This window comes from Mauremys mutica, chromosome 11 (genome assembly GCF_020497125.1).
Source record: "Mauremys mutica isolate MM-2020 ecotype Southern chromosome 11, ASM2049712v1, whole genome shotgun sequence".
In the NCBI taxonomy this organism is placed as follows: domain Eukaryota; kingdom Metazoa; phylum Chordata; order Testudines; family Geoemydidae; genus Mauremys; species Mauremys mutica.
In genome coordinates this window covers 6,906,456-7,047,953 of record NC_059082.1, presented here as the reverse complement: position 1 = coordinate 7,047,953, position 141,498 = coordinate 6,906,456, and the positions used below count along the sequence as shown (strand labels likewise).

Genomic DNA, 141,498 nt, shown 5'->3' with positions numbered 1-141,498 from the left:
ACAAGAGCGCGTCTGTATTGCAGAGGACACCTACACGTCAGAAGAAACTGTGGACCAGCAGCCAGTGCTGATGAAAGTGATGGACACAGCTGACCAGGTAATGGCCATGGGCTTCTCCAGGGGATCGAAGGAGGAATTCTCTGTGCCTCTAGAAAAGATGGCAGGTTCCTGCTCCCCGTGGAGCATGCAGCAGGGTTCTCGATAGAACGGGGCAGTGACTGTGAAATGAATGGGGAACCGGTCTCTGCATGGTTTGCAAGAAGTGTCACATTTCACCAGGGGTGAACTACGCCCCTGTGCAGAGGCCAGAACAAGGCACATGTCCAGAGCAACTCACTGCGTAGGCCCAGTTCTGGCCTGCTGCACAGGGGAGAATGTCGACCTCGTCATTAGAGAGAAAAGGAGCAAGCAGGGAGCTCAGAGCTCCAAGTAGCTGACTACGCGAATCAGATATTTGCACCCACGCCAGTCGAGGGTAGGGTTTTATCCTGCTGCCTGTCACTGTGGTATCTGAGCGCCTTCCACATAAAAGTGATAGTTATAGCAAGGTCCCTAGTGATTTCATTAAGTCTCTGGTTCTTCTTCCCAGCTGGGGTGAAAACTCCGCTTGGGGTGGAGGGTTTGTATCTGTTGCCTAGGAGAGCATTGTAAGTAATAACGGTGAGACAGCTACAGGAACCCAGTGCCTGGAGCTCACTGAACTGCCTGAGGCTCCTTGGAGAAACCTCCAGCCTGAAAGGGCCGTAACACCACTGGGGCTGCTTGTCCCATCGAGAGCTGACAGAGCTTTGGCCCAGGTGCTGATCTCCGTTCCACAGAGCCCCCGCAATGAAGCGACCGCTCTCCAATCTCCCACTGCCCCCAGGGCAGGCTGTGCTGTCGTTCGTTACAAGCCCAGGCTAGCTGATTCACTTGTACGGTACGTCAGCGATGTCTCTGCAGCGTGACTCACTATGTAACCGAGACCAGCTGGTGTGTCTGTGTACAGGTGACGCACAAGTGGGGCAGGGGCTCTGATCCCAGACTCCTTCCTGCTGCTGGCGTTGCCAGGGAAAGGGGCCCCGGTGAGAGTGACCGGTCTCTTTCCCAGCCTGATCCACCAGCTTCATTGACAGCTGCAGCAGGATCAGGGCCGCGGAGAAGTGAGCTTTCAGCCACCTGTGCACACCCTCCCCTCTTCTGATTTGTACTGAGTGTATGTTGTCCATATTTGGGGCATCTGGTCACATCGGCTTAAGTAACTTAGAGGGGAGTCCTGGTGCTGCTGTGCCCTGGGACGTTACGTAGATTTAACCTGACCCCTCTGCTCGCAGAGAGCCCTGTCTCTCGTGGGCCTGCTCCATGCTCAAGCCGACACCAGTGCCCACTGGAGTCAGTGGAAAGATTTCTACTGCCTTCCACTGGGCTTTGGACAGGCCTCCTGGAGTTTGCCAGTCCATCCCAGAAGGCCTCTCCACCGGCTCTCCCTGCCACAAACAGAATTTCTTTGTTACAAAGAAAACCCACCGACTAAACGAATCAGTGCAAAAGGCTGCCTGAAAGGCTAGTCTTTCTGGAAGCCTGCCCGAGCGAAAACCTGACGCCGCCACTGCGTGCTTTTGATTGCTCTGATTCGGGGCAGTGTGAGCTGTTTACTATCATTAATTCGTTGCACAAGGAACTTTTTCATGCCAAGCCAAGTCTGCTCTCAAACGGCCTTTTGAAATAGGCTTAGTTTTGAAACAATGTACAAAGCCCGAGACGAGCAAATGCCCCCAGACGGGCTCTGATAGTGGCACCAGGGGCCTGTGATAACGCTGTCCTGTGTTACTCTGCTAGGACGTACCGGTGAACTGCGAACGCTATCTCAACTGGGCCAGTGCCTTCATGGTCGTCTACAGCATTGACAACAAAAGAAGCTTTGAAGGTTGCCATCAATACCTGGATACCATTTCCCTCCACGCAAAAGGCATTCAGCACGATTATCCCATCCTCCTGCTGGGAAATAAGCTGGATTTGGAGCAATACAGGTAACAATCTTCGATCTGTGCCACGCAGAGGGGTAATGTTGCTTAGCTCAGACGGGCCTGTGGAGATGTGCTCTATGCTGACTTCAGCCTTTCATTTATTTCAAATTTCCCCGGAGTCCTCTCTTCATGCGCAGAAGGGCAGCGACAATGCAAGCTTCCCTGGCAAGGTAGCTCACCTTGATCTGGAGGGGACAAGAGAGTTAGGGCTCCAGCCAGGCCTGCATGTCTCTGCTGAGAAAAGGGGACAAGTTAGTGCCGATGATCGTGGTGATTCTGTGACGTGAACACCTGTTCACCGAGCTCTGGACTGAGCCGTGAGATTATATTACACCAAGCCGCCACGGGGTGTTTCTCCTTCGGAACTGAATTCGCTTTTGGGTTGAAAACTGCAGCGAGGAGAATATGTTTGGCTGAATCCCAGGGATCAGATGCTGCCGTCCTCACTCATTAATTGTCTTCTTGAAGTCAGTGGGTCTTGCCGAAGGGCTGGAGGAGCGGCTCTGATGTTAATGTTTGGGGGAGGCTCTGAAAGCGTGAACGCTTTACTGGGGCTACATGTGAGATTGTCATTTCTGATGATTTTCTCCGCAGAGAAAGGGGGACATTTAGCTGCATAGTTGACGTAGGACTGGCAGCCAGGCAGGTAGATGTGTGTTTATTCTGTTAAGGTGGGAACGCATATCACTGTCACTCACTGAAGAACTCGCAGATGTGTGTGTGGGGAGGGTGCAGCTGGTCAGCTGTTGGGGCTTAACTCCTGTGAGCTTCAGAATGTGCATCCTGCTAGCTACTCCCTAAAATGGCTGAAGGGTTTGTTGTTTTACAGTAGAGACCTTCTTAAATGGCAGATCTGTTTTACAAATGAAGTGGAGCCATTAACTTCTATTAAATGCCTTCTTTATTGCATCCAAAGGCCTATTCTCTCTCTCTCTCTCTCACACACACACACACACCCACCCACCGCTATCTGACTCTTGGTTGTCATTGTCCTGTTGTCCCACTCCCTCTGCCCTTTGTTGGCCGGATGGCAGCCTGCGAGCGGCTGCCCGTTGTAGGGATGCACCCACTGATTCAGTTCCGGTCGCTCTGTCGTTCTGTAGCGCTAAGCTGCACAATCCAATTCTGAATCTTGTGTTCATTTTCCCCTAGTCCCTGATTGCTGGCTGTGGATGTGGCGTGAGGACACCCCTTGCGCTGTGTGACCTTGCCTCCTGTTCTGAATATTTCCCTCCTCCCCACTCTTCCCTGCCCAGGGTCCGCACTGGCTGGAAGGTGATTTGCTTATTTTGAGGTTGCTGCTATTTTTAGCTGTTTTTTAGGCTGCATTGTAACAATGCATTTGAACCCGCTCCAGCTCCTTGTGTTACATTGTCGGACTCCTCTGCCTCCTTTTCTCAGAGCTCTTTATCCTGTGGTTCTCTCGGCAGGGGCTAAATGCTTTTGATGTGTTTGCCTGGCCTTGCATGCTACTCTGGGCCGATACCTTAGAGAATACCTCCCCACTTCTTGCTCATACCAGGGTCACGTGATTAGAAATCCTGGTGGCGCCAGTGTCTGTTCCGACCACAGGGACCCATTGCACACACAGGGAGGGGTTTCACATTTTTCCTGTTGAACTGATTAAAGCTGGAAGGAACTGCAGGGTGTCCCCTGTGCCAGCCTTCCCCCTCCTTATAAAACTGACAACAATAACCTACAAGTAAATCCAACCTGTTACTGGAGACCTCGCTCTGTTCACCAAGGTAAGCAGCGATCACAGCTGGAGCTTGCAAAGCTCCCTACCAGCCTTTTTTGAAGCCCAAATAAGCCCCTGTCACAGATCACCTCCTCCTGGGTACCCACCAGGCTGCACCCACCTCTCCGAGCCCCCCGAGTCTGAACAGAGTCCAGGCACTGTCCCTGTCTTGGGGTCCCTAGGCACGCTCTTGGGGTGCCTCTATCAAGCACCTGACAGCTAAGCCCCCTGCAGTCCGACTACCTAGACACTGGGACAAATGCTGACCCCTTAGGCTTCTCCACAGTTTAGGCACAGCCTGTCCCAAAAGCCCAGCTGTATGGTGTTCTTGGTCCACAGGTTAACTCTTCAAGGGCACAGGGTGGAACGCGCACGCACGCACACACAGTCGCGCACACACGCACACACACAGAGTTTCCATGGGGTTCTAAACCACCGTTGCTTTTTAATTGCACGGCTGCACAAACATAAACCCTACATGCATTTCCCTCCCTCAGTTTCCGCAACACTCCAGAGCATTTTTTGGGCTGGAGTCAGGGCCCTCGGGGGGTGTTCAGGGTCCTTCTCCTACAGCGCCTGGGTTGCGTTCCCAACCCTGGAGCCCTCTCGCTCTCTCCAGGTCAGCTTGCTTTGGTCCTGCAGTTAACTGGGCCCTCTCTGTTCCGAGAGCACGCCCGTCTCTTCCCCTCTCCTGCCCCAGACGTCCTGTGTGGGTTTTAAGAGTCTCCCTCTGGATCCCCCCAGGGCCTGTGGTTTTTAAAAGCATCAGCACTGGTGTTCCTTTGTCCTGTCTTTGGGGATTCTACCCAGCAGGTCCAACTTCCTCTCAACATCTTGCCTCTCTGACCCAAAACCGCCAGCTGTCTCCCCATCCCCTTGGATGCTTCTCTTCCCCCCCGTTTCCTCCATTTGCTCCCTGAGTCTCAACAGGTTCCCCTCACCCTCACCCCTGCTGTCACCGATGTGACGACACCCCGGCAAGGACTGGGCCCAGGCTCTCTGGATCTGAAAGCACAAGCTGCCGCTGCTTGAGTTAACGGTCCAGATCTGCGAGTTCGGTGGCAGCTGCATAAACCTCTGTACGTGCCCTAGCCGCAGGATGGGGGGTGGGGACACAGAGATCACGAGTTACACCAGCATCCCACAGACTCCACTGCAGGGTCTCAGCGGGTCGCTCTGTGCATGCTGTCCTTGTCTCATCCCCATCCACGGGCAGGGAAGATGGCACGGTCGTTCAGCTCGTTCACCCAGAGGCTCATCTACCCATTGTCCTTTAGAGAAAGCCACTCACCTGCTATCCCGGCAGAAGGATTAGTGCAGCAACATCCACTGAAGAGAGGAATCTCTGGGGCAGTGGTGTATTAACCTATTGGGGCTGGAGGAGCCAAGGCCATGGGCAGCAGTAAATGAGGGCGGATCCAGCAATCAAACGAGGGAGGGTGATAGTCTCAAATGGCGTTTCCATCTGTGTTTTGATTCACCTTGGCTGAGTGTTTCTCTGTGGTCCATGGACTGTGGTCATGTATGCTTAGGGGCAGCTCTTCTGGCAATATAGGCACACAAACGAGTGTGCAAAGCATGCCTACAAGTGTGCACCCAGGGCTTAATTTGTGCCAGGGCTTGCCAGGGCTGAGCCTCGGCAGTTCATAGCCCCGGCAGCTCTGGGCTCGGCAGCTCGGAGCCCCGGCAGCTCTGGGCTCGGCAGCTCGGAGCCCCGGCAGCTCTGGGTTTCCATGTCAGTTACGAAAGTAAAAATATTGCTTGAGCCCTGGCACCAATTTCATTACAAATTAAGCACTACGTGCACCTAATTTAGGTACATAACTAGTTCAAGCTGCATGTGCAAACTGAGTGAGTGCCCACACACATGCAACCGATGAGATAATGGCTCATGCAGTTACCCAATTTTCATGCCTGTTTGTGGTTACTGTATGCGCAAACCGGCATGTCTGTGAGCCTGGCCCTTGCCGTGGTCTGTTCGTTGAGGGCCATATTGTGCTTTCCATACTCTGGCTGAGTATTCTCTCACTACAGGTAGCCCCCTTGATTTCACTGGGGCTGCCCACAGAGTCCAGTCCTACTCAGGGTGAGGAATGGTAGCCGAAGGTGGCCCCTGAATGTTGGCTGCGCACAGTCTCAGCTCCAAGGGGGACTGGTATGGTTGATCACAGCAGAAGTGCCACAGCCCTGGGGCAAGGAGTGAGAAGAAGCCACTGGCTGGAGGTTTAGGATGGTTCCAATAGGATATACGGTAGCACCATCTTGCCAGGAACGGCAGTGTAACAGCCCTCTGTCCCGGCCCCAGGTGCTAACTGACACCAGCTGCAGTAGCAGCTTGTGGTCTGGCCAGCAGAGATTTGTACCCCAGCGTGATACCAGCTCCATCCAAAGGTCACCTTCTCTGGGCGGCATTCTCCAGAAAAGGACCCCAGTGAGGGAGGGTTGAAGAGGGCATGTTGACACATACCCCATGCAGCTGGGCCGTGCCCAAGTTCCTGGAACTGCAGGGGACCTGGCAAAGGTTCTAGTTACTCTTGCAGTGGCTTCGTTTGCTCCAGGGTGCCTGAGTCACCCTGCTCCCTGCAGAGTCTCACCTGGTTCCCCTCAAGGCTACAGCGTCTGGCACAGTTTCACCTCCCTCCCAGGTCAATGCCATCAGCTTGATTGCTCCCTGTTGTTTTGTGCCGGGTGCAATGTCTGATGTAACAACAGTAGCTCAATGGGTTTCAGGAAGCTCCTTTTTCCTTCCGGCTATGAGGACAGATGAGCCTGACCTGAGCAGTCCAGGCCTGCCTCTCCCTAAGTCTCCAGGGGTTCGAGAAAACAGGTCAAAGTCAGGCTCCTGGTCAGGACAGCCAGGGCTTTGGTATTCAAGGCATGGACCAGGCCCATTACTAGCTACGATCTTCCCAGCAATCGAGGTTTGGGCAGACAGCAATCTCCTCAGGCTTGGGATCCAGCCAGCCCCAGGCCCCTGGGTGTTGCTCCCCTAAGGTACGCTCCCCAATCATGGCCCTTCTCCTGAGCATCTGTGTGAGCAGGAGGAGAAGCTGAGATGGCCTTAGCCCTCCATTCCCCAGGGGCCAGCAGTTGGACACCTGTGGTGGGCTTTTTTAAGAAGAGTTCAGGTAATCGCTAGGGTTTCCCCTCTGGTTTTTCCCTCCCAGTTACACACAGAGTCTAGTGATTTTCTGGAAAGTGAGTTTGGGTAGGAAGGCAATGACTGATTGATCGATTGTCCAGGGGTAAGGAACAAGGTCACGGTTGTTTGCCCCTATGCCATTGGGTTTGGTAGCTTTAGCATAAAGATACAATCACGCCACAGTCAGGCTCCATGTCAAAATATATGGAGCTCTGATTTCATCCTCCTAGCTTCAGTCATCACCAAGTATTTCAGTGTGTCTAGCCCCCGTTGCCTGCTGATTGATTCCAGCAGCCATGGCACCTGCAAGCCAGTCTCCCTGTGCTGAAGAATTGTAGAGCACGTGGGTTTCTAACATATGATGCAGTAACACAGGCCAAAATGCCAAACCAGCAAGCAAGTCTATTTCACCACTACAACCCGCATGTCAGAAGGGAGAGAAGTATTCTGTGCCCGAGCTGCAGAACAGCATGACTCTACATATGTGGTTCAAGGCTGAGGTCTCGGACTTTTGCATTTCCTGACATTTTCATGTTCAAATTTGCAAACTTGATCTCATGTTAATGTAGACGTTTGGCATTTAAAGTCTGTAGGGCTTGATCTGCTATTGGAAGCCAATGGAAGCTTTGCCCTTCACTTTGGTGGGTTTTGGATTGGGTCCATAGTGAGTTCCTAATGAGTAATTTCATGACACTTTAATCATAGAATCATAGGACTGGAAGGGACCTCAAGGTCATCTAGTCCAGTCCCCTGCACTCAAGGCAGGACTAAGTATTATCTAGACCCATCCCTGACAGGTGTTTGTCCAACCTGCTCTGAAAAATCTCCAATGATGGAGATTCCACAATCTCCCTAGGCAATTTATTCCAGTGCTTAACCACCCTGACAGTTAGGAAGTTTTCCCTAATGTCCAACCTAAACCACCCTTGCTGCAAGTGAAGCCCATTGCTTCTTGTCCTGTCCTCAGAGGTTAAGGAGAGCAATTTTCCCCCTACTCCTTGTAAACATTTTAGGTACTGAAAACTGTTATCATGTCCCCCCTCAGTCTTCGCTTCTCCAGTCTAAACAAACCCATTTTTTTCAGTCTTCCCTCATAGGTCATGTTTTCTAGACCTTTAATCATTTTTGTTGCTCTTCTCTGGACTTTCTCCAATTTGTCAACATCTTTCCTGAAATGTGGGCCCAAGAACTGGACAAATATTCCAGTTGAGGCCTAATCAGCAGGGAGTAGAGCGGAAGAATTACTTCTTGTGACTTGCTTACAATATTCCTGCTAATACAGAATGATCTTTGCTTTTTTTGAAACAGTGTTACACTGTTCACTCATATTTAGCTTGTGATCCACTATGACCCCCAGATCTGTTTCTGCAGTGCTCCTTCCTAGGCAGTCATTTCCCATTTTGTATGTGTGCAACTGATTGTTCCTTCCTAAGTGGAGTACTTTGCATTTGCCCTTAGTGAATTTCATCCTGTTTACTTCAAACCATTTATCGAGTTTGTCCAGATCATTTTGAATTTTAATCCTATCCTCCTAACCACTTGCAACCCCACCCAGCTTAGTATCATCCACAAACCTTATAAGTGTACGCTGTATGCAATTATCTAAATCATTCATGAAGATATTGAAGAAAACCAGACCCAGAACTGATCCCTGCAGAACCCCACTCAATATGCCCTTCCAGCTTGACTGTGAACCATTGATAACTACTCTGGGGGAACGGTTTTCCAACCAGTTATGCACCCACCTTGTAGTAGCTCCATCTAGGTTGTATTTCCCTAGTTTGTTTATGAGGAGGTCATGTGAGACTGTATCAAAAGCCTTACTAAAGTCAAGATATACCACAGCTACCGCTTCCCCCATATCCAGAAGGCTTGTTACCCTGTCAAAGAAAGCTATTAGGTTGGTTTGACATGATTTATTCTTGACAAATCCATGCTGTTACTTATTACCTTATTGTCTTCTAGGTGCTTGCAAATTGGTTGCTTAATTATTTACTCCATTATCTTTCCGGGCACTGAAGTTAAGATGACTGGTTTGTAATTCTCCAGCTTGTCCTATTTCCCTTTTTATAGATTGACACTAGATTTGTCCTTTTCCAGTCTTCTGGAATCTCTCCCGTCTTCCATGACTTTTCAAAGATAATCACTAATGGCTGAGATATCTCCTCTGTCAGCTCCTTGAGCATTCTAGGATGTATTTCATCAGGCCCTGATGGCTTTAAGACATCTAACTTGTCTAAGTCATTTTTAACTTGTTCTTTTCCTATTTTAGCCTCTGATCCTACCTCATTTTCACCGGCATTCACTATGTTAGACGTCCAATCGCTCCTAACCTTTTTGGTGAAAACTGAAACAAAAGAGTCATTTAGCATTTCTGCCATTTCCTGTTACTGTTTTCTTCCCCTCATTAAATAACAAATCTACCCTGTCCTTGGTTTTCCTCTTGTGTCTTGTATTGTATTTGTAGAATGTTTTCTTGTTACCTTTTATGTGTCTAGCTAGTTTGATCTCGTTTTGTGTCTTGGCCTTTCTAATTTTGTCCCTACCTACTTATGTTGTTTGTTTATATTTATCCTTTGTAATTTGACCTAGTTTCCACTTTTTTGTGGGACTCTTTTTTGAGTTTCAGATCATTGAAGGGTTCCTGGTTAAGCCAGGGTAGTCTCTTACCATACTTCCTAGCTTTGTGGCATCCAAGGCCCTAAGTCAGTACATGCCTAACTAAGCATAGGAATAGTCCAACTAGCTTAAACCCATTGACTTTAATAAGACTACTCACATGTTTAATGTTAAGTTTTTGCTGAATTGGGGTCTGAACCCTCCTTTTAGAAGGGTACCAGTGTAATAAATTGTGGCTGTGCATAACCAGTCAAGAGGGCAGTTAGTGTGAAGCAAGCCAAGACCTAATGAAGTCAATGGGAATTTTTTCATTGACATAAATGGATCAGGCTCTACAGCATAAATTACTTTATCTCATGCTCAAGTCCTCTCTACAAGCTGCCACTTTGTATTAGGCTGTTGCAGTGGCTAGGGCTGGCCACTAGAGGGAGAAATGATCTCAGGCCCTGAGCCGTGGGTTCAACCTGCACATCAGCTGTCATGGTTTATGGTCTCTGCTTGGCTCACACACCCCTTCCTGTTCTCCTTTATCAGACAGGTCACCAAAGCCGAAGGGGTGTCTCTAGCTGCCAAGCACGGGTGCTTGTTTTACGAGGTCTCTGCCTGCCTGGAGTTCAAGGCTGTGCAGCATGTGTTCCATGAAGCTGCGCGGGAAGTGAGGAGGGAGATGGAGCGGAACCTGCCGGTCCGACCGCTGTTCATCACAGAGGAGAGGCCCTTCCTACACCTTGCTGCCCCGACTGCCATGGCCTCCAAGCACGGCCTGGCTAGCTGCACACTCAACACTCTCTCCACGGTCAACTACAAAGAGATTCCCTCCGTGGCACAAGCCAAGCTGGTCACGGTAAAATCGTCACGGGCTCAAAGCAAGAGGAAAGCTCCCACGTTGACCTTACTGAAGGGCTTTAAAATATTTTAAGCCTTGGCCCCTCCAAGGGATGGGAAAGGAGCAGCCACTGGATTTCCTGGCACCCCAAGGAACCTTCTCCAACTTCTGCAGTGGCATATTTGACAATCTCCATGGCAGCAGTGGCTTACAGACCATCTTCCGTGATTTACTGACAATGCACTTGGCCTTAGAACTACAGCAAAGCACTTTGGTAGGGATGCAGTGAACAGGCCCGGGATTGAGTGCAGAAGAGTCTAAAACTTTGTCATAACTTCCTTCTAAATCACTGACTATTTGTCCAATCCCTGTAGCTCAGTATTGACATGATATTTGCACATTAGTCCTAGCATTTGCACTGGGTGTTTGTAGAGCTATTTGTTATAACAGAAGCAGGACAGAGAGAGGGAGAGATGAAGCCTATGTTATACATCAGCAGGATGAGAGGCTGAATGCCCTCGCCCTGTGCGTAGGGTAAATAAACTTTACATTGTTCTCCCAAGAGGCCAGATCCTCTGCTTGTACATGTGTATCACCACTTCTTGAAAAATCAGCTCCCACAAATGCACACTAGCTGATTAGACAAGAGATGTGGCCCATGTAATAACTGAGTCCAGAGTATCTAAATGCCGTGATCATGGAGAGGGCACAAATGTAATGCTCAGTTTGGTACCCTGTAGTGGGAATATTTGGTGGTTGGAATATACAACTTCATCAGAGCCAGGATAGTTTATGGAGACGTATTGGTTTTCACAAAACTTTTGTCAGGAAGTTTTTAGACAGAGAGAGAGAAACCAGCTGAGTGGCTCAGGCATTCAGCTGGCCTGTGGGAGAGCAGATGAGGTGTCAGTACACTGTCCTGGGATGAAGGAGGCCTGGGTTAAAGTTCCTGCTTCTGGCTGATTCACAGCAGAGTTTTTCTCCCAGATCACTTTGACTCCGGCAGGCCAGGGACATGAACCCAGGTCTCTCACATCCCAGGGGCCTCTCTCTCTCTCTCTGCACCCTCGAAAGTTACCACAACGTGGAATTGAGGTACTCCGGACAAGCTGTAGTTGTCAGTGCTGAAGATCTGCAGTGTGAACGCATAATGTCTGATGAATCTGGATAGAAGGTAGTGAGAGATACATGTCGGAGATAAGATTGTTTGGGGTATCTTGACTCTGAATTTCCATACGTTCCAACATTAGGGGTTTTGGTTTTTGTAACTGAAAATTTCCTAGATTTCCAGTGTTTGTTAAAATGTCAGTGTTCTTCTAAGGTTCTGTCCCCTAAAATGACTGATATGTATTTACAGCCCTAACTGGATTGGTCTGCAAATCCAGAGTTTGTATCCTATGTGACTCCCATTGAAATCAATGGAAAAACTCCCCTTCACTTCCATGGGAGCAGGAAGAGGTCTATTGTTTAGAGATCTACACATCCCATTTCAGGTAACTTGCTACAGCGCGTGTGCAGATGGAAGTCCTTATTGCTAGTATTGTGTTCAGCGAAAGCTAGCAAAATGTTGACACAACGTGCTCCAAGGTCAATACATTTCATTTAATGACCATAGAGCCCCCCCTAGTGGAATGTTCGCACACTGCAGCTGGTATGCCTTCAAATCAGCAGTGTTTGCATTTGCTGTTAAAGCAATAAGCAAGGTGAGGTTTTTAAATGAAATGAAAAAACATTGCAAATATAATTGCAGCAGAATAAACACTTCCAGGTACAGTATATAAAAACAAATGCCTCCACACTGAAAGAACTTGTACCAAAAATATATTTTGTAATGCTTTTTTACAATGCAATGTTCCTTTTCAAAGACTTTGCCAATGGAATACTCCTTTACTGGGTGGATTTAAACAAAATCGTTTGTGTATAAGATTGATATATTTTCCGTTTTTCTTAAATTATTTGTGGGTGTCTCCATTCCATGCTCTCTGTGGAGACTGCTCAATAACACCCAATCAAGGGCAAAATTCACAATGAACAGGCCATTTTCCTTAAGAAATGTTATATACTTTATTTTCCTTTTTGTACCTGATTTGGGGACAGTAACTGCTCTGCTTCTGTATGGAGTTGCACTTCTCTGCAGAGTAAAGTCATGTATCTATAATTACGCAATTTCAATCAATTACTTTGGAAAATATTTTAATAAAGGCAACTTTTGACGAAGCGTCAGCACATCTGCTTAGCTTCAGCGTTTTCTCGATGAACCTTCGCAGAGTTTTTTTAAAAGCACGCGTTCCCTGGCTGACTGCAGTAAAATCCTCCCCCCTTCCTTGCCTGGTTTGGCTCATATAATTATTTTGCAGTGGAAGCGAGTGACAGCTGAGAGAGGGTGGGCAAAGCTGGCATGTAGGAGTAGCCTTGGAACCAAATGACAGCAGCAGGTAAGGATCAGGCCATATTGGCATCAAAGCAGGTGGGACCAGACCAGATTATCTGAGTCAAGAGCAGCTCATGCTGAGGAATCTCCTCTGCCATTTCTTTTTATTCCCCTTGATAAACTGTGCTTAACTTCCCAAGCTCCAGGCAGCATGAATTTCGATACATGACACTTGGTGAAATATTTGTCTGGGGTCTAGGCTCAGATTGCGCTCGCCGTTACATGTCCTCCTCTGGCTTGTCTGCATACAGGGCTGTCACGTTGCCATCCTTCCACTGAACCAAAACCTCCCCTGGTCTTTGTCCTTTCAGCAGCAAATCTTGCGTTAAAGGATTCAAGTTATTATCTTCCTTCAAATCCACAAAGGGTGGCTTGGCTTCCGGCTCAGCTGGTTTGGCAGCTTGTTCATATACGAGGATAATCTTTCTAGTTCTAATGGGGAAGGATACAAAAAGAAGCAAGAAGTGAAACCGCAGGCCCAGTGCGGGCGTTCGTGCAGCAGGTGTGAAACCGGTGTATGCGCTGCTCGGCACGGGACGTACATTAGCTGCTGATGTATAGAAACCTCAGAAGCATCCAGGCGTGTAAGTGGAGTGAAGTGATTTAGTACCCACAGCCATAGGCAGCAGGTTTGTATAATTTTTGGTGGTCCCCATTGCTCCCGCCCTGTAAGCCGATATAAAATGAAGCTACAACGCTTCGGCACCACAAGATTACAAGGGTCAATTAAAAGCGGAAAGTCAGAAGCAGCACTTGCCTGCTTCAATATACGGGATTATATTTTGTTGCACCTGTTGTGACAAAGTGGGAATGTTCTTAATATTTTCTCTGAATACTGTGTGGGTGCCTCAGTTTCCCCTGCAAGGTGCCAACTGAAGGTGTTGGGGACAAAGAGATCAGGTGGCCTCCTTGTCTGGAAGAGAGACAAAGGCCAGAGGAGGGAGTGTCAGTTTGGAGCTGGCTGGGGAAATGGGGAGAGGCCCAGAACTTGGGTCTAGGCTCCCCACCCTCCAAGATGGACCTGACTGAGGGGTCCTGTTTTCTGTACCAACAAGCTCTGTTTTAGACTGTGATCCTGTTGTCTAATAAACCTTCTGTTTTACCGGCTGGCTGAGAGTCACGTCTGACTGCAGAGTTGGGTGCAGGGACCTCTGGTTGCCCCAGGACCAGCCTGGGCAGACTCGCTGTGGAAAGCGCACGGTGTGGAAGGGCTGAATGCTCCGAGGTCAGACCCAGGAAGGTGTAAGCTTCTTGCCCTGCAGACAGTCTGCTCAGAGAGAGGAGGCTCCCCCAGAGTCCTGACTGGCTTTGTATGGAGTTGTTCCAAAGCATCCCAGCATCCCCTTCCACACCATGCGCTTCCCGGAAGTCCGCACAGGCACTGACACTCTCTCCTCTGGCCTTTGTCTCTTTTCCAAGAATTAGGAGGCCACCTGATCTCTTTGTTCTCCAACACCTTCAGTTGGCAGCTTGCAGGAGAGCGGCCCAGGCCATCAGTTGCCCAGAGACAGGGTTTCGGCCATTCTCTGTGCAGACACCATCACACTGGCCCTCTAGGGCTCTACAACAATCACACCCCTTATCCCACCATTTAGATCCTGGAGAAATGCCTTGGGGAAACTGAGGCACCCACACAGTATTCAGAGAAAACATTAAGAACAGTCCCACTTTGTAACACCTGTATACGACTAGTTATATACTTTAAAGGGTGTAAAATAATCAAGTATTGTGCTAAACACAATGATACTCCAAACTGACCACCAAATTTAAGTTGCATGTTTTTCCCCTCAGGTGAGGGCTCTGGGGTGGGGCTGGGGATGAGGGGTTCACAGTGCAGCAGGGTGCTCAGGGTTGGGGTGCTGGGGGCGCAGGCTCTGGGGTGGGGCAGGGCTGCGGATAAGGAACTTGGGATGCAGAGAGGCTGCCCCAGGGCTAGGGCCAGAGAGGACTCCCCCCACTTACTGGCAGCAGCAAGCTCCAGTGGAGGGACCCCTCCTCTCCCCCCTCCCGGCAGCACACTCACTGTGCACCACAGTCACTGCACATGCTCCTAGGGACTCTCTCAGGTCCAGACAGCCCACTCGCCTCCCTTATGGTGGGTATCAGGGTGGGGGGTTGCCATCACGTGTGGCCTCCCCTGCTGCCACCCGTGGGTGCCGGGGGCTCCCGAGCACGTGTGTGCCTCCTTCTCCCTCCTCTCTCCCTCTTCCCCTCCCCCGGTGCTCCAAGAGGCTGCTGGCCGCTGATCTCTACAGCCTTAGGCAAAAGCAGCACAAACAAGGGAGAGAGGCACTGGCTGTTTTCTTTCAGGCAGGGAAGCTCCGAGGCGGGGGCAGGGGAGAAACCCACCTCCAAATATTGGTGGAGCAGAGCCCTCAGCCTTGACTATTCCTGGTGCTGGAGCACCTTGAGCCCACATAACCTGCCGCCCCTGCCCACAGCTGCCGTTTATATCACTACAGAGAATCCAACGAGAAAACATCGTACACCAAATCGTCTACGTCGGGGTGGCCAAATCCTGGCTCGCGAGCCGCATGCAGCTCTTCTACAGTTCAAGTGCAGCTCGCAGAGCCCCCCCGCCCGTCCCTTCTCCGTCGACCAGACTGGGATGGGGGGGAGCTTGGGGCTTCTGCCAGAGAAGTAAAGTTCCCCCCCGCCAACAGCTTGAGTCATGTGCCCCCCCCGGGCATGCCCCTCCTTACCCTCAGCGGCCCCTCCCTACAGCTCCCAGGCGTTCGCTCCGTGGGGAAAGGCAGCAGTGGCTCTCCCTGCAGCCCCCAGCGGTTTGCCACCGCCTCTCCCCCCGGCTGCAGCTCCCAGCTTGCCGGCTCCAGCAGCTGCTGTGCAGGGAGGGAGCCTGGCGGCATCATGTGACCGAGCAGGGCCAGCAAACTCTGGCAAAAATTGGGGGGAGGGGGGCACATGACCCCACTTGTCCCCCCCCCCCACACTGCCTTCTGCCCAACGGGGAGGGGGGTTCTCGGAGCTTCATGGCCATGGGACTTCCTGCCAGGCTTCAGCAGGAACGGGGCTGAAGTCCCAGGACTCCCCTCTCTGCCCGGCTGAAGTCCCGAGACTCCCTTCCCTGCGGGGCTGAAGCCCTGAGCCCCAGTAGGTGCCTCTTGTGGTGCTGAAGCCCAGCAGGCGCGCCCGGGCTCCTGAATGCCTGAAGACTGTCGTAGGCAGCTCGGAGGGTCAGTACGTTTGGCCACCCCTGGCCTAAATCAAACGCCTAACGCTTTGCTGCTGCTGCTTTTTTCTTTTAGATGAAGAGAAAACTCTTCTTCTTATAGCCTGAGTGAGGTGCAAAGATTGTTACTGTAGGCGAAGCCTCATTCTCAGCTCTGTGGTACCCACCCAATGAGTTTTAGGCCAGCAGAGTGGTGTAATACTTGTTATTCCAGCAGAACCTAGCTTATGAGGGTTGACACATTCTCTGATGCTTGTATCTGACAATGAGTCACTCATACTGTTGCTCTAGAAACCAAACGGTGTGAAAGTTTATTTTGAATAGGTGAGGCAAAGGGGCAGCTTTATCTATTTTAGGTACCTATTCAGCCCCCGTTTTCGGATTATCTGAGCTCCTCACAATCTTTTTTAAATGGATCTTTCTGCCTAGTAGCTCTGTGAGGTAGAGACATGCTATTATCTCCAGTTTATGTATGGGGAAACTGAGGCAAAGACAGGCTAAGTGACTTAACCAAGGTCATACAAGAAGTTGGTGGCTGAGCAGAACAAGAAACTGAACTGACTGCTAGGCCTTCCTTCCTGGTCTAAAGGAATGAGCACAGATCTGGGATTTCTTCCACTGTGGGAATGAGGCATTAAGATGCTAAACCTCTCTAGGCATCACTTACTTCATCCATAAAACAGGGATAACAATTGCCTGCCTTCGCACGGTATATCAGGAAACAGGTCAAAAGCATGATGGAAATGCAAAGTGTTAATTCTTATTAATCTAATATTTCAGATGTGCAAGTGATTTTTTTTTGTGCCTGGCACACAATCATAATAATTTATTTGCTGGCCACTCAGCAGCCATCAGATGGCAACAGCTTTCAGGCTCTACAGACGTGCAGTGCATTCAAATTAGCAACCTAGTAGGTAAGTAAGAACTGGAATCGGTTTGAAAATGGCCCCGTCTATGTGTGGACACCCACTGGAATGATTTCTTGGATCACCTCTACTTAAAACCAATCATCATAAAGATCCCATTTAGAATAGCATGTTCCTCAGCCAAAATCCCACAGGCCGTGTCCTGGCTGGTGATGGGTGGGCGTCGGGGGGAGCATGTGTCACCCACACACCTTCTGGGTGGGGTGTTCTGTCCCATTTAGTGGCACCGAAACCACTTATTTAACTCTCTCTTTGAGTCTGCTCAACAGCCTTAGCCACCAGCCAGCTGGCTTTTAGCTCATGTGGGAGAGGCTCATGCTTTAAGCTCCAGAGGCCACAGGTTCGATCCCACCCGCCGATGACTGGGGTCTGTCGGCATTACACATGCAAAGATCCTGTGTACCTGAGGAGGGGGAAGCCAGTATCCCTACTCTGGCTGCCTCTAAGGACAAGCACTGAGGGGATTAGAGCCTTGTCCCGCTCAGGAGCACATCCATGGGGCACTCTGTACAGGGTTTAGCAGCTGTCCCTCCTGCAGGCGCTGCCCCAGTGTCTCTGTGGCCTTGTTCTCCCCCATGCCCCAGCAGTGGGTTTTACAGCCGCCCTGTACCCCTAAAGTTCTGTGTGTCTTACCTGTTTGCCATGATATTTATTCCCAGAAGGAGGAAGCCCAGAAACAGAACCACCAAGGACAGGACTAGAATGGAGTAATTCCACGTGGATGCTGGTGGGGAGAAGCATTGACAAGTGAAGTCAGCATGTGCAGAGCCATTCTGACAAGGCTGTTACAGCCACGTTCTGTTGGGGGTGCTCCAGGTTGTGCGGGGTGGATGAGTTTGGTGCAAACCAGCTGCAGGATTAGGGGAGTGCAAAGGGGCCTGTGCTGAGCTCCCTTCAAAGAGTCATAGAGTTGGAGGCCAGAAAGGCCCACCAGATCACCCAGTCTGACCTCCTGTAGGTCAGGCCTCCAGCCCCACCCTGCACCCGCACACTGACCCAACCACCGAAATGAGACCAAAGGATACAGCCCACAGAAGGCTGGACTGGTGGGTGTCTTGGGGAAAGAACAGGAGAATGCTCCACTGCCCCAGGCCCCTGCAATGGCAGGGAAATGGTTAATGAGCTATACCCAGGGAATCGGGGCAAGCGACCAGCACCCACAGGCTGCAGAGGAAGGTGGAACCCCCCCTCCCTCCCCAAGGTCACTGCCAATCTGACCTGAGGGAACATTCCTTCCCAACTCCACCTATGAGGATCAGTTAGACCCGGAGCCTGTGAGCAAGAACCAGCCAGCCAACGAGCTGAGAAAGCCACGGCTCGCTGCCACCTCTGCCCCTATTGATTTCACAAGTGTTGTGAAAGGCAGGACAGTTCGCAGGGTAGCCCGTGACCTTGCAGGACCTCTGAAGTGCCCTTACGTGGCCTGCTCCTGAGGCCGCATCGCCTAGGCTGTGTACCCCGACTCAGGAGCACCCCCCCAAGGCAGCTGCTTGTCAGGAGTGTAAAGGACCTGGCAGAATTAAACCTCGAAATGGGTGAGTGGGCTTTTACCCAAACAGAAGGAGGGAGTTTAGGGCTGAAGCAGTGAGTGGAGGTTATTGGTCCTGGTCTGTTATCAGCAAGTAATCACAAGTGGTCCAGACCTGAAGTCCTTACTCAGGCAAAACTCCATTGACTTTGGGGTTTGGCCCATTAAAAGCTAATATTTAATGATCAAACTCCATGGCATGTTGAGCTCTTCTGCACACTCTTGTTTGGATTTAATACCAATGTTTCTGTACCAGTCTCTGGAGCCAGCTGCAGCCCAGGATAGCCTGGCTTTTTCCGCTGGGCGCTAGGACTCTGATCCTGCACCACAAGAGTCAAGGGGAGCTTTGCTCATGACCTCAGTGGGTGTGGGATTGACCGTACGTCCTCAGGTCCACCCACATGGATCCGTGCCTCCTGTTCTGCTGAAGCAGCCCATGATCACAGACCTTTGCTTCAATGGCTGGAAGACCCACTGGGCAGAAAGGTCGCCCAGCACACTGGACCCATTTCCAAGTGGGATGTAGAAATTTGCAAGGGAGATCTCGGTAATAAGATGTCCCCCATCCCACTTGTATTTGCCTCTTGATTCTAGAGCAGGCCTGCACAACATGCGGCCCAGGGGCCGCATGCAGCCCGCATGGGCTCACTGTGCACCCGCAGGGGGTGAGTAGGCAACCGGTGGGTGAGGGAGGGGGGCTGAAGAGGCAGGCTGGCCGTGGTCGGGGCTGAGGAGGCGAGCTGGGGGGGTAGGGGCCGAGTGGGCAGGCGGGCAGTGGTGGGGGCTGAGGAGGTGAGCTGGGGGGGGAGGAGCTGAGGAGGCGAGTGGGCGGACAGTGGCGGGGGGGTGAGTAGGTGAGCGGAGGGGTGGGGGCTGAGGAGGCGAGCGAGGAGTCAGTGGCTGATCTGTTCTGCTGATCTGGTCTGGCTCCCATCCCCTCTCCAAGGGTTGCAGCTGTCTGGAGGTGCTGCCTTCCACACCTTCCTCAGTCACACCTCATTCATTCAACAGGGCAACTGATTACAAAGTGGTGGTGGGGGGAGATCTTATTCTACTTCTAGCAAAAAGACGTTTTTCTTTTACCTTAATTATACTACCTTAGGGTCCTGGTAGAACATATTACCACGGTTCAATACCGCTGATTCGGTGGGGCAATGCTGGGGAAGGAGGGTTTGTTTCCGTGGGGTGGGCGGTGCTGGGAGGGGGGGGGGAGTATTTCAGGGGTGGGTGGGTGGTGCTGGGGGGGGGTGTTCAGTGGGGCTGGAGGGGTTTGGCCCTCAGCTGTTTTCTTTGGAGTAATATGGCCCTCGCCGCTTTACGAGTTGTGCAGGCCTATTCTAGAGGCCCTGCCAGAGCCAGGGAAGGACCTAGGTTTGTAACTTAGGCAGCAACCTCTGGAAAGAGCTAGTTGAGAATTTTCTGATGAAACGTGTTTTGGGAAAAGGCTGATTTATCAACACTGAAATTGTTCATGGGAAAGAGCCAGTTTTAAAAATCACCCAAGGAAAAAAAAATTTTTGGAAACTCAAAAACTCCCAGGACGGGAAAACCATTTCTGGCCATCCTCTATGATTGGAGTAACTCCCCCTCGCTATCTGCCGCTAGCCAACAAGGTTCACAACCAGACGTTTGTTTCCCCTGCAGCCCTGACCATCTACCATATTTATTTATGGTACTTACAATCTCCAGTCCGGAAAAACCACACCATCTCCTGTAGTTGTTCTTGAGACATAGGCATTCCAGGAGTGGGATTGCCTTCCACCTCGTCATGCATTTGTGTGCTGGTAAGAGGCATAGCGAAATATCTACCGCCCTCTGCCTTTGCTGTGGAAAAACAGAAAGATGGACGGGACGTCTGTTTCTGTTGCAAATGCACAAGATGGAAGAGCCTCACTGTTGATTCACAGGGCTGAATTTCTCTTGTTTCTCATGTACGCTCGTGCAGGTGCAACTCAAGTATGCAAACTGGGGGGTTGTGGGCACAGCCAGTTGCATGCGCAAAAGTGAGCTTGCAAACAGAGTCTAGAGCTACAGATGTGGCTCGGGGTATCCCAGGAACAGGAATCTGCGAGAAATATTCGTGATTGCTCCATATGGAGCTTTGTTATTAGTCAGGTTTTCTTACTTAAATCAGGAAGTCAGTGGCACTCTTACCTTTGAGTTCAGTGAGACCAGATCTAGTTCTTTTATACTCAGGTTTTACCTAAAGGGACTCAGAAATCCGAAGCTGACTTTCCACCTTACGGGACCTATAGCATCAATACCTATCTGCGGGAGACGGCTGTTGAATGAACAGCATTGGTATTTTTCAGCTGATTGGCTGACACTGCGGATCCCGTTTGTGTGCGATACGCAGGATGGCAAGAACACAGCAACCTCACTGCATATTGTTAGCAAGCGTTGCATGTGTTTAGTGAGTGTCTTTTCTTTTTGGTGTCTGATGCTTACCTGGCTTCTGATCACAGACGCTCTGCCCCCTACTGACTCGCCATCGGGAACTTGGGCTTTTTGTATTCGCCAGAGCAGCTTTATTCTTATCTGCAGTCAGGTACATATGGGTGCTGCCCACCGAGTGCAGCGTGAAATTAACACACTCCCAGTTTGCATGCGCTGCACTTTCACAGGGACTTGACCGCACGCTGTTGGCTCCATCTGTAGACAGACATTTCCTGGTGCCTTGATTGATCAAGGAATTGTCTTGCCAAGACCAGTGTTGGAACTTGGAAGTGGGATTACAGGCCTCTAAAAGCAAGTTCTCATCTGTCGTGCTGGCTTGTAAACACAGCTTGACTTGAGCGTTTTGAATGAGAAAACCCTGTGTGCCTGCAAAGAAACCAGAGCTTGAGCAGTCATCCTGTACAGATGGGACAGTTATCTACAAAGCATGGTACAGACAGCAATCAGGTCAAGCAATCTTTAATGTCTGCGGGGAGTAGACAGGACTCCTGCAAAAGCCACACAAGCAGTGAATTGCATGGAGCTCAGTTTCCCTGTCTTGGAAGGACAGAGTCAACTCTCCTGGGATATGAACCTGTTGTTCCAAGGAGCCTTAGTGTCTCAGAGCAGAAGGAAATCCACTGCTCGGGGAAGAGGAGATCCATGGCCCCATTAACATCCCAGCCTACAAACCAGCTGCTCAGCTACATCTGCGATCTGGCTCTCTCGGGATTGCGGGGAATATCAAGTGCAGTTACTAGGCCTTTTCTTGTGTCACTAGCTCATTGTGGGTATTTCAGTCTGGAGTAGGGTGAGCACCTGCTCCAGCCCGGAAGAGGTTGGAAAAGCCCTGCAGAGGGCTGGGCTGGGCAAGGTAAAACCCTGGCTGATTGGGGAAGTGGCTGCAGCTGGGGCCACGCCCCAAACTAAGTAACTGGGCCTTATAAGAAGGCCAGGGAAGCCAGAAGCACCAGTTGCTCTCTGATGGGAGAGGGAGACAGGCCTGGCTGCTGGGGAACTCACCCAGGGGACCTAGAGAGAGGCAGGGCTGGGGAAAGGCCCTAGGAGCTGGGAAGCCCTAGGCCAGCAACTCCCCAGGCTGCAGGGCCTAGTTCTAAGCCCACCTAGGTATTGGGCTTGCAGAGGGGCAGCCTGAGGGTGGGTAAAGGCAGCCAGTCCAGACCCCTCCGCCTATGATGAGTGGCTGATACTGCAGTGAACAGGGGCTAGATGGAGACTGGGCAGTAGCCAAAACTGAGGCGAAGTGGGGATAGTGGGTTGGGGTTCCCCAGGGAGGGGAGACCCAGATCGGTGGGGTACTGCCAGGGGGCAGCGCCCCAGTTAAAGGGGCACCGGGGTCCAGGGAGGGACACGGGGGCCAGAGGACAGGTGGATCACTGGCCTGCAGAGAGCGCTCCGGAGCTGGAATGAGCTAATTCCCCGAGAGACCAGGAGGAGGCGCTGCAGGGGTGAGTCCAAACCTCTGCTCAGTCCTAGCACATCTCACTGTAGCGAATGACTTTGGGTCACACTGTGCCCACGGTAATACTCGGGTAATGACCCTGACGTCAATGGGATTGCAACAGCCTAAGTGAGGGCAGAATTTGGAAGTAACTGTCGCTGAGGTTATTCCAGATTTACGCCAATACGGATTAGAGGAGAACTGGCCCATGGCTCAGCACGTAGACAGCCAAGTGATCAAGGAGCAAGAGCCCCACTTGTGTAAACACATGACTGCAAAAGCACACTTATATTTACACACATGGGTGCCGTGCGTGCATGTGCACACTCAGACAGGTACCTGTGTTTGCCAATGGCCAGATAGGCATTGAAACAACCACTCCAGGCGCAAACACCTGTTTTCAAGCCAAATGTGGCCACTGGGTATGCAGATGTGGGCACGCAAGGGTGCATCTAAGTAGGACCCCTAACACTACGCCCCAGAGTGATTCATTTTGTAACCCTGATCGCCAGTGCCACCTGCTCAGCCTGACGTAGGTAAGAGTCCCAGACAAGGAGCTGTCTTGGTGTTTGCGGGCTGCTGCTCACGCTTCCCTTTCACCGAGCAAAGACTCTACCTTGCACCAGTAGAAAGAGGATTATCCAGAGTGACTTCATAGTTGTTGGTACCATTCTGAAAATGGAGAGGGCTTCTTTGAAGTATGGTACTTGGAAACCTGGGAAAGTAAAAAAGCCAAGAGGTTATGGATACTTTCTTGATGCCGTGAGAACCTGGGTGGTGGTAGTTTGATAGAGGCAGTGCCCGCCAATACTATCAATGCAAAACAATGTCGCTGCTGTAAGAGGCTCAGAAGAATCAGAGATGTTAGGCCAGCATGTCCATTTCCCAGTGTCCAGCACCTGTGCTCTCTTCTGTCTCATTTTAAACACATGAGCAATGGGAGATCCAGCCTATTCCAAAATCAGCCCATTCAGACATATGTTCTGATGTCCAGCTTCGACGTCTGTGCTGCTTTTCGTCTCATTACACCGGGCTGAGCTGACAGGCTGGGATGCAGAGCTGATTCCAAGAGCCACCCAGGAGTGGCCGTCCCCTGAGCTGCCCTTGGCCTGCTGCCAGGAGCCAGCTCCTTTCCCAGCAAGGTTCCTTTCCTCTGTTCCTTCCTCAGGTGGCAGCTGCTTCCCTCACTGGCTCCCCGGAGCTATATGTCTTGTGAGAGCATCTGCTGCCAGTCAGAGGAAAGCAGAAGTGACCAAGCCTTGAGAGTGGAGAGCTCAGCTATCAGAAGGGGGAGGAGGCAGCTCCTGGTGCCAGGCTGAAGGGAAGGTGTCTCCTGTTCCTTGAGTAGCTCCTAGAAGCAGGCACCTCTCACTCCTCTCAGCAGGCCAAGCATCCACCACCCACCCCTTAAGTCTTCAGCTCCTACACTCACTGAGCCTGTTTGTCCCACCACCAGCGTGCCTCAGTCCCGGCTGGAGGGATTGTGTCCGGTGATCGTTTAGTCTCTGTGGCCTATTTGATCCTTTGCAGCTTTGTTGAGCCTGCCAATGAGGGGGCTAATTGCCACAAATGGACATGACTGTGTGTGAGGGGGATACTTGCCTGCTAAGACCTGGACTGAGCTCATGAGACTCAATTTATTCAGGCCACTAGATGGTAAAAACTTTCACTCCCAAACTGCTCTGGATTTGAACTGTGACTTACTTCTAGGTAAATGACTCTTCGTCCCATCACTAGTCCCTGAGCTACTCTGTCTTCACATTTCAGTAATTATTATAACCACCGAGATTTTTGCATCCATTCCATACTCTTGCTTTAATTTGCAATAGCTCGAGTTGTTTCTTCTGACCCCAGAGCTGCCCCCGGTAAATTGCTCAACACCACATTACACTGCTCAATGCAGGCTAAGAAGGACCCTGCTGACTATTACATGAAAAATCTGTCCTACTGGTTATTCACCTAACGATTGCTTTTTTCTGGCCGTAGGTCATGGATTACAATTTCTTAACAATTCAAAGTTCATATTTTATGGCCAGCTAAGCATGCAGGCTCATTTCCTCATGACAGAAAGTCATGCTATAGGCAGTACATGTGCAAATGTGATTATAGCACTGCCTTTTAGAGAATGAAACCTCTAAAACCCCTGTCTGGAGGATGTATTACCTCGCTCTCCATTAAGTTTATAAGCCTACAGACAGAACCTATAGTTTATAAGCATATAGAAAGAACAAGCAAACTATGGTGTGCCACAGGAAGCAGCTTATCTGAATGTTACCTCCCAAGAAGAAGTCCAACGCTGAACGTTTTAAATGGTGAAGGGATGTTTTCTGTGTAATGCATGTTCAAATAATATTTGACACTTATAGAGTATCTTTTAGCCCAAAATGCTTCATAAACTATGGGCAAAATCCTAAAGTCCTTGCTCAGATCCTACTCCCATGGACAGCACTGAATTCAGGAGAGTGATGTCAGAGGATTTGCCCCCATAAAACACCAATGAAAGGCAGCCTCCTCTGGGGTGGAGAGCGGCAACTGAGCAGCGTTTTGCATATGAGTGGGAGAAGGGAAAATTTTGGTAAAGGACATTAGGACAACCCCCTACTATTATGGAAAGGGAGAGGGGATCTTTTACATCTACATGGTTCTGACAGGAGCTCCCTATTTAAAGCCTCATTCAGCTCTCACCCACAAACCAAACTACACTGAATTCCATTTATCTGCCGCCAGCATATGAAAGCCGGAACTGAGCACGTGGTTCCAGAGAGCTTTGCATTTCAGACCTGAACCACGGACTTTCCAGCTGCCCTTTCACAGTTATTCTGATGTGCTGCATTTCACGTTTAAAATGGTTGGCTCTTTTGTTTCGATACCGAAAAGCAGGGGGCTGGTCACTAGGATGGGCTGGGCAAGGATGTTTCGCGCCCTAGGTGAAACTTCTACTTTGCGCCCCTTCCCCGCGCCCCCGAAGCCCTGTGGCAGCTCTCCGCCCCCCCGCCCTGAAGTGCCCCCCCGAAGCCCTGTGGCAGCTCTCCGCCCCCCTGCCCTGAAGTGCCCCCCCGCAGCCCTGTGGCAGCTCTCTGCCCCCCCCGCCCTGAAGTGCCCCCCCGCAGCCCTGTGGCAGCTCTCCGCTCCCCCGCCCTGAAGTGCCCCCCCGCGTCAGCTCCCCCGCTCCGCCCTGAGGCACGCCCCCCGCATCAGCTCCCCGCCCCAGCTCATCTCTGCTCCGCCTCCTCCCCGAGCATGCCGTCACCGCTCCACTTCGCCCACCTCCCAGGCTTGTGGCGCCAATCAGCTGTTTGGCGCCACAACCCTGGGAGGGAGAGATGCAGAGCGGGGCAGCGGGCTCAGGGGAGGAGGCGGGGCAGAGGTGAGCTGGGGCAGGGAGCGGTTCCCCTGTGTGCTGCGCCCCCCCCTTACTTGCTGCAGGCGGCCCTCCCCACGCCCCCCCAGCCCCAGGTCCCTCCGCCTAAATGCCGACGATGACCGGGGCAGCCGAAGATCCGGCCACCGTGGTCACTGCCGAAGGACCCGAAATGCCGCACCCCCACCCCAAATGCTAGTGCCCTAGGCGACCACCTAGGTCGCCTAATGGGTTGCACCGGCCCTGGCTGGGCCGCAAGAATTCCATTTTGCAAACAAAGGCCGGGTTCTGGAATTTGGTTTCATTCTGCAGCAGGATGACACGGAGATGTCCTGAAATTTTTCACAACTAACAAGCGCACAGGTGCTGGTTAGGGCATGCACAGGGGGTGTGGGAGACCCTGCTCTGCACGGTCCTGGCTCTGCCTGGTCCTAACTGCCAGGCTCTTGATTATTGGGGTGGCACACTCGGTCTGACCAGAAATTCTGTCCTGGACCTAAGGAAACTTTCACTGAAACGAATGCATTTCCGATGAGAGTTTCAGTTTGACTAATCAGCATCGGCTGATGAAGAAACGTTTAGTCGAAAAATTCCCGACTGGGGCTGTTGGTGACATCCCTGCTAGAGCCCTGGTGACCTCTTCTCCATTTCTCCAGATCCAGCGTCCCAGGCCTCACACCACAGCCAGAGTTGCTGTCACTAAGGCTACGTCTGCACGACGAGTTAGGGATGCAATGCCCTCACTCGCTACGCATCCTCGTGCTACCGCTCATTGAGCCAGTGTGCGTCTAAACAGCAGTGTAGCCATGGTAGCGGCAGTGAAGGTACCGCTTAGCCAGGCCGAGCACGTAGCCACAGGGTTCAGGCAGGTTTGTACTCAGCACAGCTAAGCCTCCGTGGCTACACTGCTTTGTACACTTGCATTAGCTTAATGAGCTCCGGTGCAAATATATGTAGACAAACAGGGGAATTATGCCCCTCACTCGTAGTGTAGATATGGCCTTAGATTGCTGGGCTAGGCTTTCCGGATCTGCACCTTAACCAATTCAGAGTTAAGTTTGCAGTTCTATCAGGGACTCACCTCATGATGTCCGTGATTGAGGACACCACCCACTGCGCAGCAGGGGCTTTAATACTTTGGTACAATTTGGGGAGCTCAGGAAAGAGAAAGCAGGTTTCCAGATTTTCCTAGCTTTTGTTAATTTCAGGCCTGTGCACAGTGGGGTCAGTATTTCATCCTGTTTGGTGAACATTTCCCCCCCAGGTTATTTTGGGTGACATTACACCTGCAGAATTTCATATCGTTGTTTTCAGGACCTGGATTTTCACACTGAAACATGCAAAAGTCACACCATGGTACTTTTCAGAGTAAACAGGGATGCTCATGGGCATGGACCTTCACATTTCAGGGTTCCACTCCAAACCAGGTGCTGTGGAATTTTGCAGGTTTTTTTATTACATTGCAATGAAATGTGGAAACGCAACTGGTGAGACTGTCACATTAATAGTGACTATTTCATACAACCCCAATGCCCAGTCCTGCAAAACCTTACTCATGATAGCAATCCTTATGCATGCAGGCAACCAGGGGAACAATTTGCACAATGCGGGTGCTGAGAGCCACTGAACCAAATTACAAACCCTGCATATAATGGAAACTGCTTCAAGCCAGGGGCAGCAGCAGCACTGTCAGCACCTCTAGTTCCAGCACCTATGCAGGCAAGCCGATCAACTACACCAGTAAGTTTGTGAGACCAGGCTCTAGATAATAGGAGCTGAGGGTCTGGCCCACAAAAGTATATTTCCACCCCTGTTGGACACACCATATGGCATAATCAAAATCTGTCCTGGAATATTGCAAATATACCCTCTTTATTTTGCACGTTGGCTTTTATTGGGCTTTAACGTTTTAGGCCATTTACCAGGAGACATGCTGCGCTCGTAAAAGTGCAGTGCCAATTTTTTATTTTTTTTTACTCTGTTGGGGGACAAATCAGATCAGCTGGCCAGCAGGCCTTGAAGTCTGCAGCCAAGGTCCTCCAACCCCATCTGTGATTTATCTTGTTGAGACCGGCAACAAAGGCTCAGTCCAACCTTCAGAAAGGTCATCTATATGGACTGTCTGATAAGAAATTATTTATGTCCTTTCTGTCTCCTTGCCTTATCATCCTACAATATATTACAATACAATTACAATCATCACATTTTGGGATTAATCACCTTAGAAAATTGTATTCTCTTGTCTCTGTTCCGCTGGTCTCAGTTCATGGTGATGGTTGTGTATTAATTGCATTAAATCTTGCATGTCATCCCAGATATTGTATCTGAAGACTCCCATCCCAACTCTAGTACTAAATTTGTTTACACAGTGCAATACCTTGTAAACAGAAGCCAATATTTTTGTGTTTGAGAAAGTTAAACTATGAAATCAGTTCAACCAAAGTTTTTAGCCCTTGGGAGCAAAACTTAAAGGAAAAAATATTAAAACAGGGAGGCATTTTTTAAACTTTTGAATAATTAGAAATCTAGGAGCAAATCTACACAACATTTTTCAATCACAGTATTATTCTGTTTTTTATACATAGGAGCTTAAACATTTGAATATGGGTATATTCTTCTTCCCATCAAAGTCCCTTTCTTATCAATAAAAAGGATACACACACTTTTCTTAAGAATATCATGTAGGCTTTACACAAAAATCTCCAAATATACCCATAATTTTAACTTAAAAAGTAAAAAAGAAAGAAAATCTCCTTTAAAAATACCTAAAAATTAACTCACCAGAACGCCAGTAGTTCTCGGAAGAAGGGAAATTACATTTCTTATGCAAATCTTGCCATCTGCAGCTTTGACACTACGCTGAGCACTACTGAGTACTTCACTTCAGCAGTTGATCTTCTTTGCTCTGACCTCTGTAAGTCAGAAGCAGTGATTCATTCTGCTGCTCGTAATCATGTGGAAAGTAGAAACCTACAGGTATCTTTTTCAAAGTCACAGAAAATAACACCACCCTCTGCTGCTGGTTTCATTTACAACACAGGGTGAATGAACTTTTCCCCCATGATGAACTTTAAGAATGTTCCATGTATTTACTCAAGTTGTTGGCATAATCAGTATGAAAAAGGAGATCTGACTAAAACTAGACACTGAAACATAGTTCTCTGGTTTAAAAAAAAAAAGTGACAATATCATTTTTGTGCCTTTGTTATGTGAAACCATACAAGCAGAGGTGGATTAAGATGTATTGGAGCCTTGGGCACAAAGAACATCCCCCCCTCACCCCATTAAAAACAAGAATGTATCAAAATGCATTAATACAAAGCCTCCATTCAGTGTTTACACACTGCATTAATAATAAAGCAAATCATATCCCAGTTCATTATGCCTCAATTTTTCCACATAGAAAGTTAATATGGCTAGATATTATCCATACCATCGCACAAAGGTGTTCACAACTAATCTGGACAACACTGGTATTTCAAGAATCAGTTGTCCACAGGTCAACAAATGGTTCTTTCATCTCCCCTGATTTTTTTTAACCTGCCCATTACACATGTTTTTCCACCTATTGATCCTTTTACAGTTCAGTTTTTCTACTGTGGCAGCAAGGAGGCCTGAAAGACAATAGTCACAAGTCTAGAAAGTAACGTAATTCAAAGAACTCATCCTAGCCTGAGGCAAAATGACTATTATTAATGACGTTAAGGTAGGACTCCAGCCGGGAGTGGGCATTCCGGCACCGCTTGGGGCGGAAGGAGACGCAGCAGGAGGTGGTGCTCCCCATCTTGCCTAGCCCCGGCCAGCTGGCCAGGTGCAGGAGGATGCAGGGGGAGCCCATCACCAGCAGTGGCAAGAAGCCATGGGCAGCAGTGAAGAAAAACAACAAGCAGGAGAGGAAGAGGCAGTGGCTGCTGCTGCGCCTCTAACCACAGGCTGATCCCCCCACCCTCCCTCCCACCGGCTCCCCCAAGAAGCCTTTCCCCAAGCCTGGCCAGCAGAGCAGAGGACGCAGCAGCTAAATCATCCTGCCCCAGCATCAGGAGATTTCTCCAGGACCCCCCAGATTGGTCAGGGCCCCTGGGCGCAGGCCCTGTGTGTTAATCCACCACTGTCATAAAAGACACATGTTACAGGTGTTGCCCAGTATTTGTAGATAACAACACCGCCATAGCATCTTCCTGCTGAGGCTCTCAAAGCCCTTTACAAACAGGCCTGAGTTAATAACCACAGTCCAAAACACCCTCGGGAGGCAGGGAAATAGTGTTATCCCACCATACAGGTGGAGAAAGGGGAGAGAACTAAATTATTAACAATAATCCAAGAGGTACAGAAGTAAGAGGCCTTGTTTTAGCGGTGCTGGGCATCCCACAACTCCAAAGCTGAATTCAATCCTTTTGATCAGATCGTTCTGCATCTCACTAATATGCCAAGTTACACGGTCAGAGTGCAGGTTAAATAGAGCAGTACACGGAAGAACTGTAAGGCATAGTCCCCAGAGGAAAAGGTAGCAGGATAATAACTATTTGTTCCATGTGCTCTGTAGGTGCAGCAGGACATTCTGCAGTTTACTGGTGAGAAAGGGTGAGGGCTGTAGCCAGAGCGGGTCCCTTGCAGGTACACTCTAACTGATTAACCAGGAAAACTTTGCAATGTAATAATAATGCCAACATTTAATGTCAGCCATAGTTGAAAATAGGGATTAATGTCACAGGAGCCATTAGCTTTTTTACACTTGTCTGATCTTAGCAACTGAGTGCACAGCTGAACGGTGCACAAAAAGGAAAAACCAGATACCATAGCAGCCAGGTATCATAAATAGCCTGTGGTCAGGGAATGGTTGTCACAGGTCCCACATTCTCTCCCTGTCTTCAGCATTTTCCAATTTGAACTGAAGCCTCTTTGCTGTTGAAGCAGCGTCCTGCAATCATTTATCTTTGAGTTCCCCGTCTATATGCAATTCAGAGGATTCTCTGCCCGCCTCTATAAAACCTTATCCAGCCAATGCTCGGACTCCCCAGACAGATAGGATTTACTATTCAGCTTCAGTCTGGCAGGGAACGGGATTATAGTTTTTCATTCAAAAATCCATTTCTTAGGGGTATAAAGGCTCACTTAGCCCGAGGAGAGAGGCTTAAGGCTAAGAGGCAGGGGACTTGCTGTAACATACATTCTCTCTCCCAGGCTTTCTATAGTGGTTTTTTCCTTCTTTCAAGTTGCATGATTTATAAAGGCTCCGTTGCACCGGACGCAGCATTATCACCCATTCCCAGGGTGAAGAAAAATCTTGACCCACACAGATCAGTCACCAAGTGAAAGCATGGAACTGCCAGCACCAAGCTCTAGCCAACCTAAAGCTGATCATCATCTATGTTTTCAGACTGATATTGCCCCCAACTGGGGTCTTAAAGCCCAGCCTTGCAGGGTTTGGCACTATAGCTTCCGTTTCCAAACCTGAAGGCCTATGGAAGTGAGACGCAGAAAATCATATTTAGGGGCCTAATAATTAGAGGCACTGACCATCTACAGCTCCCATTGCTGCCAGGAGCAGGTGTAATAGCTCCCCAGTGATGGATTGGCTCACATCCTGTGTTAGGGCAGCTGCACTATTCAGTTGTCGGAGGACTCCTCCTGCATAGGGGAACTCAGTGGTCTAGAAACCTAAGCCGCCTCTCCTGGTCACAGGAGTAAGTTGTGTAGCTGGGGGGAAGGGTACGTGGCCGAGGCTCCCTGAAGGTCTGATCCACTGTCTGAAATAAAGGAAAAGATTCCTGCAGGCTACAATGAACCCTTATGCCCTGGAGATTTTGACTGCCACCTTCATATCCCTTACCTGAGCTCTTCGGCTCCACCTATGACAGAGGACATGACTTTGTGCTCCATTTCCTCCCCAGATTTGTCTTTGGTATTTCTAGGAAGAAACTAGACTCTGGCCTTGGCATTTCAGTTTTGCTTATCTCTTTGTAGTACAGTTTTCTGATCCCTTCAGTGTCTTTGACCTCACATGCCTGGTTACAGAATAACTCAGCACTTTTTTTTTTTGGTGCCATGTAGAAAATCAGAGTTCAAATCCATTGTGAAAGCAAGGTCCCTGAGCTTTTTATTTGAATAACAATAAAAATGGTTCTTTTAACTGTGCAATAAACATTTATATCCAGTCAAGCCTTTAATTACAGTGCATGCACACTGTGCAGCGTGTAATAATAAAACAGCTAGTTGAAGTATGCGGTCCCAGGGTGGGTGGCATAAGTACCATTTGTAGTATGGTTCAAGTGGTTTTCCCAGCATAGATGGCAAGATCTCTGTTATGGCACTCCCTATTTAACAGAGACGATCACACTAGAGGTATGTTGACACTATATACTCCTTACGGTGCGTGTAGAGTACCTACAATGCACACACACCCCAGCAAAAGTATAAACAGTGTAGACGGTGAGGCACAGCTTATGTGAGTAAAGACTCATCTGAACCTGAAGGAATACCGGACTACACAGCTCTCTACAGATCCAAGCAGTGCCTCCTGCATCCACCTTCCTATTTTTAGCAGTGCAGTGTCCCGCTGCCACCCCCTGTTGGAATCTTTCCCTGTCACAGTGAAGACTCCTGCAGCGGGGAAAGGCTCTAGCAGCTCTCTGCTGCTGGAGCTTTTCTTTATAACAGGGAGCTGCCAAAGCCTCGCCCCGCTGTAGGGAAAGTCTCCCTGCTGTCTGAGGTGTTCCCTGCTGCCTTGCCCTTGCCTGAGTCTTTCAATGGCATGCACAGCTACACACCACATCCTGCTTTTCACTGGCACGTAGCTCCACATACCCTACAACCCACCACCAGGCGTGTGCTATATAGTGTAGCCTCGCTGTTCCCCCTCTGCCTTCACCCATGGGGCTAGAGTCACTGATATGGCACTGACCATATACTAGTTGAGCAGCGCCACCTCCAGAAATCTAAAATTGGGTGAATGAAAGCTGGAAGGGAACAGCATCTCTATTCCCTAGCCAAATATGAAACTAGAAAGTTAAAGATTACATGACCTCTGCAATGGACAGTGCCATCTATAGATAATTTTTCCTGCGTATGCTTCTTATACAAATTCTGTAATTTAACTAGTAAATAATCCATATCAACACTAGACTACCTACAATATTTCCAAATTCTTAGATACTCTGCTGAACAACTTCTTAGTGTCAAAGTTACTAGGGGATATTGTCATCTAGAAGTGTAGGAAATTTGACCACATACTGGTAATTCAAATTAAACTTAGAGTTACGTATATAAACCCTCTTCTCATAGAGAAAAGAATGCTCTTAGATAATGATAAAATATTTTCATTCTGATGTTATGGGAGAAGACTGTTCATTAAGTGATTATCCTGACTTTGTACTTTACAAGAAAAGAACATTCTTTAAATTATAACCATTGCTAAAGCAGAGCATGTTCTCACCAAAAGAATTAACTTTTCCAATGCAGCAGTTACTCATCAATCTTGCTCAAAACCAGAAGGATGTCAGTGACTTTAGTGTCAACAGTCACCCTTTTTTGCCTGACATTTTTTCACTTAATGTTTACACATTATACTATGTCTAAATGTAGCCAGTTTAAAACACATGGCCAAAGGTTACAAGATCATGTGCAAGAAAGAGGGTTAGATTCTGTGTTGCTGGTTGTGAAGATGATCAAAGAAAGCAAATATAGATGGGGTGAAAAACCACTTAGGTTCACAAAAATTGCATGGTTGCAGCTGAAATTTCCATGAGGACTCATTCTGACAAGGAACAGAAGCTGACATTTTGCTGCTCTGCCATAGTAGGAACACAACAGTAGCAGGAAACAGTGATTAAAGTATCTCCTAAAAAAAATGGACGAAATAAATTTGGAGAGCCATAACATTGTGATTAGCGTGTGATGCGTTTAACACCTTGGGGAACCATTTACAGGGCTGATGCAATGTAAGATCTTGGCTACTCATGGTATTTTGAGCCTCCTCATGGTAGTATCCAACAGTGAAAATACAGTAAGTCCAGAACATTTTTGTTCCTGAAAGCATTAGTTGCATTATTGTATTGGCTTCATAAAGTCCCTTTGATTTTACAATATAATGTTCTCTCTATTAAGTATAATATAATATCTAACTAGATATAAGCATGGCAGAATTTAATTTTTTTACAATTTTGAGGGATAATATTGATATTTTTAAAACTTTTAAAAAATTTTTATTGGTTTCAATTTTCTCAGTGATTGGAAATTAAGTGGGGGGGAGCTAGATAATTATTTCATGACAGTAGACATTGCAATTCAAAAAGTTAAAGCATTGTAACTATTAAAACACAAACTGTCCACACCATATGTCAATTGTGGCAGAGCTCTGACCCAGGGCCGCCCAGAGGGGGGGGCAAGAGGGGCAATTTGCCCCAGGCCCTGGGCCCCACAGGGGCCCCCACAAGAGTTTTTTGGGGCCCCTGGAACGGGGTCCTTCACTCGCTCCGGGGGGCCCGGAAAACTCTTGCGGGGCTGGGCCCAGGAGCTTCTTCCGCTCCCGGTCTTCGCCGGCGGGGGGTCCTTCCGCTCCGGGGCGGAAGGACCCCCCACTGGCAAATTACCGCCGAAGCGGGACCCACCGCCGAAGTTCAGCTCGGTCTTCAGCGGTAATTCGGCGGCGGGGGGCCCTTCCGTTCTGGGACCCGCCGCCGAAGTGCCCCAAAGACCCGCGGGGGGGGGGCCCCCCCACCACCAAATTACCGCCGAAGACTGGGCTGCACTTCGGCTGCGGGTCCCGCTTCGGCGGTAATTTGGTGGCCGGGGGGGCCCTGCTGCGGGTCTTCGGGGCACTTCAGCGGCGGGTCCCGGAACGGAAGGGCCCCCCGCCGCCAGAGACCCCAGGAATCCTCTGGCCGGCCCTGGTCTGACCTTGCCCCCAGGGGTCCTGCACTTCTAGGAGGTTTATGCTTAGCCTCAGTGGCTCACTGTGACCCTCCACGTAGCCCTTCTCTCTCCAGGGCCAGGGTTACAGTCTGCTGAGCCCTGTTCATCATAGGCCTGCAAGGAGGTTGGGGAGAGAACTCCCACAGTCTCTGTTGTTCCTGGGGGCTTATTTCAGAACAATTTAGCCTCCTGTCCTGACAGGGGCCTGACTTCCCCTCCCAGGAGCTGTTCCTGTAGTGGTGGGTTGGGGGGAACCCGGGCCCATCCTCTACTCCAGGTTCCGGCCCAGGGACCCTAATGGTAGCAGCTGTTGGCAGCCAACCTTTCACTGCCAGAGTTGCTACATTTCCCTGGGCCACTTCCCCACAGCTCTTCTGCTTCTCCCTTCTTCACCCTTACCTTAGGGCTCCCTTACCGATGGCTTGAGAGTGTCTTCATTAACCAGCCCTTCAGCAGCACTTCCTCTCCTCTGGCTGGCTGGAGTGAGGCCTTTTTATAGTATCAGCAGGGCCTTAATTAGAGTCAGGTGGTCACATTAGCTTAATGGCCTCACCTAACTTTGCAGGTTAATTAGAATCAAGTGTTCTCATTAGCCTGGAGCAGCCCCTGCTCTGGCCAGTCATGGAACAGAAAATTGTTAATCCAGTGGCCGGTATATCTGCCTTCTGCTATTCTGCTGTACCCAACTGGCCAGGGTCTATCACACAATATACACAAATAGTCTTAAATCAAACTCTAACGCAGTCTGCTAAGCGCAGCCAGGGCGGCTCTGCACACTCAGGTTGGTAGATATTCAGGTTTATCCGTGTTGCTGTCCGCACCCTGCCAACACAAAGGCTGCACTCCCTTGGGCGCTGGTGTGGGAAGTACCATGCACCAGCTAGGGTTGCCAACTTTCTAATTGCACAAAACCCGAACACCCTAGCCATGCCCCTTTCCTGAGGCCCCACCCCTGCCCCACCCCTTCCCTGAGGCCCCGCCCCCCGCTCACTACATTCCCCCTCCTTCGGTGGCTCGCTCTCCCCCACCCTCACTCACTTTCACTGGGCTGGGGCAGGGGGTTGGGGTGCGGGAGGGGGTGAGGGCTCTAACTGGGGGTGTGGGCTCCAGGGTGGGGCCAGAAATGAAGGGTTCAGGGCAGGGCCGTCCTTAGGCATATACAGCATATGGGGCTGTGTAGGGCACCCAAAAAATTGAGGCACCCCTGGGTCTTAGTGTCCACCCTTCCACCTCTTTCTATCTCTGTTCTGTCCCTTCCTGCAGGCTCCCACAGTTGGGTGCTGCAGCCTGGTGAATCTTCCTCCAGAGGGGATCTAGTAACTTAAAAGTGTAAAAGTCTTCCAGCCTGCCAGAGCCATTCAAGTGGTAATGAAGCCATTTAACAGGCATTTGCCAACCCTCAGGTATATACTGTCAGTTTCTGAATTTACTGACAAAAACAGTTGTGCATCACTGTAATATTTACTCAGAACATGTTAGTCTACAGGACCTTAGTTTAAAATTTGCTTTAAAAATCTTTCATTAGAAGATTGCTGAAGATTATAAAATCACATCTCTAAAAATCCATGCATAGATTTTTAGATGCGTAATCTGAGTATCCATCTTTAGCCTTAAATGCTTGGCTCTTCAGACATACAGTTTTTTAAATAAATTCTTCAAAAGACCACCCTTATCTAAAATACACATTTTAATTTTAATTACTATAGTACCAAAAAATTGCTTCCAAAGTCTTCCTGTCCTTTCTATCCATCCCTTTCTCCCTTCACCCTGCTGTTGAAGAGAGCCCTTAAAGGGACAACACCCCTTTCCTTCCAGATAGCTGGACAAACGAGCGTCCCTTTCTTCACTTCTGACTATTTGATGAACTAGTTTTAAGAGAACCCTCCAGCAAAATCAGTAGCTTAGTAAGATATAAAATCCTTTGTTATACCTAAAATCTTTGGAAACATGTTTTTTAAAGTTGGTGAACTTTCATAAACATGTCTATTGTTATGGAGATCACACAATGTAAATTATTGTCCCTTTTTCAAAAAGCAATGAACATTGTTATGAAGACACTAAGCCTCTGTGGCTGATTAATTGAAAATAATGTCTTTGTTTCAGTGAGTTAAATATGTAGTTATCTGGAATGATTTCTTTATGAAGGCTTAAGAGTACATTTAAACTATAAAAACAGCTTTAAATTATTGATTAAGACAATGTAAAACAGAGAAGAGCTGTATCATGTATTCCATAATATTTAATGTTGTACTCAGCAGGACAGCTGACTCGCCCTTACTACAAAGTTTTTGCAAATAAATCTCTGACAAATTTCAGGGCATATCAAAAAACCTGTGACTGACATCTTTTATTCCCAAATTTAGTGCTTTTAATTAGGTACTTTCTGCATGTCCAGTCTTCACCAGCTGGCATGCAATGGAAAACATACTCCATTTTCTTTTGAAAAAAAACCCTCTTCTGCAATTTCTTTAATGTCATTTGCTTCATTTGGGTTCAGGGATTTGGCTGGAAGGGGGTGAGCAGGGTGGGGGAGGGAAGAGAGGAGGAAGACAGTAGGAGAGGGCGGGGCCTGAGTTGAGTGGGGCAGGGCCAGGAGGAGAGCAGGGGGTGGCATATGGGCGGGGCCTCAGGCAGAACAGGTGGGCTGGGGAGCTGGTCTCCCCAAGCAGCAGCTTCACCCATCGCCCACGACCGCGGGTAAGAGCGGGTCGGCTCCCGCACACCCAGCGCACTGCAGTCTCCTTAGCTGGGGCCGTATTCACAGAGCCGACTGCACCGTCGCCACACATGCTGCGTGAGGGAGAGGGTCCGGGGGTCTCTGTGGGGTGCTGGTGAGGCAGGCGGCCAGCCGGTGCCTCGTCCTTCCCCGAGGCTGCCAGCCCGGGCTGCCATCAGGCGCAGGGCACCAGCTTCATAACACTGCGCAGGGCCCCATAAAGCCTAGGGGTGGCCCTGGTTCAGGGTGCAGGAGGGGGCTGTGGGCAGGGACCTCGCTGCTCCCCTCAGGACAAGGGAGGCTCAGGGTCTCCTGGGCTTCAGCTGCCCTGTCTAGTCCCCAGAGCCCTCCCCCACGCATATATAGCACAGCCTAAGCCCCGCCCCGCCGCCCAGGCAACGCCCCCTCCTCAGGCCCCTCCCATCGCCGCGGCGCAGCGGGGCGTGACGTCATCGCGCCAGGCCGTGCTCAGGCGGTCTGCGTGGCGTGTTTGCGTCACCGCGTGCCGCGACCCCGGAAGCGGGTTGGGCCTCGGGCAGCATGAGGGGGAGGCTGCTGCGGGCTTGGCGGGAGGGAGCCGCCGCCGCCGCCGCCGCCGCCCGCGGGCTGGCCGAGCTCGGGGCCCCCCGGGGGAAGCCCCCGTGGCGGGTCCTGTTCTTCGGCACCGACGAGTTCGCCGCCGAGTCCCTGAGGGCGCTGGAGGCCGCCAGGTGCCGGGGGGAGCGGAGACCATGGGAGGGGGAGACCGTGGGGGTGGGAGCTGGGGAGGGGGAGCAGAGGCAGGGGAGGAGGGGAAGCTGGGGAGGGGGAGCGGGGGCTGGGGAGGGGGTGGTGGGCCAAGAGGCGGGGGAGGGGGAGAGGCTGGGGTGGGCCATGAGGCGGGGGGGGAGGAGGAGGGGAGGATGGGGGGCAGAGGGGGAGGGGGAGCAGAGGCTGGGGACGGGGGGCAGGGGAGGAGGGGGTGGTGGGCCATGAGGCAGGGGAGGGGAGGGGAGGGTTGGGTGCCTGGGGGAGCAGAAAGTCAGGAGCTGCTGTTTCTCCACCTGTTGTGCGTGGAGAGGCTTTGCCTTCCCGTCCTGGCTGTGCTGGTCACTCACTGGCATGTGCCACCTTGTCATTCTGCCACAGGGAGCCCAGGGAGGAGCCGCTCATAGACAGGCTGGAGGTGGTGACCCTGCCATCCCCTTTGCCGAGGGGTCTTCCTGTGAAAAACTGCGCCCAGCAGTTCCAGCTCCCAACCCACGACTGGCCGGATACAGGACCCAGTGGCCAGTTTGATGTCGGGGTGGTGGCATCGTTTGGGCGCCTTCTGAGTGAGGACCTCATTCTTCAGTTTCCATAGTAAGTCACATATGATGGAGCAGCAGCCTGTTTTCGGGTATGGTATATGTTTTTGTCATATAGTCTGTTTTGGCGGTGAAGCTAGTTTTAAGTTGTCTGTGTATGACTGATTTTGGTTATAGTAGCATGTGAAAAGACCATCTGAGATTTGGGTCTTTTGCATTGTGAAGAATCCCTTTAAAGGGACACCATCGACTTGAAAACCAGTCATTTAAAAAAAAAAAAAAAAGTTGAGTCGCAGCAAATACTAAGTTTGTTGCTGAGTTCTGCAGCAGATTTTTATTGCTTTGAAAATCACATTTCCTTGCACTGTTTTTCTTTCCCCATTTGCTGAGTGAAAGATCCACACAACTTTCTGTGCAAACTGTGAACTGATTATGCAGAAAGTCTATCAAATGTGCAAAGTTAATAAACTGAACAAAATAGATAAATTTATTTTCTTGAATCTGTTCCAGTGCTACTTGTAACAATAGTAGATTCAAAAACAAAAATGTTGACGTACAGAAATGACTTAAAAAAAGTTAATGAGGTCCTTCTAAATATGTGGTGTGTTCCCCTTACTTCTTCTGTTCCCCTTCCCCTGTTCACGTTTGGCCAGGCATTAAAGCTATATAGTGTAAATATGCCTCTAAAATGCTTATTTGCTCTTAGGATTGGCATTTTAAATACACCTCTACCTCGATATAATGCTGTCCTCGGGAGCCAAAAAATCTTACAGCATTATAGGTGAAACCGCATTATATCGAACTTGCTTTGATCCACCGGAGTGCTCAGCCCCACTCCCCTGGAACACTGCTTTACCGTATTATATCCGAATTCGTGTTATATCGGGTCGCGTTATATCGAGGTAGAGGTGTATGACTTAGTGAAGCTGATTGAATTTTCAATACATCTAAAGAGTTAAAACATGGTTTTTATAAAAAAGGAAGTTCAGTGTAATAAATGGTTAATACCCATTTATATGTGTTACAGAATTACTGGTCCTATTCTAATTTAAAAATATTCTGATTCAGTGGCGTGTTGAATGTCCATCCCAGCTATCTCCCAAGGTGGCGTGGCCCAGCACCAATAGTCCACGCAGTGCTTCATGGTGATACAGTAACTGGGGTGACAATTATGCAAATTAAGCCTAAAAGGTACAGCAAACATAATTTAAATACAAAAAAAAGATTAAATCACTGCAATGTCTGCCTTTCACAAATATTAAATTAATACTGTGTTGATGATGCATTCTTTTAAAGTTAAATAGTATTGACGTTAAATTTTATTTAATTAAAATGGATATATGCACCTATACAGATGATTTAATATTAAATACTTTAAAACAGTTCAGAAGTTTTACCTGAACTGCTATGACTGGTCATATATACGGCTTGTGAGTGGACAAATTGATTTTCCACCAGACCACCAATCACAGCTGTCTGTTTAGCACTTTGTGCTATACACGTTAAAAATAGCACTAGATCTGCAGGACTACTGATCTCAAATCAACTGTGCAGTGAAACTGGTAAATTACTTTTCTCCTCTGATGATCTGCTTCTCTAGATGTTATATGGTATACTCACAGGTTCTACAAACTTATTCATTTCTGAAGCTGAACATAAAATGAAGTGGCATAGTGTACCAAATACATTAAAAGGTGCATGCTATGTCCCTTTACTGTGGACCTGTCTGTTTTTAGCTATACTAGAGGAATATTCTTCCGATCATACTTCTGTTGGATAACAGATCTCAATAATGTATGAAATTCACCTTGAATATTTCAGGCCATTTTTCTTTTGAAATAAAGCACTTGGAATTGTAAGTCAAGAATTCAGACCAGTTTCAGCTTGCATCTGTTATACAATCCTATTTTCTTTTCCATAATGTTGACTTGTGAACCCAGTGTTAAAATTGTCATTTTTCTTTTTTTCTGCTTGCAAATGAGTATAGCTAGCAACTGAGTTAATACACTAGCCTTGTGGTAAATTGTACACTAGATCTAGTGTGAATGAAATGATAGTCTACTAGAGGAAGAAGCTAATGCGTATGTTTTTTGTTTTTAGATTTGATGTAGGTCCAATTATTAAGCAGGAAAGGTATGCTGTTCCTTCCCAGTGCACAGCAAAGGAACTAGAAGCAATATTATCAAAGTTGGGTGCGAACATGGTAAACCTATGCAAGTAACTGCCCACTTTATTCATTGCATTGTCCTCAAAGTTTCCATTCTGAGAAACATTCCTTGTTATGAGCTATTTGTAAATGCATTAGAAAACAAAGGAGTACATTCCCTCAATACACAAACCTAACTGTTTTTAATGCTATGATGATTTAACTGCAAGCTTTGACAGGAAAATAGATTCAAGTGGTCTGAAATTTGGCAGTTCTGAGCATTCTGCATTGCTGAAAAGATGCATTGGCATTATTGGTGTCCCAGTCTGTTAACTGGTTCCAGTGGGGACTAGGTCTAGTTTAACTGTCCAAAGCACAGACACAGACTTTTTTTTTTTCCCCGGGTGGATGCTTCACACCCATTCCACCCAGGGGCCCTGCTTCCACTCCACCCCTCCCCCAAGGCCCCTGTCCTCGCTGCACAACCCCCAGCAGCTGTTCGGGGGTGGCTGGTGGGTGCTGAGCACCCACTATTTTTTTTTTCTGTGGGTGCTCCAGCCCCGGAGTCAGCACCTATGTCAAAGAACAACTTTTTAAATATGCTGTATGAATACTCAGGCTGACATTGCTTCCATTGAAGTCAGTGGCAGCTTTTTCACTTGATTTTACACCTGGTGACACTAGCAGGCTACCTGCCAGCATGAGGCTGAGGAATTTTGTTTTAATTGGAAAAAATTAGTTTATAGCACAGTTAGGTGTGTTCTTAGTTCAGTGAAATGAATTTCTTTTGAGCTTTTAGAAAGTTGGACTGATCAAAATGTGTGTGGCTTTAAAAGTCTTGGAGGAATGCTACTGGCAATATATTTAATATAATGTTCATGTACTATTTAAATTTCTTCTGTACAAAGCCTTTTTTTGTTTTGCAGCTCATTTCAGTTTTGAAAAACTTACCTGAAAGTTTAAAAAACAAAAGAGAGCAACCAAATGAAGGAGTAACATTCGGTAGGTACTAAGTATTTAATGCAAATTGTATGTTTTTTATTTTTTCAATATTACCTGGGCATAGAATTCAGTTCCCGTGATCCTACATTATGGTTTTTTTTTTAAATTTTGGGCACTCTTGTGTGTGTTGGTTCTTATTTAGGGCTGTGTCTCTATCTCTTGAAATCAACGGAAAACTTCCAATGACTTCTGTGGTAAAGGATTAACATCATGGGGGTAGAACGCTGCAGAATCTAATCAGTTTCATGCTGTTCCTGTCTGTTACCAGAAAATTAACTGTTAGGCTTGAGCATAGGTGGTGTTAACTTGTGTGATCTTCTAGTGCTGGTGGTTCATCAAGACGCTTTTAATGACTTTACAAATTACAGTTGTAAATAAACACACAGCAAAAATATAAAATCTTTTTTGCTTTGCTTTTTTTCTAGCTCCTAAAGTCACTATTGCTATGAGTTGTATAAAATGGGAAGAACAAACTCCTGAGCACATACTACGACTACAACGTGCCATAGGACCTACGGTAAGACAAACCAGTAGTAATTTTTTGGAAGCTTTCCTTTAAGGTAACTCTTACCCTAATTGGGTGTTGATGCTTTAGCCTTTTAAATGGTGGCTTGGCTCTTTTTAGAGAGGCAAAGCAGTCAGGTTGCATGAGGATAGGACATGGATCCAAGAACATCTCCTGAGTTCTAATTCTAGTTCTGTTGTCAACTCACTGTGACCTTGCCAAGTTATTTAACCTCTCTGCTTCAATTTCCCTGTCAGTAAAATGGGGATAATATCTATGGTACTTCAGAGAGTGCATTCATTCAACGGAATGCTGCTGTATTTGTGAAGTACTGCGTAAAGTTATGGTTAACTGTTTTAAAAGATGCAAATGTATCCTCCAGATATCTAATGCAAACATACCAGGTTTGTGTACACACATTGCTTGTTTGTGAAGTGTTGAAATTTCATATGTATAGGAGTTCTTGAGTCCTCCATCCAAGTGTATTTTGGTATTTATCATTCACTGTTAGTGCTAGAGACTTCCGTATATACTTGTTCATTAGCCCGTTCATTTATAAGCCGACCCCTCCTCCCCCCCAAGATGGTTAGGTAAAAATAGCAAAAACTGCATAATCCTTTCATAAGCTGACCCTATATTTCAGGGGTTGGCAAACTTTGGCTCCCAGCCCATCAGGGTAAGCTGCTGGCGGGTCAGGATGTTTTGTTTACCTGGAGCGTCTGCAGGCATGGAGCCCCTCAGCTCCCTGTGGCTGTGGTTTGCCGTTCCCAGCCAATGGGAGCTGCAGGAAGTGGCTCCCATTGGCTGGGAATGGCAAACTGCGGCCACAGAGAGCTGAGGGGCTCCATGCCTGCAAGCGCTCCAGGTAAACAAAATGACAATGTATTAAATATTCACTTCAGTGATTCCATAGAGTTTAAAATCATCAAATTTTGGTGTAGACCCATTTAGAAGCCAACCCCCATTCTTTGATGCGTCACTTTTTTACCAAAAATATTCGGCTTATGAATGAGTATATACTGTGACTTTTTAAATATGTAGCTTAATATGGTTGTAAAGAAGTTTTAAGAGGGAAGGAATAGGAGAACAACAAAAAGGGTCAGGTGCTTATATACCTTATGAGATGTAGACAGTCCACCCTACCAGGAATAGTCCCTAAACCTTTACCTTAGTGCTGTTTACTACACTTTTCCCATGGGAAAAAAAAAAGTTGACTGAGACTCCTGTAAAAATGTTCTCAGTTTGTCATCTCTCCTTATGTATTTCCAGCTTCCATTGCAGACATTGTGGATGGGAAATACTGTTAAACTTCTGGATTTTGTGGAAGTGCATAACATCCGCAGCTTTGCTGGTATTTACTTTAATCTGTTAACATTCTCTGTAAAATCTTGTAGCAAACCCTGACAGTGATTTGATTCAATTGGAAGTGAACAGGAAGCAATGCTGGGCGACAGTTACATGATGCAGTATTTTAACTAGGAGTTTAGTGGAATTAAAGAAGACTAAATAGTCTCATTTAAATGCATAAAAACTTATAAATTGCTCCCAGTGTCTTTTTATTAATGACTTGGATAATGCTGTGAAGAGTGTGCTTATAAGATTTGCAGATGACATCAAGGGGGATGAGGGGGTTGCAAGTGCTTTGGACGACAGGATTAGAATGGAAAATGGTCTTGATAAATTGGAGAGTTGGTCTGAAATCAACCAGGTGAAATTCAGTAAAGACAAATGAAATGTACTACCTTTAGGAAGGAGAAATCAAATGCATAAATACAAAATGGAGAATAACTGTTAGCAGTACAATTGCCTAGCCAAAGGACTTGGGGGTTATAGTGGATCACAACCTGAATACGAGTCAACAGTATGATGCAGTTACAAAAAAAGCTAATGTCATTCTGAGGTGTATTAACAGGACTGTCATATTTAAGACACAGGAGTTAATTGTCCCACTCTACTCAGCACTGGTGAGGACTCAGCTGGAGTTCTGGGTGCCGCACTTTAGGAAAGATGTAGATAAATTGGCGAGAGAGTCCAGAGGAGAGCAACAGAAATGATAAAATGTTTAGAAAACCTGGCCTGTGAGGAAAGGTTCCGTCTGGATATGCTTAGTCTTGTAAAAGAAAGCTATGGGGAGGGACTGGATAACTGTCTCACATACATTAAGAGCTGTTATAAAGAGGATGATGATCAGTTGTTCTTCATCTCTACTGAAGGTAGGACAGGAAGTAATGAGCTTAACCTGCATCAAGAGAGACTTTAGTTAGGCGATAGGAAAAACTTTCTAACTAAGTGTAATTGAATTCTGGAATAAGGTTCCAAAGGAGGTATTGGAATCCCCATTGTTGGAGGTCTTTAAAAACAGGTTGGACAAACACCTGTCGGGGATGGTCTAGGTTTACCTGGCCCTGCCTCCGCATAGGTGGCTGGACTAGATGACCTCTTGAGGTCCCTTCTAGCCTTTCATTGCTACGATTCTGTTATTTCTGTGTCTGGTAAAATTAATAGTTATAGGCATGGTCCTGTAGACCTGTTGAGCCTGGGTCATCCACAAGGAAGGCCAGCCTCTCTTTTGTGTTTCCCAAAATCCTCCTCCTTTAGGAGTCTCTCAAGGGAGATGGGTAACATCCAGAAGAAGAGTTAATGATACCTCTAGTGCAGTGGTTCCCAAACTTTAACAGCCTGTGAACCCCTTTCATTAGCACATCAGGTCTCGCGAACCCCCTCTTAAAAATGAATATTTCCAGGGATTTTCACCTATACCCGAGTATAAATTATAAAAGCAGTGATCTTGGAAATATAAAATTTGTTTTTATGACATGCTTATTACACACTTATTATTTATCATTACAGTATTTTTATTACATTATGAAAACAGCAACACTTTTCCAAGAGCTCACTCAAGAGTTCCTCCTATACAAGCATTCAGGTCTTGAGCAGTCCAGGCAAACAGCACACGTTACAAAAAAGCTTAAACTTGTTCTTCATAATTTAAAAACAATACTAGCTGCCTATTTAATTTTAAAAACAGCAAAAAATATTCACCTCCCTTCCGTTTCTTATAAGGAGCCTTGAAGTTTGACTCTCCTCAGTGTGACAGATAGGCTCGCTTTGATCTGCTTAGCTCTTGGAAGTTCAGGGGCTGCGGGCCCCATGCTGCTTAGGATCCCTAGGGACAGCTCTGTCCGCCATTAGGGAATTTTTTCCCAAGAACCCCCTGTAACATTTTGCGAACCCCAGTTTGGGAATCACTGCTCTAGTATCTACTCTGCTGCATTGACTGTTTTGTCTGGGGAGCGAAGACATTAGAAGGCAGTGTACTGCAGAGTGTGGCTTCACTAAGTCCCCTACAGAGCAGACATGCCTTTATTAGTACAAGGGAGCTTATGCATGCTTTTGGAAAAGTTAGGGACCATGCTAGAATTCTTCTGCTACTTATGGGACACTTTCACCCCTTACTCTGACTTGCTCCTCTCTGCTATATATCATAAAGAACAATGAGGTTTTTGTGCAAACCGATAATTTTACATAAGTCTAGTTTTAGAGACAGGCATAAAAATAAGTTTCATATTTTTTACTCTTATTCAGTAACATGAAAATGCAAGAAGTTCCTATTTGTTTGCAGATCAGCTATTAAATGAACATGGAATTGTTCCCGGATCAGTATTATACCATAAATTGTCACAGACATTGGTGGTACGTTGCAAGGTATGTTTTCTGCCTTTGCTTTCTATTCAAGGTTCTGAAGATCTTTAGATTGTTACCTCTGGTTTTTAATAATCTGCACCCTAACGTAAGAACATAAGAATGGCCAGACTTTAACAAACTTAGCTAGTAGGTAGAGTCCTTACTGTGTGCATCTTCCTTTCTAGGAAGGCTGGGTTGGAGTCAAAACTGTCATCTTAAAGAAGAAGCTTACAGCTGCTGACTTCTATAATGGGTACTTACATCCCTGGTTCCAGCAGAATTCAAAAACGCTTCATGGGGATTGCAGATTTCACACTCTCAAACTTACCACAGTGAAGAAGACTGAAAGAAAAGGAAATGGTAGTGCACAATATAAAACAAAAAGTGCATGAAATTTATCAAACAGGACAGCTGTAAATGAATAGAAACATTAAATATTTCATCGTCCGTTACAATAAATGAAGCAGGTATTTATTTAAGGGTGTTTCAACTGAAAAATGTGTGATATTGGTATCATCAAGAAGATGTCGTCATTACTCTTTTATGAAACGCTACGTTTTATTCCTTAAGAGAAGAGCACACATTAGTGAATGCCTAACTAAGACAATGAATAACTGTTTCTATTGTTAAACAATAAATTATTTTTATACATAATTTTAAAAAGCTTTTTTTTTTCCTTCAGCATGGTTTAGTCAGAGGGTAAATCAATATAATTGTGTTTAATTATGCTTATCCGACAAACTTAAAGTAGTTTGTCCTTAAATGGTATAGGAAATTAATGAGAAACATTCTTTTACCTGCAAGATCCTGTTTGTGTGAAACAAACCTATTTTGGTAAGTAATATCTGCCAAAATCCTGTTGGATCCAAATATATTTGTACAAAGGCATATGGTAATCTGTGTAGTATTTCAGGCCCAGCTTTGTAATTTTTCGTTAGTGGAACATTTTCAAGTGAAGTCTACAATTGGGCAGTTGTCCAGGAGGATAATGTTGGTAATTTTGCACGTTTTTATAATCTAAAATAAACTAGAGAACACAAAGCAGAAATTTAGCCTCTAAATCAATACCCACTGTAATTAGAATTGTTCTCTTAGAGTACACACCATTTGGCTAGTGTTTGGTTGGATGACGGCCATCCAGAAAAGTTGTGTGTCAAATGGAAGAAAAGCTAGTAAAATTTTGGCACTGAACACGTATATTGAATTAAGTAACTATTTGTTTATGGTCATTCAAACATTTTGACATTTGTATTTAGCTCTGTAGAATACAATGTGACAGTTTAATTGTAGGAAACAGTACTTTTTTCCAAAACATCAGAAGGACAATGTAGAAGGCTTTATCACTTCATCTGGACACAGGGATATCTCTTGGTTAATGAAGGCAGTCTGGAATGCTTTTCTGTCATCCAGGCTTATCACGCAGATCTTTCAGAAACCCACTTTAGTGCTTGACATTAGAGGAAACAGCCAGAAGTTTAGTACTTTCTTTTGAAGAAAAACTTTTTCTACCAGATGATGAGTGTGAACTTCAATTTTTAAAGACCAAGGGTCAAGAAGTCCTGTTTTCCCAAAGAGGAGACAGGAATGGCCAGTATTGACTATAGAACAGTAACCAGCAAACACCAGCCCTTGCATGCTTTGTGCTTTAGTCTTTCAGAGTTGCAGTGTGCTTACATAGATTCTTGCCATTTTAATTTTGACTTACTTTAAAAGAAGCACAACTTAGTATCTAAATGGATTTTTTTTCCATAAAATGACTTTATATTTGCATTTAAAATTATTTAATAGAACTATGATTTGTATTATGGTAATGCTTTTGTTATGCTTGTAAACTAACCTGTGCCACTAGGCTTAAATTGTCATTTACATAGATTTTGGACAATTATCTTCAGCAGTTTATAGTCATCCAACGCTGGAAATAACTAAAGTTTAGAAAAACATTTGGAGGAACCTCTGACTCCTATTTATAAATAGGACTTGAAAATTATACCAAACAATTTATTAGCTGAAGAACAGCCTACCAGCTTGAGGTGTAGATGAAAGACAGGAGGTACCAGAGAAGTCTAGGGGCAAGATCTTAGAAGGCTGCCATCCTCAGTTGTGGGGAATGGGTATAGTGCTGGGATTTTTAGCAACTTTCTATCCTTGAAGCTGCTTGGGGGTTTTCATGTATTTAGCAACCTCTGGCTTGTAGGTGTACAATAGAACTTGGTAGTTCCACCACGCCTCTTGCTGCTGGAAGGGAAAGATGCATTCTGTTCCTCCTTTCCCCTCTACAACCTTCTAGCTTTGTATTGCCCGTTTGCAGAACATGTGGGCTGCTGTGAAGGGGGCTTGTCTTTGCTACTCTGCCCTCTCCAGTCTCCTGCCTGCTGAGGTGAGATGGAAGAAAAATATTTTGCGGGGGGAGGTATGATGGAATGGAGGGGGAAGAGAGAGAGCTTCTCTGTGAATAACCCCAGTGCTCATGTCTGCTCCTACCTGTAGCTTTCTCAAGCAGCATGAAATTTACTTGATTCTTGATTGCTTTACAGTTGTCTATGAGATCCTGAAGAGCAGCAGTGAAACTGGAGTATTGCTAATTTCACTTTGCTGCTGCTTGGGAGAAGCTGGAGTAGCAGCACAGCTACTGGAGCTGTTTGCAAAGTCAGGAAGACACACTGCATTGGTCCATTCAGTTCATATTTGCAGAATTATCAATGAAATCCTAAGGGCTGTACACCTTACAAAAAATTGCGTAAGTTCTAGAGAAGTAGATGGCTCAAGTTCTCACAGTCACTAGGTAAAGTTTCTCATGGTGGATATGCTCCAAGTTCTGGGTATGCCCAGACTTCATGCTTTAACCTCTCCCTCCTGGCCTATCTAGGATTGCCTTGTTGGCCACCTCGATCTTTGAATGGCAGTGTGTATACATCCTTTCAGATGGAAAGAAGGATGTGACTAAAGCTGGAAGAGAAGCACAGACCATAAAGTCACTGTAAATGTGTAGACACCATGGTGGCAGGCATCCTAGAAATATCTGAGGTGCATTGGGCAAGAGGGAGAAAAATCCCTTAAAAATGCACCACATTATATAACATGGTGGAAAATGTTTTAATGGAATACATGTCACGATTTTTTTTTTTATTGCCCTCAATCTATCCATGAATCTGTAACAGGTTTCCCAACGCATAGACTCTTCCAAGATGTTTAGGCCTCTGACTCAATATAAACCTGGAAGCAGTATCATGGTAAAAGACTGGATCATGTTGAGAGAGTTCATGTCAGCTTGAAATAACTGCACAGTAGCAGGGCTGTAACTACTTATGCTCTTATGAGTTACAAATATTAAACTGAGCCTGTGTTTAGAAACTGAGACAGATACTCTAACTATTGCCTTCTGTCCACTTCTCACTCTTAGTCTAATCCTGTCCTCCAAAGTGCTTGCAACCACGACTAGCTTGGTGGCCTCTACACATTTTATAAGCAGACTTAGTCAGACCACTAAGTGTCTAATGTTTGCTTGCAAGTTAATATTCACAGGGCAGAAACCCCCAATCACTGTGCAGCGAGTGCCTTATCAGTCTTAAGAGTGCTTTGTGGAGTCTTATGGAGCAATGCAATGTGTCATCCCACGGTCCCACCAGAGTGCAACAGAGCTGCTTGTTGGAATATCTACTTTATGGTGCTTTGGAAGAGATAGCAACATTTATACTGCAGTAGATGTTTGCACTAGAGAGAACCTGCAAAGTAGCTTTTACATTTCTTGCTGTTGTCATCAGATTGCGCTTTGTGTGAGGTTTATTGCTGGCAGCCATTGCTGTAATTTCAAGCCTAACTAGACACTCTAGTGCAGATGTTTCCTTATTTGTGACTTTCTGGATATTCACGGTAACATATAGTCAAGAGATCAGCAGATGGTGCTGTCTGCATCTGATCCTGATCTTTGTGCCATATGTGAGTAGCATATTCTCCTTGATGCAGATAGTAGTATCTGTTTTAAGTATATGGTTCAATTGTGCCAGAATCACAAAGTAAATATAGGCTTCAGAATACCTGTAATTCTTTGTCTCATGGAAAATCATTTTTAATCCTTGCTGTGGCCAGAGCTGCCCTGTTTTGCTCATAATTAAATCCACACAAAGTTCTGTTTGAGGCCACTAAATTATTCTTTTACAAAAGCAACTTTATATGCTCAAATGTTAAGAAATTCTCAGTTGTTTAGTAACTCTTCACTGCACAAGCTGAGAAGAGGTCTCTGCTTTCTTGTAGTTATTTTATGGAGGAAAAGATGATTCTTATATTTTTCAGTTTGGGACTCAGTTCACGCTAATATCTTTTGCACAATGGCTGAAATTATTGGGAATTGGATGTCTGTGTCCCTCAGATGTCTTTGAAAATCTCAGCCAAAGTCTCTGAAAGCAATGTTTCCAGAACCTACATGATATGGGGCTATAACCCAGAAAGTAGTGAAGAATGATTGATTATTTCTGCAGAATGCACAGAATAAAAGGGGGAGGGGGGTTTGCTGATGAGGTGTGACATAGCATGCCAAGATTTACTAAAATGCTTTAGTCGTGATTCAGTTCCCAGCATCGCTATTAAGGTCAAGAACAGCAACCCTAGTATGCAGAAATTGGTGCTAGCTAAGCAGAACAACTCTTGCCTTTTCAGAGGAGAGAGAAAATTGCAGCAACTTTATATTTTTAAGCCAACATCCACTGAGGTTTTAATTTATTAAGGGCCTTATAAGCCAGGTCAATAGGGGACCTGAAAAACTTCTCGAACTCTGCAGAGGCATTGATGTTGGATATGGATTCTGTCATTCTGAATTTCAGATAAATACCATGCAGAATAGGAAACCTTGTGGCATATCTCTTTGTATGATAGTAACTGCAGCAATTGGGGTGCTCCTGCTTGAAAGATAAGGACTTTTTAAAAGCTCTAACTTTCTCCTATTTCTTGCTGAATATTTTACAGCTGACCAATGGTGAGTCAGTGTAGACCCAAATGAAGCCCTGGAGTTTAAGCTGCAAAAGCCCTAAGAAATTAAAGTTGTGACTATATAAGAAACCTCCTCTTCCTGTGTCTTATCCCAACAGTTGAGACCAACCGATGAGTGCTTGATGGTTCCAAATGGTGGTGTCTTGCTCCAGATGAAGTCAATGGGACTTTTGCCATTGACTTCAGTGGAAATAGGATTTCGTGGTAGATGTTTGTGGTTAGGAGGCAGTGTGTTCTCGGTGAAACATATTTTCCTGTTAGTCCCTAATTTGTGGATCTTCCTGTGCATTGTGAGGCCAATCTACTTGAATGGTGACTAGGTTCGGGGTCCGAAGCCATCACAGGGGAGGAGTTGAATTTGAGTTTTCCCGTGGGGATGGTTCTTGAGTTCCCTGTAGTTGACATGATCTACCTCTGTGTTAGTGTGTAATAACTATGCGCATTAAGCTAGAGGTTGCAGCCGATGCATCTCATGCAATACATTCAAAAATAAAACTGAGAGCTAAGTATTATGGAAGTCAAAGGACAGATGCAAATGAAGGACACAAGACTGAAGAATATTATAAAGATTGTGGATCAGAGATAGGGGCTGACTAAGTTTTGTGGATTTATTTAATGAGTTGTCTTAAAATTGTGTTTGGACTAGATGGGTAATGAGAGATGGAGCCCTTCTTGCTTATGTTAGCAATGAAAGGGTGTTAGCATCTGACTGGTGGCTTTTGAGCCTACATGGAATGAGTTGATGATCTCCATCTAGTTAACAGCAAATAAGTCACATCGGAAAACCCACCACCACCCTTGGCTCTCTGCGGTAGCCTCGTCAGCAGTCTCAGCAGAGAGATCAAGGATTGATTAGGTATGGAGTCCTGAACCGTCTTGTCCTTCTAAGTCAGCTTATTGATGGGGGAGTATAGGGAAGCTTGCATTGCTGCTTCCCATGCTGTACCCATTCTCTGGATAAAGAGGATTTCAGTCCCCTGGGCTGTGACTCGGGACTCTTTCATCAGTACTAAATGAATTTTAGAAAGTTCTCCCCAAAGGAAAAGCTCTAGCTTTAAGTATGCACATACTCTGGGTCAGATTCTGAGCTCACTTTCCCCAGGGTAAACCCATAGTGTTGTTCCAGATTTAAACGGGTGTGTTTTACATTCTGTGTCTGGGGGGGGGAAAGAGGTGCTTAGTCTGAAAAATGCATTGCTGATCTAGGCAAGCCAGCGACTTTGGAGGAAGAATCAAGCCAGTGATCCATCGTGGCTCGGCTAGCAGGAGCTCAAGGCAAACCGTTGCAGAGGAATAGATGCACACAAAAGAGGAATGACCCAAAGTCATTAGTATGAAAAGGAAAAAATGCCTGAATATTCTCCAGTTTTCTTTTCACTTAGCCTCATTAATTGACAGTTTGGTCCACAAGAACATAGCTTATCGTGGCAGTTCTTGCCCAGTGATCAGAGGTGGGTTTTTTTAACCATTAAAATCAGTCAAGCTGAACTTTCTTGCCACCCCAGCGTAGATCACTGAGGACTTAGCCACTAACATATATTGAAAGACTTCCATTGACTTCAGTCAGCTTTGGATCAGGGTCAAGCATATTGTCTGGTTTGGAAATTACTTACTACACATGAGGGTTGAGTGAACAGTAGGAAAAAGTTAGACCTGGGTATTTGTTTCACTTCTGAAGTGAATTTTGATCTAAGTCAGGGGTGGGCAAACTTTTTGGCCTGAGGGCCGCATCCGGGTATGGAAATTGTCTGGCGGGCCATGAATGCCCGGTGGGAGAGGCGGACTCTGAGAGTTAGCATGGGGGCGGGGGGCTCTGTAAGGGACGTTACTGAGGGGGGACTCATGGGGTGTGGCGGGGGGGCTCTATGGGGGTGGTGCTGGGGACTCCTAGGGGCCCTGCCAGCAGTGACACCAAGGCGGCCATACCAGGCACCGCCACGGGCGGAGGCACCTTAGCTGGGATGGGTGTGGCCCCAGGGCGGTTTCAAGGCTTTTGAGGGTGGGGCCGGAGGGGACTGGGCACGCTGCTGCATGAGGCGTGGGGTTCCAATCCTGGAAACAGTGTGATGAAGTCGTGCCTGCGCCGTGTGGCTCTGCGTGCCGGAAGATGGTGCTCATCAAGGGAATTGTGAGTCGGGGTCTTGGGAGCACAGGGCGGGTGAAGCAGGGCAAACCTCCGACCCCGCTCCCAGGCAGGAGCCCAAGGGCTGGATAAAAACATCTGATGGGCCGGAAGCGGCTCGTGAGCCATAATTTGCTCACCCCGATCTAAGTGCATTGGTTGCCTTTTTGTGATCTTTCTATGAACATTCCCATGCTCAAGGTTTACTAGCCCAAATCTGAAACTTAAATATTCATTTCCAGTGGGTTGTTTGATTGTAAAATATACAGTTTGCTCTTTGTTGGTTAGTTGCATATGTCAGCCATTCCGGGAAGAGAAACAATACCCTAGGGCTTGTGCAACTAGCCAGTGCAATGCAGATTGAGAATATGGTTCATGAGCAATCAGCAGAGCAGGTTCTAAGTACTGAAGAAATTCATGATAACTTTCCAAGAATGAACAAAGTTAGAACCTCAAAGAACAAAGTAAGGCCCAGATCCTCACCTCCATGACAGCTCTGCACAGTGCAGCTGAGGAGATGGGGTGGGGGGGGAAGCACTTTCCCCATCTCAGGGGCTTCTGGGTGCCAGTTTGGCAGCCGGTGTTCCTTAGAGTAGCCTCAGGGCTGCTCCAAATTGCACTGGCTCGTAACAGAAGGAATTGCTGCAACGTGCCCCCTCAACTAGAAAAATCCCCAGTTGCCCATTTAGAACAGCTTTACAGCTGCTTTGTGCTAGCAGAGCTGTGCCCACAGCGTCAGCCAGAATCTGACTCAGACTGAGGATTTTGTGGTCTGTTTTGTGAATTATCCATGAAAAGAAACAAAAAATTCACCTTTTAATTTAGCAAATTATTCCTTGCCAGGAATAACTAGTTTGTTACTTGAACATTAATATAGACCCATCAGACACAGATGGAATACAGCACTATCAATGTTACAAAAATTACCTTTTTATGAATCTACACTATTTTACAGTGTGGAATATTTACTTGAATCAAGCAAGAAGCAAAATAAAACAGTAGCCTTAGGCAAGTGAAACCTAAAAATCCCCATGACTACTTCTCAGTATGCCAGGGCCGCCCAGAGGATTCCGGGGTCTTCGGCAGCGGGGGGCCCTTCCGTTCCGGGACCCGCCGCCGAATTACCGCCGAAGACCGGGCTGCACTTCGGCGGCGGGTCCTGCTCCGTCTTCGGCAGTAATTCGCCAGTGGGGGGTCCTTCCGCCCTGGAGTGGAAGGACCCCCAGCCGGCGAAGACCGGGAGCGGAAGAAGCTCCTGCGCCCGGCCCCGCAAGAGTTTTCCGGGCCCCCCGGAGCGAGTGAAGGACCCTGCTCCAGGGCCCCCGAAAAACTCTCGTGGGGGCCCCTGTGGGGCTCGGGGCCTGAGGCAAATTGCCCCTCTTGCCCCCCCCCTTGGCGGCCCTGCAGTATGCTACAAAAACATGAACTAAAATAAATGCACTATACAATACTTCAGTAATGAATACACAGTTCTAAAATAAGCAAGGAAATAAATAAAATATTTACATTTCAAGTACAAAATCTTGCAGTTGAATTCAGTATGAAGAAATCGGTTTATTCCTTTTTATCGTTACCAACTACTGTTCATGTACTCCATCTGGGAAAGTCTTTGGATCCAGAACATAGAACAATATTTTATGTGCATTATTTAATCTCTGAATTTTTTCCCATTAGGCCAAAGTTTGAAGTTGTTTAACATCAGGCAAAAATAAGATTTTACGGTGATTGCATTTAACTAAGGATGTTAACATGGTAATATAATTGGCCCCAAACATGTTTGCTTCATATCTCTCCTTTGTGGTGCAATAAAAAGAAAATCAGAAATTGGTGAACCTTAATTACTAGAGTTGAGTGAGCATAGAAATGTTGTCACCAGAAATTCAATTACGATCCCCCACTGCAGCTGAGCGGATGTACTTAGATTAGCTTATTGGCAGGTAGCTATATTCCTTTTAGAATATATTTACTCAAATACGGGTACTGTAATGCTGCTTTGGTATGTTTCTAATCTGTAGGTGTACACTGAACTCTTGGTGAACTTCTGCGTTGGGTAACTCTTCTCATCTTGGCCTGGCCAATGCAGATGTCTCTTTGTTGCCTTCTGATCCCTGTTCTTTCTCTCTGCCTAGGTGAATTCTGCAGATACTGGAATATGCTTTGTTGCACCACCTCTCTTTCAACACAGTTAAAAGTTAATGCTATGCCTACGTTGCTCTTCATAACTCGGGAAGTACCATCAGACGTGCCATCGAAACATCTACCCAGTGCTATTTCCTTGGCTATGCTAGGGTTCTGGTCAGTGACTGTGTAGATTCCATAATTGTGTCCAAGAGGGTCAAGAGGTGCCAACATCGTGTATTCACCGGACTCATTATTTACAGCAAGGGGGAGGTGGTTCACTAGATATTCCTGGAGCATGCTATTAACACTTTCTCTATAGCACTTTCCTTGAGGAATGATTCTTACCAGTGTACGGTCCACGCGGTCTTGGTCATACAGCATGCCACTGCACTTAAATTCCAGGCACACTGTCGAAAGATTTGATTGCTCCATGTCTCGAATGGTGCGCACATCTCGGATGCCGTAAAGCTTGCCAACAGTGTACGGATGCGTGCCACCCATGTTGCGAGATCTTATGTTCACCTCTTGGGGTCCGTTAATTTTTACTTTCATATAACATGCCCTATATTCCATTGGGTTGGGCCACCAAGCCTGGTAGTCTTCAGTCCAACTCATTGGGTCATTTTCATTGAAGGGAACTGTATTGTAATCATACTGGTCTTTCTCTACTCTGTAAAATCTGAAATGAGCGGCACTGTAGTGCGCTTGCTCACATTCTCTTAGGTTTTCACTGGCATAGATTGGCCCATTGCTCTCTCCTGCTGTGCTCGGACTTGGTTTGGCCACCGTGATACTGAAGGCAGTTTTCTTAATTCTAGGATCCACGTGATCTGTCCTCCTGTAGTTGAGCTTGTTGAGATATGGCTGAGGGACTCCAACAGCATTAGGGTTGAGTCGGGGAGAAGAGGGCACAGCTTCAAGTTCTTCTCCCGCCAGGCTTGCCAGGATATAAGCCGAGTAGGCATCTGGACGTTGCTCATCGCAGAAGGCTGGTAAGCAAGCCCCGTTGGGGCCAGTGACTGCGCTGTCAAAGCGTCCCCATGCTCTAGGGTTGGATGAATAACCTGCTGCAGGCTCCATGTTTATAAGGGAAATCACAGCCCCCTCAACTTGTTCGCTGGGCAGAAATCTCTCACTTCTGTAAGCTCGTACCTTGACGTAACACCTTCTGCTCTCTGGGACGTCCAGGTTGAAGAGCCTCCTCTCTCTGATCTCCATATTCCCAACCAAGAAAATTCTTTCCTCCCGTTTGCGACGTGTGCTTTGGTCAGGTTTGAAGTCCCCTTCTTCCTCCCACAATCCTGTCTCTGGGTTCAGTGACCAGAGCTTCATCTGCTGCAGGTGTTCTGGTATCCTGACCTGCGCAGAGTCCAGGTGAACCCTTACTTTCCCTGCATTAAGAGACTCGGTGGCTGTTTCATCAGTGAAGTCCATGGAAAACATGCCATATGTGTGCAGCGGGAGCATGTCGCCTTCCTCATTTATGTAGTTCAGGTCACTTTGTGCTGCTGTAGCTAGTGATATATTTCGTGGGTCCAGAAACGTAACACTGGCTTTCACTTTGCCTGTGTAGAGTTCACCATTCTGCCTATAAAACGTATTGGGAGGAATTTCTAGTTCAGCTATCGGATCATCCCCTTCCATGTCTCCTAAGGGAATCGTGTTGGTTTCAGAGGACTCTAACGTAACTGGGGCTTTCTTTCTTAGTAACTTGATCTCGTGAAACACGGCACCTCCCTTTTTGTTGAAAGGCAAAACCTTAGTTGTGTTCACAAACTTCTGTAGGCGGTCAACAAAAGTAAGAACCAGCCTCTCTGTGTCAGCTGGGATGTGGACAGAGAAGGTTCCCTTGTAGCCAGTCATGCTGATTCTGTTGTTCCCTATGTATATATGGCCAAACCTTATTGGTTCACCATTATCTGCAGCTGTGGCTCTCCCCCGGACTGTCATCTTGATCTCAGTGCACACGCTACAGCCACATTCCGCAGCAACTTTAGTGGGGAGAGTGTATCCACTGCACGATATCTCTCTTATTTCCATTTTGGAGACCCCACAGCAGTAAATAGCACGGTCTTTGCACTGGAGCCCTTGATCTATCTTTCCAGTGCATGGGTTTGCTGGACATTTACCAACATCATAGTAGAAGGAGTTAGTTGCGTTTTGGAAACAGTCATGTGGGAGTCTGATGAAGTAGCTTTCAGGTCTTGGATCGCAGGAAGCTTCATCGCTTGCTGTTAAAATAGATTTTATTAGTGAATGTGTAGCTATTTCTGTGCTGTTTGTTGCTACATGATACATCTGAACCCCTCAGATACTGATAACTATTATTTCAATAGCAATACGTTTTTTAAATTCAGAATAATTGGATGCGTTACAAGCTTCTGTTTAGTCAAACGCCTGTGGTCCGTCTATTCAGAAAAGCACTCAAGCATGTGCTAACATCCCATTCAGATCAAGAATATCCTTTAGTTATTAAGGTTAAGCATGTACCTGAGTGTTTTGCTCAATAGGGATGAACTTAAACATATGCTTAAAGTAAGGCACATGCTTAAGCGCTTTGTTGAACTGGGGCCTCATCCCCAGTATCTAAAAGTACTGAGATTCTCCACTTGTATGGCGGTGAGTGCAAAGGACAATTTATTTTGGGTAGGTCATTAAACTGAAAGTTGGTAGGTGATCCAAAGTGCACAAGGCTCGTTCTTTTGTGACTGTGTGGCTAATATTGAAAGTATCTTGTATGAATGTGCTAATAATGAATATTTCCGCAAAACTTGACCTAAATTGCCTCAACATATGTGCCCACTGATTTTGCACATTGGGAATTCCCAAACTTCTTGTAACATGCCACATTTTCTTACCTATTACAGAAAGTTTAGCAGCTTGGGATTTCACAGACCCTGCATCGTTGCTCGCCTTGCAGAAATACTCTCCTGCCTGGTCTATGTTCAGGTTCCTTAACACCAGCTTGCTATTATATTTGTACACTGAGGAATCCAGCAAAGTTCCATTGTGGTACCTGTAAGAAACAGAAACCATTCCGTAGCCAGATTAAAAGTGAAGCAACTTGATGGGGGAAGAATAGGATGGTTTTAGTGGCTAATGCACAGGACTGGAAATAGAGACATGGGTTTTACTCCTGCCTCTGCCACACGTTGCTGGGTTGCTCAATTTTCCGATCTGCAAAATTGGAATAATATTACTTAATGGAGATGGTGTGAGCTTTTAACTCTCTAATAATGCGCTTTGAAATCCTTAAGTAGAAGGCCCTACAGAAGAGCAAAGTATTTTTATGAGTATCTGGTAAATACATTATTGTGGGGCTGTCCAAATTTTGACACTGAGGGACACATTGGCTACTCTTTAGGAGCCTGCAGATAGTCCTGGTTATAATTTACATTTACTATTAAAATAAATATATGCAACCAGCCCTAATAGCTGCCTGTGCTTGTATTGTCATTGATGGATGGCTAGAACTTGCTCGTTGGTTGAGTCACCAGCACTGAAACCAAAATGCCCCAAGCATTCACAGAGACATTGGAGGGATATATTAGATCACTCAGAATTTTTCTGTGGTTTGAAAGCTTTTACCAGCAGACCATATCCCACCCCAATAGAAGGGAATGGGAGTCTTTCCAGTGACTCCTGTGGGCATTGGACCCAGGCTGTCTGTGTATTGGAGATCTCTCTCAAACTGGTAAAAACTTTCAGACAGGTAATGTATTTACCAGATACTCATAAAAATACTTTGCTCTTCTGTAGGGCCTTCTACTTAAGGATTTCAAAGCACATCAGTCTTGGGCTGGATTCAGATCTGGGCTACCCTGGGGTAAACTCAGTGATGTTAAATAAGCTCAGAATTTAGCTGTGGGTCTTTGGTATGTTAGGCCAGTCTGCGTTGAGAATTTCTAGCAATTTTCCTACCATGGCAGTTTGCCCACTGGTTCGGTTTAACTGTTGCTAGAAACTGTGGAAATGCTTGTGCGTGATTTTTGCCACCATGTCACCAGGGTAAGATACATGGTGGTCAAAATGCCTTCAATTGGCCTATGCTGGTGCTTCTGCCATTTCTGGCATATGTAGAACCACAATGGTCCTAAACTTAGTAAAAATTCCTGCTGTAAATCCAGCTTTAGCATAGCCAGCCACCCCCCCCAAGGTTGTATCTAAAACACAGCAAACTGGTGAATGGCTACCAGCCACATCTGAAGGTTCTGCTGGGTTAGGGGTTTTTGAATTATTATTTTTATATTTTTCCATACAAACTCTAACTGCAGACTTGTACAAGAAGTAATATAATATAAATCTTAGAGAAACAATTACTTACAATAATAATTTCCCATTCTATAAAGTCCTACATATTATATCTGTCACATTTCAAAAATATATTTGCTAAGACAATAAGGAGATAAAAATAAAATATATACTACAGAGAAAATTACTCTATGATCCATCAGCTTTACTGTATCAACTCATCACACAAGTTAAGGGCCAGATTGTGAATAACATCTTTCACCATCAGCAATCCAACTAATGTCAATCTTTGCGGAGTAAAGTACTACACCTCTACCTCGATATAACGCTGTCCTCGGGAGCCAAAATTTTTACCGCGTTATAGGTGAAACTGCGTTACATCGAACTTGCTTTGATCCACCGGAGTGCGCAGCCCTGCCCCCCCGGAGCACTGCTTTACCGCGTTATATCCAAATTCATGTTAGATTGGGTCGCGTTATATTGGGGTAGAGGTGTACTTACGGTATGTAAGGAGTATTATAATCTGGCCCTAAGTCAGCAGTATGCTTTGATTTAGGCTGCATTCTGGGCATCTTTATACTTAACTCTTCCTCAATAGAAATAGAATTCTGCAGGGGATTTTTGAGATTCCAGATGCAAATGACCAGACACACTATTGACTGGAAGCCCTTCAAGGCAGGGATTGATTCTTTTCTATGGTTCTGCAGCACCCAGCACAGTTGGGACATTTGGGCATGACCGTACTATAAATGCTTCCTACTAACAATAATATAAGGATTTATTGGGGTTCTGCAGAGGAACCTAAATGCAGAGGAACTCCTAAGAGCATTGTTGCATCTCTTATAGTTGTAGCACACTCAAAGGCAAAAAATAACTTTGTGCACTGCCTTTAATTGCTTACCAGAGATATTGAGCAGGGGCTGGATTCCCGACAGCTTTACAGCAGAGTATCACGCTTTGCCCTATTCGCCTCACTTTATCCACTGGATTCTTTACAATGTACGGCTTGTCTGTGGGAGGGGAGAAAATCAGTATTCTTTTCAGTTTAAAGCCACGGTTAGATTTGATGAATGTTAAAAGCAGAAGCACACTACTGAGCAATCAGTGACTCATAGCAGTAAATTTTATTGCCAGGAATCTTTGTCTGTAGTTACCTGCTCTTTTCAGACGCACGTGGATTATTGAGGATTTCTTGGTGCTTTCAGGTATGGGGACAGTCACAGTGGCGTATCTGGCCTTTTTTATTTTCAGAATGTTTTTGCCATCAGGGCACACTCCAGGAATCCTAAACCCCCCATTGCTATCAGACTCCGTTAACAGCTTCAGAGTCTCAGACTGCACGTAAACAGTAGCTTCGGCAGCCGGTGCGCCGTCTGCAAGGGAGACCATCCCATGCAGTACGTGGTCCTCACACATGCAGAAATCGCACTCCGCATTCACGCGGCCCATGGAGCAAGTGAGGTTGCACTCTGGGGAAGGAAGGCGTGTAGGTTAAAATGGAGCATTCGGATTCAGTCTGGTAATGCTTTCCATTAAGGACCTTGAGTCAGATATTGCATGGGAAATAAATTTGATCCAAAACACATTTTTATTGATCAACAGCTATGTGTTTGAAGCAGCTTGACTACATAGCCATTACATTTTCATTAAGTGATAGGTTTATGACTATTGGTCATTATCTTGAAATAACTAGCTGCAGCAAACATTCCATTCTCCCTCCCAGCATGGAACCTTGGGGAAATTTGAATCTAGATTTGGATGTGAACTTTCCAACTTGGCCACAGCTATAGCATGGGCCAAATTAAAACCACAAATCCAAATGCCCTAAACACTGGGAAAGCTGGGATGCAGATCCCAGTGTACAGGTCATGACTCAGGTCCATCTATAAAACGAACTACCCACTTAACTCTCTGGGTCCAGTTCTGTCCTGACTTGAGTATGCAATGGGAGGTACTGCATGGCCATTCTCTGAGGACAGAATTAGGGGTCTAGCAGATTAGCTCCAAAACAGTGAGTCTCAACTTTTTCCTAAGGTGGACTACACCTAATAGAGAGTGTTTCAGGGAACCATCTCCCTTTCCAATCACAATGGCTCACACCATTTCTTCTTTCATTCACAATTGCTTAATAGCCCTGTGTCAACTACAGTAATATTAGGAAAGTATATAATGTAATTTGCCTGCTTTTAATGCTACTTACTATGTGCTAATAAGAGGAGAACTAACACGACGTAACCAGCCAGCAGACCACCAGCAAGTACTCTGCAGACTAGCAGTGGTCCATGGGACACTGTTTGAGTGCTGCTCTAACAGGACATTAAACGTAGATGCTCCTTAATCCAAGAGATCCACAACATCCCTGATGGAGCCCTGAGTGTTTCCCATGCCTTGATCCCCTAATTTTGATGCTTTGGTATTTTAATTTGAGCTCATCTCTGGAGCCCTCTGTTTAAGCACAGCAGAGACAGCAGCAGTATGAGTTCCCCATGCTTCCCCATCAGTGTACTTCAGCTGTGACCTGACAGGACCACCCTCGGGGTGAAGGGGTAGATCAGGCTTTGTGGCTTATTCACTCCTTGAGCTCTTGCCAGATTCTGGCAAGAAAGATGCTCAAACTGTACTGGTGGTTCCTGAACCCTAGTAGTTGGAGTGAGCCCGGGACATTATTCCTGGTAAGTAAGGGACACTGTAATCAAGTTTATATAAGTACCTGAACAAGAATGTCCAATGCAGAGTCGCCCTTCCTCAGTCGCTGCATTACAGTGCAGGTCCAAGTGGCTCTCTGCCAGGCAGGTTCTGAGACGGGTCTGGACACCAGTTTTGCCGCATTCTGCTGAGCACTCACTCCATGTCGACCATGGAGACCAAAACCTTTTTGAATCGTGCAGCAAAGACCCTTGAATAACATCATTGCTGTGTTACTAAGATGCATGTTACATATACTGTGTAGTCTCTCAGGCCTGGGAAAAAGGCAGTGATTTTTTAAAAAACCCGAAACATATCAATGATTCTGAGTAATAAGCTATGAGAAGACTTCCGAATGCATCTGACTTATATCTGTGCAGGCTACTACATTCAGAATGACTAAAGTAAAACTCAAGGGCAATGGATGCTTAGTCTTGAATGTCTGTTTTAAAAGAAATCACACAGACATCGTTACTTACATGGAAGGATTTAGTCAAGCTAGTCCAATGACTCTGATAATAATTAAACAAACATTGTCTACAATAACATAGGTACATCTCTCATTGTGAGAATTGCACTTGTTTTACTGAGGGCAGAACAGAACCCCGGAATACTACTTAGCACTTACATAGCATTTTAAGGGTCAGATTATTTGCAGTGGATGATATGGTCTTGGGTATGGTTGGGATCTTAAGACATTTCAGTTAAAAAAATTACTAGATGGAATTAATGTAATTTAAATTGCTTGCTTGCAAAATACAGGGTCTGCTCTAAGTGTTTCAAAGTCACCATGCCCCATAAAATGTTAATGAGCACATTCTTTTCAATATGTACAAATCTGCTTTTATGGAAAAATGTCTGTGCACCATGTTATATGTTCTTCCAGCTGTTGTAATACACCAGCTAGAAGGTCAGGTTACCTGGTAGAAATGCAGACAGATGCCCAGCTAAGGGTCTGAATAACAGTATTGGAATATGAACCCCCTGTCTTATAAAAGCAGATGTTTGATGTGGACTTTGGTGTCTGGAGAAGGAAAGCAAAGTACAGCAGCCGCAGAACTGTAATGGCTGGCTCGTCGAGCAGTGCCATGGCTTAAATGGACATTTTAAAGCTGTTGGTGCCTCAAATCCAGTGTTCTGGTTGGTTGATCTGACAGATAACAGTCTCAAAAGAGGACTGTACAAGTTAAAATGCTTTTATGGGGTGAATGATAAGTAGAGCCCTGTGTTTTATGCAAATGTGAAATAGCACAAAATAAAATAAAAAAAAACCCAACAAAGATTAAAACAACATAAAATGAAAAACTCCAACCCTCAGCGGAAGCTCCTGTATCTCCTGACCTGTCAGCCTGGGCCTGGTGTAGGGGGTTGCAGCATCACTCAGGCTTGGCCCAACCGCCCTTCCATCATGAGGATGAGGGCGTGGTCGGGCCAAATTTGCCTGAGTGGCACTGTGACCCTGGGTGCCAGGTCACAATGCCCGAAGCAGGGAGCCAGACCCAGCCCTGCGGGACAGCAGCCATCACTGCAGGTCGGATGTAAGGTGGATTTGCTCTGCAACCATTCCGTCGTGGCCTCCCAGCTCCCCCCGGGGCAGGGCCCAGCTCCTTGGCGGGGGAATAGATAAAATGAAATTACAATATATTCTTGAAAAATAAAAACAATTTCACGGGGCTTTAATTATAAGCCCTGTTTTCTGTTTGGAGCCCAGGTCGAGAGACTCAGGCTTGTGCTATTGTGCTAAAAACAGTAGACATTGCAGTTCAGGCTGGAGTTCGGGCTCTGAAACCCAAGGAGGACAATGGGCTCCAGAACCTGAGTTCCAGCCCACGCCACAACGACCACACACCTATTTTTAGCGTCATAGCATGAGCCCCGCACCGTAGCATTGATCCGGGCTCTGCTGCTCACTGTGTAGACACACCCTGCATATCCTTGTTGGATGGCACGTTGGACCTTATTGCTTTAAGAGTGACACGCTAAATAGTAATTCCAACCCCCGTGAGAGCTGCTGGACTTACCTATGGGACACAGGAAACGTACAGCATAATTCAAACAGGTTTTTCCTGTGGGCTGCTCCTTATTCAAACACCAGAATCCCTCCTGTAGGCTAGCGTGGACCACTTGGCCTGTGTTCTGGGCAGGAACCCAGTCTGTGGTTCGCGCTTCAATTCGCGTGGGTCTCTCGCACACCTTGTCCTTGAAGTAAAACCTGATGGCGTCTAAACGTTCGTGATCCCCGTTGCCGCCTGGATGATCAACATTGAACCATGTGGTCCACTCCCCAAGATCTGGATAACAGAAAGGATGCTGCAGTACTGACAGTCAGCTTTGGAGGCGTGATCACCACACCACCTTCTGGCTCTTGCTCCCATTTAATTTTCATCTTGAATGGTCTGGTTTTTTTTATTGTGTGTCCACAGACTGGGACTGGGGTGTCAGGAATCCTGGATGCTAATGCCATCTGTGCTGTGTTACCCTGGGTAAGTCCCTTAACCTCTCTGTGCCATAAAAGGTGGGTATAATACTTCCCTGAGAAGGATGTATGAGACTTAATCAATTAACATTTTGCATGGTGCTTTGAGATCCCTGTTTCCAAGTGTGGTCAAGTCTAGAAGCTTCTGTTCTAAACCAGCAGTTCTCAGACTGTGGGTTGAGACCCCAAAGTGGGTCGCAGTCCCTTTTTAATGGGGTCGCCGGGGCTGGCATTAGACTTCCTGGGGCCGAAGCCGAAGCCCTGCCGCACAGGGCCAAAGCTGAAGCCTGACGGCTTCCGCTTTGGGTGGCAGGGCTCAGGTTACCGGCCCCCTGCTTGGACTTTGCCCCACTCCACCCCCGCCTCCCAGGGCGGCAGGCCTAGGGGGGGCTCAGGCTTCGGTCCCCTATCCTGGAGTCATGTCGTAACTTTTGTTGTCAGAAGGGGGTCGTGGTGCAATGAAGTTTGAGAACCCCTGTTCTAAACAAATTTGTCAAATATTAGATATTTCCCCTGGTCATGAAACATGGGTTATCCCCAACTGCCGTGTTAGCTCTAACCACAGGTTTGGTAACAAGAGTGAGTTTAACCATCAGGTTAAGGGGGAAACAAGCAGCTCAGATTGGCATCCCAGCTTTTGAGCCAATGCAAATCCTTTATTTGAAATGCAGGTCGTGTGTCCCTGGTTTTGTGCTTTTAGCTCATCACACATGGATGGTTCGTTCCCACCCCAACCATTGCTAATAACGGTAATGAAGGGAAAGTGAGATGGGTAACTGCTGTGAACGTCTGGCAATCCCTCTGCCATAACATCATTATTGTTCATTGCTTTCAGTCTCTGCTGCAATTTAAATCCTAGTCTGTGGTGCCTGACATTAGGGAACATCACCTGAGGCATCAGGGTATTTCCTGAGGATTGAGAAACAGCTGGGAGGAGCTGATGGACAAAAATGGCGCTGTGGGTCATTAAATCTGCTTGGTCGTTTATCCCCAAGAAATACCCAACGGTATTGTAGAAAGATACGGGTTGTATGCAGGGTGACACTGTGCTCGGCCTTTCTAGAGGATTCATGCCTGGTGGGCTAACCAGTTAAATTGTTTGCCTTCTCTGCCGCATTCTATTTGGGATGTAGGGCCAAATTCATGGTAGGGAGCTTATCAGAGAACCCACCCACAGCAGTTGGGAGCGTTAGATGGAATTTATCTGCCTTCTTTTAGCTCCCCAGCTGCAAAAATGCCACAGGGGCACATTTCAGGGTGGAGCTTAGGGAGCTGGGGGCCAGATTCTCAGTTGTGGGAAATCGGTGCAGTTCCACCCACTTCAGTGGAGTGACGCCGATGTAGGGACCTGGCTGGTGGTGTACGCATTTTTGCACCTAGGCCCCCTGATTAACCCACGGCACCCACACAGGGCCCTGCATGCAGATTCTTCCCAGTCCCGGCAGGAACTGTCTGAATGGGGAGAGAGGGTGGGGATGCTTTCAGCTAGAGCAGGGGGGACACATTTACTCTGCTTTAGCAGACCCATTACAGGAGCATATTTAAATTGATCCAGAACTTGTAGGGGACCCGTGAGAAATTCCAGCCATTGATTCTGACGATGGCTTGTCTTTTCATTTTGCTGGTCGTGTGGGGAGAGCTCTTAATTCTCCGAGTGGTCCTGGGACTGGGTGCTTTTCGGCCCAGCCCAACTTTCTCAGGGCACCTTCCTTCTGCTTGTGCACAGTGTGGGACAAAGTCTCCTTGGAGAGTTCTACTGAAGACACATTGTGTGTGGAGGAAGAAGTGTGGGGCAGGGAGCCGTCCATCAAACTTCTTCTTAGGACTGAGACTGCATGATTTCTGGTGGGGGAGGTGGGTGTAGTGAAACTGCTCCCCATTCAAGATTTCTGTATGAATTCCTCCTCTCTGAGGAACCTTAGTGGCTAAGGGACGTGTATGAGGCTGGATTCCAGCTAGAGATACGGGCTGTGGTTGTATATTTGACCGCCAGGATGCCAGGAGAGAAGCCCGAAGCATATTGCAGTGACAGCCAAATCCTGCCGGAGGTGGGAATGAGGCCATTGCTTAAGTGCGTCATCTTGTTAAACAGGTTGGCTATTAAGCATGAAAAAAATATACATGCACAAAATGACCTGTGTCCCCACCATGCAAAGCTTCTGGAGATGGAAAATGACTTACTTGCTGGGTTGTCCTTTACAAAGGGACTGAGGGGTTTCTGTCTGGGCTGGAGCCTGCTGATGGATTTCTTCAGAACCCTCTCACCTGAGGGAGAAGTTTAAAACAGCAATAAAGACAGGGAAGAATTGATTTTTTCCAAAATGTCTTTAATACGCCCTCAATGTTAGTGCTGCAGGAGTCGGAATGGATCGATACTGTGAGATAGCTGAGTAGCTCTGCAGTCACGTGATAAATTGCTGGGGATTCAAAATAGTCATTGATGGTCAAAGGATGTCTGTTTTTTAAATGCTAGAAATAATTATTTTAGAAGCAGCCCTGGCTTTATTAATAGTCAACAGCCTCAAGAATTTGCTTCTCTGCAATGGGTCTGAGCTGCGGAGTTTGGATATGGGTTTTCCCAAAGCCGAGAGGTACATGAAGCTGGGGCTTCCTCAATCTGCTCTGAGTTACATGGTACTTCTCCCAGCGACTTAAAAGGGAGCACCACCCGCGTAATTTAGTCCAGAATTGGGTTTTGATTCAGCCACTCTAGACTTAGGGGCCTTCCAGAAGACTCTGATATGGATCCAGTTCTCAGTAGCAGTGTTTAGGTCCAGAGTTTCTGTGCATAGCCATCTCAGAGCTTCTGTTTTGCACCAGTTACTGTCTGGGTAGAGAACTGCTGTGTGACCTTCCTGAGCTACAAAGGGCCTGCATCCTCGGTGGAATTTAACAGTGGGCTGAAAACACTTTTGTATTTAAAACTATTTACAATGACAGCCAGACCTCATGATATTCCCATCCTCGCCAAAAGCAGTTGGTCTGGGAATCTCACAGAAGTGCCTCTTCTCACCAGGTTTCCTTTCTGACAGCAAAGCAGTGGAAATTCTAAGTGAACCAAGCTGTTTTGCAGACCACAGGGCCAAAACCTGGTCCCAGTGAAGCCAATGGCAAAAGTCCCATTGACATCGATGTGACCGGAAATGTAGTCCAATAATCAGTTTCTAGCCCTGCTGACTCACTGAAAAAACCCTCCCGAAATGCGTTACAGATTCCAGGTAATGGCTTCCAACTGCTTTGTTTTATTTAATGCTGCAGTTAACCCCAAAGGCTAAATCTTTAGCACAGCGCCCTGCCTAGGATTGGGCACTGGGGAAATGCATAGGGGAAAAGAGGAAGGAATCCTCCCGCAAGGCTGCAGCATGCTACTCCGGGCCCATCTCTGCCCCATTCTTAGCCCAGCCCCAACTCTGTGATGTCTGCATGGTTGGAACATGCTTAAGATTCAGTAACGAATGGACAATAGTAGCTATGTGCTGCTTGAGAAATGTAGGGCTGGAAGGGACCTCGAGAGCCCCCTCCCCCCCACACTTTGGGGAGCAATAATCTCGTTTGCCTCCCAACGGGATAAACTACGAGCTTTGAGGCTGAGTCGTATAATCACGCATGGGCAGTGGGTCATTGCTGACTCTGAGTGAGTCGTTAGCCCTGTTGTTGGAGGTCAAATATGTTTTGAATGAAATTTAGAACTGTTTAGACTGGAAACTCTTGAGGCAGACGGGGATGGCTTGTAACACGGATGAGGAACTAGTTTACGACTAGTGTTGTGATTAGATGTTTTTGAGATAGGGAGTTTGTGTGTGTGGACATGGGCAACAAAGGGATGATCTAGATTTGTTTTCTGTTGCCTTTTTCTTTAGTTAAATGTGTGCTACTGAAAGGTGTCTGACGGAAAGCTAGAGCTGCTGGCCAGAAAATGGAAACCATCATGGATTTTCCCCACATTTCGTTTTGACTTTGTCAAATTTTAATTTTTGCAGAAATTTCCCAACTCTCTCTATTGACAGAGACTGAGATCCTACCTCAAGTCAGAAGAAGGGGGTTATCTGCTCTGTTTTATTGCACAGGCAGTGTTACTGCAGGCTTCCTAACCCACAGTGCCCCAGCCACATGTTGATCCTGCCCTGAATACCATGTCTAAGACAATGTGGACTCTGTGGATTTCAGCAACGGGCAGCCAATCATTGGTGTGCAAACTCCTAGTGTAGACAGAATGAACTGCTCTATGCCATAATTTGCACCAATCTCACTTACTCCTGCTTGAACCCAGTGTAACCTGCACCAGTGCAAATCACACCGTTGCTGGTCTATATGGGGGGCCAGAGATTCAGCACTGCCACTGACGGCTGGCTGCTGATGGCTGAAATTGGGGGAAATGCCCAGAATAGACAGGGCCTAAGAGGTGACAGTGTAGTAGAGGGCCCACAAACTACACCATGTCGTCTGGGGTATGGCTCTCACTTACAGTGCCAGGGGTCCTGGGTTCAAATATTGGAGTAGAGGTGGGAGTGAAAACTAGGGGACTTTGATTAGGGAGGAAGGATGGTCCGCTGGTTAGGGCACTAGCCTGGACCTTGGGAAACCTAGTTTCAATTCCCAGCTCTGGTACAGACTTCCTGTGTGACCTTGGGCAAGTCACTTGGTGTCTCTGGGCCTCAGTTTCCCATCTGCAAAATTAGGATAATAGCACTGCCCTATCTTACAGCGGTGTTAAAGAGTGTGAGGAGATCAGATCCTACAGTGACGAGGGCCAGATAAGTACCCTAGATGGGAGATGTTAGCAGGTAGCGCCAATGCACCAGTGATTTTTCCACTGGGAACAGGGCTGAAAACAACAGCTTATTTCATATAGGCCATCAAACAGCCATCGGCAGGTGACAGCTCTGGGTCACTCCCATAATGTTGGTATAAATGTTTAACCTTCACTTGGAATAGATGTGGCATCCAGAAGAAGGAGCGAGAGAATCCATCCTCTTGCTGCGATCATCCTTTTCTTCACCGGCTGGGCCCCCCACTGAGAATGGAGAGTCTTCAAATAATTTTAGTCCCTGGGTAGTTTCCCTGAATCAGGTCACCTGTGAAGACAATTTCAATCATCCTGGGTCGGATCCAAAGCCCACTGAAGCCAGTGACAGTCTTCCCATGGATGTCAATGGCATTTGGCGGAGGCCCTATCTGATGGTTCTCTCAAAGAGGTCCTGGAGCGCAATTCATCCAGGGCCAGATTTTCCCAGCCTTCCGAGGGTTGGGTAACACCTCCCTCCAGATAGAGGCTGGGTGATTTCAGGCCCCAGCATGCTACGACTGATGTCAGTGGGGCTCCTCCAAGACTGAAGTACAATTCAACATAATGATAGGTGGCAAAATCTGGTGCTAAAAGAGCTGAGAATGGCTTTGATTCCTAAACACAAGACTTGACCGGTCTGGTAGGAATAGCCATGAGTTCTGGTCTGAAGACTATGTTTCTTGGAACTACGCCGTATGGCCATTCTCATTAAACATACATTTACTAGTGTGGGCCAAAGATCGCCTTGGGTAAAACAATCCTGAGGCACACAGGCTTATGGCTGCATTTTTACAGTATCCAATCATTTTTGGGCCCTCACGGTATAACAATCTAATGTAAGTATTGACCAATGAAATACACTCCTTTGCCACTTACACCCACCCACCCCTGTCTTCTGACCAACTTCCACTTGACGTGGCACTTATATCACCATTGGCATCACGCCTGGATTCACAGATGTTAAAGCCGGTAGAGGGACTAGTATGATCCTCTAGTCTGACCTCCTGCATAGCACAGGCCTTAGAGTTTGGGTTTCTGTCTCTAGCCCCTCGCAAACATTAGGGTTGATTCTTCTCTCACACTGGTGGAACTCTGTTGACTTCAGTGGAATTCTTCCTTATTTCTATTTGTGTGAAAGGCGTATCTGGCACAGAGTTAGTATTTGTGTCCTCCCACACCATTCAAGCCAGGCCCCTAGACGTGTTCTGCAGACAGTGATTTCATGGAAGATCATTAAACTGCCTTCTCAAGGATTAAATTTCTGTGCAATCCTGATGTTTCAGGACTGCTGCAGTAACCAAGCCCGACAGTCTCACATTCCTTCCAACCTTGCTCCAAGAATGACACAAGTACGGTGGCATATACCTGAAAGGAGTTGCGACCAATAGTAAATACGGTCTGGAAATAAAATGTAACTGAAACATACACCCAGACAAGTTCCAGAGCTGTCGGCACTGTAGATTAGATCATATGCCTCTGGCATCAATGTCATTCTGTTATTTGCAAAGTGGAATAGCATATCAAGCGTGGTCTAATGTCCAATCCCAGCTCTGCCACTGGCTTGCTGTGTGGCTTTCTGTAAATTATATAGTAACTGCTCAGGGGCTTAGTTTCCCCATTTGCAAGTTGGGGATAATGCTCCCTACTTATTTAGCTGACTTGCAGAGAAGGTGTGAGGGCTGATGTTTGTACGGTGCTTTGAAAGTGTAAAAATTCTATATATGTGCAAAGTATTTTGAGACAAGATAGGAGAGGTAATATCTTTTCTTGGACCGACTTCTGTTGGTGAAAGGTACAAGCTTTCGAACTATACTGAACTCTTCTTCAAGTCAGGGGAAGGAAATCAGTGTCTGAGCTAAATACAAGTTGGGACAAATTGTTAAGCAGAAGGAGTAATGCACGTTACAACATGCATGTACAGCATGCATTACCCCTTCTGTTGACCAATCTGTCCCAATTTGTATTTAGCTCAGACACTCTGATTTCCGTCTGCAGACCTGAGGAAGAGTTCTGCGTAGCTTGAAAGCTTGTATCTGCCATCAACAGAAGTTGGTCCAATAAAAAATATTACCTCACCTACCTTGTGTCTCTCATATCCTGCAAAAAAGTATTATTATTACATTAGTGGTTACAGACCAGGGACTGGGAGTTAGGACTTCTAGCTTCTATTCCCCGCTCTGTCCATTACGAGGCTGCTTTGAGTAAATCACGTAGGCCCAGACTTACAAGTGTCCCAGATTTTTGGGGTGCCCACCTTCTGATCTGATTTTCCAAAATTCTGAGCATCGTCTCCCATTTAAGTCACTTGGAGTTGTCAGTGTCTGAGGTGATGTCCTCAAAGTTAGTGGACATATTGAAAATATAGCCTTAACCACTCTGCCCCTCAGTTTACCCATCTGTAAAATGAGGATAAGATTTACATACCTTGCAGGATGGTGTTGATGCTTAATAACAGTAGTGCTAATGCCTAGCTGTTAGAAAGTCATGTTTATGAGGGCCGCTGAGAAAAGGCACTATAAGGGTGGGAAATGTGTTTATTATAACTTAAAAGCTATGAGTGGCCAAAAAATGATATAAGCAGGAAATTAGGGCCAATACATGGCTTTTTAATGAGAATTTGAAATTTCAGTCTAACGGGGGGAGGGGTAGCTCAGTGGTTTGAGCATTGGTCTGCTAAAGCCAGGGTTGTTAGTTCAATCCTTGAGGGGGCCATTTAGTGATCGGGGAAAAAATCTGTCAGGGCTGGACTTGGTCCTGCTGTGAAGGCAGGGGACTGGACTGGACTCAACTCAGTGACCTCCTGAGGTCCCTTCTAACCCTATGATTCTACGAATAGCAGAAGAAAAGTCACTCCTAGTTAAAAGCCTATTCCCATTTGGAGGCTACTGTTGTAATGCAGCTTTAGCTTGTTATGAACTGGGTTTCATGCAGATCTCAGCCAAGAATTAGGACATTTTTTCCTTTCCCATAGGGTGCAGAAGCCAGAAACTGTCTACGTTCCTGGAAGCTCAAGACACAGAGGGTTTTAAAAATGTTCATTTTCCAGCTGAGCATCCCACTAAGCCAGAGGGGTTTAAGCACTCTGCATCCTGTACACATTCCCGTTTATCTGGAAAGAGGATTATGAATCAGGAGCTAGTCACAATGTAGAAACATATTCACATTCAATGAGGTTGAACAGCTCCATGTAAATTAAGAGGCTCCCTTGCTTGGGTGTACAGATTTTTGTGCTTAAAACCCTAGGTTTGAAACCTACAGGAGAAAGATTGTGCTTTGAGGGCTGCTAATATCTGTGTGATATAGAAATCTGACAGAAGGAAGTCAGGAGACTTTTCTCCCAAGCACTGGTTTGCGCTGAATAGAAATGAAAAGTGATCATTTCTGCCTACGCTAATGATCTGTCCTGGAATCGTGTCAGACCACAGTTCAATGTATATTTCCCCCTTTCCATGATTTTCAGAGCCCTTGAGCACCCAGTCTCTGAACTATATCTCTCAACACGCCATCAATGAATTACCACTTAAGGTATATAGATCTTTCAACCATAAACACAGTCAAATACAATTACTCTGCCTTAATCACATATTTATGATCTATAATCTTGTAACCAGAGGGGGAATAAAACACTAGATTAATTCACTTGCACACATCACCTAGACAACAATTAAGGGAAAATCCAATCTCACTTGCTGCAAAGTTTTTAGCCAAGCTACGATATGAGAGGTGAAGCAAGAGTTAGTTGCACTCACAGCATCCTTAAACTAAGGAATTTACAACCCTTTAGTAGAAGAAATAGAGTTGCAGCTTACCAAAGTCTCCTGTATGCTACTTCTGAGTTGGGCTACAGTACAGTACAAGTGATCTCAGCAGCTTGAAGCCGCTGGGGTCTCTTATATAGCACAGCGTGTAGCTTACGAGGTGGCACTGAGCCACAGGACTCAGAGGAAACCACAGTCTGAGTAATCCCTTCACAAGGTGATTGCATATTCAAACTTTCTGCAAAACAATGCAAAGCAACGGCAGACTGGGGAGCTGCAGTGCCCTAATGGAGATAAGTAACCGGACAGAGCAAAGAGGCTGACAAAGGACATAGAAACTGCACTGGAGAGCAAGTATGTAGTTTAGTACTGGAGTATTATTTCTTCATTACTTATACCATATCCTGAGGTGTGACAGGAGCCTCCTTGAACAGGATGACAGCCAAGAGGGAGAGGGAGATCACTGTTACCCTTTTTACTTGTGGAAGAGGTTTAGATACTAGGCTTATGGGGGCCAAATAAGAACCCTCATAAATAAATAGGTCCCTGCCTTGAAGAGCTTACACTTTAAAACGTAGATGTCATAACATGAGCGCACAGGATCACACAGGGCCATTTAAATAACAGTGTCATAAGCCCCAATCCTGCAATGAGCTTTATATGGGAATAGCCCTGTGCCCATTCAGAGTTCATCACAGAACTGAGACCCCGGTTAGTTCACAGGCACTTCTTGGAGAGCAACCTTTTGGGGTTATTTCTGGGGTCGGGCGGGGTAATGGTGCGGAGTTGTTTGTTTAATATTTTCCCTCAGCGGCCCTGGGTGTCAGGAGGGATTTAACAAGGTGAGTGTGCTGGGCCGGTGAAGAGGTTTTGGGAGAGAGTTCCAGGCACACTGAGGGCTTGGCTACACTGGAGAGTTGCAGCGCCGGTGGAGGCTTTACAGCGCTGCAACTTAGTAACTGTCCACACCTGCAAGGCACATCCAGCGCTGCAACTCCCTGGCTGCAGCGCTGGCTGAACACCTGGTCTGCTTGGGGTATAACGAGTGCCGCGCTGGTGATGCAGCGCTGCTCGTCAAGTGTGGCCACACACCAGCGCTGTTATTGGCCTCCAGGTTATTAGGAGATATCCCAGAATGCTTTTAACTAAATTACTCTCTTTGTTTTGTTATGATGCCTCTCTTTGTTTTGTTGTGAACTCGGGGCTCCGGGAGCTGCTTATCTAAAAAACAAACACAGCTCCTGTTTGCTGTGATCAACCTGTAACTGACTGTGAACAATCAATTGAGATAACCCACTACCTTGCTGTGAAAGAGTCAGGCAGGGGGATGAGTGTTTGCTTGAGGAGAGAAACAGCGGGGGGGGGGAGGGGGAGAAAGGGAGTCGGTTGGAGCAGCTGCTTATCTGGTCTGCAGGCTATTTGCAGTTAAGAGTAAATGAGGGGTCGAGGAAATTTTCAGATTTTGCAAGGCAGGGAGCTGAAGTGTCGGCTCCAAAAATCCACTCTCTCTCTCCCCCACGCTCCCTGTCACACTGCACCCTACCCTCCTCTTTTGAAAAGCACGTTGCGGCCACTTGAACGCTGGGATAGCTGCCCATAATGCATCACTCCCAACAGCGCTGCAAATGCTGCAAATGTGGCCACACTGCAGCGCTGGTAGCTGTGAGTGTGGCCACACTCCAGCGCTTTCCCTACACAGCTGTACGAACACAGCTGTAACTCCCAGCGCTGCACATCTGCAAGTGTAGCCAAGCCCTGAGTGGCAAGGCAGAAGGGGCAGAGACGTTTGCTGGAGAAGGCAATGAAGGGGAAATTGAGGCTGGAAAGAAGAACACGCCAAAGGAGACCAAGATATTGGCAGAAGCTGAGTGATGAAGTAGGGAAAGAAGAAGTGAGACTACTAAGCACTGAGGATGGGTGGAGACTAAATATAATATGGGGATGGCCCAGCATCTAAACGAATACTTTGCCTCATTTTCAATAAAAATAATGAGGAGCTTGGGGACAGTAGCAGAGAGGACATGGAAGTAGAAATGACCACATCCGAGGTGGAAGTCAAACACCTTAATGGGGCGGGGGGCGGGGAGCAGATAATCTCTATCCAAGAATATTAAAGGAACTGGCACATGAAATTGCCAGCCTAATAGCAAGGATTTTTAATGAGCCTATAAACTCGGGGGTTGTGCCCTATGCCCGGAGAATTGCAACTGTAGAACCTATATTTAAGAAAGAAAAAAAAATGATCCAGGAAGCTCTTGGCCCATTAGTTTGATCTCAGTTGTGTGCCAGGCCTTGGAACAGATGTTGAAAGAGAAAGTAGTTAAGGACACAGAGGTAAACGATAATTGGAATAAAATCCAGCCTGGTTTTACAAAAGGCAGATCGTGCCAGACCAACCTGATTTCTTTTTCTGAGATCACTGATTATTTTAGACAAAGGAAGCGCAGTGGATCTAATCTACCTGGATTTCAGTTAGGCATTTCCTACCGTACCACATGGAAAATTATTAGTTAAATTGGAGAAAATGGGGATTAAGAAGAGAATCAAGAAGTGGGTAAGGAACTGGTTAAAGGGGAGGCTACGACGGGTCACACTGAGAGGGGAACGGTTAGGCTGGAGGGAGGTTACTAGGGTTGTTCCTCAGGGACCTGTGATGGGGGATACAAACCCCACACTGGGGCAGAAGGGGAAAAGGACAGTAGTGAGCCCAGTTAGACCTGCCCCTCCAGCCCATGTGGCTACTGGAGGCAGGGTTGGAAAGGGAGCAACCCAGCTCTGGAGGCTGGGGAGGAGAACAGGCCTAGCCTGCAGGCTTCTGCTCCGTATACTGTATCAGTGGTTCTCAAACTGTGGGTTGAGGCCCCAAAGTGGGTCATGAGTTCCTTTTAAGGGGGTCACCAGTGCTGGTTAGACTCGCTGGAGCCCAGGGCAGGCAGCCAAAACCCAAGGGCTTCCACCCCAAGCAGCGGGACTCGAGCTTCAGCAGAGTCAGCATTAGACTCACTGGTGCCCTGGGATGAAGCTGAAGCCTGAGCAACTTAGCTTCACGGGGCCCGGACAGTTGCCCTGCTTGCCGCCCTCTGAGGCCAGGCCCAAGAGGAGGAATAGCCTCAACGTGGAGAAAAACCTAGTTGTTGCTGTCGCTTCGCTGCCTCCCAGAATGACAAGGCTCATGAGTGAAAACCAGGCTCAAGTATCACACTGACATGTGAGTACAATATTCATATCCCAAGTGATTTATTTGATAATTATACGGTAAGAATGAGATCGTCAGCAGCCCTTTTTCAGTAATGGTGAGCTGTGACACGTTTGTATTTTTATGTCTGATTTTGGAAGCGAGTCGTTTTTAAATGAGGTGAAACTTGGGGTATGCAAGACAAATCAGACTCCTGGAAGGGGGACGGGGTCTGGACAAGTTGAGAACTATTGGGCGAGAGACACCTCCCTGAAGTAGTATATGCTGGGCCCGACGGTTTGGCTTCCTTTTTATTTTTCCTTATCTGGCACCAGAAGCAGAAACCATGGTAGGAAGTGACCCAGGGAGGGTAACTCAGAGGGTGCACCCAGGCCTCTTCCCGGGGTCAACGCTCCTAGCCCTCCTAGGGCTCTGGGTTGTAGCCTAGTGGAATGGGTGGACCCAGGCTCGCCAGCCACTCTCCCACAACCGAGTGGATGCTAACCACTAGGCCACCCAGCCCTCCGAAGACCCTACCACAGGACCAGTGTTACTGAACATTTTCATTAATGACACAAAAAGTGATTGTGCGCTAATAAAATTTGCGGATGACACAAGGTTGGGAGGTATGCCAATACCGAGGTTGTGTCTCCGTGTCTGTCACTGTCTCTGGATATTTTGCACTGGATTCCAAGAGTCACTATTTCAGGAAGATGCATGACAAAGACTTTCTCTGCAAAACAGGGAGAAGGTTATTCAACATGTGAAGAAAACTAAACTGGATATTAAAACTAGACTGCTGCGGGCGCAGGCCTGTCTGCTTGAGGTTTTCCAGCTGTTCTTGTCTGAGCCTCTCCTGTCAAGGATAAAGGCAGCTGGAGAGGCTACAAAGAATGTTCAGGAGACATACATACATTGCTCGGGGAAAGACCACCAGCGTGTTAGTGCAGAGGTTCATTAAAAACAATTCTCCATGGAATTCAGACCTTGTGATTGGTCTCTGGTTTCACCATCACTAACCTGCAATCATTGCACCAGATTAATGGCAGACTGGTCAGTGCATGGGATATGTTGAATGCCATGGTCTGTAGCATGCCGAGATTGAGCCTGACAGGTATTTCTCCACAGGGAGTTCAGCTTCTTTCCACTAGCTGAATATGGAAGATATAATCAGTTCTCCAGCTTGGCAGGGAGATGTTGCTTTGCTACCATGCATCCTCAGAGTTGTAAGCCACACAGCCAGACAAGAGCTGAGTATTTCTAATGTGTGATGTGCTGATAACAAACATGATATGTGGCTGTCCCTGGGTCTGTCCAGTGTGGTTTATCCTCACATTCTCCAAGACTGCTATGATGTCTATATAATAATGCACTGTATTTGTATGCCTGCCTGTCTTCCAACAGGTTATGTGTGTTTTCTGCCATAAATAATAATAAATAATGGCAGAGCAGTGTATGAGTGTGTAGGATCGTGTCACCATGTAATGGTTAACTTCTTTTGTAAAAGCTAAGGTACTGTTGTCTCTAATGTGTGCCATGTCGCCCTCCAGTGGCTGACGTCTACTGAGGACATAAAACTTGTATGTATACTATTTACTACACATACGTGATTCTTGTGGGTTACAATTCATTCATTTCTAATATTGTAGTTCCTGAGGCTGTGTGAGAAAGACTATTTGTGATATAAGATAGGTTTTAGCTTTCACTGTTTACTCTTTTTGTGTGAGGGATACTTGGGAGTTTTCTTAGTCAAATATCTTCTCTGTGTTTTATTGTGCAAACTAACCCATTTCTAGCGGACACGGATCTGAAGAACTTTGGGCTCCAGATCTCATTCCAGAACCAAATGTCACACTATATCTTCAGTGGTCCAAATAGGAGCCCCTAATCAGGACAACACCCAAACTTTGAACAATTTCAGCTCCGGGTTCTAAATCCAGATCTGAACTCGCTGTTCAAAGTCCCTCCAGAGTCTCCGGTTTCTAGGATTTTCAACCAGCACAAATTAATTCAGTATTTCAGACAGAGGAATGTGTTAGAATGAAATGGACATTTTTTCATCCTCTTTTTTTTTCTTCTTAATGCTTTTCACCTGTTAATTTTAAAGCTGGAATTAATTGAAACTTCATCTCTCCCTGAATTAGCATTCAGTCCAAAGCCAGAATTCCTCCTGAGGCTAAAGGGATGATGCATCCAGTGGTCTGTAGAGATTGCCTAGGGCTTAAGGGGCTTGTCTGCTCAGCTTCCATGCCAGGCCACCTGCTCCTCTTCACTCCCCTTCCCGTTTGCTACTGTGGATTAACTCTCAGGAGGCTGTGTGGTTTCCTACACAGTTACTTCTATGATTTGATGTAGGGAGTATAACTAATTGTAAAACAATAATGTATTTATCTGAATTTTGCATGATAAATTCTCCAACAGTGACAAGTACCAGAGCTTCAGGGGGAGTGTATAGAGCAGGGCAATTTTAGAGAGATCCACCCTTTTTTCCCACACCCAGCTTCTGGCAATCAGAGGTTTAGGATCATCCCAAGCATGAGGTTACATCCCTGACTATCTTAGCTAATCGCTATTGATGGATCTATTATCTAGTTCTTTTTTTAACCCAATTATACTTTTGGCTATCACAACATCCCAAGGCAATGAGTCTGCTAATCTAAATCTTATTCTTTTCTGTTCTGGTTCTTATGCTGCACCCATAACCATGGTATCTGAGCACCTACTCTTGTTTTGCTGGCTACATTCCCATTCACACTGCCAGCCTAGCATAGGGATTTGCTGCTAAACTCCCTCTGCTGATGTGTGGATTTCTCTGTAAATTCCTCCCTCCTGCATCTTTATGCAAAAGGAGAATACAGGATTTTAAGTAACAAAGGCCCAGATCTTCACACATATTTCGGCACCCATTGACATTGAGCCACCTAAATACCTTTGATCTGTGCCTAATTGCCCACTTGATTCCACAGCAAACACTGGTTTCAGAGTAGTAGCCGTGTTAGTCTGTATCCGCAAAAAGAACAGGAGTACTTGTGGCACCTTAGAGACTAACACATTTGTTTTATAATAAAGTTAAATCCATTCTAGAAGAAGATGCTGGGAGTTCTGATTTCATTTACCACCTGACTTCTTGGAGTTACCCAACCATTCTACAGGGATAACTAATGTCGACTTTTTTTAAAAAAAATCTTGTTTGATGCCCCAGCCCCTAGCAATGTTTTCCATGTTATATATTCAGTCTTGGAGATGTCATAGAGTCCCAGGGGCGTTCGCTGTTAGGTTTGAACCATCATCAAACCTTTCAGGCACAAAATTATTTTGTAACTTAAAACAAACAATCCTTCAGCTTAAAGTCAAGGCCCAGCTGCCTAAAATCTTTGGAAAAGATCCAGAAAATGTACTACAGTAGTTTGCTTTTATTGCACAAAGGAGAATTTACAGGCTGTGACTAGGAGTCAAGGAATGACCAGACATTTCCCACTGGAAGGATTTGGTTATGAGTTAAACTGTGGACCATGGTTAAATACTATTCAGTTTTACATACATCATTTATGTAACAGATGTAAAACCTCCCACTGAAGTGTTAAAAGCACTGTTGGAGTTTGAGAATCTGTGGCTGGTGAAAGATTAATTTTAAGCTACAACTATAATTCTGGCAGGCTTTGCCTAAAATGCCAAGCAAATTAGGAATTAAGGTTCTAAGAGAATAAAAGCATGGTACCCTGGGATCTCAGGAATCATGTCTCATATCAGTGTTTCCAAAACAAAATACTGCAGGATAATTATAACAAAACAAGCAGGGGAGGATGGTCCCTGACTCATTGCTGACTTCTCAACATGTTGTAATGCACCACGCCGTGGATTAAAAGCAGGTTCCGGAAAAAAAAAATATGAGGGCAACACTTTTTCTTAGCCACCATGTGTGAAATATTCATATGGAACCACAGAGGCACAGTTGTTATTTTATTTGTGATGTATATTGATTGTTGTAACCCCTAGGAGCTCTAGTCATCAACCAGTACCTGTGGTATTCATTTAGATGGAATATATGAGCTAAAGGTTTGAACATAACCCAGACTCTGTCCAACATTAAACTGTGTTAAACAAGGTCCGGGATTTGGCATACAGAGACCTCAGCCTGCTTGGTACCATGGCAAACACCCCATTACAAATCCTTTTAACCTTTTATTAAAGATAAAGAAAAGAAGGGAAATCATTTAAGTATTTGAAATGCAAAGTATTAAATAAGGCTTTCATTTTAACAACATCCCTTATTCCATTTTTCTTTAGCTGGTAAGAGTCCTTAGAAGGGAAAAAAACCCACCATGTTTGTCAGTCTCTTAGATGGTATCAAAGATGGTAATAACTGATGGTAAGAGAAGAAGTTAGTTGAAATGGGCTGGACCTGTTGTTGTTAAAGTCTGATCTTATTTCATCCCAGGTGGTGTTTGGGATTCAGCTGGAGCCAGTAGAAGTAGCAATGTCATCTGGGTCCCTCTCTCTGGCCTGGTCTGCTCAGGCCATCTCTCGGCATCAGGTTGATGAAGGCCTGGCATTCCAGAAAATGGTAGGAGAGGCAGCCATAATGGTGAAGCCAAAGTCTCTTTCTTTAAGGACCCACAAAGGAAATGGTGGGCAGAATAGCCCACCCCCTCATTGTTTTGTCCACCAATTAGGGCTCACTGTTTTCTGGTTCCACACTTTTCTTGTTTACCAAGCATGATCTTACCACAGACCTTGAGTTATATCAGTAGGGCTTTGTGTTTGGACTCTTTCAGTGTCGGTGTCTCCCTATCGTGCCTTTTTCCATCAACATTTGTTATTATAGGTCATCGTGACATCTTATGAGCTTTCATGTACCGGTACTTCTTATCAGTTGAGCTCACAATTAGGGTAAAGTTGTAGGGCCAATTATGACAACAGCCCCCACTGTGTTAGGCATTGTACAAACACAGAATGAAAAGATGATTTCCTGCTCCAGGATTTTACAGTCTAAGTATAAAACACAAGAGAACAGGTGAATACAGACAGACAGATGGGAGAGCACAAAGAAACAATGAGACAATACTGGTGAGCGTGGTAGGCAGTGGTCTCTTGACTGAGGTTCTTGTTTTCACCTCAGACTGGGTTTATTGAAAGCTTTGTGACCCTTTGAAGCACATCTGGTGCCAGTTTTTGAGGAAATGCAGGTCATGTTGTGCTTTCGTATTCATACTGGGGAAAATTTGAGGTTTTGATGCAAAACCATGTGAAAATTTGGTGGCTTCAACTTGCAGTTATTTCTCTTAGAGATGTTTGGATTTCTTCAAACGTAAATTTACAGTGAAACTCTGGGGAGTAGAAAGTGAATGCCACACAGAAGAAGAAGAATGGAGCATGCAAGTTGTATCATACTTCGACTTTACGCAAAGATTGTACAAATGTTTTGCTTCATCTACTCATCGTTGGAATGCGTTGGTGTCTTTACATGGTGGTGAAGCACTTGTCTAACACTCAGTGGTCAGCTCATGCTGACGCAGCAAAGGATCCGTGTGATGTCTGTGAAGGGATTCAAGCAACTCTTGATTCTTTGGCCAACGATAACCTACCATCAGCCAAGAGACACTATGCATGATGGTCAAAATCTCAGTAAAAAACGGACAAGCTGGAGACAGTATTTGTGACGATTCTTTGGCATGACATTCTCATCTGTTTCAGTGAAACAGGCAAGACTATATCAAAAAGGAGATGTGAACTTGTCTGTTGTCATCATCATCCAATCTTTGAAGTCATACACGCAAGACCTGAGAGACCAATTTGATGAATATGAATGCAAGGAAAAGGCAGAAGGTCCAGAGGCTGATTACAGTAACAGTAAAACAATGAAGCTGTTGCCTAAGTCACTTTGAAAGAGTTGCCGTGTACGTTTACATGCAGTGTACGTTTGTTTATTGAGAACAGGTCAATCCAGGCATGACCCAAACCCAGACATCCACCATTCTTGGCATCCTAGAGCTAGACCCAGCCTCGCAGGCATGGCAGAGATGCAAGGATTGGAACAACCTGCTAGTGACACCAAGTCTGGGCCTCACAGCTTGCATATGTTTTCCCAATGGCTTGCCTATGAAGTGCTGGTGATGATGTTTCAGCACAGATCAGTTAGAGTTTTAATCTTCTACCCTCATCAACACCTTCCTAACCAACATGGAAGGAAACAGCAGTGAAGTTTCAAAGTAGGCCAGGGCTCAGGAGTGACCATGTGTGCAAGCAGATGATGAATGTGTATACTGTGCTTCAAGGTCAACATCTGGTTATTTCATAGTGCCTCTTTAAAATGGATTTGCAGATGGTGAGTATTGCCAAGAATAAAGAAGAACCCAGTGTTCTCTCTTGAAGTGACAGAAGGAAGAAGTAAAGAATAGAGCAGTTTTTTATTTTTTATGAACTCTTTATTTCTAATTTTTAACATGCCAACCTGTGTATCATTGTCTAGCACGAAACAGGCCAATGCTTGGACACAACAGGAAATAACACACAAGAGAAAATAAAATAAACACGTGGCCATCTAAATATACAATTGTGGTGCTGCTTGCAAGAAACAGTGAATTCATTCCATGGCAAAAATGGCTTTAATATACCTTTGCGCTCCCTTGATCCTGGGCCAGTCTGGTTTCCTGGCATAAGCTAGAGCAGCCTGAAGGCTGCTCCTACACCCTGACAACCCAAGGGGCTATTGCAGCAGCAGGGATAATGGTGGGAAGGGGCAGGAAATCCTCTCTCCAGCTATAGCCTCCACACCAGCTACAGCAGTGATTCTCTCACTTTTGTGTTGGTGACCCCTTTCACATAGCAAGGCTCTGAGTGCGACCCCCCTTATAAATTAAAATATTTTAAATATTTAACACTATTATAAATGCTGGAGGTGAAGGGGGTTTGGGGTGGAGGCTGACAGCTTGTTACCCCCCACATCATAACCTCATGACCCCCTGAGGGGTCACAGCCCCCAGTTTGAGAACCCCTGAGCTACAGGGAGTGGGATGGCAGCACAACACTTGTTAGACTGAAGCTGTAGACGGGTTCTTTCTGTGCAGCAATTTGTGAGACTGTGTTACCAGTGTGCCATATAAAATTATAAACTATACTGTATAAAAAAGCCAGAGAAGAATTGCTTTCAAACACTATAGATTAGCTCTTATAAATTGCCAGTATTTAAGTGCCTCTGTGCCATACTGTGATATTCATTAAGTAATTTTAAAGACGTGTATCAGTGCATTTTCTTTTGTGTATAAATTAATCCGTGCCAGCAGCCCAGGACTCAAAAGCAACCCTACCACAGCAAACCAGTGTGCTCTTGTGGTGGAGGCAAAATACATTTTGACAAGAGAGACTGATTTTAGTTTGAACCATCAGCGAAATCGTAGCTGCATCTTTTAATTTAATAAAAGCCAGAGTTGGGCTTGGCCCGCAAAGTTTGAATGTGGATCTAGAAGGGTGTAGAAGATTTACTCACCTGGTAGCTGAGAAGCCGGGCTGAAAATATGGGATCTTTGGCTGAAGTCTGAAGCCTTTTTTCGTTTGGAAAATACTCTGAGAAATTACAATTCTTATGGTATTCAAGAGGGGAGTGCACTGGTACAGTATGATTTTTAGGATGTTTTCTCTGGCCATCCTTCAGATGGTTCTAACAAGCAAGAGAAGAAGATAGGAAGGAGAATGTAGAGAGATGCAGAAAAGAGTAAGGAGGAAAGAGAGAGTAGAAGGGAGAGACCAGAAATCAAGGACAAAATTGTCCCATTTCATAGGTTAGATTCCATAGTTTGTCACAGATTAAGGGAAATATAGAAGCTGTGAAAATTATGGGCAGCATCTTGCACCTCTGTTGACTTCAGGGGGCGTTTAGGGTGCAGGGCCGGCTCCAGGCACCAGCGTTCCAACCTGGTGCTTGGGGCGGCAATCTGCAAGGGGCGGCAGTCCCTGTTGTTTTGCCCCCAAGCAGCGCGCCGAATTGCCGCCCCGGACAGCGGGGGCAGTCCGTGCGCCGCTAGGGCGGCAGGCGCGTTTCCGCGGTGGCGGCAATTCGGCAGCAGCTTCTAAGCTGCTGCTGAATTGCTGCCACCGCGGAAACGCGCCTGCTGCCCTAAGGGCACATGGACTGCCCCCGCCGGCAATTCGGCGCGCTGCTTGGGGCGGCAAAAACTGTAGAGCCGGCCCTGTTAGGGTGCTCAGCCCTTTGGCAAATCTGGTCCTGTTTAAGAAACCTAACAAATGTCTGGCCAGGAACGTGTTTTGATAAGACGACGAATGCTGGACAGACCAGCAGCATTCCTTTCACTGTGCCTTGATCATTCTTTGCAGCGAGCTAACCGGGAGAGGAAGGAGTGCCCAGTGGACTTCTTACCAAGTCACGGCAAAGTTCTGAGATCTACCTTGAGCCTCACACTGGCATCAAAACCCTGCCTCCCTTGCCCACCCATCCCCCCAAAAGAAAAACCTCTAGAAATCTACAGAATGCATATGTGACTGACAGGATTTGTAACACATTGATGTACTGCACAACTCCATCCCCAGCATTGTGCAGAGACCACCAGGAAGAAGCCTGTGATGGGACATCAGCCAGCATGTCGTCTCCATATAAACCAGTAGGGCCCATGGGCTGGCTAAACCCCTGTCTGGGTAGTGTTGTAAACCTTTGAGCCTAGGCTTACAAGGTGAACCCAGCCAATGCATAGTTGTAGTTGCTATTATTAGGTGAATTACAGTGGTGCCCAGACTCCCCAACTAGGATCCTGGCCCCCCTGTGCTAGGTGCTGTACGTACACGTAGGGCATCATTCTGTCCTAAGGAATTTACAGTCTAAATAGACAAGACAGAGGGTGAGAGGGGACAGAGGCACAGTGAAGGGAACTGCCCAAGATCACACGCTAATCAGTGTCAGAAGCAGGTCTCCTGACCCTCGCCCTATCCTTTGGACCTTGCTGTGTCACCAAAGTCAGTGCCAGTGAATTTCAGCGGACGGAACTGGATGGGTGACCTCTCTGAGTGCAGTTTCACAGCGAGCACCATGTGCTGAGGCAGATAAGTAGGTCTGCAAAGCCAGATGATGAACAAACACAGTTTCTGTTTGCCCTGTGGGGCTGTGCTCCAGAATTCCACTTCGGCTGTTTAGACATCGCTTCTGACAGCCAAGAAGTCTTAGCAGAACAGGACATTCCATTGCTCAATTATCTTCGAAAATCCTGTCGGGACGGCATTTAAGAAATACAGCAAAATAAACGTGGTGCCAGGTCTCATGCTACAATGTTGAAAGCCTCATAAGCATCCCTTATTCACACACACGGCTTGTCTAGCTCCAGAAATGTCCCTTCCGTTCTCGCAGAGAGCTGCTCCCCACGTCCAGCCCTCATTGCCTCAGTGTCGTCTGGTGCTCTGAGTTGTTCCTGGAGTCTTGTGTGTATAAGATAATCCATTGTTGGTTCCTCCAAAGCAAACAGTCCTGTGTCTGGAACATCCATTCCAGAGGATGATTCCAGCAGCCAAGCACTGAAATGACAAAGCTGGATGTGAGGGGGCAGGAGGTTTCCCTTGCGAGTGCCGTGCTGAGCTCCACTGGAACTGGAAGGGTTCTTTGATATTTCAGGATTATTGAAAACCCAAACCCAGAAACTGTATTTGTTAAAAGTAAGGGTTCGGCTCTCATCCTGATCATTGGTGCTGCGTGCTCTCTGTGTGTTCCCTTCTCCTGTGTCTGCCCCCAAGGCACCATCCTTCCTGCCTTGGGCCTTGTAGGTTGTCCTTGGCAGTGATCTGTAAGGCAAGAGGAGGGGAAAGCTGAAAGTGTATCACTCCCCCCCCATGCACACACACTGAGAAAGTTAATACAACAGGTGCTGGAGGGGGTGGGGCATGGGAACCAACTGGATTTAGCTGGGTACTTGCTTCCCGCAAACCTGTGGCTGTGTTAACTTAAGTGCCTTCTCCCTCAGTGGAGCAAAGACATCTGTGCTCTGGGGAGTCCTAGAAACACAAGGCTTGAAGCCGTCATGTCCTCCAAGGCCCAGTGGGAGCAGCCTCCCATCCTCAATGACAGAATTCATAGGAGACTCTGTAAGCTGGGGGCTATTCTCTTCCATGGGAGGATGTGGCCTTTAGTTTGGCTTCTGTCCTGCTTCAGCCCAACTCCCCGTGACTCCCAGGGGTGGTTGGCCTAAGGCAGGACCTCAGGGTTTGGCCCATTGTGACAAAGCCATTTATCTGTCTTGTTTACTTTGAGAGCTGGGCAGTGTGAGGGGGGTGTGTGTGGTGGGGAGAATGTCCTTTTGGTGCCTTTTAAATATTTAATCTAGAGCTGCCTTCAATTCCATGTAGACCATTGTTCATTCAGTTTAATGCTCTAGGAGGGAAAGTGTCAAAGCCAGAAATACTACCTTCTTGATGGTCAGGGCTGGCTCCAGCCGAATTGCCGCCGAAGATCCGGACATGCCGCCCCTTCCCATTGGCCGCCCCAAGCACCTACTTGGTGAGCTGGTGCCTGGAGCCGGCTCTGTTGATGGTACACACAGTGAAACAGGTGTGACCCTGAAATGGCCACCAGCAGTGAGTGGATATGAACTGCACTTTTTGAATGGGAGTCAGGCTACTAAATTCTTCCTGTGGGGTCATTTAGAGCCCTGTGTGGAATTCCACACCTCTGTTGAAGTACTGGAGTTAAAGCAGCAGGTGGCCTGGTCAGCACAGCTGCTCCACACAGCTAGAAAAGCCGTTTACCTCTGGAAATAAGGCTTTCAGGTGCCATCCTCCCAGATAAAACATTCTCTGCTTTAAGTGAACGGAGAGAACTTCTGACTCTCATACTCAGAGCATTTTATTACGAGCAGGATGTGGGAATAAAGCTTTAGGCAAACATTAGACAATCTGTATGTCTAAAGTGTGAGACACCGCCGTCCAGATTGAAGTACCTAGTGGATACGGAGTAGGGGCTCACCTTTTCAGTCATCGTTGTCTGAAGTTGAGGCTGGCTTGATGATGTCTCTGGTGTGTGAGAAATTAGGAATCCTGTACTAGGTTACTAACACACGAGAACAGATGGAGGCGTTTTAGGGCTAGAAACAAATGGCTAGATTAGGCAATTCACCTAGAATCTGCCAAAGAAAAGGGCCGTAGCTGATAAAGTCTCGAAGTGTTCTGAAATACAGCACAACATTCGCTGAATCTTGACACCGTACTTTATTTCATGCAGAAATGGTCCAAAAGAAGATGAGTGTTTACTAACAAATTAAACATGCTTGGCCAAATTTATCCCTGGTATGACTTGACTGACTTAAATGGAGCTACACCAGGCATAAATTTAAACCTCTATGTTAAATTAGAACCTTTTTGGATGGCCCAGAGTATCAGCAATGGGATAGAAAGCCACTAGTTTGCCAAGGAACCCAGTTTATGCCAATAATTGTTTTCCTTCCTGGCAATCTCATCAGAAGGCCAAGGCGGATGAGCAGGGCAAATGAATTCCCCTCTCACTCCTAGAGTCAGGATGGCATGCTGGTGAGGCTGTGTGGAGAAGTTTGCACTGCTGTTGCCCAGGCTGAAACTAATTTGTGGATGAAAGGAAACAGAAAAGGTGGTGTGGCTTAGGAGTTAGATCAAGGGACTAAGTGCCATAATTATTGAAATCTATTCCTGTTTTTGCCACTGCTTCACAGTTCGCTTGGTGACACCTCTGTGCCTCAGTTTCCCCATCTGTAAAACAGGGATGATAATACTTAAAGTATCAGCTTCCAGGGGTGTTTGTGAGTGGAAACGGCCCCAAACCATAACACCAGGATTCCAAACCCCAGATTGTAAACACCCCAGACTCTGTCGCATCTGGAACTGGAATCTATTCTGGACTCATCTCTAGCCATGAGGCTTAATTCATCAGTGTCTGAAAAACACACTGAGATCTTTGCACAAAGGTGCTATATATCATCATTCCACAGAGAAATGCTTGAATGAACATTCAGGCTATTGAAATTCTTAATAAAGCATTTTATTTTATGAGCATATGGTTGGTGTTTGCACTGAGTATTTCAGTCTTTGGTAATCTCCTGGGCTTGGTAATTTCTTTGGACTTTTGATTTCTCTGCTGTACAGTAGCTACATATTCCCTCATTTGATCTTTCACAGCATTCCGGTGAAAGGGCATTGAATTACTGTGTTGACTTGCTCCTGTTTAATTTACCAACTTCCGTAAAAGAACGGAAGGGCTCATTTTGATGGCCATGATTGAATTAGGAAGGATATGGATTAATGGGAAGTGTTTTTATACTGCAGGAGTTTCCTCACTTCTAAAGCTTCTGTTGTGGCCATAAATCTGCTCACCGCAAAGCTCATTTTCAGCATCCCCATAAATCCTCGTGGATGAATTGAGCCACGCAATGCACAGACAGCTGATAAATCTGTACGTCAGAGGTAACCTTACACTTGATGAAAGGACGGTTGGAGGCCTTCTGGGTAGGGATAGTTTTCCAATACAGCAGAAAGCAAACGGCCCCCAGACGTGTAAAAACATGACACTGACATTAAAAGACACTCCCTTCTCCCCAGAAGGTTTGGAATTGCATTTCTGGAAGTCGCAGCAAAGAAAGCAGAGGCCCCGATTGTGTTTTCTGCGTTAACGAGGAATGGCGAGAAATGGATGAGTTTGATGGTTTCCTGCTCATTGGGGCCCTGAGCCAGAGCCACTCGAGTCATTGGAAAGATGGGCTTTGGATCAGGCCCTACCGGCTCAGTCCTGCTCCCATTACAGTCAATTGCTCCAGGCGAACACTATCGCCGTAATTGGATCCAATGGACCCCGTATGGCTCTGTTTCACTAATGTGACCATAGTAGCTGCATGAAGTCACCTGGAGCTGCTCTGGGTTTACTCCAGTGTAAGCAAAAGTAGAATTTGGCTCATTGTGTGTCACTTTCCACGTAAGAATTTATGCAAAGGTGGGGACGCACAGGTCAGGAAAGAATCAATCTGGACCCCAGAAAACTATCACTGGCTGCAAGGAGCAATCCACAGTGGTCCAAAGATATAAAACCCTTTTGTTATCCGCTCTCCTTAAAAGTGTTCATTGGAGACACTAGAGATATGGTGAGAGTTGTGTCAGCAGCACCATCCATCCTTTTTCCTGGGAACCTGCAGAGAGATCTTTAAGGGAATCTGGTGCCTGATGGTAAACAGCAACCTTAGACACAGGTTAAGTAGGTGGCACTGCTTGGAAAGTGTCCTGGGTCTATCATGATCGCTCACCCATAGACTGGGCCTGTCAGCCACAAGGTTTCTGCTTCCTTGTTTCTGCTCAACAGGTGCTCTGTGAGCTCCAGCGTCCTCCCACAAAGCTTTGTAATGGCATCTGTGGGATTATCTCTGAAGCATTGCTGCAGCTGGTATAACGGATTCTAGAACGAGAGCATGAGGCCAAAGGAGGATCATTAATAACCCTCTGCATTTCTGTAACATCCAAAGATCTCCAAGCCCCTCAAAGCTCTTTGCAGACAGTAATGAATCAATGCCCCTGGGAAGCAGGCACATATTATAATCCTTGCTTGACTGCTGGGGAAACCGAGGCCTGGAGGTTCTGTGATTTGGCCTGTGCTTCAAGTGAATTGGGTGGGGGAAGGAGACCAAACCCCAAACTTGCTTAGGACACCAAAGCAGTTAGTGCCAACACTGCAAAACCTCTGCAACAGTCAGCAGGAGTTTGCAGAGCGGGAAAGAAGGGGCCTGGGTAGCCACCCTAATCACTGGCAGCATCTATGGGATTCCCAGTTTCCTGAAGTGGGGTCTTGGCAGCCACTGCATTTGGTCCATCCAGCCTAGCAGAGATCTGCCCCGTGTAACTCTCACTGCTTCTTAACAATAAGCACAGAAACTCAAGGCAGAGTAACGGCTGGCCCAGAGTATCGGCAATGGGACAGAGTCGCTTTGCTGCATTGCCTGCCAGAGACGGGCCCTAGACACAAAGCTCAGGCCAGGCCCCAAGCTCCCCCAACGCTTACATCTAGCTGTCTGGTTTCAGACAGGGCCCTTCTCTGTGAGGTAAGCAAGTCTGAAATGTACAGAGCAGCTGTGACCATGTTACTACCCTTTTAGCTCATCTTCCAACCATTAACCCTTTCATGGCCTTTTAGGGGCCATATGAGCCTTTTACAGTTTGACAGGGGATTCCACATGGGCTAGAAGTCACCTGCCCTCCTGCCTACAATGCTGGGATGCGTCCACAAGCAGTGACAGGTGTCTGCCTGAGAACTCAGCTTGAATCCTGATCCATATCCTAGCCAGGCCCGGTGGTTGCCTGGAAGCAGAACTCCCGAAGAGCGGGTAGGCCACAGTTCTTCCCTGCCAGGCTCCTCTGGGCTGAAGGAAAACGAAATGAGCCTCAGTGGTGACTCAGCCGTTCAGATAGGTGGTCTCATGAGCCTGGCCGAGCCAGCGAGGTACAGACTGTAACAAAGGCGCATGTTCTGCACTGCAGGTAGGCGGAGCTGCCACGAGGGTCTCATGCCCAGGGATTGTTATAACAGCAGCTTGGAGAACTGTTTCCGTCGTAGATGGGCCTGGTCAGCATCCCAAAGCCTCAGGGATGTCCAGGTCTAGGGGGTAGGCCCATCTCTAGTTTTGATGTGTGCCTGTGGTTCTGATTACCCATATGAGATGTAAGACAAATGGCAGCGGGCTGGTAAGGTGTATAGAGGTTTTCAAGCCACTCGGACTGCTTCTGTGGTCCATAGAACTTGTTGGAGTTGGGGAAGCTTTGGCCTGTCACCCAGATCTGTGTTCAAACCCTGTGTGAGCCAGTGAATGATCTGAATGTGCTTTCAGAGTAGCCTTCAGGCCAGGATCTCAAAGCCCTTTGGAACATTCACTGAGCCTCACAATATTATCCTGAGACGTAATTCATCCCCATGCCCAGTGAGAATCCCTTCCCCGGCTAGAGGCGCCTTTCTAATTTTTACTCACCTGGCAGTGCTCTGGGTCTTCGGCGGCACATCAGCAGCAGGTCCGCCGAAGACCTGGAGCGAGTGAAGGACCCACCGCCGAAAACTCGGAGCACTGCCCGGTGAGTACAAGCCCCATGTGTTTTTTTTACATGTTATTTTTATTTTTTTAGTCATCCCTGCCGGGGCCCCGTCAAAACTGTTCAAATTGGGCCCCGCACTTCCTAAAGCCGGCCCTGACTCGAGTGCTCATAGTCCTCCAAAGCCTGCCCATCATTCCCCCACATGCCTAGAAAGACAGCTAATTTCTCCCACAATGTACTGGGAAAGCTCAGTGCAGAACTCTGGGGTGTGTCCCCAAGTCCCAGTGACTCACACGGGGGAGTGAGGCAGCAGGGAGGATAGGGTCACTCGAGTCTGGCTTTGCAGTGGGGTTGCTCACACCCAGGCTCAGCGAACCCGGTGCCGATCGCCCGAGTTAACTCTCCAGTGAAGACGTACCATCTCTGTGTCCCCTCCGCCCAAATACATTCCAGGGATGGGATGTTTGTATGGGGATCCCCACCCTTTCTGGATTAGATTGCAGAGCAGAAGGGGTCTGCTTCTGAATATGGCCCAGGTGGTGATCTCACAAGAGCAACTGATGGTGTGAAATTCTCACGGTTTGGGGGTTGAAATCTCATGAGATTTTGTTGCTGGCTAACTCAGAATCTAGACCTGCTTCTGCCTCTTACCCAGACTCTGAGCCCTGGTAACCCTAATCCAGACTGAAATCCACACACCCTGTCCAGCTCCCAAAGCATTTCTGAATGTCAGGCGTTGTATATGTTTATATGACCCTCTGCTACAATTTTTCCTTATTATGATATCAGCCTTGGAAACCAAGTGTGTTGTGGGTCTTAACGAAGGCGAGGCGAAAGAATAATTACCACAGGGTTCCCTGCAGATGGGAACTGAGGTACAATAACAGAGAGAGCCTTGTGGAATAAGTATGCCTTAGTGCTCAAATATTTCCTTTGATCACAGACATTTCTACCACTCTGGAAAATAAACTCTTGCCTCCCTACCATCTTGTGACATAAACACCCAATAGATCATGTCCTCCTTATTATCCACTGAACACAATTTCTGCAGCGCAGGAGTCATAAATGTGTCCTCAGACGAGTTGGGACTATTTACTGTTCCATTTCAGGGCTCCAGCAAGAGTCCCAAAAAAACAACTTCTCTGGACAAAATCAGGCAATGTTTGCACTAGTTTCTGCATGGCTGGAGCTTAACTCTGTGGTGGCTCCCTGCTTCTCACCGCAGTGTTGGCCAAATGTATAATCTCTCCCACTAGGGCAGTGGCTCTCAAACTTTTGTACGGTGACTCCTTTCACATAGCAAATGTGACCCCTCCCTTATAAATTAATAACACTTTTTAATATATTTAACACCATTATAAATGCTGGAGGCAAAGCGGGGTTTGGGGTGGAGGCTGACAGCTCGCAGCCCCCCATGTAATAACCTCGCAACCTCCTGAGGGGTCTCGACCCTCAGTTTGAGAACCCCTGCACTAGGGGCTGGTCCACTAGACCAGTGTTTCCCAAACTTGGGACGCTGCTTGTGCAGGGAAAGCCCCTGGTGGGCCGGGCCGGTTTGTTTACCTGCCGTGTCACAGGTCCGGCCGATCGCGGCTCCCACTGGCGGCGGTTTGTTGCTCCAGGCCAATGGGGGCTGCGGGAAGCGGCGCAGGCTAAGGTATGTACTGGCCACCGCTTCCAGCAGCTCCCATTGGCCTGCAGCAGCGAACCATGGCCAGTGGGAGCTGCGATCGGCTGGACCTGCGGCAGGCAAACAAACCGGCCCAGCCCGCCAGGGGCTTTCCCTACACAAGCGGCGGCCCCAGTTTGGGAAACACTGCTCTAGAAGATAATAGCCTACTATATATTAACTAATATTGTTGCCCTGCTAGTTCAGGCAGTAGAGGTCTACAATGTAGTGCTGGAAGTCTTGGGTTCAAACCTTGTTGCTGACACAAGCAGGTTGTGGAAGGCAGGACCAGAGGGTGTGTTTTCTGTAAAGAATCCTTCTGTGCGTCCTGCCTGGGCATCGGAGGTGTCAGGGTGCTACTGTAGTCTCAGAGATGGGAGAGCTGTCATGGAGCAGTTCTGTGGCTTGAGTGGAGGATTCCTTTCCTCCTTCACGCTCAGGCTGGGTGCTAGGCTGAAGAGAGAGACTGGTAGATATTATTTCAGCCCATTGCACATAATTCTTTTTGCTTCAATGTTTTTCTTCTCTTTGCTCACAGATGTGCAAAACATGCCGCTGATTTCAGATCCATGGCTGGGGCGCCTCTCCACTCCCACGCCAGCGCTGTGCAACTCCTTGTACAGCATACACAAGTGAAGTGGTCCTTAAAGTACGCTCCTAACCTTTATTATGGTAATCAGGGTGATTGACATTTGTATTTATAAAAGCATCCAGCTCTGGGTGAAATGTAATGGTCTGTGCCAATGGTCTAGCGTGAGGATGAATTACGTCTCAGGATAATATTGTGAGGCTCAGTGAATGTTCCAGAGGGCTTTGAGATCCTGGCCTGAAGGCTACTCTGAAAGCACATGGCTACTATATTTATTTACACAGCTGATAAGGGCATGTCTGAAGCACGAGGTATGTTATGGAATTAGCTCTCGCTCAGAACAGTGATTTTGGAAATTGAGCCCAGATAATATTTTTAAGGATGGGGGGAGGGATAGGAACTTCATGAACATATTTTTAACTTTTTGTCCGATATCAAGAAACCATTCCAGCGGTGATCTCATTTCCATCCTAACCCGAGGAAATGACTGCATGGATGCTGGTATTTACTCACAAAAACACTGTAAGTTAGATGTCCTCCTCTGACTAGACTTGCTGTTTCAAATCCAACATGAGGCAGAAGTTTCCTTGGACAAGTTGCTTTTGAAACAACACAAGCCTTTAAAAAACAGAAGGGGAAAAGATCAGTCTCTGAAAAACTCTATTTGAGGCTATAAATTACTCTGACCAAACAGAAATATCCATGTGAACAAATAGATAATAAATGTAGATGATTCTCATTACCAAAACAAGGAGAAGTTACTTACATTGTATTAAGATCGTTGTCTTGCCAACCTCGCTAGTGACCTTGGTCACTCACTCCCGTTTTCTTTAAGATTCAGGACTGAAAACAGCTGATGGAAATTGTGCAATATTGTTCTGCTCTGATGGGTACCACAGAATTAATAATTATGGGCTTGATGCTGTGATACGCTGGGGCCTCTCAATTCTTTTGCAATCCATGGGAGATGAGGGTGCTTAGCTTCTCCAGGCATGGAACTCGACATGGATCTTGAAGGGAGGACTCAGATGTGTTGGCTTTGGGAATGTAAAGTTTGGCAGGTGATAAAAGCAGCACATCTGAATTTCATATTGTATTGTGTAGTGGTCGATGGGCTTGTGAGGCATCTGTACACAGGAACAGAACTTGAAGTATGTAGCAACAGCATTTGCTAGAGGATTAAAATGATCATCCAGGGCTTGGAAAGCAGCATCATATGGAGTGGCAGCTTGCGGTAACGGGAGGGAGATGCGTGAAGATTTGTTACCCCTCAGAACCCAGGCCAGGAAGCAGTAAGGCTCCCCCCTTGTCTGGAGTGTAAGCAGAAGTTTCTCTAGCGAACACAGGTGGGGAAGTAAGATTTCCATTGTTCCCATGGGAGTGGGCATCTCCTGGGATAGGCATGAAGAACGGAGGTGGTGTAACTTGTGTCCTGGTAATAAGTGTGGAAGCAAGCGGGATACTCAGAACTGCAGAGGAACGAGCCGGCTGGCAAAAAGGGGCACTTCGCAGAAATAGGCACTGCCCCTTTAAACGTCTCTTCTCAGCCAGCTGCAGTTGCAGATAGCAGCAGGCTTTAGGCCTGTGGCATTTCCTTGGAAGCAGCAACAGCAGATCCCAGCAGCGGGAATCACGAGGCACGTGGGTAAGTTAGGTCTCGGTTTCTCTGTGCTTCTTTTATGCTAGTTGCCAGTTTGTTGTGCACTCAGCCCCCTGGGAGGAAGACCCAGGAAACTTGCTAATAGCAAAGGTAAGGTGTATTCCCCTCACTCTTTCACACAGCTCATCATTCTTCCTTTCCTGCTCCTCCCATTCCTCCTCCTCCCCTGGTGCACCCTGGGAATTGTAGTTCCTGGACTCAGAGCTCTTAGGAACAAACTTACAAATGCAAACTGGGGTACCTAGCTGCACCGACCTAGATACAACAGACACGCTGCTTTTCCTAACTGGCTTTCTAGGATTGGAACAGACCCCAAGCTGGCCCACAAACAACCTGCAAAAGCATTTCGGCCTCCACTTGGCATCCCTTGTGGGTTGATCGTAAAATGATCCAAGCTGAGCTGTCTCAGCTGGGGAAGTGTTTTTTCCAGAATGGATAGCCGTGCTTCCCATGGGCTTCATAACAAGAGCTAATCTAGAAAACAGGGCAGCTGAACCAAGTGGAGAAACCGCTCATCGAGATTTCCATTCAGATGTTTGCTGGAAAGAAGCAAGAGACGCAAATCATTGCCATTTGTTCGCCCATTGTAACTCTTCCCCCGTTCGGAGCCACAACTGGGATCCCCTCAGGCAGCTCCCAGCTCTTGTTAGTGTTATTGGCTAGAAGGTGTCATCTTGGTTGCTGATGCAGGCCGAGCGGGCAGCGGGGTGGGAGGGGGAGGAGCGCAGTCTCTCTCCCTGAACCTGTAACTGCCATTAAGCCTAAATGTTATTGTGAAGTTGTCTAAGCCGCTCCTCCTCTTCTCTGCCTCATTTTATGTCAACAGCTTCCCCTTGACCAGGTCCACGGAGTGCTTCAGGCAGAGGAACCTGAGCAGTAGCACTGTGACATCAAAGGTAACTCAGCCAGTCATTGCTCACTGCTTCTGGTACCCAGAGCCCGAACCTGTGGCCATCTCCCCCCTTGCCAGTGCCCATCTGGTGCTGCCGGCCGAGGTGTCGAACACCGGAGGGGCACTGTTTAACTGAATTAAAACAGCTCTGACTGGGCAAAGGTAAATGTACGTGCCTGAGCCAGGGATAGCGTGGAGGAAGCCACAGTGCAAATCCCCACTCCGGACAGCACCTGATCTGATGCAGCCCCTGCTATTCCAGTCCTGAACCCGGCGCTCCATCATCTCTGTCAAAGCACTTCAGTCATGACCTGCAGTTTCATTTGCTGACTCATTTCAACCAATGGGAGTGAAGTATGCAAATAAACTGGTGGGAGGGAGGGCTGACTGGCCAAGTTGCCCCTGATCTCACAATGCCTCTCCGCCTGCAGCACCAGATGGGCACAACGTGGAGGTCCGGCATTTCTGGTGTCACCAAAACCACTAGGGTTCTGCCCACTGATGCCGCCACCCGTCCCTGAAATTTTAGAACTGATCAGATGTGATCTTCACAAGCTATCCCATGCCGCACGGACAGACAAAAAGACAAATGCCAGCAAGTGGAGTATCACTTCACGCAGCCGAGCGGCACCTAGGTACTCCAACCGAGATCGGGGCCCCGTTAGGCTGGTTGCTGGGCAGTCACACAGGGGAAGACAGCACCTCACCGGATGAGCTTACCATCGAAATAGACCAGAAAGACAAAGGGATCCTCTCTCATTTAGCAATGTCAGAGAGCAGGGGGGGTCCTCCTGACTCCCAGGCAGAGCACCCAGGGTGGAGAGTATTTTGTATTTCTTTCATGGGCCTGTATTCATAAAGGGCCTGATTCTTATCCTGCCACTGTTTTACACCAGATGTGACTCAACTGATTTCAGTGGAGTTACTCCTGATTCTCACAGGTGTGTGAGGTGGTTTAGGCCCAGTATTTTTCAGGAAGAGACAGTGAAAGCAATTGGGGTGGTTTTTTGGACTCTAAAGTAAATCTATTGCACACTGTGTTAAACACTTGACAGAATCCCTGCAAGTCAGTCTGGAGCCTGGGTCCTTGTTCTTTGGTCACAAGGTGCAAAAACCTTCCTTTGTTTCCATAACATGAACCTATGCCAAGGAGGTCTTCTGTAGACCTGAGGTCACTGGATGGAGCAGATTCGCTTACAGAGGAGAACATGCGTTACCTTATTGAAACAGGGGAAAACACAGTCAGGCTACTGGAGAACAGGTTAGCACCAACAGAGCCAAACAATCACAGAGAAGGAATGTGTCCCCTCCTGACAGTGGGAAGCAACTGTATCGAAAGGGGAGGCTGTTTGATAGTAAATTGATATTTGTCTATGAACAATTGTAAATATATTTAAATTATGACCATTGAGTCTGACCTCCTGCATCATGTAGGCCATAGAAATTTACCCAGAGATTCCTGCCTTACGCCCATAACTTCTGATTGAGCTACAGCATATTTTTTTAGAAAGACATCCAATCTTGACTTAAAGATTGTCAAGTGCTGGGCAATCCACCACATCCCCGAGAAAGTGATTCCAATTGTCAATTACCCACACTATGAAATCATTGCACCTTATTTCTAGCCTGAATTGGTTTAGCTTCAGCTCCCCACCACTGGATCTTGTTATCCCTTTGCCTGCCAGAGCCCTTAACAGTGTTTGACAGCATCCATTATATCAGATGTAGTGTGTGATACCAAACAAGAAATTACAGAAGCAAATAACATGCCCATCCCCCATTTGGTTGTTCCTCCATACACAGGAGTTCTTAAGAAGAAACCTCCTGGTGCTGGCCCGGGGTTTTTAAAACTGGTAAGTTTGCACATCGCTCTAATGCATGTCAACAGCGTGTAGATCTGAACAGCACATTCTCTGTCTGGTGAATGTTTCCTCGATAAGTATCAGAGCAGACGATGGAAAGATCATAAGGGATTTACTAATGCTTTGTCTGTTCTCTTTGTTTTTAAGAGACAACATGTACTGGTAGATGTTCCCAATATTTACAGAACGATTCACCATCCCTGCTGCGTAGTCTGAAAAGCAGATTTATCAGCCTCTAGCTCATCCAAGCCTGTTCTCTCCACTTGAGGTTAAATGTCCTGTTTTCTGACAATCCATCTTCTCTCTCTCTTCTTCCTTGGCTTTAATGACTCGTAGTGCAAGTGCTGTTTTTCCCTACGCCGCCAGAGTCAGCATTTGTCTAATGATTAAAACACTGGACTGGCAGCCAGGATCACCTGGGTTTTAATCCTGGCTCTGACAATGACTCACTGAGTGTGGCCACTTAACTTCTCTGTGCCTCAGGGCATGGCTACACTGGCGAGTTCGAGCTCATTAAAGCAGCCCCGTGTACTCTAACTCACGACGTGTCCACACTGGCAAGGCATGTCGCGCGCTCTGACTCTGTGGCTAGAGCGCTCCTGGTACTCCACCTCGGCGAGTGGAATAACGTTTGATGCACCCCTGCTGGAGCCAGTGTGGCCGCCCTGGTCTGTTAATGCGCTCTGATTGGCCTCCAGAAGTGTCCCACGATGCTTGTTCTAGCCACTCTGCTCATCACTTTGAACTCTACTGCCCTGACCAACTGTCAGACCTGCCCTTTAAATTCTCTGGGAATTTTGAAAATCCCCTTCCTGTTTGCTCAGCAAGGCGTGGAGTGCTCTCAGCGAGTCTTTCCAGGTGACCATGCCTCCACGCGCCAGGCGATCCCCAGGATGGAGCAATGGCAAGGTGCTGGACCTCATCAGTGTTTGGGGGGAGGAAGCTGTCCAGTCCCAGCTGCGCTCCAGCCGTAGGAATTACAATGCCTTCGGGCAGATATCAAGGGACGTGACTGAAAGGGGCCATGACCGGGACGCTCTGCAGTGCAGGGTTAAAGTGAAGGAGCTGCGGAATGCCTACTGCAAAGCCCGCGAGGCAAACAGCCGCTCCGGTGCTGCCCCCGCAACCTGCCATTTTTACAAAGAGCTGGACGTGATAGTTGGGGATAACCTCACCTCCACGCCGAGTACCACCATGGACACTTCAGAGCCCAATCCAACAAGGTAGGAGGAGGAGCAAAGCAGGAGTGAGGTTGCTGAGGAGGAGGAAGACACCTCTGTGTCAACTGTGATCATCTAGTCTGACCTCATGTAAAACCCAGGCCACAGAACTCCTAGGCTTGGTCTATACACAGTTTTCATACCAAGTTAAGTGTAAGGATTCCAGGTACGCTGTGTAATCAAACAGTTGCGTTGGTATATTTCCTAATATGGATGTAGGTACATGGGAACAAGGCAGATCAGTATACGCCGCCTTTATAGTAAAATAACTGCATCCACACTAGGGGTTTTACTGATTTAACAATGTCGGTTTCAAACCAATATAGTTAAAGTGGTACAAAGACTGTGTGTAGGCAAGCCCTTAGTTACACCACTGTGAACGGAGGTAGCTTGATTTGTGCTGGTGTATTGAAGAGGAGAGTGACTCATCACATGCTATATAATTATGTTGTGGTCTTTCATTCCGTCAAATACACAGGTACTGCTCCCAGGTATTTTCAGCAGAGAAGCACATTGCGGGAGCAATTTTCCTGGTGATACAGCAGCTACTTTGTATCCCAGCCTGACAGGTGTCACACTGGAAAGTGACTTTGGGGAGATATTTCCATCCCTGGTACAATACCTCTGACAGTGCTTAGTTCCCCCAGCGCGCTGGGTTACTCCTCCCCTTCCTCTAGGAGAGACACTTCTCACTAAGGGCAATATCGGTATCTCCCTGGATTGTTTGGTTTTCCCGTTTGGTGGCCATGATTTGTAGGCTGCCCTGTGTGTTTGCCAGGGCTGGCTCTAACTTTTTTGCCGCCCCAAGCAAAAAAAAAAAAAAAGCGCCGCTCTGCCGTAACAACCCCCCCAGTGCTTCCCCACCGCGCCGTAACAACCCCCCCGAGTGCCGCGCCGCTGTAACAACCCCCCCAGCGCTTCCCCACCCTGCCGAAACAACCGCCCTGAGCGCCGTGCCGCCCTGCTGTAACAACCCCCCTAGCGCTTCCCCACCGCGCCGTAACAACCCCCCCGAGTGCCGCGCCGCTGTAACAACCCCCCCAGCGCTTCCCCACCGCGCCGTTACAACCCCCCCGAGTGCCGCTCCGCCGTAACAACCCCCCCAGTGCTTCCCCACCGCGCCGTAACAACCCCCCCGAGTGCCGCCCTGCTGTAACAACCCCCCCAGCGCTTCCCCACCGCGCCGTAACAACCCCCCCGAGTGCCGCTCCGCCGTAACAACCCCCCCAGCGCTTCCCCACCGCGCCGTAACAACCCCCCTGAGTGCCGCTCCGCCGTAACAACCCCCCCAGCGCTTCCCCACCCCGCCGTAACAACCCCCCCGAGTGCCGCCCTGCTGTAACAACCCCCCCAGCGCTTCCCCACCGCGCCGTAACAACCCCCCCGAGTGCCGTGCCGCTGTAACAACCCCCCCAGTGCTTCCCCACCGCGCTGTAACAACCCCCCCGAGTGCCGCCCTGCTGTAACAACCCCCCCAGCGCTTCCCCACCCTGCCGAAACAACCGCCCTGAGTGCCGTGCCGCCGTAACAACCCCCCAGCGCTTCCCCACTGCGCCGTAACAACCCCCCCGAGTGCCGCCCTGCTGTAACAACCCCCCCAGTGCTGCCCCACCCCACCGAAACAACCCCCCCCGAGCGCAGCCCTGCCCCGCTGAAATAACCCCCGCAAGCACCACGCTGCCGAAACAACCCCCCCCCAAGTGCCGCCTCGCTGAAACAAACAAACAAACAAAAAAACCTCGAGTGCTGCCTCACCACCTGAACATTGGCCGCCCCTTACAAGGTGCCGCCCCAAGCACGTGCTTGGTCGGCTGGTGCCTGAAGCCGGCCCTGGTGTTTGCAGCTCTCCAGACATTCTGCCTGCCTGGCCCCTCCTTAGTTTTTCTCAGTGCTGTCAGAAACTCCAAGTTAATATTTTCCATGCGGTTCCAGAAGCACTGGGTCAGCCTCCTCCAGTCCATTCAATGTCATTGCCATGAGCTAAATGTAAATCCCTTTAGGAAAGAGGCAGGCAAATGGGTATGGGGGGGGGGGGGAGGGAGTGGGGCGATTGAATAGTTAAATGCAGCATGAGCCACCATCGCAGAGTTTGAAGGGGCTGTAGGCTCTTACTATTCTTTGGGATTCTCCAAACTAGTTTGAGTTCACTGACCTTTTCCCCCCTGTAATTAGATGTATTTTTTTCAAGGGTGATTCAATCTTTAAAACACAAACTAGTTAGAAAGTCCAGCACTATGCATAAAATATTCTACCCCCAAAGCTAGGCTGATACAAGTACGTGCCCCATGTATATGTAATATGCTTGTGGAGCGTGTGTTTGGTCCCTCTTCAGTGGTCAATCCATGTAGAAGGTAATAGCCTACTACTGCTACCAGCTAAAGGAAGTACTCTTTTGGCTCAAGTGATAGAGGTGTATTCTGTGCTGCAGAAGGGCCTTTATTCAAACCTGGTGGATGACATATGTTGGATCATTGCATATGAATGGAACTGGGTGAAATTTTTCAATCAAAACCTTTTTCTGGGGCAAAAAATGAAATTTGTGTCGATTTCACTGAATTGCTTCAGTCCAACAAAACAAAAAGCCCTGAACACAAATGGAAATGTTTTGGTTCTACATTTTCAAAATAAAATGTTTTGATTTTTGATTCAAAATGACTTTTCATTTAGAAATTTCCTATAATTTTTTTTTAAATGAAAAACATTTTAAAAGGCTCAAAATCAAAACAAATCTTTTTCAGCTTCAATTTGCTGAAAATTTTGAAAAATGTCACTTTGGGTTCTATCCAAAACTAATTGTTTTAATTTTAATTGTCAGCGAACTGAACAATCGGTTATCCCCATAGCTAATCCTTGGGACTATATGGTTTTCACTCATATGTTTCTCTCCCTCTGCTCCTTTATTCATCTATTTGCACAGGGAATTAACCACTTTCCCCCACAAATCAAGCAATTACAAATGGCCTTAATTCATTTTCACTCACAGTTCCCCACTTTGTGTGCACAGCTGCCATATTTCCATGTGCACATTCGATGTGCAAATATGGGAACATTTTACACAGTTATGCACCTAGCACGTCATGCCCTCCAGGGCTTTCCCGCTCTTATTTCCTTTGTTAATCAGTGTAATTTTGGGTGTCATTATCTGTATCTGGTTTCTTGTACAGGCCCTGCTGGAGGAAGGAAAAGGTTTCCTTGTTTTATACTGTCACTAGCACTGAGCTGTTGTGTGTGAATAAGTACTGCTATTGCCTCTCCTCCAGGGGATTGTAACCGTGCTTCTAAAGGTCACAGCGCTTGGCACGCGTCCATAATTGTTCATGATACCAGGGAAAATAATGTGGCTTGCTGTTGCTCCCATGGAAATCAATGAGAGTTTGGCCATTTACTCTCATTGGGCTCACAGCTTTTGCCTGTGTGTTTTAATTCAGCCTAGAATTCTGCACTCACTTGCTCGGCATCACAGACAGAGCCAATGTTTCGGGGTTCACTCCCCCTCTCCAAAGTTGCTTTGAGTGGCAGGTGTGAATAATTCCCCCCTCCAAAATGAAACACGGCCAAAAGTTTAGCCTAACTTTCAGGTCGAAACCACTTGATGTTGCATAAAACCACCTCATTTTTGCATGCTGCCTGCCGGAAACCATTACTCAGCTCAGATTTAACAGGTTTGCTGAGAGCTTTGAGAACCTCAGCAAACTTGGCCTGAGTCTGGATTTTGCAATGAGCAGGTAAACACGCCCCATTGCAGTTTGGTTACAGAAGATAGACCCAGTTCTGGGAGACGAAGGCTGAGCCATTCCCCTGCTGATTACTGGGAGGCACCATCTTCTGGAGACTAATGTGAATGTCAGAGACAGCATTCAAAGTGATTAACAAATTTTTAGCATTGAGCCTTTCATGTGGTTTTCTTCCTGATACACACAATCCAGTGTGTGATGGACTTCTAAATTACTCAAACGGATATTATAGTTCATCTCTTCCTCACTGTCTTTGTCTCTTCCGAGGAACTCTTCATTCGTTACAGCACCTGCTCTCCTACCGCCTTCCCCTGAGCCCAGGGCCGGGGCAAGGATGTTTCGCGCCCAAGGCGAAACTTCCACCTTGCGCCCTCCCCCGTCCCTGAGCCCCCGCCCTGAGGCGCCCCCCTCTCGTGGCAGCTCCCCCCCCTCCGCCCTGAAGCGCCCCCCCCGGCCCAGCTCACCCCTGCTCCGCGCACGAGCACCCTGAGCACGCCGTCGCTGCTTCACTTCTCCCGCCTCCCCGGCTTGCGGCGCCAATCAGCTTAGGCGCCGCAAGCCTGGGAGGCGGGAGAAGTGAAACAGCCACCGCGTGCTCGGGGAGGAGGTGGGGCAAGGGTGAGCTGGGGTGGAGAGTTCCCCTGCGTGCCACCCCCCCCTTACTTGCTGCAGGCGGCCCTCCCCGCGCTCCCCTGCCGCAGCTCCCTCCGCCGAAATGCCGGCGGCGACCGGGGCGGCCGAAGATCCGGCCACCGCAGTAGCTGCCTAAGAAAATGCCGCCCCCCAAATCCTAGCACCCTAGGCAACCGCCTAGGTCGCCTAAATGGTTGCACCGGCCCTGCCTGAGCCGGAGAGCAGGACATGGAACTCTCAACACCGCCTCTTAGATCACCTGGCAGGAGCCTCTGAACAGCTGATCCTCTGAACAGATTTTTACAGGTATTTAGGCATTGAGTCACTCAGCTCTCCGCATTGCCTAAGTCCCATTGACTTGCAATGAGATTTAGTCTTTTACGGCTATATCCACAAAGAGATGGAGGTACCTAACGGCCACTTTAGCTGCCTAAGTCCAAACCATAGCTCCTCAAAACCTCTGCTCAGCTGCTGCCTATGTCGCTGCCAGTACAGCCCCCTACATTTCTGCCAGTGGCATGTGCAAAGCCACCTGAGTCCTGGTGCCGTCAAGGAGAGGCTGTGGTGTTCCTTTGGATTTAAGAGAATGAATAGGCTGACCATGGGAGGAGGCAGCTGGTTCAAGGTTAGACTGACCTGCGTTCAGATGCTCTGGAGATATGTTAACTATTTATCTAGTAAAGACTGTTAAGTTACTAGCAGTGAATTATTATTAAGACTAGTGGGTTACTTCATTATAAAACCACACAGTGGTGGTCCTCATGTCCTTCATTCCCTGGGCTATTAGATGTAAGGGTTCCGTCTCAATTTTTTTGTGAGAAAGGACCAACCTAGCTTAGGAGCCTAACTCAGGAGAGGGTCCACAGTGGAGAGTCCCCAGTCTCTAAGGGTATGTCTACATTAGAGCTGGGAAGTGTCCATTTCGGCTGGAGGAGATGTACCCAACAGAAGTGCAGCTGCATCACAAGGGGCTCTAGCCAACCACTCATGATCCCATCCAAAACCGTAGCTTTGTCCTTGGGCGGCTAGCCCCTCCCACCACTCGCACTGCTGTGGCCGCACTTCTGTTTTAAGGGCACTAGTGTGACCAGAGCTGGTGTGCGTATGGCTTCTCATGCTTCCAGCTCCAGTGTAGACATACTTGACATTCAGGCCAAAGGGAGGTGCCTGAGTCCCTTTGAGGGGCAGGGGTTAGGCCACCCCCCTCTCCTCAGCATTTCCTACTGGCTCTCCGCTCAGTGTGCTGGCTCCTGGGAATCCCGTCTCACAGTCTCCAGGCATTGTATAGAGAGCCTGGGCACCTAACTCAGGACTGAGGATTACACTGGGTGCAGGGTGCCTAAAATTAGAAGTCAGCCTCGCCCTTTTGTGGCTCTAGCCCTGAGTACCTACGTCTCTTTCAAAAATGGATCATAGGCTTCTAAGGCCTGGTCTACACTAAGAAGGGGGTTCGAATTAGGGTACGCAAATTCAGCTACGTGAATAGCATAGCTGAATTCGAAGTACCCTAATTCGAACAACTCACCCGTCCACACGCGGCGGGGTCGAACTCCGCGGCTCCCCCGTCGACTCCGCCAACTCCTTCTGCCGAGGTGGAGTACCGGAGTCGACCGCGGCGCTTCCGGAGTTCAAACTATCGCGTCTAGATCAGACGCGAGAGTTCGAACTCCAAAAAGTCGAACTCTCCGCGTCGAACCGGCAGGTAAGTGTAGACGTACCCTAAGTCACTAGGGGACTTCTGAACATTTTATCCAATTCCTGGCCTCCTCCTTCCTCTGTGTTTAATTCCCAATGAATGGCTTTCCGTTCAGGATCGCATCCCCATCGGTGGGGCTAATAAAGAGCTGTATGCTCCAGGAACTTTGCTGGGTATGTGCTTTGTGTGTGTGTGTGTGTGTGGTTGTCTAAGCAACAGCATGATCAACAAAAATCCGTGTAATAATTACTGATTTACAGACAACTGATGTGCTGGAATGGTGATGCTGTCCCTGAAGAGGCAACATTCAGCTATGCTGTAAGCAGGTGCAGCATCTGAATGTGGCCGTTTCCCTGAATACAGCAGATCTGTCATTGTCTCCTATGCCTGCTCATTAATACCCTCAAGTGGGTGGCTCATTAAATTCTGAAAGGAAAGGAGGCCCATTTAGTCATTAACATGTGAAAAACCAACAGGGTCCCCATACTGGTCCCTGCATGGATCCAGCCCAAGTGCTCCACTGAAATATGTGTTGGTATCTGGACGTTCACTGCCTGATACCCCTTTTATGTGTCAAATCTTGTTCTGGTTTTACCCAGTCCTGATACCCCTTTTATGTGTCAGGTCCTTGTTCTGGTTTTACCCAGTCCGTACGTTTTTACCTTATTCTGTTTTTACCCAGTCTTTGACCCATGGCAAAGAATCTTTTCTGTTTTTCTTTGGAGCAGTTTGATTCAGGGCCCGGTTAATGAGCTGTTTCCTGATCTCGACAGCAATACAATAATACTAAGGCTGCAATAAGAATGTTATTTATAAAGCCAGATTTGTGCCCCATCTCACCACAGAGGCGCTCAGCATTCTGCACAAGTTGAAATGCAGACCTAACAAGCATCATCAAATACACCTGCTAAGCCCTGAATGCACTGGAGCTGTGTATCTGAGGAGCGCTTTCCCCTCCCCCAGGGGCTCCTATCAAAGCAACTTTCCTTGCGCATTGTTAAAGCATTATGCTAGATTAACCCCAATTACATTGGACAGTGGAGTCTCTCTGTGATAATTCCAGTGCCAGGAGTAGGGAGTGGAATGACACTCCTCTTTTGCATAGACTGTACCAGCGCTCCCAGCCACCCTGCTATCTCTCTGCATCTTTTCTTTACTGGGAGGCAGATCTGCATCATGCGGACCGCTGGCTACATGCAGCAGCGGAGCAGGCTGACATTTTTGGCACTGGCTAGGAAGGACAAATAGAGAGAGAGGCAGCGGTTTTCCTTTCTCTTAAGGGCATGTGGATACCAGGTACGTTCCCATCCGATGAATTGAATACAGCACCTCCAATTAGCACAGACACTGGGCTTCCTTCGGTGTCATTCCTCCTTCCTGTGGACTGGCACTAAGAAGAGAAATGACCGGTTTGGTACTCAGTCTCTGCTATCGCGTTTTGCTTGCTTTTGGGGTTTGAGCTCAGACTCTGGTAAGATTTGCGCTTACTTTCTTCGTGAGAGCTGCGGCGAAGCAAATAGCTGTAGCTAGACACGGAGCATGGACTGAATGATAGTAAGGAGAAGAGCTAGAGCAAGTGTAAGTGTGTAGTGACAATACGTTAGTTGGGGAGCAGGATGTCGATTCAGTCTCTGCGGATCGTTTTATTTCTGTAACTTCCCCAGGGGAAAGCACATTTTTTCTGTGTACGTGAAACTGAGCGTCAGCCCTGGTTGCATGAAACAGTTTGTAAGCTGCTCGCATCCATCCATCCATTGTTTGTATTCTCCTAAATTTGAGTCTTTGCCCTCGAAATTTGGCTTGTTCACGATATCGTTCTGTACTGGAGCACAGGGCAGTTTAAGTGGAACAGTGGTGACTCTGCACAGTTGAGTTACCTGGGCGAGAATCTGGCTTTGAAATTGTATAGGTTGCATCTTTCTGCAGGAAACCCCCCCCCCCACCATATAAACATGTTTAGAGACAGTTGTGGGGCACTGTTTGGAGAATGACTTCATGTCACCATCCAGATGAATGGGGGGCGGTGAACCGCTCTTCACGTCTGTGAGAAGTGCTCGTGTGCATCTTTATTATGAGCAGAGAGGAAAAAGGAGCGAGACTCTTCTCTCTTTTTTATTAACCTCACATCTTTTATTTTCCTTTGCTTACTGAACCCAGAGCCTGGCTGAATGTCTCTGATCTGCTAAGAAGCAGGTGAGGTTTGTGGGCTTGTTATATGCGGGAAGTCAGAATCAGATACTGATAGGCAGCCCTGGAGATTAGATTAATAAGGGCTGAGAAAATGTCATGAACCTTGACACCAAAGATGGGTGACGCCTGGACCTGATTTGTTTTGGAAAAATCTTGTCAGTTGGGTTTGGGTTTTGCAGTGATTTGGCATTGGTTCAGAATCAGGTCCTTTTCTGTCTGGACCCACAATGTTCAGGGAGCGTGTGTGTGCATGTGTGTACCTAGGGATTCATGCCAATGGTTCTAATACAGGTCCCTGTGTATTTCAAACAGAGATGGGCAAAAACAGGCATAGTGTGGTCTCTCTAAACCATGCAATCATGAGTTTTGTAAAACAAACCTGACAACCCAGTTCAGCTGCGGGTCATTTTATTTATTTATTTATTTATTTATTTTTACTTCTAAAGTTTGGCAGATTCAGGCCAATGGCCCATCTCCACTTAGCAAATGATGAGTTTAGATCCGAGTTTTCAAAATGACCTTGGGCCAAATTCCTTCCTGGTGTAATATGGTGCAATATGGACCGACTCCAGGGGTCTCACACCAAAGATGGCCTGCTGTGTCAAATCCTTCGGAGTGTTGTCTGTGTTGTGCTAACATAGCTCAGTGCTCTTGTTCCAGGGAATAAACAGATACAATTGGCAGCCCTGAAACCTGTTCACGCTGTAAGTGAATCAATACTAGACGGTGATTGCTATGCATTTTTTCTGGGCAGAGTGCAGGACAGGCCTTCACAATATGGGCCACTGTGTTATCGGCTGCTAGTGTGCAGAGACTACTGCCTATCCTACCGACCAGTGTAGTCCCATTGTTTCCTTGTGCTCCTCCATCAGTTTGTCTGTATCCATCTGTTTCCTCTTGTCTTATACTTAGATTGTAAGTTTCCTGGGGCGGGGACTATCTTTTTTTTCTGTGTTTGTACAGCTCCTAGCACAATGGGGTCCTGCTCCATGACTAGGACTCCCAGGCAATGCAGTAACACAAATAATGAATAATAATAATATAATCCCAGTGACCCGAACAGGGCAATATGCAGGTGCCTGGGGTGTCATAGGTTCGTGGCAGCTGCGCTAACATGGATAGGAGAGGTATTTTAGCTCAGATTGCTGCCTCCCATGGAAATACTTATGAGGAAAGGAAGTCTCCATAGGTCTCCACTTCCTGGAGCTTTCCTGGGATTTGGTGTGGAGGGATGGGATTTGACACCTCTTCTCTGCACACAGCATACAACAGCCAGTGGTTCTATCTCCAGAGCCACAGACCACTGCACAACAACAGAGCAAAGGAGAATGTAAACAAAGACAAAGAATGTAAACTGAATGTAAACACCCCTACTCTAAAGAAAAGTGCCAAAGGGTCTTCAGTGAGGAGTCAGACCCTCTGTTTTTAATGTCTTATCACATGGATCCTCTCCCACACCCAGTATAAACTCCATGGAACTCAATATATCTACTTCAGAGCTCCACAATTCCAGGGATTCTCAGTATTTCAGGTGCATTTTAACTCCTCATTAGACCAGAGGGTCTCTATTTGTGGTCAATGGACCAGCTGGATTCCACCAAGCTCTTACTGGGTCATCTGCACAGTTGGCTGGTCACATGGGACGCCACCTCCTTGTTTCCATCTGCTAAGCAGCATTGAAAAGTGCTTAAAATACATTTCCATGTGAGCGGTTGCTATAGTCACCATGGGGATGACGTGTAATTATGAAGAGGAGGAGGCGATGGGCCCCGCAATAGCAAATGGAAGAGGGTGCAGCTCAATGGGACAATTTGTGTAGTAAGATGTGGTCCACACTATGGAAACTGAGAAGAAATTATACTGTGGTTTGTTGCTTGTCTCCGCCTGTTTGTTTGTCTGTCTGGTCTTTCAGCCTGTAAGCTCTTCGGGGCAGGCACAATCTTTTGGTTTTAACAGAGTTGAAGTTTCATAGAGTTTATGGATAGACTGGACCTTTAGATAGTCTAGTCCGACCTCGCGCCCAGCTCAATGGCCCCCAGCCCTGGTTGGGGTCGTTAAGGCACTATCAGATAAGAATATTAAAACATTTGAGAATCCTTGGCTAAGCCTACGGAGCCTCCCTCCCCATCACATTTAAAGCTGCGTCATGCTAAATGGACACCTGGCAGGGATTTTAGGCCTACCTTTCTTCTCTGATTTTGCCATTTGTTCTTCTGTAGGGAATGCCTGAAGAACGGGATCTTATGACTCCTCCTCAGTCAGCTGATGTTGTGGATGAAAACCTCTCTGTTTCCGGCTGCCCCGAGCCCTGGATCGAACCCACTTTCACACTAGCAGCCAGGGTCCGTGTGATCATCACTATCTGCTTTTTCTTGATAGCAGCATCCAGCAACTCAGTTGTGTTATACAGCATCATGAGGAAGAGAAGGAAGTCCCATGTCCGGCTGCTGATACTGAGCTTAACAGTGGCAGATTTACTGGTGACCTTCACGGTCATGCCCCTGGACGCTGTGTGGAACGTGACGGTCCAGTGGTATGCCGGGGACCTGCCGTGTAAATTGCTGAACTTCCTCAAGCTCTTTGCCATGTACTCTGCAGCACTGGTGCTTGTGGTTATCAGCCTAGACCGGCACTCAGCCATCCTCCACCCCTTTGCCTTTGCTAATTCCAGTCGACGCAACAGACTCATGTTATGCGTCGCTTGGGTCATGAGCCTTCTGCTGGCCTCGCCCCAGGTATGAGCGCAACGCCATTGTAAAGCTGGGGTTGCTTCAAACAGGAAGTGCCACACTTTAGAATAAACAAAAGTGAACGGCCACCTTGGGCTGGGCGAATGGCTTGGGTGATAATCAGGAATCAAGAGGAAGGATGGTCCAATGGTTAGAGCACTAACTGGTGACTTGAGTTCAATTCCCTGCTGTACCACGGACTTCCTGTGTGACCTTGGGGAAGTCACTCAGTGGCTCTGGGCCTCAGTTCCCCATCTGTATTATGGGGATAATAGCGCTGCCCTGCCTTACGGGGAGGTTGTGAGGATAAATCCACTAGAGATTGTGAGGTGCTCAGATACTGCAGTGATGGGAAGCCATCTGCAGTACCTAAGCCAGACTGACAATATAACCCATTATTTTCCAAGATGAAGCCAGGTCCTAACTTGTGGCTGAATTTTGAGGAGTTCAGGCCTGAGATATTCTTGCAGCTGGCACAGATTCCATCTCAGCACAGCTCTAGTAAGGAAGAGCCTCATAGTTTAATGTCCCATCCCCAGCACACAGGGTGGTGTTCAGATCCAGTTAAGGTTCAGGTCTGCAGATGTTGAGGTAGATAATAAGAAGTGGGACTTCTAGAACACTTATGAACATAAGAACATAGGAGCTGCCATACAGGGTCAGACCAATGGTCCATCTAGTGCAGTATCCTGTCTTCTGACAGTGGCCAGTTCCACGTTCTCCAGAGGGGATGAACAGAACAGGGCAATTATTGAGAGATCTATCCCCCGTCGTCCGGTCCCAGCTTTGCACAGTCAGAGGTTTAGGAACACCCAGTGCATGGGGTTGCATCCCTGAACATCTTGGCTAATAGCTACTGATAGACCTATCCTCTATGAATGTATCTAATTTTTTTTTTTGGGGCCCAGTTATACTTTTGGCTGTCACAACATCCCCTGGCAATGAGTGCCACAGGTTGACTCTGCGTTGTGTGAAGAAGTCCTTCCTTTTGTTTGTTTTAAACCCACTGCCTATTAATTTCATTGGGTGACCCCTGGTTCTTGTGTTATGTGAAGGGGTAAATAACACTTCCTTATTCACTATCTCCACACTATTCATGATTTTATAGACTTCTAGCATATCCCCTTTTAGTCATCTCTTTCCCCCTGGTCTTTTTAAATCTCTCCTCACATCAAAGCTGTTCCATACCCCTAATCATTTTTGTTGCCCTTCCCTGTACTCTTTGCAATTCTAACATAACTTTTTTGAGCTGGGGTAACCAGAACTGCACGCCAGTATTCCAGGTGTGGGCGTACCATGGATTTATATCGTGGCATTATGGTATTTTCTATTTTATTATCTATCCCTCTCCTAAGGGATTCTGTTTTCTTTTTTTGACTGCTGCTGCACATTGAGCAGATGTTTTCAGAGAACTAATTTTATGGATGTTAACTCATTCATCATCACCATGCCCTAGGGAGAATGGTCGTTGTTACAATCTCCATTGTACACTGGGAAAATGAGACGCGGGAAGGTGAAGTAACAGTCCCAGAATCTTGGAAGACCTTGCTGCCTGAGCCAGGACTATCACTTGGGAATTTCTGGCTTCCACTCCCATACACCATGCCTGCCTCTTGAACCGCTCCAGGTTCTCCAAAGTCTATGGCCAGTGCATTCTGCAGCTATCAGAGTATCCTGGAGCTGAGCCCTTCTTTGCTCACTGCCCCGTTCTCATTGTCCCAGCTTGTGAGGAAGAGTGAGTCTGCTTTGAGCAGGGGGTTGGACTAGGTGACCTCCTGAGGTCTCTTCCAACCTTGAGATTCTATGAGTCAAAGGTGGTGATGCTGCACCATGGCGCTGCCAGAAAACGTCAATTGAAATTTTGACTGGGCTCAGCTTTAGAGACAGTAGCTCCTAGAGTCCATTAGCTTCAGTGGGAATCCATTCATTCTTGAACCCCATTCTTTGAATGGGGATGTGTTAGCTATTGTATTCCATTCACTTAACTTCTTCTTAGTGAATGCGCAACATGACTCAGGTGGCACATGGCCAGGATTTATCACCGAGTTTGGTCTGCTGGTTGGATCATTAAGGACTGACAGGGAGTGAGTCATGAACGCTGATCCATGCTCCCCATTCACTTACCTGGGAATGTATTTGCTATAGAATTCTATTCTTCCTGTGGTGTGATCTGATCTCAAGTCAATGAAGCGGTGCTGATTCACACCAGCTGAGGCCCTGGCCCCAGATTTCTACATTTGCTATTGGTAGGACTTTCTTAGGGACCTACCTTGCCGCCACCTTATCAACGCAAGGAAATTCAGTAAGAGAACTACGCACAAATCAGCTACTGATACCATGGCCAAGCATCCAAAAGATAATCGCATGCATAACTCAAACCACAGGCCAGATTCTGCTCCGTTATGCACGGATGACCTCATCCATTGGGTTGCACAGATAAGAATGAGAGCAGAATTTGGTCCTATGGCTTTCGGATTTCATGACGTGCAATGGGGTTGATCAACACAGCGAATGGGCTGCCCTTGTTTAACTCACTGTGGAGGATGGATTATTTTGCAATGTGCAAATAAACTGAGCCTTTGAGTCAGAGTGAAAACGTAATCACAGAACCACAGGTGGGGTGTTGTCACTTCAACACTAAGCGTACGTCTACTGTGCAAAAAAATCCCTGACTCTGTGCCCATCAGAGCCTGGGTCAGCTGACTCAGGCTTATGGGGCTCACGCTGCGGGGATTCAAATAGCAGCAATGAGGTTGGGTCTCAGAACACAAGCTCCTGCCCAAGCAGGAATGTCTACACTCAGGGCTGCCCGGGGGTGGAGGGGAGGGAAGTGGGGCAATTTGCCCCAGACCCCAGGTCCTGCAGGGGCCCCCAGGAGAGTTTTTCGGGGCCCCTGGAGCAGGGTCCTTCACTCGCTCTGGGGGCTCCAGAAAACTCTCATGGGGCCCGGGCCTCCGGAGCTTCTTCCGCTCTGGGTCTTCGGCAGTGGGGGGTCCTTCCACCCCAGGGCGGAAGGACCCCCTGCCGCCAAATTACCGCCGAAGTGGGACCTGCCGCCGAAGTGCTGGGTCTTCGGTGGTAATTCGGTGGGGGGGGGCCCCCGCCGCGGGTCTTCGGGGCACTTTGGCAGCGGGTCCCAGAGCAGAAGGACCCCCCGCCACTGAATTACCGCTGAAGCGGGGCCCCCCGCCGCCGAAGACCCCAGGCCCCCTGAATCCTCTGGGCGGCCCTGTATACACTGCTGTTCTTAGCCCCATATCACAAGCCCAAGTCAGTTCACCAGGGCTGTGAGACTCGCTGCCACGGAGTTTTTTTCTGTAGTGTAGACGTACCCTCAATGATTGCTGCCAGGGGAAGGCAGGTAGAGAGCTTCTGTCCCATGTTGGTCCCCATCAGATCATCTCTTTGCCTTGTTCCTCAGCACATCTAGCAAGCCTAGGAACTAGACTAAGCCCACTGAACATCCCCAACGGCAGCTCCTGCAGTTTCCCAGTCCAGTGTGTGCGGAGATTTGAAAACCCTGCTGGCTCAGATGGTGCTTCTGGCTTCGTCCGTGATGGGCTATTTTGCCAAATATTTCCCCCGGTTGTTACCACTAGTTCTCACAAGGGTCAACACTCTAGAATGGCCACACTGCCACTGATCACCAGCGACTTAAGCCAACATGTTGGCAAGACCTGCTCAAGGGAAGGTTAAACACCATGGTGCTTAAAATACCATCCACTGCCTGGAAAGCTGCCTACACTAACCCCCCCCCTCATTGCTACCCCCAGCAGAGCTGAAATGCTGGCAGCAACTGTAGGAAATATTGGCAAAAAACCCAGTGTGACCAGCTCCATAGACTACTCTTCTAGGCAGCCGACGGCATTCTTTCAATGGGAAGGAGGAGATGTGAACCCTGTTATAACTATGCTGGGCTGCAACCACCTTGCAAAATGGCTTCAAATGCAATTGCTACAGATGCTGTAGTGTGGACAGGGCCTAAAAGCCCAGAACTAACCAGCTTTCTCTTATGTCTGTTGCTTCTGCTACCATGGGCAGTCTGCGAGCCCCCCCCCCCTTTGGGGAGGCTAGCCACACGCCCCCTCCCTTCCACCCAAGGCCTCTATCGTGCCCACCCTCCGCTGGAGCCCCGAGCGTTCCCCGCCTCTATGGCTGGAGGAGCCCCAGCTGAACCGCCCCGGGCTGCTGGCTGCCCCCAGAACTGGTCCCAGCGCTGGGCCGCCAGCTGGCACCAGCACCAGCGCTGGGCCATCCACCGGCCCCAGCCGCCTACTGGCATCCGGCCGGAGCTGAGCTCCCGCCGGCTTGGAAGAGAAAGTGGCACATGGGCAGGGCCAGGGCCTGGGTTAGGGCCTATTATACCTGCCGCCCGTGTCTGCCATTATTTCAAGCTGCTCCTGTTCTAAACACAGTGGTTTCATCAGTCCAATAGTCAAAAACACCCAGCAGGAAATGCGCAGTAGCGTAACGCTGTAACGCTGTCACTAGCTCCCTGTATGGTGGAGGAAACCTGCTAGATGATAACCTGACCTTACCTCTTTGGGCCCAGATCCTCAAAGGTATTCAGACACCAAACTCCCACTGAAATCAATTGGAGTTAGGCTCTTAACTACCTTTGAGGAGTTGGGCCTTGGGCTCGCATAGCCACAATATGGTGTGTCTGGATTATGACAGCTATAAACTATTTAACCTGTCCTCCTTCCAGTGCTTATTCAGTGTGCAAATTTCAGTGCTGCAAGGGCAGCCAGGTTGGGAGACTGAACATATAGAGGGATTGGCATTTTAAAAGGCTAATATGGAGACTTTGCATTCAAAAGATGCTGCTGCTTCAGACAGCGATAGGAACATCTGACGCTAATGGAGATAAGTGAAGTGTGTTGTCAGCTCAGGACAGGAAGCCGCTATCGAGTGAAAATAAATCTTGTGAGCATGAATTCTACGGTGCTGTTGTAGTGGCACAAAAGAATTCCGAGTTCCCGAGAGAGATAAATGGCTCTTCACCCAGTTACTGAATCCATCAAATATTGCCTGGCTGAGAACAACGATGTTTAAAATAGCCACACATTGGCTTACGAGCTCAGTGGGGGTTATTTTCTGCTATTAGGCCAAGTATGTTTTTGATAGTGGAATAATTTTTATCATGGAGAACAGCATCATAATACTGAGAAAGGAGAGACAGATCCACCCCAAATCAAGTACTTTATCTCTGACTTATTTATAAGAACCTGGCTTATAGAATTAATTGATGCGTTTGCTAGTAGTTGGTACCATGTTGTCTATTGGCACAAAGTAAGAAATAACTACAATAATGGCCGAGGTTTATGACTGAGGCCTAGAGAAATATGCAATAAGCTTTTAATTCCAACAGAACCCATTTTTCGCCTGCTGTAGCTGCAGCTCAAATGTTGCAGTGTCGTACTAGTGCATGAGAACTGGACAGTGGAATTGACCATGAATGGACCAGACGATTGCTTGAGATGAGTGACGGGCTGAGTCAGCAAAGAGCATGTATGATGAAAAGTCAATATGCATCCTCATGCTCTGCTGATAAGAGATAGAACAAGAGTTAATGTGGGGATGGATTATTCCATATCTGCTACTGCAGGGTTCTAACACCCTCCTCTAAAGCATCTGGTGCTGATCACTGTCAAAACAGTGTTTTGAACTAGATGGACCTGTGGTTTGACCCAATCTGGCAAACCCTATGTAAGAAGACTTTCTAAATTCTTTTGGGATTTAATAATTGCTGGAAAGTGTTCCCAGTAAGCCCAGGAAGGAGATTGTCATTGTGACAGTGCCCCTTAAAGAACAATCTCTGATTAACTGTTTCATTCTTAATTTCAGCTTTTTCTTTTTCACCTGCACACTGTCCCGGGTGTCAATTTTACCCAGTGTGTGACCCATGGAAGTTTCCAAGAGCACTGGGAAGAAATCATCTACAACATGTTCACCTTCACCACCCTCTACGTCGCCCCACTGAGCGTCATGATTGTCTGCTACATCCGCATCATCTGGGAAATCAGTAAGCAACTGAAGATCAACAAGGGTGAGCAGGCTGCAGCTAGTTAGCATTCAGCACACTTCCATGTGATCTTATTGGTATTGCTGAGACATTGTAATTTTCCCTGCCAGAGCCCTTAGATTTCATAGCCATCTCTTGTTGCATGATCAGCATCATTGCCTTGACATCTCCAGGCTTAGAAAATGAGAAACAGCCGGTGTGCTTCTGGGGATGGCAAATCCTCGCTGATGGAAAATAATGGACAGCAGAATAGGGAACCCTTGTATAACGTAATACGTGGTGAGGGAGATTGCACATGTGGTGGAGAGAGGTGCAGAGCATGGAATCTGCCCACTTCTTCCAGGAGTATCGTGGAGACCTGCTACTGCCTCCTTCAGGCCTGGTGAGAAGAGATGGGGAAGGTGTGCAAGGCGAGGGTGGCTTCCTCCTCTTTAGACTCCTGCATGGCTGAGTAGGGCCAGGCCTCAATTCAGTCAAGTGACTTTATGGTGATGAAAGGCAGCAGCCTTGAAAACAAACATCCTTATTCATCCCCCCCCCAGGAGAGGCCCAACCCGCGCTTTGTGCATGGCTTTATGTCCCACTGAAGCCCTTTAGGGTGAAATACAGCCCAATACAGAGAGCCAGTGCAGGCCTCTGGGCGCTACTTCAGCCCTGTGGTAACTCAATTCAGCTGCAGTTTGGGCTTAATCCAGTGCTCACGGACGTCAGTGGAAATGCTCCCACTGACTCCAGCGGCCTTTGGATCAGGCCTAAATCTTGAAGTCAAACTCTTCCTGACTTTGAGGGAGGCTGGGCTGTGAATGTTGGTCTCTTCCTGGTTGTATGCTGTTGCGTCGTATACAATTATCCCTTTGACTCTTCCTGGCAGGTCTAGCAAGAAGCAAAAACGATCACATCTCCAAGGCGCGAATGAAGACCCTCAAGATGACCGTTGTGATAGTTGCTTCCTTCGTTATCTGCTGGACCCCATATTACCTCCTGGGCCTGTGGTACTGGTTCCAGCCAGACATGATTCAACGCATGCCCGAGTACATCAACCACAGTCTCTTTCTCTTTGGCTTGCTACACACGTGCACCGACCCGGTCATTTACGGTCTCTACACTCCTTCCTTCCGAGAGGATATGAAGGCGTGCCTTAGAGGAATCGAAACAGTAATTACAGGGCAGGAGAGAAACAAACTGCTGTCCAGTTCTGAGATGAACATAAAGGACTACATTATAAATGGCGGAGCAGCTTCAGGTGCTTCCAACGGCACAATCATCCACACGGTCTGCTAAAGAAAAGCATCTGGCAGGAGGAAAGGAACTCGGTGTTCTTGGTCAGGGGCGTTGCATTGGCCAGTAGCTCCTATTATGGCGACTGCCTGGGAAGTACAGTAGTAACGCTGGCATGTTGTTCAGCCACCCGCCCCACCTGAATTAGGTTTGAATGGAACAGTCACCAGAAACTGGTAACTGAGAGCTGGCTTCTGCTGCACTCACGCTGAGTATCACTGTGGTCTCCAAGGGGTCCCATTGATTCCCCCTTATTCCAGGCCTGATCCCTTGTGCTCTGGTTCCGAGGACCTCTTGGGGCCATGGGAGAGACTCAGAGAGGGGCTGGTGTCCTGCTACTCCACCAGCTCTGTAGAAGTCGTCTGCACAGTTCCTGTTCCCCACAGGCTAGTTCCACCCCCTTTATGGCCTTTTTATGGTGCTCTTGGGCCAGGTGCAACTTACTGCAATGATTCTAGAATTCAGTATCCGCCAGCCTCCTGCCAACCACTGTTTTTCTGAAAAAATACACTGGCTTCTAAAAATATAGAGAAAGGGCCAGATTGGCAAAAGAGCATCCTTTCTTTTTGGCCTTGGTGGGATCATTCATGGGGCTAACGGTACTCCGGTGCAGAACCAGGCTCATGGGGTGTGTGGTTCTCACGGCTGTGACTTCCATGACAAGAATGAGACATTTCAGGTTTTGTCAGGCAAAGTCTTGGTCTTGTCTTCCCGGCCAGCCTGCTACTGACATCTCCTTCTCCATGAATTTCTATTCACCTGTCCAGTCTGAAAAGCTACTCACATGACTCAGTACATGCAGGTGCCAGCCCTAATTCTTCCACTGTCATTTCTGTGACTGTTTTGAATCCCTGGAAAGTGAGCTTGTGCAGAGTGCTTGTTTTGTACTTTTTGATCTATGTACGGTGGAAATAAACGGTTAGTGGATTGTTTATGGAAAAACCTTAAGCTGTGTCCATGCCAGGGACCGGGACTCTCAGAGTTATGTTCACCTTTGAATTGACATGATTACAAATAAAAGATGCCAATGTGGGTATTTTAGTAGCTTGAGGATATATGGTTTTCTGCCTGATCGGTGCAGAGCAACAATGCAGCTCATCCCCGTTTAACCTTAATACAATGGAAGCCATATTGTGCCCTCACATTTGGGCCCAGTGATGCAGGAGGTTCCTGGGGCTTAAACTCCTCCTCTGGCCAAATCCGGCATCACCTCCAGAAGCAAAACTCTCCCTGAGGTGGGAGTTTGGCCTGTGCAAAGACTGAAGGATCAGCCCCTGGTTGTTTAGCTGTCCGTATTAAAGGATATGGTAATTGAGAAAAGAGAGACACAACCCCACATTGAAAATCTGTGTCAAAAACCCAGCCCAAACTCTTCCTTCTGCAGCCCTGGGCAGTCACAAGGTGGGGCCCACCACCGTGGCTTTACAGAATGCTCCGCTGTTTACACTTACAGCTTAGCTGGTTTAAGACAACAGCTGCTGTGGCTGTTGATTAGCTGTGTCGAAGGCAGCATCCTCCAGCAGATTCAAAGTGGCCCAAGACAGAAAGAGCGGCTCCCTTAGTCATTCTGGGAAATGAATAGCTTCACCTCCCATAGCCCCCTATTTTTCTGCCTTGGCGTCAGTTTTTTAACTGCGACCCCTGAAAGTGGAGGTTGGTGATGTGTAGGCTAATGGGCTTCAGACTAAGGCTGTTGATTAATCACCGTTAACTCACATGATTAATTCAAAAAATTAATTGCGATTAATCGCAACTTTAATCGCACTGTTAAACAATAGAATACCAATTGACACTTATTAAATGTTTTGGATATTTTTCTACATTTTCATATATATTGTATTCTGTGTTGTAATTGAACTCAAAGTGTATATTATTTTTATTACAAATATTTGCACTGTAAAAATGATAAACAAAAGAAATGGTTTCTTTTCACCTCATACAAGGTGCAATCTCTATGTCGTGAAAGTATAACTTACAAATGTAGAATTTTTTTTGTTACATAACTGCACTCAAAAACAAAACAGTGTAAAACTTCAGAGCCTACAAGTCCACTCAGTCCTACTCCTTGTTCAGCCAATCGCTAAGACAAACAAGTTTGTTTACATTTACAGGAGATAATGCTGCCCTCTTCTTATTTACAATGTCACCTGAAAGTGAGAACAGGCATTTGCATGGCACTTTTGTAGCTGGCATTCATAGAATCCTAGAAGATTACGGTTGGAAGGGACCTCAGGAGATCATCTAGTCCTACCCCCTGCTCAAAGCAGGACCAACCCCAATTAAATCATCCCAACTAGGGCTTTGTCAAGCCGGGCCTTAAAAACCTCTACAGATGGAGAATTAGAGGATTGGGCCAAAAGAAATCTGATGAGGTTCAACAAAGACAAGGACAGAGTTCTGTACTTAGGACGGAAGAATCCCATGCACTGCTACAGACTAGGGACCAAGTGGCTAGGCAGCAGTTCTGCAGAAAAGGACCTAGGGGTTACAGTGGATGAGATGCTGGATATCAGTCAACAGTGTGCCCTTGTTGCCAAGAATGCTAATGGTATTTTGGGCTGTATAAGTAGGAGCATTGCCAGCAGATAGAGGGATGTGATCATTCCCCTCTATTCGGCGTTGGTGAGGCCTCATCTGGAGCACTGGGTCCAGCTTTGGGCCCCATGAAACAAGAAGGATGTGGAAAAGTTGGAAAGAGTCCAGTGGAGGGCAACAAAAATGATTAGGGGGCTGGAGCACATGATTTACAAGGAGAGGCTGAGGGAACTAGGATTATTTAGTCTACAGAAGAGAAGAGTGAGGGGGGATTTGATAGCTGCTTTCAACTACCTGAAAGGGGGTTCCAAAGAGGATGGATCTAGACTGTTCTCAATGGTGGCAGATGACAGAACAAGGAGAAGTGGTCTCAAGTTGTAGTGTGGGAGGTTTAGGTTGGATATTAGGAAAAACTATTTCACTAGGAGGGTGGTGAAGCCCTGGAATGGGTTACCTAGGGAGGTGGTGGAATCTCCTTCCTTAGATCTTTTTAAGGTCAGTCTTGACAAAGCCCTGGCTGGGATGATTTAGTTGGGAATTGGTCCTGCTTTGAGCAGGGGGTTGGACTAGATGACCTCCTGAGGTCCCTTCCAACCCTGATATTCTATGATTCTATACCTCTCCCCTCAGCTTAGTATCATCCGCGAACTTGCTAAGGGGGCAATCCATCCCATCCTCCAGATCATTAATGAAGATATTGAACAAAACCCGCCCCGGACCGACCCCTGGAGCACTCCGCTTGATACCGGCTGCCAACTAGACATTGAGCCATTGATCACTACCTACTGAGCCCGACTATCTAGCCAGCTTTCTATCCACCTTATAGTCCATTCATCCAATCCATACTTCTTTAACTTGCCGGCAAGAATACTGTGGGAGACTCTATCAGAAGCTTTGCTGAAGTCAAGGTATATCATGTCCACCGCTTTCCCCATATCTGCATAACCAGTTGTCTTATCATAAAAGGCAATCAGGTTGGTCAGGCTCCTGGGCCTCTCTGTGCTCATGTCAATTACAAGTAAAACTCGCACCATTGTGGGCACTGTCGCAGCCCCTCAGTGCCATCTGCCAGGCTGGGCTTTCAATAGGGAAGGATGCTGGCAGCCGATCCTGAGCACATCCGCCCACAGATTGCTTCTTTGTACATCTGACCAAATGTTCAGCATAAACCCCACCATTAGGTTTGGAATGAGAAATAAATGAGTTTTGTAGGGTTTTGTTTCATTCTCCTCATAATACTTCAAACCTTATAGGGTAAAGACACAGCAAATGGACACAGCTAATAGGACTCAGCTCCGCTGTAGTGCTTTTCATTCATAGCGCTCAGAGAGCTTTGCAAAGGAAGATACTTTTCATTAGCCCTATTTTAAAGGGGAGGAAACTGAAAGCCGCTTTGCGCAAGGTCAGACATCAGAGCTTGGGATAGAGCCCAGGACTTCTCGTCCAGCGTCCTAACCTGTGGCCCACGCACATGGATTTTACTTTGTACGTTCCACGGGGTTAGTATCTTTTCATGTTCACAGAATCCCTGGCGGCTCCCATCTTCCCATTGCTAGCACCTTCGAATACCAGAGGCGAAGAGGAAACACGCTCCCAGCACATTGCAATACTGCTTCTGCTAGAAATCTGGCACAGATTCAAGCTCCCACCGCTTGCTAGTACTAATGCACTGGTACTTCTGCAGCACCTTCTGTCCATGGCCTTCAACATGCTTTATAAATGTTACAGGGCAAATCCTGGACCCCAGCATCAGTGGTTTGGCTGTTGTTTGGGAACCACCAGGAGAAGGAACCCTAAGACCAGAAGGGAGTTAATGCAGGCTGTGCCAATCAGCTGCTATTGGGATCAGGCTGGCTGATCTCAGTTATGACGTAAGGGCTCAGGCAGAATAAGCTTTCGTTCAGTAGTGTGTGAGGGTGGGTGGGTGGGTGCAGAGCTGCATTGAGTCTATTTGCGCCCCTAGAGGTGACACATGGGGAACATACAGAGTCATGTGCACCCCCCCACACACCCCAACCAGATTTCTGCCTTCCATTTAGCACAGAGGTTTGGGCACACCCCACAATTTGAAAACCGCTGTGCTAAATGGAAGGCAGAAATTTGGGAGGGGGGCATGACTACCCTCACATGCCCCATTTTTCTCCCCCCCCCCCACCGCTCTCCCTGCCCTCCTTACAGCCCTGGGTGGGTGTGTAGGGGAAGCAGGAGGTGTGGCCAGATCAGAAGTCACTAGTTGATAATGACAGAGCAGGAGCTGGGACAGGAGTGTAACTGGACTCAGGGCAATCACAATGAACTCTCATGCTGACGTCTCTGTTATTGCCAAGCACCCTCTGGCTTGTGCTAAGAATGCAGATTTCCAAATGTAAAAGAAAGGGCCTGATCCTGCACTCTTTATTCAGGCAAAATTCCCATGGACACAGACAAAGGAGTCAGTGGGAATTAGACCTGACTCTGGTGCAAAAGATGCCCAATGGGACTCTCATATCCCAATGAAATGAAAGGTGCTGAGCATTGCTGCTTGGACATCATGGGAGCACTGGCCAGATGACTCCATGTCACTCAGCCATCCGCATGTAGGGCTGACCGTGACATCCTAACTTCACTTTTCCTTATCCCTTACGTGAGTTCTCATTGGCTTTCGCCTCAGCTGGAGTTCGCCCGAGGGAAGGACCTTGGGCTTTGGCCCATCTGGTGTATTCCTCAGTGGGATTCCTTTTTCTCTACATCCGAGATCAGCCCCAGCTGTGCAGGTCTCCTAGCCAGAGGCTTCTGAAAGGGGAAAGATTCTCACTTCCTCTGATCCACTTCTACTGCCGTGCTGCTGGAAAGTCCCATCAGTCAGCGTTGGGGGGGAGAGTGGGGACAGCTTGGGAAAGATTTACAGCGCGTCTGTGGAGACACAGAGGGTGACAGACAGCATCTGCGTTTGACTTCCCCCTGTGCCAGCAAGTTAATAACACTCTGCACTGGTACTTGTATCCAGAGACCCCATCATACATCCCCCTGCCTCACACCCACATTTGCTAGATGGGTAAACTGAGGCACGGATCATTTGCCGGTGGTAATATGGAGGGTGAGAACTAAGTCTAGGCACCTTTTTAAAGCCCAGCTTAAACCTGTTTTGAGGATCCAAGAAAGTGAGAAGAGGGTCAGATGGGGGGAGCAGAGGAAGAGAAGAAAGGGGAGAGAAAAAATATTTTTTCCAAAAGGAAGAGAAAACAGTTAAAAGGTAGGAGTTGAGAGGCAGGAGCAGAGAGAGGACAGAAAATGGAGAGATGGGAGGAGAACCAGTGAGATCACACACAATCCTTCCAGGATGGGAAATGCTGTTATGTTTATTTAATATGTTGAGAGAGGATGGGCTCTTAGTGATTGTTCTAACAATGCTGGCGCCACCTGTTGGCACAAAGGAGGAACTGAATCAACTGCTTGGTAATTTGCATATGCTGGGTAGTCAAGTGACTGCTGTGTTTTGGTGAACGTGGGTTTGTTCAGCATTAAAAATGTTCGCAAGGGAGTTATTTGTATTTGGTCTGATCTAGGCAACATATCTGGAGAGATTGGTTTGTTGCCCAGCATAGTCACCCTTACTTAAAGGCCTGTAGGGTTTGCAGCCCTTTGTACAAAAGTGAGATGACTGGAGCTAAGTTCTAGAGAAGAAGAGTCTGGCTGGGTCTGTTCTAGTAGTAGTCAAAGTGCTGTTTAGCGTAGCAGCTGGATCAAAGCTGGAATTGTATTGGATGGAAGGAGCAAGACCAGATCAGTAATTGTGAGTAGAGCTATCTAAGAAATTGTTTCTCTATTCTATGGGAGTTTAACATCTAGATGAATTTTCCTACTCTAAACTGAGATGAGAGTTTGAAATCTTGATTTTTTCATTGACTAAAATACAAATATATGTTTTGGGCCAAGAAAAATGTTTTGTTGTTATTTCAACCTTTTCTTTATTATATTTATTGGCTTCAATTTTGAAACAAAATTGTTTGGAACCAGAATTTTTCTTTTCTTTTCTTTTTTTTAAAAGAATCTTCAAAACTTTTTTTTTCTTCAAAATTTCTTCAAGTCAAAAATATTTGTCAAAAATCAACCCTTTTCCGGGAGAAGTTTTGCTTTAGATGACTCGGCATTCTCTGAGGGCGGGGGGGGGAAATGTTTTGTCAAAAAATTCCTGAGTAGCTCTGTGAGTTTGTGGGGAAGCTAGAAACCTCCCTGCAGACCAGCCCCCCAGTAATCAGATGCACATGCTGTGTCTTAGCCTGGGGCGCTCCCAATCTGTTCTGGTTCCCCCCACAAATGGACAGCTGCATGTGTTGTAATGGGCTTGCCTAACTGCCTAGTACTAACTAGTTCCTTCATGGGCAAGGCCATTGCTCTCTGTAGGGGCTGCTTAGCACAGAATTGCCCTCTACGTGCCTTTCTGTGTTAGGAAAGAGGGAGGTGGCAGTCAAATTTAAGCCCTAGGCATGGGAGATGGCACCTCCAGGTTAATTATTTCTGGGCAATGGGGCAAATGTGTGTTTCAGGCTGATTGTAGGCTGGGGGTAAGAGACAGATGAAGTAACTTGTTTCCCCAGGTTGAGCCCACAGTAGCATTAAAGTCCCTCCAGGCTAGATGTGCGGCCTAATAGGAATTTTGATCGCAGCTCCGAGAGCGCGGCCTGGTTTGTAGGGATTCAGCTGAGACCTTTACACTGTTCCCATACGCCAAGGGGAGACCTCATTAATGTTTCACTTTCCACAGCTTGTTCTTGTAAAGGTTAATTAAGCACTGCTAACGGGGAGTGCAGCTAATGACTCACACGCTGTCTAGACTTGACCTATGCAAACAGGAATGGCTTCAAGATGGCAGGAGCTATTTGTGCTCCGAGGAGATGTTCTTCATCAGACTCTCTTGTAGTCTAGCCATTTAAATCACTGTGGGCACATGATGGCCTTTAAGGCTTTTTCTGACCAGCCCCAAATGGGCCGGGGCAGCCTTTATCTCCTGCAGCTATTTCCCATCCGTTCCCTACTGGGTGTCCTGGACTAGCCCGGCATCGTGTACGCATTCCTCCCGCTCCCTACCCGGACAAACCTGCTAGGGGGCTCTGAAAACTCCTGTAAGGCTCAGTGGCATTTTCCCCTCCAGCAGGAGGGATTTGTGGCCTCGTAAGAGCATCAAGGGGTGAAGCCTTCACTCCACAAGGCCCCCACCCCCAGGGCTCCCTGTCCCTAGCAGCACGGCTCCCCTTAGGTGCAGGTACACCCGGAATGGAAAGGAACAGCATAGAGCACAGCAGGAGGAACATCCCAATATCTGCCTCGGATCCACTGGCTGGATCTGCCTCTGCCGTCAGTTGGCCACGTTTCCTTAGTCCCCCTAGACTGGCCATGAAACCTCACGGAGCCAGGAACAGGCTCTGGGGTCAGGGCAGGATCATGCCCCACAGCCTCAGTGGCTGCCCTTCCGTGAGCTAAAGTCAGGCATTCGTGCTCTGGAGGCCCATGGACGCCTGCCTGACTCGCAGTGGGTAAAGACTCACCCCCTCTGGGATGGAATCGAGTCCGACGTAATGGAAGGCGTCTCTGCCTGTTCCTGGCAATCAAAGCCTGGCCTGAGGGGTCTAGCAGGTGCTCAGACGACCTGAACTCTCTCTAGCTCCAGCCGTGCTTTAGTGTTAGTAATACTCACCCCCGGGACACGTCCACCTGCCCATAGTGAGGGCGGTCGGTGTCTGCAGGGGGGTCAGCCCCCCCACTCCATCAGCCATGGGCAATGCAGGCACCGCCCTCTAGGCCACACCAGGAGCCACAGAAGCTTCCTAAAAGTGTGGGGGGGGGGCCCCTCCGGCACCCAAACCGTGGCCCCACCTCTCCCTAGGGTTGCCAACCCTCTATGATTGTCCTGGAGTCTCCAGGAATTAAAGATGAATCTTTAATTAAAGATTGTGTCATGTGATGGAAACTCCAGGAATACGTCCAACCAAAATTGGCAGCCTTACCCCTCCTCTTGCCCCCAAGACCCCATCCCCAGGCTGCCCTTTCTCCCTAAGGCCCTGCTCACTCCTCTCCGCCCCCCCCATAACTTGCCCTTGTGGCCAATAAAAAATAGGGGTCATAGCCCCCTGCCCCTCCCCACCATTCCAGTGCCCCAGGGCCTCGCAAGCCCCTCTGTCTCTCAACAGGTTAGCAATTGGCAGCCCCCAACCGTCGAGCCCTCTGAGCGTCTGCCTGGAGCATCCAGTCCCTGGTCCACAGGACACTCCCACCATTCCCAGAGAAACAGCCCACCCCAGCTGACCGGTCCCACCTGAGATCACTGATCAGCTTCACATGAAGCACTTCGCTATATTTATAGTGAAAATCAGATATGCATTTGTTTGCTTGTTTGTTCATGACGACGGATGGGCAACTGGCTTTCAGTAGAGACCTCATATGCCACTCTGTGGTGAACTGTTATGCAGCTGTCCAACCCAAGCAATCTCTGTAAAACCCTAGGCACCCCCTGTGCCCTCTGCCAGTTGACACCAAGGGCTCTGTGGGTGTCACACCCCCAAAGCCCTCTGGCTTGTTCCTTTTCTAAAAGGCTGATGTTTAGAGGGGGTTGTCTGTAAACACTTTTAAGCAAACCATACCCCAATAGGGAAGCTCATTCTCCTTCAAAGCCCATTGATCAAATTGGCAGACATCTACTTACACACAGGACATGTGAAATCTGCTGCGGGATGAATGCACAGTGGTGTCATAAAGACAGGAAAAAGCTTATGAACGGCTGGCTTGATCTAGAAGCATGAGCTTGGTTGTGGGAGCAACAAAGGTTGGGACTTCAGAGCCTACGCGCTCTCTGTCTCGGCTGGTTCTTACACAGAACATATTTTAACGTATCATCCAATAACTAACACAGAGTTGCAAGCTCTTGTGGGAGACGGGCTAGGAAAACAAGGCAAGACAGTTCCGGAGGTTGGCACCTTTGGAATAGAATGTGGAGCCTTTCATATGGACATCCTTGGTTCAAATGTAAGGCAGGTTGGAAGCCAGTGACGGAGAGTTGTTGCTCTTCGGTTGAAATTAAATCAGTTGTCTCTAGGAAACAGCTTCCACATTCCCACTTTGAGTCACTGTCTTTTTCTGTCCCGTAGCACAATTAATCAGGCTACATTTGGGCTGGCTTTGCAGCTCAGGGATCTTCCTTGGTTGAGCCAGTCTATAAAGTGGTGCAAGTGAGACAGAGTCCTGGCACGTGTTTAGAAACAGCTGCACGTGGCATTTCACTGAGCTGATGGATCAGCTGATGAATGTACAGGAATGTTTGTTTGTAACCTTTTATTAGGAAGCAAGATAGCGGGACAGAGAATGTGTTATAACAGAGTCATCAAACCAGTTGATGTGGAACTTCTATTTTCTTTCGGGCTTTGGTTTTCATTTAATCAAAGAAAGACATAAATCAGATTTTGGAAGCTTACTCTTCTGCTCAGCATTTTGCCTCCTGGAATTGTTTATTATACATTAAGGTGTTGACAGATTAATATGTGTCTTCTGTACCTCCTGTCTTAATGTTCTTGCATGGAGTCCTTGGCATCAGTCCCTTCTTATTGAGAAAGAGCTTTGCTTCATATTTTCACTTGAAGCACAACTTTTGTTTTATTGCACAGCTAATACTACAAGCTTCCTGTTTTATCTTGACAAGTTATTCCCAGGAGATAGCACGAGCAGTAAATCTCTTGCGTCTTCCATTCATGTAGAAGTTAGTAAGACAAGCGGTAGCAGGGGTGAGTTATTATACAATACGACAAATACTTTGTGATGCATTCACTGACATTGGTGTCTTTCCATTGACTTTAGAGGGCAGTACAAACGTGTATTAAATGACAGTCCCTGCCTCAAAGAGCTCACACTCTATGACAGACAAGAGGACGAGACAAACAAGCAGGCCAGGGTAGGGTAGGAAGTGCACCTTTCTTAGTTGGTCAGTATAGAAATCAAAGTTCTCCAGCCATCTAGAAGTTCTGAGACTTTTTCCATTCACTTCAATGGAAGCAGGACTAAGGCTAAATACTCTCTCATGATTGACGCCCTGGTGGGTAGGGGAAAGAGGCATGGATTTCGTCTCCCATCCACTCCCATATGTCCTGCAGTAGAAATGGGCTTAAACCACAACATATGGGTCTGGATTCCAAACTCCCCCAAAACTCAGGGATGGTTAGAACCGGGGCTTCAGAGTAGCCTGTCCCAGAGCTAGGGGCCAGGAGCAAAAGTAGATTTGGGTCCAGGCCCAGATGTATAGAATTCCCCCCGAAGTTTGGAGTAATCAAGTTCGAGGTTCAGGGTTGGGCTTATTTCCAGCTGGCAGCCCATTTGGCTTGCAAGCGGCAGAATACCAAGGAATGAAGGAAAGGAAAGTTTCCTCGTGTACAGTTAAAAAGGAAGATGTGCCTGGCTGTTGTTAAACATACATGACCTCGGAAAGTGCAGTGAGATGTATGCTTTTTGGGCAATGGAGCGTCTGCCATGTCCAGCTCTGAACTTCTCCAGTGTCCAGAGCTACTGGGACCTGGGGGGGTGGGGTTAGGCTCATCTCTAGGATCTCCAGTAGCTCTGCTCTTCAGTAAGCGTAAGAGCTGCTGGCGGCGTCCTTCCCTTCCATCGCTTGGTTCTTTGTCTCGCTCGTCTGTAGGCATTTTTATTTTTCCTGCATTTTCTTCTCTGTGCTTGAGTCTGACATTTGCAAGTTTCAGGAAGCTCGGGGCGTAGGCAGGGAACCTGCAGAGACAGCTTTCATGATTAAATGAAAATGTCACCAAAAAAGCACATTGCCAAATATACCACCCTGCCTGCCTAGTGCTAAGCCAGCAAGGAAATGGAGACAGAACTGAGAGCCGGGTGACAGAACTGGCAAGAGGATAGCTTTGCGATGGGTCAGTGTCAGCTGGGTTGCTGACAGTAGGAGTCCAGCCAGCACAGCTAATGGGTCTTGTCAGCTGCTCTGGAAAACAGAGATGGGATGAAGCTCAGAACCTCAAATCCAGACCCCTGTGAATTCTGGGATGGTGTTTGGCTTCTTGTACTTGGATCTGAAACTGTCCTGCATTTCTGGTTCTGGGGCCACTGCCTGAACTGATGTGGATTTTGTGATTGAGAACAGCTCAGGAGCTTTTAGCACCATTCAGTATGAACCCAGGTCCTGACCCTGCTTCATCTTCTGACCTGGGCCCTAACCTAAACCAGATCCAGAGCAGGACACCGCCCCCTCCTGCTATTCCAATCCTAATGTGCATCTATTGAATGAAAATCCGATTAGTAGCTGTGGTAAGATACCATCTTAGATCCTACAGTTCACTCCATCAATAGCACCAGTAGACAGATAGACAGATACTGGGCTAGATGGACCTTTGGTCTGACCTGGTACAGCCATTCTTATGTTCTTATGTTCATAACTGAGGGCTGCCCAATTCCAGCTGGTATCTGAAGCGTTAGCTGGATTAGTCCGATGGATTCATACCAGACTCTCATCTCAGCACAAGCACCATTAACACACATGTGGTAGTTAAGTCACAGCATGGTTTTCATTGCATTCTTTTATTTTACTGTGATCAGAGAGAGATCTGTTTTTGTTCCAGAGTCCTTTATAATAGGCTATACAGGAAAGCTGCAAACCATATGTTCTTTCATTAAGGGGGTTGCTGAGATTTCCTTCTCAATTATTTTCACCCATTTACAAAAGCAGCAAAGCCTGGGATATATAATATTTCCCTTTAGGAACAGAGAATTTTGCCACATCCCCCAAATGTTACAAACAAGGAGGAAGAGGTCACAATATTACATGCCACTTACATGGCATGATATCTTCGAAGGACATAGAAACTCCCATTTTCCTAGGAAGCTAAGCATCTCATTAAATTGTTCCTTCTAGATCCTACCTATCCATTAATTATCTGCTAAGTAGCAAGAAAATCTAGCGGCAATTATATTTAACAAGCATGGGATCAAATTTCCCTGTTGGATACACCACATCCTGTGTGAACCTGGCTCATTAAGTACAGACAATTAAAATGGGACAAAATAACTTTTCTGGTGACAGTATTTCATCTAATCCTTTTGAGTGGTGATAGAGCTACACAGTTAACTGAAAAGATGAAAATTCAAAATTCCCTGAAATGTTTTCACTCATTTGCTAAAATACAGCCTCATGGAACAATGTAATATTGATGCTAAGCCATAGAACCAAACCCAATTTTCTGGGGATATCCATCGACTCCTTTTAATACAAGTCTAATGCTCTCCTTAGAATTAAATTCACTTTAATACAACAAATATGATTACATCTAACTGTTTAGATTGCCAGACACTCATTAAAAAAATCCTATTACTCTTTTTTAGTTCACCTTAGCATTTGCATCAGTCAGCTGGAAAGAGGCCGAAAGGAAATGGTTTGTTTATTTTGTTTTCCACTGGCAATCTTTCTGTGAGTCACCACAATTATTTTAAGACTGATATTTAAAAGTGACAACGTGTTTTTAAAAATATTCCATGCCAGATCTCTATTTTGTGATTTTATTTTTAAGGTGTTTCTTGACTCATCTCGTTCAATTTTCCATAAACTATCTGATAGATCAGAGCAGAAAACATGTCAGCTTTGCCTCAGCTTGCTAAAGCTAAAGATTTTGTTTGGGGATGTTTGTCTTAAACAGACTTTCAAATGAGCACCTGGAATAACCTTTTTTAAAATAAAGCCCACCAATTGCTTTATTACTGTTTCCAATCCCTTTGCTACCAACCTTCGCGCCAGGGCTTACATGCCATTAACATGAACATTGGTAGAAAATGAAGGGGGGGAGGTGCGCACGCATCCGTCCCCTGTAAGCATTTGTGCTGCCATCTTGGAATCGCTCTCATTTTTAACCCTACCGTCCAAGCCTTAGTCAAGAAACTCACTAAAGCACCTGCTTAACTTTAAGCACATGAACAATCCCATCCCTCTGCTGCTAAGCGTTTTTAAACATGTGCTTAAGTCCCCTTGCAAATGATGCACTGGACGTGGTTGTGCTACCGCTGTCTGCAATGGGACGTAAGCACATGCTTTGCTATTTTGCTGAACAAAGGCCAGATCAGGGAACAGAACAATGCCCCATGACTCCGGGCTCCATCTTGCAATAGTTTGCAAACCACCGGTGGGCTGAAACGTGTTCTTCGCGGTGCTAACTGACCAATTCTTAAAGGCCAAATGATGGAGATGGAGACTCTTGACAAGCAGCCAGGGGGGCAGAGGCAGTGGGTGAATTCCCCTGGCTAGGACAGAAGGAACTCCTAAAGAGCAGGGCAAGGTTTGCAGACATTGGGGAGAATCTGGGGATCCAGGTGCTTGGAGTTTGCAGAAGGTGGAGATGGTGGTTAGGGGGCAGGCTTGGCGTCCCAGACACACAAGAGGAGACATTTGAGGCCGTAAGAAGCGGAGCTGGTGGTTAGGGGAAGGGGCAGCTGAGTTTGCAGAGTAACATCACTAGAAGCCAGAGATCAGGGGCGTTACCAAGGAAATGCCAACTCACCTGGTGAGGGTGACCAGCCAGCAAATGTGAAAAATCGGGATGGGGATGGGGAGTAATAGAAGCCTATACAAGAAAAAGACCCAAAAATCGGGACCGTCCCTTTAAAATCGGGACATCTGATCACCCTACACCTGGCTGACACAGCACCTTTGCTGCCTCCAATACCACCAGGCCGGCTGCTCCAGGGGTGATTCAGTCCTGTGATAGCTGGTGTTTTGCCAGATGCCGGAATCCAGAGATTGCATGAGACTCTCAGCTCTCATTTGAAATGAAAGTAAGTTTCTAGCTCTCCGGGTTGTGACTAGGGTGACTGGACAGCAACTGTAAAAAATCGGGATGGGGGTGGAGGGTAATAGGAGCCTATATAAGAAAAAGACCCAAAAATCAGGACTGTCCCTATAGAATCAGGACATCTGGTCACCCTAGTTGTGCGAAACAGGCTGCTCTCACTTCACATTTTAAGCTAAAGGCTCAGAAAGCAAATAGAAAAAACTCAACCTTTATTGTGTTAGAGCCAATCTCATGATTTTGGAGGGGCCCTGAGTCATGATTTTTGAACGCTTGTGGTTGGCAATACTCAGAATTGGATCTTTAAAGAGTAACTTACACAGACAGCCCGTTGTTAAGTGGAGATTTCTATTTATTTGTTTGTTTTTATTTTTGGTGACTTACTGCTATAATCTTCAACCTGACCGATCTTTCCAATGCTTAATGTCTCATCTAAAGGTTATTACTCTTGCTTCTATAAAAATAAAATTTTGTGTAATGCATAATCACCGGGCATCAGCCCTTCCCACTTGTGTTTCTTAACTCTGCAAAACTAAACAGTACATTTCTTCCCTTGAATTTCTAAAGCTTGTTCTTTCCAGCTCCTTTGAGGGAGGCTGCTGGAAACGTAGCTTCAAGGAGATGTTAAAGATAGATGGGCTTTCACAAAATTCTCTCTCCATATCTTAATTTGTTAAAATGGAAATTTAAAAAATAAGTCACTTTTGTAGAATCTGTTTGCATTTCTCTCAGCTTGGACAAGGGCAGGGCTGGCTCCAGGCACCAGCTTAGCAAGAAACTGCTTGGGGTGGCCCCTCCGGAGAGGGGCGGCAGGTCCAGCTATTTGGCGGCAATTCGGCGGAGAGACCCTCACTCCCGGTCGGAGCGAAGGACCTCCCGCTGAATTGCTGCAGATTGCGATTGTGGCTTTTGGGGGGGGGGGGGGGAGGAGGCTGCTTGGGGCGGCAAAACCCCTGGAGCCTGCCCTGGGCAAGGGAGAGAGACCAGTCAGCTTCAGTTTTGTTTCTAGTATGTTTCACTTTCAGATGCTCATGCACTAGCCCCTTATTGCAAAACCTGGGCTGCAAGGGCCACTGAGGATTATTTTATTTTATTAAAATTCCACTGGACTTGAGCCAAACTGGAGCAGAGAATGACCCAGTTTCTTTGTTACAATAAAACAAACAAAAATAAAATGTTATACAAGTAGCTTAAAAGATTGGTTTTACTTAAAATATTTTTCAATTAATTAAGAAAAGGCATTTGACAGATAATTCTGTATCCGAGCAACGCGTTCTCACTACTTGTCACACTGCTGTGTTGGCCATTTTGATGAGCAGAGGTTATCGAGCCATTTTACAGCTTTGGGGCCTAATCCCGAGCTGCTTACTCAGTTTTATTCAGACTTTTTGTGCAGGCAAAATTACAGTTTGTTTCCCATTAAGTAAAGCACCTGGTACTTTTCTAGCATTTTGCCCGGTGCTTTGAAGATGCAAACTGTTTAATAGGCTAACCTCTGCTTCACATTAAGTAATAAAAATACCTTTGGGAGTTGCTTGGCACAACTTCCTGTTTTCTACCACAAAGTAATTCAAGTGAATGTATCTTGCCTGCATTGGGAAATACACGTAGTAACCAGTCCTCCACACTGATTCCAAATCGTGGCAAGATGTGGCCCTGAGTACAGAATGCATTATCAGCTGATAAATGCATTATCTGACTCCCCTTATCATATCTGAACAAATCACAATCTTTAAGGTATTTACCCTCACACACACCCCCACAAGGTAGGGCAGAGCTGTTATCCCCATAGCACAGATAAGGAACTGAGGCATAGAAAGGCCAAGTGATTTGTCCAAGGTCACGCAGCAAGGCTGTAGCAGAGGAGGGAACTGAACCCTGAGCTCCTAAGTACCAGGCTAGTGCCCTGACAACTAGACCATCCTGCCTCTGGGGCCCAAAAGGAATGGCTGTATTCTGTTGGGAGACCTGCTTAAAAACTGGTAACACAATGAGACATTCGCTCCTTTCCCACACAAAGCTTCAGCTGTTTGTAGTGGCAGCTCCTGGCTACAGGCACGTGGCTCTTGGAGAACCAGTTGTTCTAAGCAACAAAGTCTCAAAAATGCCTGTATTTCTTCCCAGCTGCTCCTTTTGTCTTAATTAATTGCCCACCCCCAGTTTTGTGCCTGCTCCTTATCCTGGAACAACCTCCAAGTTCGTATGTGTCACAGGGCCTCCCTCTCCTCCTTCCAAGGGCTCTTGAAAACCCAGCTGTTCCCCCAGTCATTCTAGCTGCAGCCACTATAACAGGGAGCAAACGCCGAGTGGTTAGCGCTGCATCGATGACAGCTGGAGAGAGCAGAAATAGCGAGGTCACTGCAGGAGCCTGGGCAGTATTGTTACGGCTTAGGCGGGCTGAATGCAAACCCGCCTGAACCCGGTGGGTACGTACGCGGGCTGGCTTAGCTGTACCTCTGCTGCTGCTCCCCATGCTGCCACAGCTACCCTGCTACTTATACTCAAATAGCTCAAAATCACTAGGCACACCTATGACACTAATATACACGCGCACTGAGGTGCACCAGAAACACACCAGTGCTTTCAGAAACGGCCTGAGATCCCCTCTAAACCTAATTTCTGTAATGGAGAACCAAAGGGTAAAGAGAGAGATCAAGAGGCTTCTGTCCTCCACTCCGCACAACAATAAAATGTTAATTGAGAAGTATTTTAATTTCAAATTGGCTCTATAATTAGTGCACGTTACTTGGGCACAGGAAATGTTATCTGCTGTAAAGCTGGGCAGTGTTAATGGACTGTGAAAGGCAATGGGGCATTAGATGGTAATGTTCTTGTTTTGCAAGCTGTACAATGCATAAATAAACGTGTCTGGCGGAGAAATTCATTGGAATAAATGCTTCTCGTTCCATTCACCAACAAGAGAGGTTGCAGTGAGTGAGATTAAGTGAGCATAGATAGTGAGGTAGCCACAATAGTACAGGCAATGTTGACACAGTTTAGGCCTAATTTTGAGGGTTTGAGTTAATAAAACCTGATTACCAAGTCATTATTTCTGGCAATTAGGTGACAGAATAACATCTAGGGAAAAGATACTTTCTTTGACACATTTAATCAGTGAGGTAATAACCCTTGTCTTGTTTGCTAGAAATATGCAGAGATCTTTCTGTAGGGTTCATTATTTAATGCAGCTTTTCATTGCTCAAGCATAATATTAAGAGTCAGATTGCAATCTTGAGCAGATGCATGCATTGAACCTCTATCTTTTGCCTTGGATCTCTCTGCCATTCATCTAATCTCTGTTTTGCTGGCAATTCAGCCACCCACAGAAGTTAGACTTCTAATGTGGTTACAGCAGGGGCCTTGTATCAAGTCTGTTGGGTTTTATTCCCAACTACATAGAATATCAGGGTTGGAAGGGACCTCAGGAGGTCACCTAGTCCAACCCCCTGCTCAAAGCAGGACCAATCCCCAGACAGATTTTTGCCCCAGATCCCTAAGTGGCCTGCTCAAGGACTGAACTTGCAATGCTGTGGTTAGCAGGCCAACGCTCAAACCACTGAGCTACCCCCCATCACAGACTTGGTGTATATTCTCAGCCAAGTCTCCTCTTTGTCCCTAAGTTTAACCATCAGTAAAAGGGATTTAATACTTCCCACCATTTTGAAATCCTCAGATGAAGGATAATCATAAGCATAGAAGATAATCATGGTCTTCATGCATCTTAACAGACACTCCACTACAGCTGTAGGGAGTACACACCATTTCCTTATAGTTTGGTTAATAACAGATTTTACACAGGAGCTGTTATCAAATTTTGCAATTGTGATTTTTTTTTTTGTGGTCACCTTTAAAAACACAGAACTTCTTAAAACCGCTCTTTCACCACCCTAGTAAACAAGTCATTTAACCTCTCCTGAAGGTGGCTTCCTTTGCCATTTTAAATTTTCTAAACCCATCCATTAGGTTGGAGAATTACACCAGGCAAGATTAAAATAAAAGGATTTTGGAGAGGAATTTCAGACTTCATGTGTGGTAGATAAAAGACAATGAAGCAAACCCTACCCCTGAGGATATGAGAGATGTTATGCTGCTTTATCCCCTGCAATGAATGCTCTTGTCTCAATAAGCACTTGCATTCAGTCACACTGAGAATTAGTCACTTAAAATGGCTCCAGTTTATGGCACACACAGCATGTTAAGTAATGCTGACATAAAAGATTTATATGAACAGCTACCATTTAATAGGAATAAAAAGTGGTGTTATCCATGCCCTATTTAATACATATTACTGATATGTAATTTATATCCATATTACTCTTATATATAACACAGTAACTAGACAAGCACCAAGGATCTTATGAGAAGAATGGTGTGTGGTTAACATACCATTCGGAGTGTCACAAGACTTGGTTTCTATTCCCAGTTCTGCCACAGATTTCCTGAGTGTTTGGGCAAGTTACTTAGTGGCTGTGCTCCAGTTTCCCATCTGTGAAATGGACATACTACCACTTCTCTATGGGACATCCCTGTGGGGCTACTTTACTGTAAGTCATGACGTACTTTTATCTCCTAGAATGGACATTCCTATTAAAGATGTGACATTCCTATAATCCAAAATCTCAAAGGTGAGAAAATACCCATTTCAGGAAATGGTGTTTTGTCTCTTAATGCCTTTAAAACTAAGTCAGCCAACTCCAAAGCTTAATTAAAATAGTTGTCTGGAATAGTCCATTCCTTCCTGACACTTTGTTCAAAACCCTGGCTAGTTTGCTGCTGAATCTACTTTCACAGGGTGTAGCTCTTCTTTGTTGAACGACCCTGGCTGTCTCAAAATACATCTAATGTTTACAACACACAATGTGCTGCTTTATAAATGTGGAACTCTCCTGCTTTCACCGCATCACTGTACTTAAATCTGAGATTAACATCAAGAGTGGTCATAGTCACCCATGCTCACATCTTCACAAAATTAAAGTTTTACTGTGTTCAAAATGAGTGCGAAAAGCTCCCATTGTTTAAAGGGACAGTGTCAATTTCAATTATTTAAAGTTGACATTTAAAAACCTGCCACTTTCTGAGAGCACAATCTTAAAATGTGCCCTGAAGCTTTTACAAATATTTTTATTAAGGCAATTTTATATGGGGTTTTCTGCTACCTTGCTGATCCATCAGAGGGAGAAATAGTGAATCTGACTATATGCAATGTTATCCCCACATGCACAACATAAACTAACAGAAATTTTTTTGCTAGCTTTTTCAGTTTGTATACTTTTAGGTGGTTTTATAACTATAGTACAGATAAAACAATCAGACAGGGAAGTGATTTTCAAATCTCTTTAAATGTTCCAAGTCTCCAAGTGTGCACTACACAGAATTCTAACAAACCTATACACTGTCAAACAAATCCAAATAATAAATGAGGGGTTCTTAGTGTAATTTGATTTTTTTTTTAAGTAAAATATGGCTATGTCTTACAGCATATTGGGATGAAGCCTACCTAACACAGATAATGTAATTCTGATAGAGGAAAAACCAATCTCCTTCTGATAACTTTATGTAGACAGTATATCTTGCAGACACACATACAGAGGTCAGTTATCAAGTGAAAACCTAAATGCAGTATATGCTAAACTGACATCACTCTCTGACCTTGGAAACAAAATAAATCCTGCTCTCAAAATATTCTATTTCCTAAAACGATAGGAAATATTTTGGGAAATATTTGGTATATTCCTACTGTAATCAGGTCACAACTGCAGAAAAAGAGACGGGACATGTGTACAAATAGAGCCACATCCTGGAGCATCATGGAACCATTTTGCACTGCACATTTGGCTGTGAAAACAGTGTTCCCAGACCAAGAGATCTGCCAGTGGCATAGACCTTCCCGTTCCTTCTTGATGGGAAGCTCCTGCCCGGCCCTGATCCCGAGCTCCCATTTGAGCCTGCTGGACACAAGGACCAGCCCTGAATATAGTGGGCCCCTTAGTGGGGGAGGGCCAAGGTGAACTTTGATCTTACACACCTCCTCCCCAGACTTGCACTGTGTGCTCCCTGAACCTAGCTGAGGATCTGGCCCATTGTACTGTACTTAAGACACGTTCCTCTCATCATAGCCTACAGTGCTCTAAAATTCAGTATTAATTCTTTATCCAGTGATTTTTATTTTCAATAACACACAAGAACATCCAGATCCTTCCAACTTGGTTACTGTTTTATTTATAATGTTTTGTTATAATCACTGTGCCCAAATATAATCCCCTGTCAAAAATTGTAATTAAGATGATCCTGCTTTATTATATGAGAAACAGCATTTTAGTAAAGACACGCAGAGTTTCTCAAGTCAAAGCAATAAAACCTACTGCAGGTTTACCTTTGTGTGAGGTAAAGAGAATTCCTCCCTTCCAATAGCGTTATAAATAAATATTGCTTTTTTAATCTGGCAGAGAATAAACACCCTCAATACAGGGGTGCTGAGAGAAACTTAACCAAACTGTAAACCCTATGTATGATGGAGACCACGTCAAGTCAGCAGCTATGGCCCGATAGTTTCCACGTTAAAGTTTTCATTAATTTTAAATAAAGCTTTTTCTTAGAGCATTGACTAAAACATGTCTGTACAGAACTGTTCACATTCTACTTCAGCATCCCTAGGGAAAGAGTGGCAGCTCCCTTTTCAGCCTATCAGGCTCCCTCATTACTCAAAGAAACAAAACAACTTAAACGAGAAAAAACAGAAAGGGGGCCGTGAAGGAAATGCAACTGGAATATAACCAAATGCTCAAGACCCCATTTCCAGAGTGCTGGTACAGATGCAGTAGGTTGTAGATCTCCTATCATTAAGGCACATGGTGAACATAACAGCATATAAAGCAGCCTGTTCATCCTTCTGAGTCAAACATTCTATTCCAGTAGTAGAGGAAGGCCGGTGAGTTGCTGGCACCTATAACAATTAGCAGTAGTAGATACATCATCATCATTATAGCAAAACGATGATTGGAAAACCAAGACGACTGACTAGAAGGCCTGTGGAGGGAAAAAAATGCATTAAAAAGCATGAATTACATCAAATATAATCTTATCATTGACACATTTATTATGTTTTATTATTTTTGAACAATCTTGCAAGCTTTGATAAAGATTTTCCTAGCTACTATATTGGCTCCGGGATCCCTTTTTGCTTCCTGTAGGTGGAAGCATCTCTGTCTATCTGGCATTTGCACCGTGCTCATTATACTGGTGAGTTGAACTCTTACCTCCTGTGTTGTTTCTGTGAATATACTAATAAGTATTTAACTCGTAAAAGCTGATTGTTTGTGACAACGAAGTATTTCTGTGGAACATCACCCCCTTCACTGTTTTTTACTCTTGCTCTTTTCCTGTCTATTTCTTCTGAATCTGTATGGGACAAGAAGAGGTTTTCTTGGAAATGGGAAGGAAAGCAAAAGCACACGTATGACAGTAAAGGAAGACGGTCAAGGCATAGGACTTGGAGTTAGGAGACAGGGTTCTTATTCCTCGCTCTACCTCAAATTTCATTGGTCCCTCTTAGCATCCCAAAGGGGAATCAGAGTTGTCTTAAGGCTCCACTAGCCCCTACTGGTTATCCCTGGCATGGGGGTACTATGGGTTGGGCTGGGAGTGGAGAAAGGGCACGTTAGAGGTGGAGAAGGCAGGCCTAGAGCACGATGCTTGAGGGTTGCAAACATCAGAGAGGATAGAGAAATAATACAACAGCAAAATGAAATTATAGCTTTGTTATGAGTCTAACATGCCTAAGTCCAGAATGCATATTACTCTTGCTGTTACAGGAATACCTTGGCGTGGGTTCACTTGTGGAACAAATGAAATAACTCTGCATTACAGAACGTGTTCTGTTATCGTACTGACGCTAGATTAAAACAAAATAGGATCCTATTTTGGTTTCTATACTGATCTAGCTAGGTCCCGCTACTAGAATGATCAAGTTTTATTTTTTCCATTTTTGTGGAAAGCTTTTGTAGATTTGCTAATGGGTCATCCAGAAAAGGTGCCACTGTCGGTAGACAGATACTGGGCTAGATGGACCTTTGGTCTGACCCGGTACGGCCTTTCTTATGTTCTTATGTATGTGCCTCCTGGTCAGTTTCTGCTGGTGGGAAACTAGTGTACACACGAGTACATTCTTAGCTGTATTACTGCACATATACACAACCTAAGACCTGAGGAGTATTAATAGAAGACTAACACACACTCTAGCTGTAATTATTTCTATACACTCACCTTTCTTCTTCACCTGGCATTTTACATCTGGATGATCGATAATCTCACAAACCGCTACACAACTAAGGATAGGGCCCAAAACACTGCGTTGCCACCCAAGACCATGAGGGCTATACAGAAGAGCAAGGCTTAGATCACTGGTAAGGTAGGTACCTTCGCCAAACAAGGATGTCTGAAATAGCACAAAAGTAAATCAAGAGAGATTGCATCAGATCAAACACACTGAATGGCCACATGGAACAATAATACAGTGTACCACTGCACTTTCCTTTCCAAATGCCAGCACGTGGTTTCCAAAAGTATTATGGAACTTAACAACACAGCAGTGAAATTCAGAAGTCTCAGATCTTAACCTCCTTAGCGCTGGACTACAGACAGACTTTGTACCAGTGTAACTATTTCAGTTAGGGGTGTTACTATTTTTTTTTAAAACTGATTAAGCTAGACCAGTATAAGCACTTTTAAACCACACTAAGGAGGTTGTACAACTTTAACTATACTGGTATATTTAAGTGGTGCAACTTTTGTGTATGGACAAGTCCTTAGTGACATTTAGAAACCTGCTTTGCAAGGGAAAAAAATTCTTGAAGTATGATTTTTTTTTCTCCCAAATGCAATTGCTTTAACAGTTTAGAAACATAGGATTTGCCACCCCATCTAATCTAGCACACTGCCTCCCATTATAGGCAATGTGATAATTCATGAGGGTGGGGAAAAAAATTGAAACACACCATGCCAGCTGTGCCCTCCTGGGAAGGTAAAGATTCTTTCTTACCCTCTGGAACCCTCGATGTGTGGGCCTTTTAACTTTTTTGTTTTCATGTGAACTTCGGTGCTTAATGTGGGGATGAAATTAAAAACAGTAAGTCACTGTTTCACACGTGGCCCAGGTTGGTAGAGACTATGTATTTTTACTGTCTGCAAGCTACGTGACAACCTACATGAAAAGAAGTGATAGTCTCAGCTAGCTTCTATCAAACAGGTGTGGACATCCACAAAGTCCCACTCCCCACTAAATGACATCCTTGTTAGCAATCTCCTGGCAGATGCAAAGAACTCTCAATTGGCAGGTAGTTTACCACCTTTAGAGGTGGTCCAGGGTTGAGACCTGGGCAGAGAGAGCCTACACTGACCATTTTCCTCCTGGTCCAAGGCTCTGAGTTGTTAAATTTTTCAGAGGCACTAAATTAATTTTATTTTTATTTTTTTTTGGTTTTTAAAGTGAAGGATGGCTACAACCAGGCATATTGGAGAAACGACTATAACTTAATGCCAGTTTCACACCACCTGCATTTTTTTAAGCTCAATCTACATTATAAAACCTAGAATAATCATATGCAAAGTTAACTTTGTTGCCATCAAGGAAAACAAATAGCAACATGAGATCACATTTTTATCCCTACACACGTTTGTACA

General features: G+C 46.8%; 6 protein-coding genes across 12 annotated transcripts in view; 3 read left to right on the top strand and 3 right to left on the bottom strand.

The window, feature by feature from the left end:
- Positions 1–11,592, top strand: part of RASL12 (RAS like family 12) — a 27,862-nt gene extending 16,270 nt beyond the window's left edge. For all 3 annotated transcript variants that reach the window (XM_044979641.1, XM_044979640.1, XM_044979639.1), the window contains 3 exons: positions 24–97; positions 1,819–2,009; positions 10,040–11,592. In XM_044979641.1, coding sequence (XP_044835576.1) covers positions 24–97; positions 1,819–2,009; positions 10,040–10,424 — 650 coding nt within the window. In that variant the 3' untranslated portion in view covers positions 10,425–11,592. The remainder of the gene's footprint in view (positions 1–23; positions 98–1,818; positions 2,010–10,039) is intronic.
- Positions 11,593–12,370: 778 nt separating this feature from the next.
- SLC51B (solute carrier family 51 subunit beta) lies at positions 12,371–31,516 on the bottom strand. The gene is made up of 7 exons (XM_044979637.1): positions 31,496–31,516; positions 28,447–28,577; positions 22,921–23,019; positions 20,855–21,229; positions 20,087–20,230; positions 17,512–17,602; positions 12,371–13,194 (listed from the first exon to the last, which is right to left on the bottom strand). Exons 3-7 carry the CDS (start codon positions 22,973–22,975, stop codon positions 12,981–12,983), a joined length of 879 nt encoding a protein of 292 aa, XP_044835572.1. The 5' UTR covers positions 22,976–23,019; positions 28,447–28,577; positions 31,496–31,516; the 3' UTR covers positions 12,371–12,980.
- Positions 31,517–37,812: 6,296 nt separating this feature from the next.
- Positions 37,813–46,577, top strand: MTFMT (mitochondrial methionyl-tRNA formyltransferase). The gene is made up of 9 exons (XM_044981051.1): positions 37,813–38,001; positions 38,420–38,632; positions 39,646–39,768; positions 40,678–40,780; positions 41,650–41,725; positions 42,151–42,242; positions 43,500–43,581; positions 45,853–45,935; positions 46,100–46,577. The coding sequence occupies exons 1-9, from the start codon at positions 37,832–37,834 to the stop codon at positions 46,304–46,306; spliced, it is 1,149 nt and encodes a 382-aa protein (XP_044836986.1). The 5' UTR covers positions 37,813–37,831; the 3' UTR covers positions 46,307–46,577.
- A 7,832-nt stretch (positions 46,578–54,409) lies between these two features.
- Positions 54,410–73,189, bottom strand: LOC123343680 (cartilage intermediate layer protein). Of its 2 annotated transcripts, XM_044978926.1 has the most exons (9): positions 73,148–73,189; positions 69,473–69,627; positions 66,734–66,817; positions 64,098–64,367; positions 62,102–62,287; positions 60,546–60,860; positions 60,293–60,401; positions 57,999–58,156; positions 54,410–57,371 (listed from the first exon to the last, which is right to left on the bottom strand). In XM_044978926.1, exons 2-9 carry the CDS (start codon positions 69,537–69,539, stop codon positions 55,024–55,026), a joined length of 3,537 nt encoding a protein of 1,178 aa, XP_044834861.1. In that variant the 5' UTR covers positions 69,540–69,627; positions 73,148–73,189; the 3' UTR covers positions 54,410–55,023. The 2 variants fall into 2 exon arrangements, with proteins under 2 accessions (XP_044834861.1, XP_044834862.1); XM_044978927.1 differs by lacking the exons at positions 64,098–64,367; positions 66,734–66,817; positions 69,473–69,627; positions 73,148–73,189 and adding an exon at positions 63,389–63,509.
- A 17,165-nt stretch (positions 73,190–90,354) lies between these two features.
- On the top strand, positions 90,355–119,068 carry LOC123343650 (gonadotropin-releasing hormone II receptor-like). Of its 2 annotated transcripts, XM_044978869.1 has the most exons (6): positions 90,355–90,749; positions 93,503–93,613; positions 96,040–96,109; positions 109,660–110,175; positions 116,017–116,218; positions 117,066–119,068. In XM_044978869.1, exons 2-6 carry the CDS (start codon positions 93,534–93,536, stop codon positions 117,473–117,475), a joined length of 1,278 nt encoding a protein of 425 aa, XP_044834804.1. In that variant the 5' UTR covers positions 90,355–90,749; positions 93,503–93,533; the 3' UTR covers positions 117,476–119,068. The 2 variants fall into 2 exon arrangements, with proteins under 2 accessions (XP_044834804.1, XP_044834805.1); XM_044978870.1 differs by lacking the exons at positions 90,355–90,749; positions 93,503–93,613; positions 96,040–96,109 and adding an exon at positions 99,097–99,190.
- Positions 119,069–138,013: 18,945 nt separating this feature from the next.
- Positions 138,014–141,498, bottom strand: part of PARP16 (poly(ADP-ribose) polymerase family member 16) — a 10,320-nt gene continuing 6,835 nt past the window's right edge. For all 3 annotated transcript variants that reach the window (XM_044980883.1, XM_044980885.1, XM_044980884.1), the window contains 3 exons: positions 140,083–140,254; positions 139,077–139,218; positions 138,014–138,846 (listed from right to left, as the gene is read on the bottom strand). In XM_044980883.1, coding sequence (XP_044836818.1) covers positions 138,702–138,846; positions 139,077–139,218; positions 140,083–140,254 — 459 coding nt within the window. In that variant the 3' untranslated portion in view covers positions 138,014–138,701. The remainder of the gene's footprint in view (positions 138,847–139,076; positions 139,219–140,082; positions 140,255–141,498) is intronic.

What these genes read in the sequence shown, in the direction of transcription:
- SLC51B (XM_044979637.1), bottom strand. Translation starts at nt 22,975, where the DNA reads ATGGTACCAACAACTATGAAGTCACTCTGGATAATCCTCTTTCTACTG. An exon ending in CGTCTGTGATCAGAAGCCAG is followed by an intron (nt 20,231 to 20,854) that starts GTAAGCATCAGA and finishes GTTTTTCCACAG; the next exon opens with CAAAGGCAGAGGGCGGTAGA. An exon ending in GTTTTTCCGGACTGGAGATT is followed by an intron (nt 17,603 to 20,086) that starts GTAAGTACCATA and finishes TCTCCCCACCAG; the next exon opens with CATCCACGTGGAATTACTCC.
- LOC123343680 (XM_044978926.1), bottom strand. Translation starts at nt 69,539, where the DNA reads ATGATCGCAGCAAGAGGATGGATTCTCTCGCTCCTTCTTCTGGATGCC. An exon ending in CGTGCGTCTGAAAAGAGCAG is followed by an intron (nt 60,402 to 60,545) that starts GTAACTACAGAC and finishes CCCCTCCCACAG; the next exon opens with ACAAGCCGTACATTGTAAAG. An exon ending in GCCCCTGCTCAATATCTCTG is followed by an intron (nt 58,157 to 60,292) that starts GTAAGCAATTAA and finishes TGTTTCTTACAG; the next exon opens with GTACCACAATGGAACTTTGC.
- LOC123343650 (XM_044978869.1), top strand. Translation starts at nt 93,534, where the DNA reads ATGGCTGGGGCGCCTCTCCACTCCCACGCCAGCGCTGTGCAACTCCTT. An exon ending in CAAGTGAAGTGGTCCTTAAA is followed by an intron (nt 93,614 to 96,039) that starts GTACGCTCCTAA and finishes TTATGTCAACAG; the next exon opens with CTTCCCCTTGACCAGGTCCA. An exon ending in TTCTGCTGGCCTCGCCCCAG is followed by an intron (nt 110,176 to 116,016) that starts GTATGAGCGCAA and finishes TCTTAATTTCAG; the next exon opens with CTTTTTCTTTTTCACCTGCA.
- MTFMT (XM_044981051.1), top strand. Translation starts at nt 37,832, where the DNA reads ATGAGGGGGAGGCTGCTGCGGGCTTGGCGGGAGGGAGCCGCCGCCGCC. An exon ending in AGGGCGCTGGAGGCCGCCAG is followed by an intron (nt 38,002 to 38,419) that starts GTGCCGGGGGGA and finishes ATTCTGCCACAG; the next exon opens with GGAGCCCAGGGAGGAGCCGC. An exon ending in AACGTGCCATAGGACCTACG is followed by an intron (nt 42,243 to 43,499) that starts GTAAGACAAACC and finishes ATGTATTTCCAG; the next exon opens with CTTCCATTGCAGACATTGTG.